At 42.9% G+C, this 144,179-nt stretch overlaps 3 protein-coding genes, 1 long non-coding RNA gene and 1 pseudogene across 4 annotated transcripts; 1 reads left to right on the top strand and 4 right to left on the bottom strand.

Moving 5' to 3' along the window:
* Nucleotides 1–68,077: 68,077 nt before the first annotated feature.
* Nucleotides 68,078–89,406, bottom strand: LOC109891804 (protein Wnt-11). The gene is made up of 6 exons (XM_031826623.1): nt 89,210–89,406; nt 87,560–87,755; nt 85,713–85,957; nt 84,020–84,297; nt 77,346–77,638; nt 68,078–69,180 (listed from the first exon to the last, which is right to left on the bottom strand). Exons 2-6 carry the CDS (start codon nt 87,640–87,642, stop codon nt 69,006–69,008), a joined length of 1,074 nt encoding a protein of 357 aa, XP_031682483.1. The 5' UTR covers nt 87,643–87,755; nt 89,210–89,406; the 3' UTR covers nt 68,078–69,005.
* An 8,776-nt stretch (nt 89,407–98,182) lies between these two features.
* Nucleotides 98,183–125,385, bottom strand: LOC109891803 (uncharacterized). The gene is made up of 11 exons (XM_031826622.1): nt 125,065–125,385; nt 117,166–117,286; nt 113,121–113,231; nt 112,900–112,948; nt 110,830–112,643; nt 110,564–110,597; nt 108,634–110,444; nt 108,434–108,482; nt 106,393–108,200; nt 101,340–101,376; nt 98,183–101,227 (listed from the first exon to the last, which is right to left on the bottom strand). The coding sequence occupies exons 1-11, from the start codon at nt 125,163–125,165 to the stop codon at nt 98,829–98,831; spliced, it is 8,334 nt and encodes a 2,777-aa protein (XP_031682482.1). The 5' UTR covers nt 125,166–125,385; the 3' UTR covers nt 98,183–98,828.
* A 362-nt stretch (nt 125,386–125,747) lies between these two features.
* LOC116374311 (52 kDa repressor of the inhibitor of the protein kinase-like) lies at nt 125,748–128,035 on the bottom strand (annotated as a pseudogene).
* A 4,617-nt stretch (nt 128,036–132,652) lies between these two features.
* LOC109892720 (uncharacterized) lies at nt 132,653–135,015 on the top strand. The gene is made up of 2 exons (XR_004210286.1): nt 132,653–133,429; nt 133,955–135,015. It is a non-coding gene; the product is annotated as an uncharacterized LOC109892720 (long non-coding RNA).
* LOC109892719 (cytoskeleton-associated protein 2-like) lies at nt 133,479–139,217 on the bottom strand. The gene is made up of 7 exons (XM_020485460.2): nt 138,801–139,217; nt 138,359–138,426; nt 137,481–138,262; nt 135,026–135,380; nt 134,859–134,919; nt 134,429–134,699; nt 133,479–134,258 (listed from the first exon to the last, which is right to left on the bottom strand). Exons 2-7 carry the CDS (start codon nt 138,401–138,403, stop codon nt 133,982–133,984), a joined length of 1,791 nt encoding a protein of 596 aa, XP_020341049.1. The 5' UTR covers nt 138,404–138,426; nt 138,801–139,217; the 3' UTR covers nt 133,479–133,981.
* Between the last annotated feature and the right edge of the window lie 4,962 nt (nt 139,218–144,179).

The raw sequence follows: 144,179 nt of genomic DNA, 5'->3' as shown, positions 1-144,179 counted from the left end.
AGAGAGAGAGAGAGAGAGAGAGAGAGAGAGAGAGAGAAAGAAAATGTTCAGGGCTGAAATATTGTAGGCTTTGTTTTTAAAATATGTAACTGTACAATATAGCTGCTGAACCAAATACACTACTACATTAGGGGCATGTGAACTTAAGAGTGCTGCTTTGCTTTTGAAACGTTTTTCCATCTGTTGCTGCTTCTGCTGTAACTTTAACTGTGTCCCCATCAACCAGTGCTCAACAGCCCTTCAGTGGAGGAGAGGCAGCATCTAAAACCTGTCACAGGATAGACAGATGTAACTACAACTCCTCGGTGTACTTGCCTGTTTATCAAAGGTATGAGGGCAGATGTGAATGGTGTTAGCCTGGGCTCCTGACTCTTAGTTAGACAGGCCAGGCCAGTCATGGGAATGGGAAAAGGCAGCTCTCCTCTCCTCCTTTTCTCTCCTCCTCCGACTGAATGCCTCTTTATGTCGGAGTAGAGACTCATTGTTGCGTTGCTAGGGCCCGTCTCCAAGGGATGTGTTTATCTTCCCTGATTTAATCACCTCCTCAGTCTTAAATGAAAACATTAAGAAGTTCTGGTGCTCTGCTCTCCCTTTCTCTCGTGACCTGTAGTTTGGGTGCAAGCTGCTCCTTCCATAATAGAACCGTCATTTTCTATCCACGTTCCCTTCTCATTGAAGCCTGCTGAAGGGTGAGTGCCGCCGTTAACTCTAACAGCGTTTGGCATCTCGAGACAGGATTTCATTTTTGCTTCCTGTGATGGCGGCGAGCTGAGGTTTCAACGCGGTGGTAGCTACAAAAGGCTGTATTATTCTTATTCTTAAAGAAGTATAGCTGTGCACTCCCCACTTCATCCTGTCCCGCTTTACTTGTCCTGAATGAGATGAAATGTTTGGCTTACTGATCCCAGTCTGAAACCATTTATCTAACATAAATGCATAAACAGTATCAGAGACAAGAGGCGGATCAGGTGTCTGCAATCCACAGCCCTCCCACATGGTACAGTATACTACAGTACATCACACTAAGAGCTCTGAGCTCTGAACATTCTGGAACTTTTCCACATTCAGCACATGGGTGTGTCCGTTCATGTGTGCATTTACGTGTGTTGGTATATGTATGTGTTGGCATATGCATGTGTCAGAGGCCCCGTACGTGTGTGTGTGTGTGAAGATAGACTAATGAGGCATGGAGGATAAGGTCACAGTCAGGGGTCCCAAGATGAGCCATGTCTATATGAGGAGTGTATGTCCTGCCTGACTTTGCTTCACACCCCAGCCCACTGTCATTGCCATGCAGCTCTACTGGTCCTTGGATGGTGACCATGGGCTTATTAAAGAATTCACCCCTGACTTACTTTCCTCCACGGCGTCCATGTCCCAGGTGGGTCACAGCTGTTGAGTGAGACACTCTGAGTTTGCTCTAAAAATAACAGTGTTGACACCGAGAGAAAAACAAAAACGAATGAATGAACCTGTGATGCTATTGATTTAGTACCTCCTGTCTCTGCTGTGCTGCTGTAGGTTCTTTAGTCCCAAGAGGTTAGATTTGTTCTCAGAATATATCACTTTTCTTTTCATTTCTGAGTGGACGTGGAGTCTACCATTTCTCAGGCTGCCGCTGGGCGAGTTGAGGCTACTTCTACCTTCTGTGAGCTGAGCGATGTGGCACCCAACCCTCTGGCAGCCCCCACCTCATAGCTCAAAGGAAGAGGAATTCCATCCATCCACAACCCTGGTGGCATCTTCTCACCACTCTGGGTGTTTTCAGTGTTTTTGTGAATGTCTGGGATGGGTGGTTATTGATGGCCGGCGGGGGAATTAACGGTTTAAGGTCTGTTCCTAAGAGAAAACAGTAGATCTATGGAGACGACATAAAGGGTGTGACCGTTGAGGAAGATAAACTCCTACGCATAAGACTGGATGGTCAATTATCATGGACTAGTCACATTGACAAAGTTGTTGTGAAGATGGGGATGGGTATATCTGTTTAAAAATACATTCTGCGTTTTTTTTACACACAAAAAAATCTGCTTTACTAGTTGTTCAGGCTCTGGTCTGATGCCATCTTAATTACTGTCCAGTAATATGGTCAAGTGCAGCAAAGAAAAAAACTATCAAAACTGCAGCTGGTTCAGTACAGAGCAGCAGGCCTTGCCCTTAACTGCACACACAGAACTAACATCAACATGCCAGTCTTTCCTGGTTGAGTGTTGACGAGAGATTAACTGCTTCTCTTTTAGTGTTTCTGAGAAATAGTACTGTGATGAAAATTCCAGATTGTCTGCATAATCAAATAACATTCAGCTCAGACACCCATACATACCCCACAAGACATGTCACCAGGGGTCTCTTCAGACACCCATACATACCCCACAAGACATAGCACCAGGGGTCTCTTCAGACACCCATACATACCCCACAAGACATAGCACCAGGGGTCTCTTCAGACACCCATACATACCCCACAAGACATAGCACCAGGGGTCTCTTCAGACACCCATAAATACCCCACAAGACATGCACCAGGGGTCTCTTCAGACACCCATACATACCCCACAAGACATGCACCAGGGGTCTCTTCAGACACCCATACATACCCCACAAGACATAGCACCAGGGGTCTCTTCAGACACCCATACATACCCCACAAGACATAGCACCAGGGGTCTCTTCAGACACCCAGACATACCCCACAAGACATAGCACCAGGGGTCTCTTCAGACACCCATACATACCCCACAAGACATAGCACCAGGGGTCTCTTCAGACACCCATACATACCCCACAAGACATAGCACCAGGGGTCTCTTCAGACACCCATACATACCCCACAAGACATGCCACCAGGGGTCTCTTCAGACACCCATACATACCCCACAAGACATAGCACCAGGGGTCTCTTCAGACACCCATACATACCCCACAAGACATAGCACCAGGGGTCTCTTCAGACACCCATACATACCCCACAAGACATAGCACCAGGGGTCTCTTCAGACACCCATACATACCCCACAAGACATAGCACCAGGGGTCTCTTCAGACACCCATACATACCCCACAAGACATAGCACCAGGGGTCTCTTCACATTCCCCAAGTCCAAAACGAATGTTCTCTCTTCTATCTCAAATTACTAATGAAAACATCAAAATTACCTTTAAAAAAACAGGTGAAACAACAACTCATGGAACAGCGGGGACTGTGAGGGGACACACACATATTGTTTATTTATATTGTTTGTATATTGTTTTATAAAAACGTTGTGTGACTGTCCTTGTGCATCAGTGTTTTGTTACTGTTTTTTGTGGGCCTCAGGAAGAGTAGCTGCTGCTTCTGCAAAAGCTAATGGGGATCCATATAAACAAATATGGTGGGCTTTAGAAGCTAATACAGTGTAATAAGATCTGAGTGGGCTGCTCAGTGAGAACGGGATGTCCCCTCCACAGCACAGGACCTGGGAAGGGCACACCTTTCTCACCCCAGCCAACCCTGTAGTAAATACAAATAAACCAGCCTCTCTGACCCAGAGGTTTTATGTGCTGAGAGTGGGTGTTTTGCATGCACGTACGCGCGCACGCACACACACACACACAAACAATTACACACACAATCACAGCCGAGAGCCAGGGTGTGCTCTGCATATAAACCCTACTCCATGTTCATGAGTATTTATTAGGTTAGGTAGAGAGTCAAACCTGGACACATGCACACACACAGGTCATGTTTACATGAGGAGATTAAAGCCTGGAGCCCAACTGCATGACTCAACAGTCCCGTGTGCTTATCGTAGCTGGTACAGTTCATTGTATGGCTGTGGCAAGGGAACGATTGTTAGTGATGAAGCAATTATTTGTCATTCATATTAGGGGAGGTTCTGTACATGCTGAGAAGTTGTTTTTCAGTCCTCACTTTATTTCTTAGCCAACTGGAGGAATTCAGTGTGCAGCAGCTAGAATATCAACCATGCAACTAGATTTCCACCAAAACACAAAATAATGCCAAAGTGAGTACCTTCACATTGGCTTGTAGTTTGCTTTTCAATTTTGTGTTCTCTGTGGAAAATCACCCCTAGCCATTATAAAGTTTTTTTTTAAATGTGAGATAAATCTCAGGAATCTAAATGTTTCAGACGAAATATTTCTCATTGTTTTCAACCGGTCTTCATTTGGGGATAAATTGATTGATCCGTTTGGCAAAATCTCTTTTATCATTCCATTCTACTACCATCAAGTCATGTTGGAAAGATCTGGAAGTGGTGTGCAGCTGAACATGGTGTATTGAATTCGAATGTATGATTTTGCTTAGTACGGGTGACGGAGAGTATTGTTAAAAATCATCACACACAGCTAACAGATCATCGTGTCTACTGAGATTGAACCTGACTATCACATTGCCTCAGCCAGAAACATACCCAAGCAGAAGCACACAAAGTTGTACAACTGAATAAATTAAAAACAGTTCAGGATTGCTCTCGTCTGAGGCAGAGCATTTTCTTTTGACATTCTAGTTGGAAGAGACCAAACTTTTCATATAACTCATTTCTTAATCATCAAAAGTGTACACAATGGTATTTCATGCAATATGCCATTCACAGAATCCTCACAAATAAGGAACCATTCCTCTTTTACTCTGCCAGACAGAGCAGTGTAGGTCAGATTAAATTAAAAGAATGCTGGTCTGGTCACAGGGCTGCTGGGCTCTCCGGCAGAGGAAGTGCTGTCTCTGTGATGTGTCTCCCAGGTGGCCTATAGGGAGAGGCTGCGAGGAGAGCTCTATGTCCCCCCTGGGTCCTGTTCCCCAACTCAGCTCAGAACAGCCCTGGGCCCCAACACAGAAAACATGTCAGACAGAGTAGACCGCCCGGATCCAACACGCCCCCCCCCCCCCCCCCCACACACACACACACACACCTCCTCTGCTGTCTCACCCGCTCCCTCCCCCTCCAGAGAGTTATATATAAACTGTGGCATTATTAGTCGCGTTACGCCAGCCACTCAAGCCACTCGAGCAGCACACCTTGGAGAGAAAAAAGGACCAATGCTTTTTGCAGTCTGTAAAAGGTTCACATTTAGCCTCACTCAGAACCTGACGTTTTCCAGCCTAATGCATCCCTGCTTTTAATATGGGACCATTCAACTGTTTTTCTTATTTTTTTTACCATCTCCTTTTCCTCTTCAGCAGAAAGAGGTATCATCTAACACTGACATGGCGTTCATTTGCAGGCAGGCCCATGCAGCAACAGGAAATAGAAGGGGTCACATGTACCTTCTGGAGGAGTTGAGATAGAGCAGCCTGCCAGTGGAGGGAGGGAGGGAGAGAGATGATGGAGAGAGAACAGAAGAGAGAGAGAGAACAGAAGAAAGAGAGAGAACAGAAGAGAGAGAAAGCGGGAGAGAGAGGGCTTTCTCCCCCAAGCACCTAGACAGGCCCGCCTGAAACGCCATCAACCATTGTTTTCCTCCAGATTAACGTTAGCCCGCGCTTATGACCACTGCTCATGTTCTTTTGAAGAGATGGGAAGAGATGAGCTCAGTCTTATAGACACTGTATGTCCCATTCACTGTTCTACGAAGACAGAATGGCCTCCTTTGTTTACATGTGATAAGGACATTGCATCTCTTTTTCAAACATATGGAATATTAATAAATTTTTTATTTGTTTTGTTACATTTCTGTTTTATTTTATTTATCCAGGAAAAAGCCCATTGAGACACAGCATCTCTTTTACAAGGGAGACCTGGCCAAGAAGGCAGTAGGCAATACATTACAGGAAAGGATTGTTGTCGTTTACTGCTTCAGTGAATCGCAGTGAACGACAACAATCCTTTATGATTCTGACCAGGGCCCAGACTTGTTCATAGTCAGGAAAATCTCATTGCTTTAATTCTGACACATGAAACATTGTATTTATATTTCATTATAAAGGAGTGTAAATGTTTCCTGTAGGCCTGATTTTGTTGTTGTGCTAATTGTATTGTATGTTTTACATGTTATAATGTATTGCCTACTGCCTTCTTGGCCAGGTCTCCCTTGTAAAAGAGATGCTGTGTGTGTGTGTGTCCAGGGGGAATACGCAGTTTTAGGTTTAAATCATGTGGGAGTCGAGCTGTCCTCTCCTTCAGTGAAGTCTGTGTACACTTGGCCTGGGATGAATTCAACCATTATTAATTACCTTACATGCAGTTCAGCCCCATAAATAACCAGTAAAAAATGGACAGATACAGTAGACCTGCTAGACCCCTACCAGGAATACACTGTGACTGTGTGAATAGAAGCTTGATAGGGGAAATGGATGTGTGCTTCAGACTCTGAATGTAAATTTCATTAAATAAAACAATTGTACAGTTGTAATGACCATTAACCTGGTTATACAGTAGCTTGCATAAATAAGCAACAAAAATGTCCAGACCTCAACTACCTCCACTAAGCTTGTTAATCTTATTATGATACTTGGAGACATAAAGAATTTGATGTGTCAGCTACCTCTGCAAATCTATGTGACCGCCATAAAGATATTTTTAATTTGTTTACCCAAACAGTAATAAGACATTCAGAAGATTGACATTGTGTTCATCAAGGGCTGACCAAGAAAGGGTTAGACCTATAATTTCATATTTCTGAGTCCAGTGCTGGGAATTAATTAGGACAAACATATTAAACCACATATTTAATGTAAATCTTGAAGGATCCCCTCGTGTAAGAGGGCTGTTGTACTGATTTACTTCCCTCCCCCAGCTTTGGTTTCTGTTCTTGTTTCTCCCACCAACCCACCCAGGCTCACAGAGAAGATGTGTGTGGCATTGAAGGGCCAAGAGCCCTTCAGGCACCCAGGAGCCGAAGACTGTCATTCTGAACAGGTTTACATTGTTTTATGTTGTATTCTGTAACTATCTGTAGCTGTTATATTTGGCCAAAACGATCGGCTCATTTTCATTCAACTTTCTCAACTTCATTATCATCCTCATAATCAACATCACTATTATTATTGTCACTATTTTCAATCAGTCTGTAGAACAGTGAGCTATGGAGTTCTGCATGCTCATATACACACCCTCATAATGGGATCTTCTCTAAAAAACTGTGAATACACACAGTGTGTCCGGAAGGTATTCAGAGCCCTTGACTTTTTACACATTTTGTTACGTTCCAGTCTTATTCTAAAATTGATAAAACTAAAAACAGAAATACCTTATTTACATAATTATTCAGACCCTTTGCTATTAAACTCGAAATCGAGGTGCATCCTGTTTTCATTGATCATCCTTGAGATGTTTTTACAACTTCATTGGACTCCCCCTGTGGTAAATTCAATTGATTGGACATGATTTGGAAAGGCACACACCTGTCTATATAAAGTCCCACAGTTGACAGTGCAAGTCAGAGCAAAAAACAAAGCCACGAGGTCGAAGAAGTTGTCCATAGAGCTCCGAGACAGAATTGTGTCGAGGCACAGATCTGGGGAAGGTTACCAAAACATTTCTGCAGCATTAAAGGTCCCCAAGATCACAATGGCCTCCATCACTCTTAAATGGAAGAAGTTTGGAACCACCAAAATTCTTCGTAGAGCTGGCCGCCTGGCCAAACTGTGCAATCGGGGGAGAAGGGCCTTGGTTAGGGAGGTGACCAAGAACCGATGGTCACTCTAACAGAGCTTCAGAGTTCCTCTGTGGAGATGGGAGAACCTTCCAGAAAGACAATAATCTCTGCAGAACTCCACTAATCAGCCCTTTATGGTAGAGTGGCAAGACGGAAGCCCCTCACCAGTAAAAGGCACACAGCAACACATGGTGCCGACAGAGAGGGCTGCCTCGGTTCTAGTCCTTAGGAAACTTTGCAGTATTTCGTTTTTTTATGTATTATTTCTTACATTGTTGGCCCAGAAAATATTGTGTTATTACATGCTGCCGGGAAAAACTATTGGATACCAGAGCGGCATCAACTTACCAGCACTACGACTTCCCCGAAGCGGGAAAAAGAAGAGCGGGGGTGTATGTTTCATGAATAACGACTCATGGTGTAATTGTAATAACATACAGGAACTCAAGTCCTTTTGTTCACCTGACCTAGAATACCTCACAACTAAATGCCGACCGTGTTATCTCCCAAGATAATTATTTTTCGGTTATTGTCACAGCCTTATATATCCCCCCTCAAGCCGATACAACAACGGCCCTCAAGGAACTTCACTGGACATTATGCAAGCTGGAAACCATATACAGTGCCTTGCGAAAGTATTCGGCCCCCTTGAACTTTGCAACCTTTTGCCACATTTCAGGCTTCAAATATAAAGTGGGACACAATCATGAAGTGGAACGACATTTATTGGATATTTCAAACTTTTTTAACAAATCAAAAACTGAAAAATTGGACGTGCAAAATGTTTCAGCCCCTTTACTTTCAGTGCAGCAAACTCTCTCCAGAAGTTCAGTGAGGATCTCTGAATGATCCAATGTTGACCTAAATGACTAATGATGATACAATCCACCTGTGTGTAATCAAGTCTCCGTATAAATGCACCTGCACTGTGATAGTCTCAGAGGTCCGTTAAAAGCGCAGAGAGCATCATGAAGAACAAGGAACACACCAGGCAGGTCCGAGATACTGTTGTGAAGAAGTTTAAAGCCGGATTTGGATACAAAAAGATTTCCCAAGCTTTAAACATCCCAAGGGCACTGTGCAAGCGATAATGTTGAAATGGAAGGAGTATCAGACCACTGCAAATCTACCAAGACCTGGCCGTCCCTCTAAACTTTCAGCTCATACAAGGAGAAGACTGACCAGAGATGCAGCCAAGAGGCCCATGATCACTCTGGATGAACTGCAGAGATCTACAGCTGAGGTGGGAGACTCTGTCCATAGGACAACAATCAGTCGTATATTGCACAAATCTGGCCTTTATGGAAGAGTGGCAAGAAGAAAGCCATTTCTTAAAGATATCCATAAAAAGTGTAGTTTAATTAAAGTTTGCCACAAGCCACCTGGGAGACACACCAAACATGTGGAAGAAGGTGCTCTGGTCAGATGAAACCAAAATTGAACTTTTTGGCAACAATGCAAAACGTTATGTTTGGCGTAAAAGCAACACAGCTCATCACCCTGAACACACCATCCCCACTGTCAAACATGGTGGTGGCAGCATCATGGTTTAGGCCTGCTTTTCTTCAGCAGGGACAGGGAAGATGGTTAAAATTGATGGGAAGATGGATGGAGCCAAATACAGGACCATTCTGGAAGAAAACCTGATGGAGTCTGCAAAAGACCTGAGACTGGGACGGAGATTTGTCTTCCAACAAGACAATGATCCAAAACATAAAGCAAAATCTACAATGGAATGATTCGAAAATAAACATATCCAGGTGTTAGAATGGCCAAGTCAAAGTCCAGACCTGAATCCAATCGAGAATCTGTGGAAAGAACTGAAAACTGCTGTTCACAAATGCTCTCCATCCAACCACACTGAGCTCGAGCTGTTTTGCAAGGAGGAATGGGAAAAAAATTCGGTCTCTCGATGTGCAAAACTGATAGAGACATACCCCAAGCGACTTACAGCTGTAATCGCAGCAAAAGGTGGCGCTACAAAGTATTAACTTAAGGGGGCTGAATAATTTTGCACGCCCAATTTTTCAGTTTTTGATTTGTTAAAAAAGTTTGAAATATCCAATAAATGTCGTTCCACTTCATGATTGTGTCCCACTTGTTGTTGATTCTTCAAAAAAAAATACAGTTTTATATCTTTATATTTGAAGCCTGAAATGTGGCAAAAGGTCGCAAAGTTCAAGGGGGCCGAATACTTTCGCAAGGCACTGTATCCTGAGGCTGCCTAAATTCTATCAGTATATTGACTGTAGCACTTGCACTGGAAAAACACTGGACCATTGTTACTCTAACTTCCAGGATGCATTCAAGGCCCTCCCCCGCACCCCTTTCGGCAAATCTGACCATGACTCCATAGGCAGAAACTCAAACAAGAAGCACCCGTGGAAAGGACTATTCAACGCTGGTCTGACCAATCGGAATCCACACTTCAAGATAGTTTTGATCACGCAGACTGGGATATGTTCCGGGTAGCTTCTAAGAATAATATGGACACCGAGACAGTCACTGAGTTTATCAAGAAATGTACAGGAGATTTGTACCCACTGTAACTATTATAACCTACCCTGACCAGAGACCGTGGATAGATGGCAGGATTCACACAAAACTAAAAGCACGAACCACCGCATTTAACCATGGCAAGGTGATGGGGAATATGGCAGAATACAAACCCTCCGCAAGCAATCAAACAGGCAAAATGTCAATATCGCGAGATAAAGTTAGTCGCAATTCATGTATTCTATACTGTCTATTGCATCTTAGCCCATGCCGCTCTGACATTGCTCATCCATATATTTATACACTGCTCAAAAAAATAAAGGGAACACTTAAACAACACAATGTAACTCCAAGTCAATCACACTTCGGTGAAATCAAACTGTCCACTTAGGAAGCAACACTGATTGACAATAAATTTCACATGCTGTGGTGCAAATGGAATAGACAACAGGTGGAAATTATAGGCAATTAGCAAGACACCCCCAATAAAGGGGTGGTTCTGCAGGTGGTGACCACAGACCACTTCTCAGTTCCTATGCTTCCTGGCTGATGTTTTGGTCACTTTTGAATGCTGGTGGTGCTTTCACTCTAGTGGTAGCATGAGACGGAGTCTACAACCCACACAAGTGGCTCAGGTAGTGCAGCTCATCCAGGATGGCACATCAACGCGAGCTGTGGCAAGAAGGTTTGCTGTGTCTGTCAGCGTAGTGTCCAGAGCATGGAGGCGCTACCAGGAGACAGGCCAGTACATCAGGAGACGTGGAGGAGGCCATAGGAAGGCAACAACCCAGCAGCAGGACCGCTACCTCCGCCTTTGTGCAAGGAGGAGCAGGAGGAGCACTGCCAGAGCCCTGCAAAATGACCTCCAGCAGGCCACAAATGTGCATGTGTCTGCTCAAACAGTCAGAAGCAGACTCCATGAGGGTGGTATGAGGGCCCGACGTCCACAGGTGGGGGTTGTGCTTACAGCCCAACACCATGCAGGACGTTTGGCATTTGCCAGAGAACACCAAGATTGGCAAATTCGCCACTGGCGCCCTGTGCTCTTCACAGATGAAAGCAGGTTCACACTGAGCACATGTGACAGAGTCTGGAGACGCCGTGGAGAACGTTCTGCTGCCTGCAACATCCTCCAGCATGACCTGTTTGGCGGTGGGTCAGTCATGGTGTGGAGTGGCATTTCTTGGGGTGTTCGCCAGAGGTAGCCTGACTGCCATTTGATACCGAGATGAGATCCTCAGACCCCTTGTGAGACCATATGCTGGTGCGGTTGGCCCTAGGTTCCTCCTAATGCAAGACAATGCTAGACCTCATGTGGATGGAGTGTGTCAGCAGTTCCTGCAAGAGGAAGGCATTGATGCTATGGACTGGCCCGCCCGTTCCCCAGACCTGAATCCAATTGAGCACATCTGGGGCATCATGTCTCGCTCCATCCACCAACGCCACGTTGCACCACAGACTGTCCAGGAGTTGGCAGATGCTTTAGTCCAGGTCTGGGAGGAGATCCCTCAGGAGACCATCCGCCACCTCATCAGGAGCATGCCCAGGCGTTGTAGGGAGGTCATACAGGCACGTGGAGGCCACACACACTACTGAGCCTCATTTTGACTTGTTTTAAGGACATTACATCAAACTTGGATCAGCCTGTAGTGTGATTTTCCACTTTAATTTTGAGTGTGACTCCAAATCCAGACCTTCGTGGGTTGATAAATTTGTTTTCCATTGATAATTTTTGTGTGATTTTGTTGTCAGCACATTCAACTATGTAATGAAAAAAGTATTTAATAAGAATATTTAATTCATTCAGATCTAGGATGTGTTATTTTAGTGCTTCCTTTATTGTTTTGAGCAGTGTATATTCTTTTTCCATTCCTTTACATAGATTTGTCTGTATTAGGTATTTGTTGTGGAATTGTTAGATATTACTTGATAGATATTGCTGCACTGTCGGAACTAGAAGCACAAGCATTTCGCTACACTCGCAATAACATCTGCTAACCATGTGTATGTGACCAATAAAATTTGATATGATTTGACAGCTCGCTAGGAGTTTGCCAAAAGGCACCTAAAGGACTCTCAGACCATGAGAAACAAAATTCTCTGGCCTGATGAAACCAAGATTGAACTCTGTGACCTGAAAGCCAAGCGTCAAGTCTGGAGGAAACCTGGCACCATCCCTACGATGAAGCATGGTGGTGGCAGCATCATGCTAGGGGATATTATTCAGCGGCAGGGACTATGAGACTAAACAGGATCGAGGGAAAGATGAACGTAGCAAAGTACAGAGAGATCCTTGATGAAAACGTGTTCCAGAGCGCTCAGGACCTCAGACTGGGATGAAGGTTCACCTTCCAATAGGACAACGACTCTAAGCACACTGCCAAAACAATGTAGGAGTGGCTTCAGGACAAGTCTCTGAATGTCCTTGAGTGGCCCAGCAGGATCCTGGACTTGAACCCGATCTAACATCTCTGGAGAGACCTGAAAATAGCTGTGCAGCGACGCTCCTCATCCAACCTAACAGAGCTTGGGAGGTTCTGCAGAGAAGATTGTGAGAAACTCCCCAAATACAGGTGTGCCAAGCTTGTAGAGTCATACCCAAGAAAACTTGAGGCTGTAATCGCTGCCAAAAGTCATTCAACAAAGTACCGAGTAAAGGGTCTGAATACTTATGTAAATGTAATATTTAAGTTTAAACATTTTATACATTGTAAACATTTCTAAAACCTGTTTTTGCTTTGTCATGATGGGGTATTGTGTGTAGATTGATGAGGGGAAAAAACAATTGAATACATTTTAGAATAAGGCTGTAGTGTAATAAAATGTGGAAAAAGTCAAGGGGTCTGAGTACTTTCTGAATACACTGTACAGTAGGTACATATAAACCAGGATATGTATTTGTTGATTCTATTCATGCCATAATTTCAAGCCCCGTACTTGGCCAGCTCAAGTAAAATATGAGGTCAGTTTATTTTAAAACAGCCTCCGTTTCAATCTCGTTTCAGCCGTCACAAGGCTCGAGCTCACCCCACCACATTCTGCATCAGCAACCAGATAAACAAATAACATTCCCCATCCTCTCTGTTTCGCCCTGAGCAAGTCCTCATTCAAATAGAAACCCAACCTATTTATTGAAGGCGATTAGAGTTTTAATAACCATGAGAGGAGAAAGATTGTGGATTGCCTAGTCAAAACATTTATACAGCTCTCAGAAAAATTGGGTTGGTTTTTGCTAGAGGTCAGTGGAGACAGCAGAGCTTTATTTTTGTCGACAGCCTGCCACCCCTGTTGCTCCAACTCCTCCCCATCCTAGCCCAGAGCAGAGGCTGTACAGAACAAGCATTTAGCTGAAGTCCATTTGGACTGACCCTGTGGTTGAGTGACTGACTCATACACACAACCAAATGGACAGGAGTGTTTGTGCTGGGTGATGCTGATGCGTATTGGTGGGAGGCAGAGAGGGTACCTGGACAATGTCATCCTTGTGCACCACCTTGCTGGCCTGAACGGGCCTGGTGCAAAATCCCACCTGAGTCCTTAAGCTTATCATCTTAATATTGTAAACCATTCAGTATAGGAGCAATCATCACTATTTTTTTTCCAGACAAGGACACTAACTACCAAGCTACAGTAACTCTGTGTGGAACAGATTACATAAAGTAGATGCTTGCCAGCTGTGGGTGACACATGATAGGATCTTCTGTGGTGTTAAATGTGTGTGAATGTTTACACTTACTTTGATATTTTGTGTCATATAATGATGTAATCATTTAAATAACCATTCATTGTCATTACACTGGTAATATGGTCATTACTTATGAGACTCTTAGATAAGTTGATGGAAGGCTAATTGGCAATGAACGAATACAGAATGGCTTCACTGTAATGTTCTTCACGGTTCAAATATATTGCACAATTTCAAATAAATGTTGCCCTCGGAAAATGTCTTTGTCAATAATGGTAATGCACTCTACACATGGAAAATACTACATGATGAAATGAGTTGGACCACATTGACCACATTTTGAATATGGAACAAAGCACAGAACATTTTTTAGTTTTTCAATTATAAAACAATGGATACAGAGTGTACAAAACATTATGAACACCTGGTCACGTGGACTGACCAGGTGAATCCAGGTGAAATCTATGATCCTTTATTGATGTCACTTGTTAAATCCACTTCAATCAGTGTAGATGAAGGGGAGGAGACGGGTTAAAGAAGGATTTTTAGACCTTGAGACAACTGAGACATGTATTGTGCATGTGTGTCATTCAGAGGGTGAATGGGCAAGACAAAAGATTTAAGTACCTTTGAACGGGGTATCGTAGTAGGTGCCAGGCGCACTGGTTTGTGTCAAGAACTGCAACGCTGCTGGGTTTTTCACACTCAACAGTTTCCTGTGTGTATCAAGAATGGTCCACCACCCAAAGGACATCTAGCCAACTTCACACAACTGTGGGAAGCATTGGAGTCAACATGGGCCAGCATTCCTGTGGAATGTTTTGACACCTTGTAGAGTCCATGCTCAAATGAATTGAGGCTGTGCAACTAAATCTATATATTTTTTTAATTGAACTTTTATTTAACTAGGCAAGTCAGTTAAGAACAAATTGTTATTTACAACAACGGCCTATCGAGGAACAGTGTGTTAACTGCCTTGTTCAGAGGCAGAACAACAGATTGTTACCTTGTGAGCTCGGGGATTCGATCCAGCAACCTTTCGGTTACTGGCCCAACACCCTAACCACCAGGCTACCTGCCGCCCCTTATTGGGAAGGTGTTCTAAATGTTTTGTACACTCAGTGTATTGTAATGTATTTTGTTATTCACCACAGTTCCTATGAATAGTATCTTTAACTGTTCATATGTTTTCCATTGTTTAGCTTTGATTGTTTGAATGTGCCATAGAGCCATGCTTCTACTGGCCATATTGTGTTCTGTATCAGTGGTGACGCTGGTCAGACAAAAGAAGAGAATGACGTGTTGTGTAGACAGGAAATACAGTAGCTGGTTCTTCTGGCCATTAGCTGAGCGCCTGCTGCTATGCTGCTATTGGTCACTGTGACAGGGAAGGTGGAGAGCCAGTTCTGTTGACTAAATAATAAGTATCTTGCTATTTGCCACATTGCTGTTCAGACCTGTTGCACCATGTGAAGGAGACCCAAAAAGGAAAGATTGTGCAGATTTTTATTAAGGATTTTTCACAGAACCTTTTGTATGACAATTGATCTGACTGTGTTTTGGATTTTCATGTTGATTAAAGGTTTGCCAGTATACAGTACCAGTCAAAGGTTTGGACGTCTACTCATTCAAGGGTTTTTATTTATTTGTATTATTTTCGACATTGTAGAATAATAGTGAAGACATCAAAACTATGAAATAATACATATGGAATCATGTAGTAACCAAGAAAGTTTTAAACAAATCAAAATAGTTTTATATTTGAGATTCTTCCAAGTAGCCCCCATTTGCCTTGATGACAGCTTTGCACACTCTTGGCATTCTCTCAACCAGCTTCATGAGGTAGTCACCTAGAATGCATTTCAATTAACAGGTGTGCCTTGTTACGGAGATGAGAAGCAGGTACATGGAGTGAAGGTTTAATAACCGACGGACATAAAACAGAACAGGAACAGCGTCTGGACAGGAACACATAACAACAATTAATGCGGACAAAGGGAAAACCACCGAGGAACAGACAGATATACAGGGGCAATCAACCACGTGAAGGAGTCCAGGTGAGTCCAATGAGCGCTGCTGCGCAGAATGATGGTGATAGGTGCGTATAAAGGCGGGTAGCCTGGTGCCCTCAAGTGCCAAGGAGGGGGAGCGGGAGCAGGCATGACAAATTTGTATTTGAGCCAATCAGTTGTGTTGTGACAAGGTAGGAGTGGTATACAGAAGATAGCCCTCCTTGGTAAAATACCAAGTCCATATTATGGCAAGAACAGCTCAAATAAGCAAAGAGAAAAGTCAGTCGATCATTACTTTACGACATGAAGGTCAGTCAATATGGAACATTTCGAGAACCTTCAAAGTTTCTTCAAAGTACAGTCGCAAAAACCATCAAGCGCTATGATGAAACTGGCTCTCATGAGTTCTGCCACAGGAAAGGAAGACCAAGAGTTATCTCTGCTGCAGTTCATTAGAGTTACCAGCCTCAGAAATTGCAGCTGAAATAAATGCTTCACAGAGTTCAAGTAACAGACACATCTCAACATCAACTGTTCAGAGGAGAATGTGTGAATCAGGCCTTAATGGTTGAATTGCTGCAATGAAACCACTACTAAAAGACACCAATGAGAAGAAGAGACTTGCTTGGGCCAAGAAACACAAGCAATCAACATTAGACCAGTGCTGGTGACACTGTCCGTGATTTATTTAGAATTCAAGGCACACTTAACCTGCATGGCTACCACAGCATTACGCTGTCATCCAATCTGGTTTGTGCTTAGTGAGACTATCATTTGTTTTTAACAGGACAATGACCCAACACACCTCCATGCTGTGTAAGGGCTTAGAGGGAGAGTGATGGAGTGCTGCATCAGATGACCTGGCCTCCACAATCACCCGACCTCAACCCAATTGAGATGGTTAGGGATGAGTTGGACCGCAGAGTGAAGGAAAAGCAGCCAGCACTACTCAGCATATGTGGGAACTCCTTCAAGACTGTAGGAAAAGCATTCCTGGTAATGCTGGTTGAGAGTATGCCAAGAGTGTGCAAATGGTGGCTATTTTTAAGAATCTATATTTTGATTTGTTTAACACTTTTTTTTGCTTACTACATGATTCTATATGTGTTATTTCATAGTTTGATGTCTCCAATATTATTCTACAATGTAAAAGATAGTCAAAATAAAGAAAACCCCTTGAATGAGTAGGTGTCTCCAAACTTTTGACTGGTACAGTATCTACAAAAGTATGTGGACAACCCTTAAAATTTGTGGATTCGGCTATTTCAGCCACACCCGTTGCTGACAAGTGTATAAAATCAATCACAAAGCCATGCAATCTTCTTAGACAAACATTGGCAGTAGAATGGCCATACTGAAGAGCTCAGTGACGTTCAACGTGGCAAAGTCATTGGATGCCACCTTTCCAACAAGTCAGTTCGTCAAAGTTCTGACCTGCTAGAGCTGCCCCGGTCAACTGTAAGTGCTGTTATTGTGAAGTGGAAACGTGTAGGAGCAACAACGGCCACACAAGGTCACAGAACGGGACCTCTGAGTGCTGAAGCGCGTAGCGTGTAAAAATCGCCTGTCCTTGGTTGCACACTCACTACCGAGCTCCAAACTGCCTTTGGAAGTAACGACTGTTCGTCGGGAGCTTCATGAAATGTGTTTCCATGGCCCAGCAGCCGCACACAAGCCTAAGATCACCATGTGCAATGCCAAGCTTTGGCTAGAATGAATCACTCTACACCATCCAGGTTTGGCGGATGCCAGGAGAACGCTACCTGCCTCAATGCATAGTGCCCACTGTAAAGTTTGGTGGAGGAGGAATAACGGTCTAGGGCTTTTTTTCGTGGTTCGGGCTAGGCCCCTTAGTTCCAGTGAAGGGAAATCTTAACACATTCTAGACCATTCTGTGCTTCTTTGTGGCAACAGTTTGGGGAAGGGCCTTTCCTGTTTCAGCTTAACAATGCCCCCGTGCACAAAGTGAGGTCCATACATAAATGGTTTGTCAAGATCGGTGAGGAAAAATGTAACTGGCCTGCACAGAGCCCTGACCTCAACCCCATCAAACACCTTTGGGATGAATTGGAGTGCCAACTGCGAGCCAGGCTTAATTGCCAAACATCAGTGCCCGACCTCACTAATGCTCTTGTGGCTGAATGGAAGCAAGACCCCGCAGCAATGTTCCAACATCTAGTGGAAAGTCTTCCCAGAAGATTGGCTGCTGTTATAGCAGCAAAGGGGGGACCAACTCCATAATAATGCCCATGATTTTGGAATGAGATGTTTGATAAGCAGGTGTCCACATACTTATGGTCATGTAGTGTGTGCATATATATACAGTGCCTTGCGAAAGTATTCGGCCCCCTTGAACTTTGCGACCTTTTGCCACATTTCAGGCTTCAAAGATAAAGATAAAAAACGGTATTTTCTGTGAAGAATCAACAAGTGGGACACAATCATGAAGTGGAACGACATTTATTGGATATTTCAAACTTTTTTTAACAAATCAAAAACTGAAAAATTGGGCGTGCAAAATTATTCAGCCCCCTTAAGTTAATACTTTGTAGCGCCACCTTTTGCTGCGATTACAGCTGTAAGTCGCTTGGGGTATGTTTCTATCAGTTTTGCACATCGAGAGACTGAAATTTTTTCTCATTCCTCCTTGCAAAACAGCTCGAGCTCAGTGAGGTTGGATGGAGAGCATTTGTGAACAGCAGTTTTCAGTTCTTTCCACAGATTCTCGATTGGATTCAGGTCTGGACTTTGACTTGGCCATTCTAACACCTGGATATGTTTATTTTTGAACCATTCCATTGTAGATTTTGCTTTATGTTTTGGATCATTGTCTTGTTGGAAGACAAATCTCCATCCCAGTCTCAGGTCTTTTGCAGACTCCATCAGGTTTTCTTCCAGAATGGTCCTGTATTTGGCTCCATCCATCTTCCCATCAATTTTAACCATCTTCCCTGTCCCTGCTGAAGAAAAGGAGGCCCAAACCATGATGCTGCCACCACCATGTTTGACAGTGGGATGGTGTGTTCAGGGCGATGAACTGTGTTGCTTTTACGCCAAACATAACGTTTTGCATTGTTGCCAAAAAGTTCAATTTTGGTTTCATCTGACCAGAGCACCTTCTTCCACATGTTTGGTGTGTCTCCCAGGTGGCTTGTGGCAAACTTTAAACAACACTTTTTATGGATATCTTTAAGAAATTGCTTTCTTCTTGCCACTCTTCCATAAAGGCCAGATTTGTGCAATATACGACTGATTGTTGTCCTATGGACAGAGTCTCCCACCTCAGCTGTAGATCTCTGCAGTTCATCCAGAGTGATCATGGGCCTCTTGGCTGCATCTCTGATCAGTCTTCTCCTTGTATGAGCTGAAAGTTTAGAGGGACGGCCAGGTCTTGGTAGATTTGCAGTGGTCTGATACTCCTTCCATTTCAATATTATTGCTTGCACAGTGCTCCTTGGGATGTTTAAAGCTTGGGAAATCTTTTTGTATCCAAATCCGGCTTTAAACTTCTTCACAACAGTATCTCGGACCTGCCTGGTGTGTTCCTTGTTCTTCATGATGCTCTCTGCGCTTTTAACGGACCTCTGAGACTATCACAGTGCGGGTGCATTTATACGGAGACTTGATTACACACAGGTGGATTGTATTTATCATCATTAGTCATTTAGGTCAACATTGGATCATTCAGAGATCCTCACTGAACTTCTGGAGAGAGTTTGCTGCACTGAAAGTAAAGGGGCTGAATAATTTTGCACGCCCAATTTTTCCTTTTTTGATTTATTAAAAAAGTTTGAAATATCCAATAAATGTCGTTCCACTTCATGATTGTGTCCCACTTGTTGTTGATTGTTCACAAAAAAAATACATTTTTATATCTTTATGTTTGAAGCCTGAAATGTGGCAAAAGGTCGCAAAGTTCAAGGGGGCCGAATACTTTCGCACGGCACTATATATATATATATATATATATTTATATGCTTTATCTTGACCAGGTCGTAGTTGTAAATGAGATATTGTTCTCAACTAGCTTACCTGGTTAAATAAAGGTGAAATAAATATATATATATTCCATCGTGTCACTTCATCCCCACTTGGCTAAATGGGCTGCAGTATGTCCGACAGGTAGTGTAAGAAGAGGCCAGTTTTGTGCTCTGGTTATTGTTTCCAGTGGTGTAATGTACTTAAGTAAAAATACTTTAAAGTACTACTTAAGTAATTTTTGGGGGTATCTGTACTTTACTGTTTATATTTTTGACTACTTTTACTCCACTACATTCCTAAAGAAAATAATGTACTTTCTACTCCATACATTTTCCCTGCCCCTAAAAGTACTCATTACATTTTGAATGCTTAAAGAGAAAATCCCTGGTCATACATGCTGTATCTGATCTGGTGGACTCACTAAACACAAATGCTTTGTTTGTCAATTATATCTGAGTGTTGTAGTGTGCCCCTGGCTATCCGTCAATTGCAAAAACAAGAAAATTGTGCCGTCTGGTTTGCTTAATAAAGGAATTTGAAATTATCTTTACTTTTACTTTTGCTTTTAATACTTAAGTATATTTGATCAATTACACTTACTTTTGATACTTAAGTATTTTTAAAACCAAATACTTTTTTACTTTTACTCAAGTAGGATTTTACTGGGTGACTTTCCCTTTTACTTGAGTAATTTTCTATTAAAGTATCTTTACTTTTACTCAAGCATGACAATTTGGTATTTTTTCCACCACTGATTGTGTGCTTTTGAAACGTTTGGCCACACAAGCCAGCTTGGTCTTGAACCCTTTTATCGATCAGAGCTATCTCCTTTGTTGTATGAGATTGCATGATCCACACTTCCACATCAAATACATGTTTTTTGGAATTATTCAAATTATTCTGCCTTTAAAGCTCAGTAGTGGAATGTTTGTGAAATCAAATGCCCCTGTCTGCTCCATCAAAGAACTGGAGTGCCATGGTTTCATGGCTCTGCATTCTTGCTTTGGTGATTTATTATTGTACGTCCTGTAAATTATTAACAGATCCTGTAACATGGGGGGGGGGGGGGATTTATGTTGAGTGAGAACAAAGCAGTTTCTCCTTGAGGTCAAGTGGTTGGAGGAATGCCTGCTTGTTTGGAGAATGTAATGACAATTCACAAACATGACATGTTTGGACTTTAAGAGCAGCACCATGTTCGTTACAGGTGTAGAATCTTAATTTGATCACTCACATTTCTCAAGGACTTCCATTCAAAGAAGTATCATTACCAGGCTTAGTGTGAGACTTAACATTTCAGTGTGTTTCAAAACAGGTTTTCTTCAAAGCATTTTGTTTAATACAGTTGAGGCCAGTTCTCACTTATGCAACTGTGAGGCTCAATTGCTTCAGTTGATCAGTTTCACATTGTGTTGTTGTGGAGCCCAGAAGATAAAGTTGAGTTTTTTTGATGAGGAGTTTCAGACAAGCTTTAAATGTGACCAGACAATTCACTTTGACTGTTGTGGTCTTGTTTCAGAAACCATTTTGAAGCTGTTCCACAGTTATCTCATTATTTCATTTTCTGAATATTGACATGAATGGGAATTCCTTTTCTAGTAATTACATTTCTAAGCTCTCCTCTCAGCCAGCAGGGAACTGAGAGAAGGCAAGGCAAGGCAGCAGGGTGAAGACAAGAGGCCGTCAGGACAGGATTGAATGGCGGCAGATGTCAGGGTCCACAGTAGTTGAGGCCAAATTAAGGCAAGGTAAATACGGCTGTAGATCATTGCTTGTGTGTTTTCATTTGATGAAAGCATGTCAGAAACGTACAGTATGTGGATAAATAGTTATAGAAATATTTTACATATATTTTTTGATGGTTTGATGGAATTTTTAAGTAGATTTCAGTTCCGAACTGTCTCCATTCCCTGCATGTTTGTATCTCTGGGGTCCTAGTACTCTACCAGGCGGAGCTCCTTCTGGGGTGTGCTTGATGCTAGAGATATGGGCTAGTAAGGTGAGGTGTTTCAAGGGTCAAGGAGGGGACGTCACATGACAGCATTGATGTAGTTAACCTCTGACCCCTGGGCTCTTGAGGCGGGCGGGAAGCCTATCAGCCCCCTGCAGTATATGTCCATACAGGGCTGTGGCATGAAACCAAAGACCCGTAATGGCCGACAGTCTTCATCAAGCTCCTCCATAAATGTCCGTCCACACACACATGGGGCCTCTTGTTCAAACAACGGAGCTTAACAGAGCCCAGCTTCTCTCAAGACATAACATACTGCCATGGATTTAAACCATTCTCCTTCTGACAGAAACAAACTTAACAGCTTTTTGAAGTAAAGGATTAAGCAAGACAAGGCAGCGTATGTGGCAGGCACATAAAAGTAGTGTACTTTGCATTTTGAGACATAGCTAGGTCCTGAAATGAGAAATGATACACTCATTATGATGATTACCATGGAAACTGTTAAATATCATCCTCATCATCCTGTCCGAGCAGTGTTATAACTAAACCAGGCTTAGGTCAACACACAACCCTGACTTGGATACTACGTACTTGAGTGTCTGTACTTAAAAAAATATGACATGGCCCATACTTTACAGGATACAGGATTTACACTGAATTACAGTGTTTAAAGTGGACAACTAGATGCTAGAAATACATGTAATTTTTATTTTTTTAAGTCTTTATTAATTTGATCCAGATTCTCAGACTTATTAGAAAGCCATTGTTATTCCTAAAATTCCAGTTTCTTTCACACCCGGTTTATGTATAGATTTACAGTTTAGCCCACAAAGAGATGTTATTTTATTTTGTCTATAGAATATTCAGTAGATTTTACATTTACATAAATGTGGGTAGACAGGGTATGTTATTAATAATGTACTTAACACACTCCTTTTACCCACCAATGGACTCCCCTCAAACAGACACGTTTGTACACTGACTCTAGCCAGTTGACTATAACTACACAACCACACAATCACACTGACTATAGCCAAAGGGGTGGAAGCTCTTTCCATAGCAGCTTTCAGAAAATAAACTCTTATCCTCAAAAAGTGCTTCTTGTGAATCACACATGTACACTCAACTCAAACAAACATCAAACCAATTTTACAGCGGAATGATGTCATTCAGGTTGCGGTTTCCAAAGTTCCACTCGAAAACCTTGTGAATATTCTAAACGGCTACCATGTCATGCAGGGAGTTATTCTTCTCCTCTTCACCCTGCCTGATTTATGACACATCATTTCTACCATCCCAATAGGACCTATATATTTGGTTTGATGACACTAAATAGCTGTCTTGAGCAAAACAACAGGCCCCAGGCAACAGAGCAGCAGAGCACAACTCCATGAACGCAGGCCGCTTTTAAATTCCCCCAGTGACCAAGGCTCTGTTCTGTTCCCCCAGCAACCAATGCTCTGTTCAATTCCCCCAGTGACCAAGGCTCTGTTCAGTTCCCCCAGCAACCAAGGCTCTGTTCAGTTCCCCCAGCAACCAAGGCTCTGTTCAGTTCCCCCAGCGACCAAGACTCTGTTCAGTTCCCCCAGCGACCAAGGCTCTGTTCAGTTCCCCCAGCGACCAAGGCTCTGTTCAGTTCCCCCAGCGACCAAAACTCTGTTCAGTTCCCCCAGTGACCATGGCTCTGTTCAGTTCCCCCAGCGACCAAGGCTCTGTTCAGTTCCCCCAGTGACCAAGGCTCTGTTCAGTTTCCCCAGTGACCAAGACTCTGTTCCAGAAAAACAGCTAACTTTGATGAACAGTCTGTTAAAGCTTGAGATTTTCTGAATCCTTAAGAAAGCTAAACTTGAATATGGGCTGTTGGTTGTCAGTTCAATAACAACACACCTCTCCGGGCCATCACAATCCCATTGGGGGATTCATGCCAAATCCCCCCCAAGCTAGATAGCATAGGCAATGGGACATTTTTGTATAACAATTGATCTGACAGTGTTTTGGCTTTTCATGTTGATTAAAGGTTTGCCAGTATACAGTACCAGTCAAATGTTTGGACGTCTACTCATTCAAGGGTTTTTATTTATTTATACTATTTTCTACATTGTAGAATAATACTGAAAACATCAAAACTATGAAATAACACAAATGGAATCATGTGGTAACCAAAAAAGTGTTAAACAAATAAAAATAGATTTATATTTGAGATCCTTCAAAGTAGCCACCCGTTGCCTTGATGACAGCTTTGCACACTCTTGGCATTCTCTCCACCAGCCTCATGAGGTAGTCACCTGGGATGCATTTCAATCAACATGTGTGCCTTGTTAAAAATTAATTTGTGAAATTTCTCTCCTTCTTAATGTGTTTGACCAATCAGATGTGTTGTGACAAGGTAGGGGTGGAATACAGAAGATATCCCAGAAAATGTCAAGAACTTTTAAAGTTTCTTCAAGTGCAGTTGCAAAAACCATCAAGCGATGTGATGAAACTGGCTCTCACGAGGACAACCACAGGAAAGGAAGACTCAGAGTTATCACTGCTGCAAAGGATAAGTTCATTAGAGTTATCAGCCTCAGAAATTGCAGCCAAAATAAATGCTTCACTGAATTCAAGTAACAGACACATCTCAACATCAACTGTTCAGAGGAGACTAAGTGAATCAGGTCTTCATGGTCGAATTGCTGCAAAGAAACCACTACTAAAGGACACCAATAAGAAGAACCGGCTTGCTTGGGCCAAGAAACATGAGCAATGGACACTAGACCAGTGGAAATCTGTCCTTTGGTCTGATGAGTCCAAATTTGAGATTTTTGGTTCTAACCACCATGTCTTTGTGACACTGTCAATGATTTATTTAGAATTCAAAGCTCACTTAACCAGCATGGCCACCACAGCATTCTGCAGCGATACACCATCCCAAATGGTTTGCGCTTAGTGTGACTATCATTTGTTTTTCAACAGGACAATGACACAACACACCCCCAGGCTGTGTAAGGGCTATTTGACCAAGACGGAGAGTGATGGAGTGCTGCATCAGATGACCTGGCCTCCACAATCACCCGACCTCAACCCAATTGAGATGGTTTAGGATGAGTTGGACTGCAGAGTGATGGAAAAGCAGCCAACAAGTGCTCTGCATATGTGGGAACTCCTTCAAGACAGTTGAAAAAGCATTCCAGGTGAAGCTGGTGGAGAGAATGCCAAGAGTGTGCAAAGCTATCATCAAGGTAAAGGGTGGCTACTTTGAAAAATGTAAAGTCTAAAATATATTTTGATGTTTAACACTTTTTTGCTTACTACATGATTCCATGTGTGTTATTTCATAGTATTGATGTCTTCACTATTATTCTACAATGTAGAAAATAGTCAAAATAAAGAAAAACCCTTGAACGAGTAGGTGTGCCCAAACTTTTGACTGCTCCTGTACATACAGTATATGTGTGCTACCACAGGAGGCTAGGTGAACAATTGCTATAGGACTATTCAGCCCCTCTGGTTTTCCATCTGACCAACAGGTCAAACTTGTCTCTGTGCCCAGACACCCAGGGTCTGCTGAGCTCTCCCAGGCCCCCTGGATGGACACACAGCCCCCACCCCCTGGCCTGGTGAGAGAGAGGTAATGCAAAGTGACTGATCAAAAACAGAGCTCTGGTGTGGTTTGGGTATCCTCCACACAGAACAGAGCAGCAGAGGGGAAGGGCTTTCTGCAGCCATTCTGACTTGCTGTCTCTGGCCTTGGGCATGGGTTTCACTTAAAAGACCCACAAAAATTAGAAGAACAAAATTAACAAAGGACTTTGAGATGTTTGTGTTCTCTTAACCAACTTCACAAGCACAAGGTTGCTGCTCCGTTTAGAGGAGATATATACTGAACAATAATATAACTCAACATGCAACGATTTCAAAGATTTTAATGAGTTACAGTTCATATAAGGAAATCAGTCAATTGAAGTAAATAAATTAGTCCCTAATCTATGGATTTCACATGGCTGGGAATACAGATATGCATCTGTTGGGCACAGATACAGTACCTTAAAAAAAAGGTAGGGGCATGTATCAGAAAACCAGTCAGTAACTGGTGTGACCACCATTTGCCTCATGCAGCGTGACACATCTCCTTAGCATAAAGTTAATCAGGCTGTTGATTGTAGCTTGTGGAATGTTGTCCCACTCCTCTTCAGGAATGTTGTCACACTCCTCTTCAATGGCTGGGCGAAGTTGCTGGATGTTGGCGGGAACAGGAACATTGTCGTTCACGTCAATCCAAAGCGTCCCAAACATGCTCAATGGGTGGCATTTCTGGTGTATGCAGACAATGAAAGAACTGGGACATTTTTTACTTCCAGGAATTGTGTACAGATCCTTGCAACATGGGGTCATGCATTATCATGTTGAAACATAAATCAAATCAAATCAAATTTATTTATATAGCCCTTCGTACATCAGCTGATATCTCAAAGTGCTGTACAGAAACCCAGCCTAAAACCCCAAACAGCAAGCAATGCAGTTGTAGAAGCACGGTGGCTAGGAAAAACTCCCTAGAAAGGCCAATACCTATGAAGAAACCTAGAGAGGAACCAGGCTATGTGGGGTGGCCAGTCCTCTTCTGGCTGTGCCGGGTGGAGATTATAACAGAACATGGCCAAGATGTTCAAATGTTCATAAATGACCAGCATGGTCCAATAATAATAAGGCAGAACAGTTGAAACTGGAGCAGCAGCACACAAACAGAAAGTGATGGCGGTGGATGAACGGCACGACAGTGGGCCTCAGGATCTCATCACGGTATCTATGTGCAATCAAATTGACATTGATCAAATGCAATTGTGTTTGTTGTCTGTAGCTTATGCCTGCCCATACCATAACCCCACCGCCACCGTGGGGCACTCTGTTCACAACATTGACATCAGCAAACCGCTCGCACACAAAACGCCATACACATGCATTGAGGTTGTGAGGCAGGTTGGACGTACTTCCAAAATCTCTAAAATGACATTGGAGGCGACTTCTGGTAAAGAAATTAACATTAAATTCTCTGGCAACAGTTCTGATGGACATGTCTGCAGTCAGCATGCCAATTGCACAGTTCCTAAAAACTTGAGACATCTGTGGCATTGTGCTGTGTGACAAAACTGCACATTTTAGAGTGGCCTTTTATTGCCACCAGCACAAGGTGGACCTGTGTAATGATCATGCTGTTTAGTCAGCTTCTTGATGTGCCACACCTGTCAGGTGGATGGATTATCTTGGCAAAAGAAAAATGCTCACTAACAGGGATATAAACCATTTGTGCACATAATTTGACAGAAATAAGCATTTTGTGTGTGAAACATTTCTGGGATCTTTTATTTCAGCTCATAAACATGGAGACCAACACTTTACATGTTGCGTTTATATTTTTGTTTAGTGTTGTTAAAACACCTGTTGCTACTGCTGAATACCACATGTGGGTAAAGTGACTACAATGTTTCACTGTATTGAGTATGTGGGATGGCCTTGATGTGACCTGTGATCAGAGTTAACCAGAGGCGACAGCTAAATGTCAGGACTGATTGTGGCTGTCTGTCTGACTCTGAGACTGGATCCCCTCCCTGCAACTAATAATAAGTCATGGAAGGACTGTGCATGATGTAACACTGCAGTCAAGGGCTGCCAGAGAGACCAAAATTAAAGGCTTTTTGAAATAATGCCCTTGACCAAAATATCAGGAAGTCTCTGATCTGCTGCCCGTTTCACTGTCTGGTACTCACTCACTCACTCACTCACTCACTCACTCACTCACTCACTCACTCACTCACTCACTCACTCACTCACTCACTCACTCACTCACTCACACACACACAAAGCCTGACGCACACACAAACCCTGATACATACACACGCACACACATGCTGTGTTCCTTTCAAACAAATCTGTAATTAGCTGACAAATTCAGGGACACCCTGGGCTTTTCTGTGCATCTCAGTGTGACCCTGTTGCCTCTGTCCTGCTGTGTGCCATGGACAGGCCTGGCTGGGTACCAGACCTGGCTTTGATCAGTAACCAGAGATGGGCCACAGCCACATCCCCAGCCCATAGAACTCAACCTGGAGGAATGTGTTGGCCTGCCACTGTGCCACCCTGCTGGGTAGGACTGACCCCTCAGAGCCTGTTGGGTTAGGGTAAGGTTAGCAGAGCAACCCTCACCTTGTAACCCCACCAGGACAAGAGGACGGTGTCCAGGCCAGGCCGGTTCAGCTCTTTCACTATAACATGAGAAACTCCCTACAGGGAGGTGACTCCAATTAAACCTCTTTGTTGTAGAGGACCACAAGGCTAAGGCTACATCTCAGACCCACATCAAATGCTATGACTCTGGGTCACAGGGAAACAAACCCCCCTGTTGCTGGCAGATATGCCATCGCTGTTAGGAAGGAAAGAGAAAATGGGACAGACAAAATTATTTTTAATTTGGTGTTTGTGGAGGAGAGTATATTATTGGGAAACATTGCTTTGATTAAAATAATTTTGCGAACTGACTCGAAATGAGGCCTTATCCTTTAAATTGCAGTGAAGTCCACAAACACTTGAAAGGAAACTCTTTAGAAGAAGAGATGATATGGAGTGTGAGATATCTGTTTTGTTCAGGATTGTCCCACCAGTATAATTCTTCTTGGCATTTAATAATCCCATTGTACTCTTTAAAATCTTTGATGTAGGCTACATTCATCTAGATATTTCTTGAATTGAGTCCAGTAGAACATTCAAATTGAGATGAATGGAGAGGCAAGATGTGTTCGCTGCAATATTTGCTGGCAGTAATGTCCTCTGATGTCATTTTATTTAGTGCCCAGCTTTCAAAGCAGCCTCTCCAGGACAGGGCCTTTGAGGAGAGGTGGTCATGTCAGGTCATGTGATTATGGACAAGTGTGAATTCTTCTCACAGAGTGGCCATCTTGAAGTGTTTCAGTTGCTATGGAGATGAAAGACGAGTTTTGTATGTGGCCCTACCAGCAGTCTGGGGTTTTCTATCAAAACGTTGTCTCTTTTGGGAAAACAAGTCACAACTCTTCCAATTAGCATTTCTGCAATACTTGGAAACAGATGTAATACTTGGAAAATGGAGAAGAATTAGATTTGCTGAGATGAATTATGCAATAACATTTCTCCCCTCAGTTAAACTGCTTTATTCTATTATGCCAACTATCTCAAACCGTTGTGAGATTTGATGTATGTATGCATGTGTGAAGATTCTGAACTGATAACCACAGCAATACACAGTTTTAGCATAAACACAATTTAACTGGAAATACAGTAATAAGAGGTGACATGACAGAAAGAGGCTAAAAAGACAAGGAAAGTAGTCAAGCAACTGCTCTTGCCAAATAGTACTTTTTAATGATTCTTGAAATGAACATATTGGCTCCTGCTGAGAGAGAATCAGAGGAGAGGAGGAGGTCACCATGAGGAACAATAAGGAGAGTAAATATTTAGTTTGTATTTGTGCTATGCTGAGTCTAGCTGTCACAGCAGATGGGTGAAGAGACGGGGGAAATTGCATGGCTTGGTGTGTGACTCCAGCATTACCCGACATAAACAACTGTATGAAATGAAATATGGTTTTAATTGACGGTATAAATGTTTACGAAATAGGCTATATCACGCCTCCATCGAATCTCTCTGTGTACATTCATTTGGATACTATTAGAAGAAAGGACAACAAGGTTTACACTGAAATGTTGATACTTTGATAATTCATTGTTTTGTTTCACACGCAAACAAACATCTCTTTGACCTTGCATCTCTTTTGAGGCGCAACATCCTCTTTTCATTGATCAGCTCCCCAAAAGCACAAACCAGCTGAACCAGAATGGATGTGTGTCGGCTCTAGGCACCTGACACCAGCCCAATGCATTACAGTCGAGGAAATCTGCCACTGCTGACCAGTGGGTGAAAACAGAACATTGTCAGTGTTCTTTCATATTGAGGATGATGAGATAGAGTGAGGAGAGGGACGGGGAAGGGAGGTTAGGGTGCGTCCCAGGCTCCCCTTGAGTCTCTCTCAGAGCTCTGCTCCACATTAGGGTGGCAGTAAATCAGGAATTGTACCGCACCCCGCCTCCTCACGCTGGGGAAACTTTCTCTCACTGAGAGGGGAGGGAGTCGCTGTGGCGTTAACATGTCACTATGGATTAGCCTTTACAGAGTTCATCTGTCTATCAGACCTCTCTACCCAGGTTATATGGTTTGTATTTACTAGTCAACTGTGTATCAGATCACTATGGGTTAGACAGTGAGTTATCTCTGCATCGCAGTCTTGTGAGACAATGTTTTTGCCCACTTGGCAAAAGCTAGTTGAATCAATGTTGTTTCTACACAATTTCAACCCCAAAAATCAATGTGATGGCATTGAATCAACGTGGGAAACTAATTGGTTTGCAAAAAAGTAATCAACTTAAGGGCATATGTTTATTTCACCCAACTGTGAACCTAAATCAAATAACAATTTCTTTATTCTATCCCTTTCAGACACATTTACATACACACATGTCAGTACCACATCTTTCTGCGCACATTTTTCCTGCTCTCCCAGTGTTGGGTTGATGTGGGCCGGGTGTAGGCCGCGGTTATTCCGAGCTGGAGAGTAATGTGAATACCTGGCATAGGGGGCTGGGGCAGCACCGGCTGGGGCAGAGTGATTGGGCCGGCACTGGAGCTGCAGTGAGAAGTATGCAGCCAGAGGGATTAGAGGCACTGTCAGACAGAGAAAGGGCAGAGGGGGCCCCAGGAAATGATCCATGTGCAGAAAGGCAGGAGGCAGGAGGCAGGAGGCAGTGCGGCGAGCCCAGCTGCAATACCAACCCAGCACTGGAAAAAAATAGGAAAGTGCAAGGTCAGTAGAGCATTGAGAGCAGGACCACAAAGAAATGAGAGAGAAAGAGATAGCAGAGGCCATCACATGGGGAGGAAAGGAAACAACTGTTCTAGGTAGAAAACAAAATAAACTACCATCTTTGAAAATAAATACATGGATTACTTGTTTTTTTCCTACAGTACCTTTTTAATGTCCCGGCTCAGTCCTCTTCCCTCTAGGGTATTTTCATTGAGAGAGACGAGGAAAGCCTGTGGATTTGATGTCTGTCAGACATATCCTCTTGGCTGTGTTTGGCAGGCAGGGGGTGGAGGGCAGTGGGGGCGGTTGGTGGGTGGAGGGGAGGGGAGGGGAGCTGCGCCTGGATGATCATTAGCCACATGTGCTTCTGGAGGAAAGACAGCTCCGACATGCATTAGATGAAGAGCAGAAGGCCCATCCTGTCCCGTGAAGTCAGAGTTTGAAAAATAAAGTGTTTTTGAATCATTGCGCTTTATTAGCGACACCAATCATTAGTCTGGTAATTGGTTCTGGCAAGAGAGATTTGCCTCACAATTAGACAAAGTTTTTAACCAAAACAAATGGAGTCTGCCACGGCCTGCAAACCATCACTAATACATACCTGATACTGGTTATGTAAAGGATCAGTGCCACTCCAATAATAGAGAACTTAAGAGACTCACTCCAGATGTATGCCTGTATCTTATTCTTCTTCATACAGTCCAATCTAAACATTCCATTCAAACACGTCATGCATGTCGAGTGAGGAGAGAGATGAGAAATAATACCAACAGCCACAAGCCAAACCAGCTATCAGCATCAAAACACAAGCCAAGAAACAAACAAATAAACAAGGGCGGACATCAAAAGGGGCATTCTGAGAGAGTGGACGATGATAGAAGCGATAATCAGATCCTTTCATGTAGGACCAGGACCCCCAGGACCCTCATGCCCTCTGCAGCTTCAAGGCTAAACTAGTCTCTCTCTCTCTCAACCTCTCTCTCTCTCTCTCTCTCTCTCTCTCACCCTCTCACACTCTCTCTATTTATCTCTCTCTCGCTCTGATGGCAGAGGATCAAATGCACAATGCTCTATCCTTTCTCTACACGCCCATCAATACCCTGTCTCAAAGTAGTCCATCCAAAGCTCTGAGAATCATTACAAAATATGACTCTCTCCTTTGTGCAGGTGGTGCCCCCTGCAAAGCTCAGCATTGTAGCCAGGCTGAAGTTAAGCAAATGTTCAACCGCAGTCCCTGGGCAGGTTATTAAAAACAATTACTATAACAATACATACAATCAATGAGCAGTGAGCACATGCAGAGCAACATAGGACAGGCAACACATAGCACGCAGACAGAGCAACATAGGACAGGCAACACATAGCACGCAGACAGAGCAACATAGGACAGGCAACACATAGCACGCAGACAGAGCAACATAGGACAGGCAACACATAGCACGCAGACAGAGCAACATAGGACAGGCAACACATAGCACGCAGACAGAGCAACATAGGACAGGCAACACATAGCACGCAGACAGAGCAACATAGGACAGGCAACACATAGCACGCAGACAGAGCAACATAGGACAGGCAACACATAGCACGCAGACAGAGCAACATAGGACAGGCAACACATAGCACGCAGACAGAGCAACATAGGACAGGCAACACATAGCACGCAGACAGAGCAACATAGGACAGGCAACACATAGCACGCAGACAGAGAAACATAGGACAGGCAACACATAGCACGCAGACAGAGCAACATAGGACAGGCAACACATAGCACGCAGACAGAGCAACATAGGACAGGCAACACATAGCACGCAGACAGAGCAACATAGGACAGGCAACACATAGCACGCAGACAGAGCAATAGTGCAAAAAGCAACAAAACAAAATACATAAAAGCAACAAAGTGTTTCCACACCACAAGCTACAGACAACAGACAACATGGAAAGTGGCAATACACAGCAGGGGAATATGTTCACAAGTCTGATTGGCCTTTAGCTGTGTCTTCATATTTTTTGTGAAAGTGTGAAAGGTGGTACAGTTGTGTCTGATGGCAGTGTGTTCGAGACATGGGAAGCTCTCACAGAGAAAGCAGATTGACTGAAGGTGCTTTTTCTTAAGGGAACTATACAGTCACCTCTCATGGCAGACCCTGTGTATCTGCTGCCATGGGTTTGGGGTTTCTGTTTAACAAAAGTACTAAGTGGAGGGGGAGCCAGGCCATTTAGGATCTTGAATACAAGACATGCGTCGGTCTATTGCACAAGATTTTTCCAATTCAGGAGCTCATGCTTTCTGAGAATGTAACAGTGATGATGGCTATTGGGCTTCCTATCAAGCACTTTGAGAGCCTGTTTGTAGACAGACAGAATAGGTTTTAATGTTGTACAGCAAGCTTGGGCCCAACTAGTCAAGCAGTATGTTAAGTGGGGGAGTATCATAGATTTGAAAAACAGTTTCGCTACCTCTGTAGTCAGACAATTTTGAATGAATCGGAAATTAGTTAGGTTGAATTTGGTTATATGAGTTACCTTTTTTACCTGCTTTTGAAAAGAGAGGTTGGAATCAAGTATGATGCCAAGGTACTTCAAATGGAATACCACCTGGAGCTTCTTGATTTCTTTGGCATTTCTAAACAAAATGAAGCGTAGTCATACATATCCGTAATCCCCAGACAGACAGAATAATCTCTGATTCTTGACGTGTAGAACAAAATTCACATTGACCCAGCGGAGACGTGAGTGTGGATATATTCCTAGAACAACACAGCAGCTACAACTCCATTAGCTTTCCTATATGGAAGACCGTACCATTGAAAAGAGATCTTTGTGGACTGTGCTGGACTGAGCGTGTAGGCTTTGAAATGTATTCATGAATGCAGCCCAGGATTTCTCCCCCCCCCCCCGTTCTATCAACAGGGTCCAAATAATCTCCAGACCTCTTTTTTCCCGGTGCTAATCAGGCTTTCTTAAGGCCGTTTAACTGGCATCTGTGCTCTGACCCCCACCCAATACAAACCAGGTGACAGAATAGAGAGAGAGGATAGAGAGAAGTGTGTGTGTTTGGGAGTATGCAAATGTGTGTGAGAGAAGAGACTCATATACACACACAACCAGAGCGAGAGAGAAAAAACTGGTGATGAGAGTGAGTGAGAGATAGATATCCCTGCTATCTGTGAAAAACCAGTATACGCCACCAAGCATAGCACATTCCATTCTGTGTAACACCCTCCAAGAACCTCCTCCTCCAAAATACCACAGAGGTCAATAACACAAACAACCGTTTGAAATGTCTGGCAGAGAGCTCATATCTGATCAAACCTTATTTTGCAAAGAAAACATTTAAGTATTTCTTAAGTATCTGTCCTCACTCAGTCTGCAAAATTTATATTTTTACCAGTCCCTTATGTTACCTCAGATAGAATCCTACCCTAGATATTATCTCTGTCAGTCTCTGTTGACCTCCGTTTAACAGGTCCTTTCTGGAAGCAGCAGTACATCTCCCTCATAGATCAGCCTGACCTGAGCAGCAGCCGGTCATTACCAGTGCTGTCTCCCTGTCCTCTCAGATAGGCTTTAACCCAGTCGGATTCCTAACCAAGATAAAGGCCGGACACGCAGCTGCACTTCATTGTAGAGTTGATGTAGACTGTTCTAAACATTCTAAACATGATCTAATTTCCTAATGAGGCCATTGTGTGGTCAAAGATGTGCAGCTAAACTTCAGACACACGTATCTCAAAGCTTTGGCCCCTACGTACAGTATCTAACAGGGCTGAGCACGACATCTACAAGTGTTGCTTTATGTAATTGCTCGATAGCTGTGGTCTCAATTTGGTTTTATTTAGACTACAGTGAACTGGCTGTAGAGCCAGGGCCAATGGGAGTCCTCCTGATGCTCAGCATCCTGTAGTCTAGTCAGTGAAATCTGCTTTTGTCTCTCAGCATTTTAAAACTTTATCTGCTTTCCCTCATTCCTTGATAGGGCCAAAAATGTATCCATCATAATTTGGTTGAACAAAGGTTGGCCCGAAAAAAGGTCGCACTTTATAGTGACTGACCGTTGACCATAGGGAGTGAGTGGAGTGGTATGTGAAAGCCAGGTTAGAACAGCCATTGTTTGGCAGGTTCATTTCTGGAATGCCCCTGGTCTTTTCCACCTGTCATGGGCAGTGATTACAGAGGCAGTGCAGCAGTAATTGTGGATCACAAGTGCCACGCTGGCATGAAAGCCTTCAGGAAATCCATCCAACAAAATGACCACTAGGCTGGAATGTTGGCACCAGCCACCGGTCCCCGAATCCTTCTGCCCAGAGGGGGGGGGGGGGGGGGGGGGGGGGCTGTAATGATAATCTCCAGTTGGCAGGCTGAAGAGAAGTGTGAGTGCCTACGTGCTGAGGCCGTCCAACACGGACTGAAGTGCTCTGAGTCTGCTCTGTCAAACTCATGTTTGAAGGGCCATGGAACCTTGGGTCCAGTCTCAAGGATCTTTCACAATAACTTTATGGTCAAGTTAGTTCAGTGTTTCTCAAACCTCATTTCTTTGATGTATCTGACCTGTCCCTCAGATACCTGACAGCAAACTATTACATTTCTAAATGTAGTTTTAATCAAAGCTGCCCTCGCTCCAAAGAAGATAATCATAGTTTGGCGCCAGTCACTGGTACAAAAATAGGTAGATAAACACTGAGCAAGGTGCTTTAATATCCTTTTAGAGGTTGGCATTCATAAGGGAAAAACTCTGAAACTGAGTTATATCCTCATCAGTGCCAACGCCAAAAATAATATTCTAGTAAGTCTACAATCATGTTATAAAGCTGTCGTTTCAAATCTTTGTACACAAGACAAAACGCTTTTATGGCCTGCTGGGAATGCAGTTCATCTCTCGTGTCTCTCTGGATGCAGCAAAGCCATGAATCTTATTGCGAACATGACACTGTTTCTGTGAGTATTGATGTAAATTCCAAAGGGAAAAGGAGTTAATGTTCGGAATTCATTGTGCGCCGGGATAAAAACTCCCTGGCGATGGGACACAACAGTTTGCAAAAATCTGGTTCCGATACAGATTTTTAAAAAGATGGAGAGATGCGAAAAGAAATAGAGGGAAAGAAAAAGTGAAATCCTTCCTTGGCCTTAAGTAATTGAAGTGTTTCATTCCAAAACACTATATATCCATTTTCAGAAATGTTGTCAAGTTCACTTTTTTTCTTTAAAGAACATATGAAAGAGATCATGTGTTTTTCCCCCATCTAATCATGGCATGGGGTTGTTAAATGACAGACATGTATTTGTTTGAAACTTATCACTACATGGTTTCATTTCCAAGAGACAAACAATCACATTTTGTTGCAAAACTAGATATATCTGCCCCACTCTTAGAGAAAAAAGTAGCACTGCAAGGTTTTACACAAACAAATGTGACAAATATAGTTTTTTTTTAATTCAAGAATTGTGGTCAAAAGTACTCCACTATATAGGGAATAGGGTGCCATTTGGGATGAGGTCTAACTCTAACCAAACACTATAGCATGAGTCTAGATTCATGATGTGTTGAATTTATATGTTAAATATACAGTATACGAACATTCCATTCCAGCTACACAATGGATATATACTGAGTATACCAAACATTAGGAACACCTTCCTAATATAGGGTTGCACTCCACACTTTTGCCCTCAGAACAGCCTCAATTCGTCGGGCATGGACACTAAAAGGTGTTGAAAGCGTTCCACAGAGAATATAGACTCCAATGTTTCCCACAGTTGTGTAAAGTTGGCTGGATGTCCTTTGGGCGGTGGACCATTCTTGATACACAAGTGAAAATGTTGAGTGTGAAAAATCCAGCAGCGTTGCAGTTCTTGACATAAACCGGTGCGCCTGGCACCTACTTTCATACCCCGTTTAAAGGCACTTAAATCTTTTGTCTTCACCCTCTGAATGGCACACATACACAATCCTTGTCTCAAGGCTTAAAAATCCTTCTTTAACCTGTCTCCTCCCCTTCATCTACACTGATTGAAGTGGATTTAACAAATGAGATCAATAAGGGATCATAGCTTTCACCCGGATTCAAAGACCAGGTGTTCTTAATGTTTTATATACTCAGGGTATAGCGTTTTGCAACAAAACCAATTCTAATACACATCAAAAATGTATGATTTAAAAACCTGAGGACAGTAATATTATATAAACACATAAAGGTCCCCATAAGCAATCATTTCTGATTAAAAAACACGAATGTGAAAAATTTGTGGATATACCGTTTTGGAAATAAACTCTTTAATGAATCCTATGTCAAAGTCTTCATCTGTCTAACTTAACTGCAGTAAAGGGGGTATGGCAGTATCTCAGAGCCTGCTTATATACACAACAATGCCTCAGCCTGCCCAATCAGGCCCATGCTTGGTTCCTTCATGCTGCTCTACCACCGAGGACCACTTTGAAAATGAGTTTTATGTGCTATCCTCTGGGTTCAAATACACGTCTTGTTGATGTATGTATTATTTTGACCCATATAAAATCCAATCCAATTCAACAGCCTCTGTAGAGTTGCCTTCCGCTGTACTACCATCGATCACTCTACTCTGACCTATTGAACACAGCAGATGTCTTTCGTATTGCCTGTGTTTATTTAATAGCTATTGGATACAGTCACACAGCCTTGGCTGCAGCTGACAGCCGACTGAAACCAGCCTTTTGAAGACTTGAGTTTTCTTTAATCATTGACTGGTTTTAAACAAAGCTAGTGTGTCATCCAATGCCACACACACAAACTGGGTCAGTGGCTGGAGTTGGTGTGAGAATCATATCCAATTGATTTAGATGACTACCACACAGACATATCAGTATATATTACTAGTAGTCCTGTATGTGTGACCGGTATTCACACACATACACACATATTTGTACATATGCACAGTATTAAGTTTGGTCCCACCGTTGGTGTTTTGTGCAACAGTCCCTGGCACTCTCTCTCTCTTTGTAAGCACAGAGAGCTGAGCTGAGGGTGCTCAATCACACAAAAAAAGAACCTGGCCAATGAGCCTGCCACTGTCAATCCACAGCTCCTCCAATCTCCCTCCTCCTCCCCTCCCTCCCTCCCCCTCAGCAAAGTCACACAGGCCCTGAATGGACAAATGTTTGTTTCCAGCAACAGAATAAATGAGAGCATCAATTTCTCTCCTCAACAAACTGACTGCACCAGGCTAGCTCCTACTCTGCCTGGGCTTGAAAGGGGAAGTAAATATTAGGACGTGCTATTTAGAACAGGCAGGAAACGTGCAGGCCATGATGGGGGCATGAGAGGGACAGATAGGCAGCATCCAGACTTGTTACACAGAGATGGGGGATTAAAAGGCATGACCATTTGCAGGAATATATTTGCTTGTTGTAATGAGATGTTGATCCAAAATGGGGGAAATATTTTCTTGTTGTAATGAGAGGTCGAGACAAAATGGCTTCCATGCTTCCCTGGGAGTGCCGAGTTTCTGGGAATTATTAGGAGCCCAGAGCGGAGAGGGTTGTGCAGGTCTAATCAGCCAATGACTGGGTATGGAAACAAAAAGCCTTGCTCTGAATGAAGCCCCTCAGAATGAAGCCCCTGATTTCATTTCACAGTCTCCCCTTAAGCCCCCTGGCTTGTTCCATCCACTCCCTAGTCTCTCCTTTTTCCCCACCCCTCTCAGCAAAGACAGACCCCCTCTAGAATAACATATAGGGCCAAATTAAGATGGAGCAGCACATTTGTCATCTAGGCCCTAGTGTTCTCCTCCCAAATAAAGACAAATAGTCCTCCATTACATATTGTGTTGTACTTCATCCATACCCATCCTCACCAGAGGACAAATGTCTTTCATTTGTATCTGTGCGATGTTGTTACATTGGGCGATTCAACGCAATGTTCAGACACAGAAGGAAAGAGAGAGGGGGGGGGTTGCTGTGCGATCATAGGCACCTTTCTGTTAGGGCAGCTTAAAAGATCTGCCTTGAGTAGACAAAGAGCCAGTGTTTGGTTGGACCCAAACAAGATTTTAATCTTGGGCCATTGTGAGGGCAGTGAACGGAGTAATGAGAGTGTGTGCTAGCTGCTTGGTGTGCATCCAGCGTAACCAGTTTATTTGGGTTTAATTTCCAAACACGTGAAGATATTTTGATGGACCTTAACAGTCTATTGATGCACCCATGCGTCAATCTAAGTAACATAATAAAAAAATCCCCATCAATATCTGTCAGTTTAAACTAGAGATATCTGTTTTTTTGTATGGGCTGTATCTCAATCCACCACATTTCACATCTGCGCTGGAAGGTGGAGGAGCTACAGCAGTGTTTGTCAGAACATGAGACATCCTGAAAATCTGTGTTCTCACGAAAACGTCTGTAGCGTCCAAACCGTTTGGGCTACAAACTAACATGACCCCATGGTGGTAAGGGGAGACTCTCACAAACATGATGGTCCGAAGGTAACCCATACAAATGAATGGAAGTATGGAGGTAGTTTTGTGCTCTATGACAGGACTTGTCTGAAGGTAACCCATACAAATGAATGGAAGTATGGAGGTAGTTTTGTGCTCTATGACAGGACTTGTCTGAAGGTAACCCATACAAATGAATGGAAGTATGGAGGTAGTTTGTGCTCTATGACAGGACTTGTCTGAAGGTAACCCATACAAATGAATGGAAGTATGGAGGTAGTTTGTGCTCTATGACAGGACTTGTCTGAAGGTAACCCATACAAATGAATGGAAGTATGGAGGTAGTTTGTGCTCTATGACAGGACTTGCCTGAAGGTAACCCATACAAATGAATGGAAGTATGGAGGTAGTTTGTGCTCTATGACAGGACTTGTCTGAAGGTAACCCATACAAATGAATGGAAGTATGGAGGTAGGTTGTGTCCACAAAAATAAGGGGTTATATATGTGTCCAAACAAACTTGAATATATATCTCCTAGATACAGTGCCTTCAGAAAGGACTCAGACCGGGGAAAATGGCCCAATCCAACAAAGTTTTCCCCCCTGGCCTGTCAGCGTATTCACGTGTGAAGATGATGGGTGATTGTTGATGGCTGATAGGCAGTACAATGAGTAGAAATCAATCTCATTTGCCAACAAAAATAACGTGCAAAACATGTTTTTGGAAACAAGAGAAAGTCGACAAACAGTAACTTCGAATCAGCAAAGCATATGAGAATGTCAGAACAGTTCCCACAGCAGCGGCAGTTCACCATGACTGAAGTGGTAGCAGGGAAGACTGTGGCAAGCACTGAAAGAATCAAGGTGAGTGGCGTTTTATTCCAACTTTTACTCCGCTAACCTTGGCTTTAGTAGGGTGGTCGACACTGCTCTCCCCTGTCTGTCTAAAGGAGAGCGTCGCTCAAAGCACTGAGTGCAATTAGTCAGCTTTACTGTTTTAAACTCTCTGTAAAACTTAATACGGATCACGAAAGCACAATCGTTCTGGATAAAAAAAAATGGTAATACTGTTTTAAAAGAACATATCAACCACCATGCACAATTTTGACGTTTTCTGTTTTTTATCTCCATTACGACCCTTTCAGAAAAATCATAATCTCAAGTATTTTGAAGACAACTTATGTGAACAAAATATCGATCCTCAAATGGAAAGCGATTGATCAGCTTTGAATCTATTTGGGTTTTTTAGAGAGAGAGTGTGTGGGAGGTGCATCTCATGTTGATATCAAGCCCCAAGCCTGATGGAGAGGTGTGCATGAGTGAATGTGTGAGTGGATTATGACAGAGTGGTTTGTTCAGAAAAATAAACAAAGTTCAGCACTTTAGATGTTTCTAATTGTTTTTGTATTATGTATTCTGATTAAAATCGTCCTAAAACTGAGCACGACTTTTTATTGCTTTATATGAAATTAACGTGATATTTATCGCAGAATTTCAGAAAAGCTAAGTTATTTAACTTGTCAGGTAGGCCTCTGGGCCTCTGGGCCTCTGCCTCTGGATGAGCGTTTTCCTATTTGCTTATGGCGTTATACAGCTCAATGAATGCGGTCTTAGTGCCAGCATCTGTCTGTGGTGGTATGTAGACAGCTATGAAAAATACAGATGAAAACTCTCTAAGTAGATAGTGTGGTCTACAGCATACCATGAGATACTCTACCTCAGGCGAGCAAAACCTTGAGAGACTTCCTTAGATATCGTGCACCAGCTGTTTACAAATATACATAGTCCACCACCCCTTGACTTACCAGAGGCTGCTGTTCTATCCTGCCGATAGAGTGTATAACCAGCCAGTGTAACAGTATAACTTTAGACCGTGCCCTCGCCCATACCCGGTCGCGAACCAGGGACCCTCTGCACACATCAACAACAGTCACCCTCGAAGCATCGTTACCCATCGCTCCACAAAAGCCACGGCCCTTGCAGAGCAAGGGGAACTACTACTTCAAGGTCTCAGAGCAAGTGACGTCACCGATTGAAACGCTATTTAGCGCACACCGCTAACTAAGCTAGCCGTTTCACATCCGTTACACCAGCTGTATGCTATCAATATCTATCGTTTTTAATGTCCCGTTGGTAGGATATACTTGCTTTTACTTCGTCCCATTTATATTCCAGCGATTGGACATTGGCTAACAGTACGGATGGCAAAGGCAGATTATACTGTATAAGGGCACAAGGCGAGACCCAAATGCAGACACAGGAGACAGATGGTTAGAGTCCAAGATTTTTATTAACAATCCAAAAAGGGTAGGCAAGAGAATGGTTGGGGACAGGCAAAAGGTCAAATCCAGTTCAGAGTTCCAGAGGTACAGAATGGCAGGCAGGCTCGAGGTCAGGGCAGGCAGAATGGTCAGGCAGGCGGGAATGGAGTCCAGAAAAACAGGCAAAGGTCAAAACCGGGAGGACTAGTAAAAGAGAATAGAAAAGCAGGCGCACGGGAAAAACACACTGGTTGATGTGAACATACAAGGCGAACTGGCACAGAGAGACAGGAAACACAGGGCTAAATACCCCAGGGAAATAAACCACACCTGGAGGGGGTGGAGACAATCACAAGGACAGGTGAAACAGATCAGGGTGTGACAGATTAGCCACTCATCGACTGATCCTCACAAGGCCCCCCGATCTCCTCCTGCGAAATCTACATATTTTTCTCCTGTGAATGACAGGGATGAGTGCCTGTTCGGGTGTTTGGAGTAAATCCCTCTCAAGTCCAATTCAAGGTGAGTTATCGCTTTGCGGTCATAAGAGACAAAATAAGTTACAAGCTACACAAAAAACAAACAAAATAGCATGGTTGGGAGCCAAAAGGAACCTAAAGACTCTCAGACCATGAGAAACAAGATTCTCTGGTCTGATGAAACCAATATTCAACTCTTTGGCCTGGATGACAAGCGTCACGTCTGGAGGAAATCTGGCACCATCCCTACGGTGAAGCATGGTAGTGGCAGCGTCATGCTGTTGGGATGTTTTTCAGCGTCAGGGACTGGGAGACTAGTCAGGATCGAGGCAAAGATTAAACAGAGAAAAGGACAGAGAGATCCTTGATAAAAACCTGCTCCAGAGTGCTCAGGACCTCAGAGTGGGGGCGAAGGTTCACCTTCCAACTGGACAACGACCCTAAGCACACAGCCAAGAAAACGGCAGGAGTGGCTTCGGGAAAAGTCTCACTGGCCCAGCCAGTGCCCGGACTTGAACCCGATCAAACATCTCCAGAGAAACCTGAAAATAGCTGTGCAGCAACACTCCCCATCCAACCTGACAGAGCTTGACAGAATCTGCAGAGAAGAATGGGAGAAACTCCCCAAATACACGTGTGCCAAGGTTGTAGAGTCATTCCCAAGAGGACTTGAGGCTGTAATCGCTGCCAAATGTGCTTCAACTATGTTTTGCTTTGTCATTATGGAGTATTGTGTATAGATTGATGAGGGGGAAAAGAATAAAGCTGTAACGTAACAAAATGTGGAAAAAGTCAAGGGGACTGAATACTTTCAGAAGGCACTGTATAGGAAATACACTTCAAAACCTTATTCGTTACGATACATTTTTTGACTGTCTTTTTGGCAAAATCATCCATGGTATGACCATCTTAAAACAATTTCATATATTAGCTTAGTAGAACCCCCTCCCCCCATCGGCTTAGACTTGTAGAGGTTAATGGAGAACGCCCAAGCCATGTTTACAGCTACTACAACTCTGACATGACAATACACTGCTATTAATAAGAGTTATGATATCAGGGAGGCCGGTGTTAACCTAAAGGCTATGGAACAGGTTTGCAAAGAGCGGGAGAGAGTTGCGTGTGTGTGTGCCAAGAGTTTGGGAGAGACAGAGCCAGAGAGAGAAACCTTTTAGAGAGGCAGGTAGGCAGCATTGCAGCAATTCCTCTCGGCCTAGCCAAAGTGTAGATTTAACAACACAGTCAGGGGTTGAGCCCATTCCAGCACTCTAATAGGGCCCAGTAAATCACAGTCACATCAGACACATGTATGATATAGTAGATCTGTGGCCTGTGAATGGGGTCAGTGGCAGTAGGAGTGATGGGCTGCTCCTGCAGAAATCCCCTCAGTCACAACTGTAGTCACTCTCAAATGAGCTGGAGAGGTAGCCTACACAGCTGTTGAATTGAGAGTTGCTCCTAGATACTGATTTAAGGTCAGTTTAGCATTTTCCTGCTTTCCAATAGTTAAGGTTAGTTAGCTGATCCTAGATCTGTGCCAAAGGGCAACTTCACTTTACTGCAAGCTTGGGAGTCAGAGAAAATGGGTGATTTTCAGCACCTTCACTAGACATACTGTTCTTCTATGGTTGATTATCAGATGATTGATATTAATATTAACTTACCAAATAATAAAATCTATGCTGAAAGACGTGTATTTGTTTTCCTGGAAAAAAATAAGAATCCCCTTCTGTTACTAGTGGGTGTGTCTCTAATCAGATGATTTACAAGATCCTCAGTAGAAATCACTACTGCAAAAACTCATAATCACACATAATGGCTTCACGGACTGCCATTCCTACTCAATCTTTACTAACTAGATGGCATTACCTCATCCACTGAAAAAAATATGGAAGCAATTAAAGTAGGAGGGAAATCTGGCTACCACTCAAACTTACCCATACGTTGGAATGGAAGATAGATTGAAATAAATATGCATGTATATATATTTAATTTCTCCCCCTAATCACGTAAAATCCTCCATTTTTCTTACTCTACAAAATGTTATGAAAACGGAGCACAAGTTGAAAGATTTGGAGGGCCGGTTGATTGATTTACTGTGCTGCGCTTGAGTTGCAGTAAGGAGGGGGGACGTCTACATTCTATACCTCAGCCATTCATTTGGGAACTGGAGAAAGTGGCCACATATAACCTGATCGGAGAGGACTCTGACTGACTGGGGCATATAGTAAACTCACAAGGGTAACCCACTCTTAGTCTGGGCGGTACGTCACCTGGCACTATGTACTGTACACTGCTAGAAGAAATGGTGCTATATAAAACCGAAAGGTGTTTAATAGCTCGGTTCATATACTGTATGGCCTTCAAAATGGTTCTTAGAACCGCAAAGCACCCTTATTGTTTAGCAGTGTACAGGATTTCTACCAAGGCAGTGGCAGTATGTTTCCTACTATTCAATTAGCTACTCCAGACAGTAAAATCCCTATCATGCAATATGAAGTTGTTATAAGTCTTATATGAACATGGCAACGTCTAAGGGAAAAAACTGTGGTCAGTTAAACATCTGTGATTAAGCCCAGTAATGATATGCGTCAGATTCCTGAGAGCTGAAGGCTTGTGCCAGTCTTAACATTAAAGGGCCAGTCCAGCTGTATATTACATTATAATACCATCAGGATATATACATCACACATGGTGCTGAAACGCCAGGGCATCCTGCCCACGCCTCCACTGCTCTGTGGTCAGTTTCAGAGGCACCACCACTCTATTTATCTGATCTCCAGTACTGATCCCAGGCCTGTTGGCCGAGTGCTGAGCAAACGTCCATCATCGTTGGCCTACTCTGGGCCAGCTTACTTTGGCCTCTGACAGCGGGAGAGTTTGCGACTACATGTCAGGAAGGGGATGAAATTGTCCATTATTCAGATTATATAAAGTGGATAAAAGTGAGCAGCTGGTTAAAACATATATGCGCCAGAAATCTGGGAAAATTAACTGAGCAGAACGAAGTGGAATGTAACTAAAGAGGAGAAGAAGCACAGATTGAAAATGTGGTGAACATAAGCTAGACTGACACCCAGTCTAGTGTGTGTGTGTGTGTGTGTGTGTGTGTGTGTGTGTGTGTGTGTCCTCAACCCTGCTCAGTAATGTCAATTAGTTAGCCATTTTCCCCCTGGGTTTGTTGACTTGTCTCCTCAGGGTGCAGACTTCTCTGTAGGCCCTCTGTTCAGATCCACTGTGATTACATGGCCCGCTATTTACTTTTCCCAGAGTACTTAGCTCTCTATACCTCCTTTCATCCTTTACTCCATTGCTCCCTCTCTTTCATCTTGCGCTTTCTCTCTTCTTCACTCTGTTTTGGTAATACAACATTGACTTTTAATTTTTTCAATATATTTAACTTCACGTAAAATGCATTTCAAATACATGTACAGACATTTGCATCTATGCTAAAATGGATGTAATGCCTTAAAATGTATTCAAGAGATGCATGAACATACATTTGCAGCTTTGCTCAAATACATGTATGGCCTGACAATTCCAGAAATGCATGACTATGACATCTAGTCTAGAGGGTGGCCAAGGTGGTTCCTAATTCAGCATAGGACATAGTTTGGCCCTTCAGAGGATTCTTATATCATGCTTTGCGTATTAATCAATGCAGATTTTTGGGCCACCAAGCCAAAACTTTGGCAGTGATATAATTTACATTGTTATTATGAGTAAAGTCACCATTTCATTACAATATGATTTGGTGAATATCTTATATTTGCCCAAGGTTTTAATGTGAGCATATCTTGTTTTTTTAAAATACAGTCAAATGTACATTTAAAAAATATATTTACCATATATATTGACAAATACAGGTGAGAATATATTTTCAAATATTTGTTTTGATATATTTCAAATCAAATGTTATTTGTCACATACTTTGTAAACAACAGGTGTGGACTAACAGTGAAATGATTTGTTTGGGGTCCTTCCCAAGAATGCAGAGAGAAAGAAATAGTGAAATAATAGAAAAGTAAAACACGTAATAATAAAAGTAATAATAAATACACAGTGAGTAACGATAACTTGGCTATATACAGGGGATACGAGGTAATTGAGGTAGATATGCAGTGGGAATAACATGACCGATAGTAAACAGTGGCAGCAGCGTATGTGAGGAGGTAAAAAAAAGGCTTCATGTAGATAGTCCAGGCCGATTGGCACCTGTGTTTTTCATTAGAAAAAACAAGATTTCTGTCTGGAGGTGAGTTTCCTAACTGATTCTGTATTTGGTTAATGATGTTTGTCCCCCATGAGACACATTGGGAGAAAAAATGTAATATAAATATATATACAAAATAGACGGAAAAACATTGCGCTACTAAAACATCCTCAGCAAAAACGTAAAAATTATTTACAGATTAATTGCATATTTCTTGAGTCATACTTGAGGATTTTGAAGATGTGAAATAGGTGAAAAAAACATCTTGGTTGACTAAGAGTCGTATGTTCTTTCGACCAATTGATTGGTCAAAATTCTAAAACGTTTATCTTTCTATATATAGACACATCCTATGTGTTTTAATCAAATCAACTATATGCACTGAGTTTGTCTGACGCTTTAAGCAAACTGTTTGATTAAATAATTAAGACACACAAATGACTAGAGGGTGTCCGACCACAATAGATATTTTGTGCCGGGCCTGGCACAGACTTGCTGCGCTGTGTTGAAAAGAAAAAGACAGCGAGTGACTAGCACCCAGTGTCTCTCCTCCATGCTGCAGAGACCACTACAGAACATCAACAGTGTGTATTGCGCTGTCCATGTTGCTGAAGCTGAACATTTAATCAAATGGCCACCAAGACTATTTACATTGACCCTCCCCACCTTTGTTTTTACACTGCTGCTACTTGTTGTTTATTATCTATGCATAGTCACTTTACCACAACCTACATGTTCAAACTACCTTGACAACCTGTACCCCCTGCACATTGACTCGGTACCACTACCCCCTGCACTGTATATAGCCTCATTATTGTTACATCATTTTATTGTGTTACTTTTTAGTTTTTAGTTTAGTTTTTTTAGTAAATATTTTCTTTTTTTCAACTGCATTGCAGGTTAAGGGCTTGTAAGTAAGCATTTCCCGGTAAGGTCTACAACTGTTATATTTGGAGCTGTCACACCCTGACCATAGTTTGCTTTGTATGTTTCTATGTTTTGTTTGGTCAGGGTGTGATCTGAGTGGGTATTCTATGTTGTGTGTCTAGTTTGTCTGTTCCTGTCTTTGTGTTTGTTACACCAGATAGGGCTGTTTTCGGTTTTTCACATTTCTTGTTTTGTTTATTGTTAATTTATCATCTTCATTAAAGATGTACAAAACAACCACGCTGCCTTTTGGTCCGCCTCTCCTTCAACAGAAGAATCCCGTTACAGGAGCATGTGACAAATACGATTTGATTTGAATTACAGCCATTTCTGACTGAAGACTTGAGTTACCGAAATCCCTCATTTGTTTTGGAAAAACATTCCCTATTCCCTCAACCCTTGATCTCTTTATGTGACACATGTATGCATCGGATGCACGTAACCAATAGGGCCTGACCTACAGCATTTCATAATCACATCAATAAATTGTTTAATAACAAACTCTGAACACCGTAACACGTGACGCCAAAATGGATGCAGAGGCTGTGACAAATAAACTCAAAATGGGGGAATGTTTACTGGTTGCTCATGAGTTAAAGGGGAAGTCAGATGTGTGGAATACATTTGACTAGTGGAAAATACTGTAGATCAAGAAAAGGAAGGTAAGGAGCAACCGCTACTTGCATATTATGTGTGCCATACAGGGGCTGTTAGATTACAATATAATTTTTCTGACCATTTGGAACAATGTAAAGCCTTTGTTACAGCAAAGACTAAAAACAGTCACATTCTGTCATGCCTACTCCCGCTATCCAGCATCGGTACTCAACTTCGCCACTCTACTAACCACCAGTCCTGGCAACCCACATTATGCACACCTGGCAACCATCATTGCATACACCTGCTCCCCATCAGGTCGCTGTCTCCTTCTTGGATACCAGATCAGTCCACAGGGAGTGATGAGGGAGGAGAGGAAGGTTGATGCAGTCATGTTATTGCCAATCCCAACCACCACAACGTTTTTTGGGGTTTGCCAACTTCTACTGCCGCTTCATTAGTAACTTCAGCTCCATCGCCTCTCCTCTCACCCCAAGAGTGGTCCTCGTAAGTTGGTGTGGAGTTTTGCAGCCGAGGAGGTCTTCCACATACTGAAGGGGTGTTTCACCTTGTTGCTGAAACATCCAGATCCTTCGCTGCCCTACGGGGTGGAGGTGGATGCTTCAGAAGTTGGTGTGGGGGCCGTGCTGTCCCAACGTCAAGGTAACCCACAGAAATTGTTTCCATGTGCATGGTACTCAAAAAAACTGTCTCCTGCAGAGAGGAAGTATGACATCCGTGACGGGGAGCTCTGAAGAAGAGCCATTTCTCATCCTCACCGACCATGGGAACCTGGAGTACATATGGACAGTGAGGTGGCTGAATCCACGCCAATCAAGGTGGGCCCTTTTCTTCACTAGATTCAACTTCACCTTGTCATATCGCCCAGGTTCAAAGAACGTCATAGCCGATGCCCTGTCTCGTCTCTACGATTCAGAAGAGGTTCCTGTCCTGAATGCACAAATCATTCGGCCATTGGAAGTCGTTGCCCCCGTGTTTTGGGACATATATGTGGATATTCGCCTGGCTCTGGAGAGAGAACCTGCACCTGCTATCTGTCCTCCGGAGTGCACCTACGTTCCCACAGGGATAAGGAATCAGCTGTTGTCCTGGGCGCACACATCTCTCGTCGCTGGAAACCCAAGTATTACCCATACTATTCAATCTATCTTCGGAAAGTACTGGTGGCCCACCTTGCCTCAGGACATCGCTCGCTATGTCAACTCCTGCTCCGTATGTGCCCAAACTAAATCTACCTGGCACACTCCAGCAGGGAAACTCCTTCCTGTGCCTCTGCGGCCTTGGTCTCATCTGTCCATTGATTTTATCACTGATCTCCCCTCTTCTGAGTGTTTCACTACTATTATGGTTGTTGTGGACAGATTCTCTAAATCCTGTCATTTTATCCCTCTCTCTGGTTTCCCTACTGCTCTCCAGGTCGTTGGGGCACTCTTGCAACAGGCCTTCTGGCACTATGGCCTTCCGGAGTATATCGTCTCTGACCGTGGCCTGCAATTCCTGTCACGATTATGGAAAGCCTTCATGGAGAAGCTGGGGGTCATGGTCAGTCTCACTTCCGGGTATCGGCCTCAGTCCAATGGGCAGGTGGATAGGATGAACCAGGAACTGGGGAGGTTCCTTAGGAGTCACTGACAGGATCGGCGGGGGGGTGTGGGCCCAGTTACTTCCCTGGGCGGAGTACTCCAAGAATTCCCTACGTCACTCCTCCACTGAGCTGACCCCCATCCCGTGTGTCCTGCGGTATCAGCTGGCCCTGGATCCGTGGACCCCGAGCCAGACCGAAGCTCCTACGGTGGACGAGTGGTTCATGTACGCAGAGGAGGTTTGGAACGATGCACACGTGAGGCTCCAGCATGCTGTCCGCCGCCAGAAAGATCAGACGGACCGCCACCTCAGTGAGGCTCCCGTGTTCCATCCAGGTGATCGCATCTGGCTCTCCACCAGGAACCTCTCCCTCTGCCTGCCCTGTAGGAAGATGAGCTTCTGGTTTGTGGGGGCCTTGAAGGTCCTCCTGGAGGGTGAATGAGGTAACCTATAAATTACAACTCCCCACTAACTACCAAATCTCACCCTCTTTTCATGTTTTCCTCCTCAGGCCGGTGGTTCCTGGTTCCCCGCGACACCCCTCCAACTCCCCTGGACATCGATGGGAGCCGACGTCGTGGGGGTCGGTCTCATGACCTGGTGGACTGGAAAGGGTAAGGTCCAGAGGAGCGCTGGGGATGGGTTACTGTTGCGCCTACTCCCCCTCTCCCGCTCCGGCACACGACGTCGCCAGTCTACTAACCACCGGTCCTGACGACCCACATTACTCACACCTGGTAACCATCATTGTGCACACCTTCTCCCCCCTCTCCCTTTATTTAGCCCTCAGTAGCCTTAGTTTTCAGGCAGTATTGGTTTTGTTTACGTTCAGTACGCTACTCCTGTTTTGATTATCTTCATGTTTCTAGTTATTAAACTCATCTTCTGCACCTGCTTCCTAACTTCCTAACTACGTTACACATTCATTTGTGAATGCAATTTCCGAAATGGAACGGTTTAGGCCTATTTATTGTTTACACTAATTATTCAATGGTCACTTTATTTTATTTTAAAACTAAAATGCTTGATTACTGTTAAAATCATGAATGACTCATATACTGTGCGATGACATGAACAAAGAAATTATTGATCCTTTATTATTAACTAGGCAAGTCAGTTAAGAGCAAATTCTTATTTACAATGACAGCTGACAGTGGGTTAACTGCATTGTTCAGGGGCAGAAGGACAGATTTTTACCTTGTCAGCTCAGGGATTTGATCCAGTCGCCTTTCCGTTCCTGGCCGAACGCTCTAACCACTAGGCTACATGCCACCCCACAAATTATACAGTAGGCTATATAAGGTAATATAGGCCTTAATAAGTTACGGTATTAAGACTAAACAGGATATGCTCTTAAGCCTACAGCTCGATGGTGGTTATAAAAGGCTGCTATACTAAGCCTACTAATGACATTACTTATTATTATAATGATCACCATTATAACAATAGTGTCACACCCTGACCTTAGAGAGACGTTTTATTCCTCTATTTGGTTAGGTCAGGGTGTGATTTGGGGTGGGCATTCTATGTTGTCTATTTCTTTGTTTTTGGCCGAGTATGGTTCCCAATCAGAGGCAGCTGTCTATCGTTGTCTCTGATTGGGGATCATACTTAGGCAGCCTTTTTTCCCACTTTCTGTTGTGGGATCTTGTTTTTGTTAGTTGCTGGTTTAGCGCTACATTACTTTACGTGTCGTTTATCTTTCTTGTTTTTTGGGTTGTTCATTTAATAAATTCAGAATGTACGCCTACCACGTTGCACCTTGGTCTCCATCTCTAAACGACCGTAACAGAAGATCCCACCACCAAAGGACCAAGCAGCGTGGTCAGGAGGAATGGACCTAGGAGGAGATCTTAGATAGGAAAGGACCCTGGACGCAGGCTGGAGAGTATCGCCTTCCGAAGGAGGAGATGGAGGCAGCTAAAGCGGAACGTGACGTTACGAGGAGTTGGCTCAACGAAGCAAGCACAAGAGGCAGCCCCCAAAAACAAATTTGGGGGGAAGCACACAGGGAGATTGGCGGAGTCAAGGTTGAGACCTGAGCCAACTCCCTGTGTTTACCGTGGGGAGCGAGTGACTGGTCAAGCACCATGTTATCCGGTTCTGCGCACCATGCCTTCGGTGCGAAAGCCACAGCCCAGTGCGCTCTCTGCAAGCTCCTCGCAGTTGCCGTGCTAGAGTGGGCATTCAGCCAGGGGGGATTGTGCTGGCTCAGCGTTCCTGGCCTTCGGTGTGTCTCTTCGGCCCAGGTTATCCTGCGCCAGCTCTACGCACGGTATCCCCAGTTTGCCAGCACAACCCAGTGCGGCCTGCTCCAGCTCCCCGCATTTGCCGGGCCACGGGGGGTTTCCAGCCAGGACGAGTTGTGCCAGCTCTGCGCTCCAGACCTCCGGTGCGCCTCCACGGTCCAGTGTGTCCTGCGCTGGCTCTACGCACTATGCCTCCAGTGCGCCGTCATAGCCCAGTGCATCCGGTGCCAGCTCTCCACACTCACCGAGCTAGAGTGGGTATCCAGCCAGGATGTGTTGTGGCAGCTCCACTCACTAGGCTGCCAGTTCGTCTCCTCAGTCCGGTGAGACCTGTTCCGGCTCCACGTATGAAGCCTCCAGTGATGATCCATGGCCTGAAGCCTCCAGTGATAATCCATGGCCCGGAGCCTCCAGTGATGATCCATGGCACGAAGCCTTCAGTGATGATCAATGGCCCGGAGCCTGTAGTGGTAATCCATGGCACGAAGCCTCCAGTGATGATCCATGGCCCAGAGCCTGTAGCGATGTTCCATGGCAAGGAGCCTGCAGTAACGGATCCCAGTCCGGAGCCTGCCCTTCCGTGGCCTCCAATTGCTCTTAAATACAAGTAAAACTAAATGCATGCTCTTCAACCGATCGCTACCTGCACCTGCCCGCCTGTCCTACATCACTACTCTGGACGGCTCTGACTTAGAAAACGTGGACTACACGTACAAATACTTAGGTGTCTGGTTAGACTGTAAACTCTCCTTCCAGACCCATATCAAACATCTCCAATCCAAAGTTAAATCTAGAATTGGCTTCCTATTTCACAACAAAGCATCCTTCACTCATGCTGCCAAACATACCCTTGTAAAACTGACCATCCTACCAATCCTCGACTTTGGCGATGTCATTTACAAAATAGCCTCCAATACCCTACTCAACAAATTGGATGCAGTCTATCACAGTGCAATCCGTTTTGTCACCAAAGCCGACAGAGATGGCCGCCTCGCGTTCCTAGGAAACTATGCAGTTTTTTGTTTTTTTACGTGTTATTTCTTACATTGGTACCCCAGGTCATCTTAGGTTTCATTACATACAGTCGAGAAAAACTACTGAACATAAGAGCAGCGTCAACTCACCATCAGTACGACCAAGAATATGACTTTCGCGAAGCGGACCCTGTGTTCTGCCTTTCACCCAGGACAACGGAATGGATCCCAGCCGGCGACCCCAAAAAACGACTTCGAAAAAGGGGAAAACGTAGCGGTCTTCTGGTCAGACTCCGGAGACGGGCACATCGTGTACCACTCCCTAGCATTCTCCTCGCCAATGTCCAGTCTCTTGACAACAAGGTTGATGAAATCCGAGCAAGGGTAGCATTCCAGAGGGACATCAGAGACTGTAACGTTCTTTGCTTCACGGAAACATGGCTCACTGGAGAGACGCTATCGGAGACGGTGCAGCCAGCTGGTTTCTCCACGCATCGCGCCGACAGAAACAAACATCTTTCTGGTAAGAAGAGGGGCGGGGGCGTATGCTTTATGGTTAACGGGACGTGGTGTGGCCAAAACAACATACAGGAACTCAAGTCCTTCTGTTCACCTGATTTAGAATTCCTCACAATCAAATGTAGACCGCATTATCTACCAAGGGAATTCTCTTCAATTATAATCACAGCCGTATATATTCCCCCCCAAGCAGACACATCGATGGCTCTGAACGAACTTTATTTGACTCTTTGCAAACTGGAATCCATATATCCGGAGGCTGCATTCATTGTAGCTGGGGATTTTAACAAGGCTAATCTGAAAACAAGACTCCCTAAATTTTATCAGCATATCGATTGCGCAACCAGGGCTGGAAAAACCTAGGATGTCTTGCTCCCAGGCAGACTAAATAACTTTTTTTCCGGCTTTGAGGACAATACAGTGCCACTGACACTGCCCGCAACTAAAACATGCGGACTCTCCTTCACTGCAGCCGACGTGAGGAAAACATTTAAACGTGTCAAACCTCGCAAGGCTGCAGGCCCAGACGACATCCCCAGCCGTGCCCTCAGAGCATGCGCAGACCAGCTGGCTGGTGTGTTTACGGACATATTCAATCAATCCCTATCCCAGTCTGTTGTTCCCACATGCTTCAAGAGGGCCACCATTGTTCCTGTTCCCAAGAAAGCTAAGGTAACTGAGCTAAACGACTACCGCCCCGTAGCACTCACTTCCGTCATCATGAAGTGCTTTGAGAGACTAGTCAAGGACCATATCACCTCCACCCTACCTGACACCCTAGACCCACTCCAATTTGCTTACGGCCCAAATAGGTCCACAGACGATGCAATCTCAACCACACTGCACACTGCCCTAAGCCATCTGGACAAGAGGAATACCTATGTGAGAATGCTGTTCATTGAATACAGCTCGGCATTCAACACCATAGTGCCCTACAAGCTCGTCATCAAGCTCGAGACCCTGGGTCTCGACCCCGCCCTGTGCAACTGGGTACTGGACTTCCTGACGGGCTGCCCCCAGGTGGTGAGGGTAGGCAACAACATCTCCACCCCGCTGATCCTCAACACTGGGGCCCCACAAGGGTGCATTCTGAGCCCTCTCCTGTACTCCCTGTTCACCCACGACTGCGTGGCCACGCACGCCTCCAACTCAATCATCAAGTTTGCGGACGACACAGCAGTGGTAGGCTTGATTACCAACAACGACGAGACAGCCTACAGGGAGGAGGTGAGGGCCCTCGGAGTGTGGTGTCAGGAAAATAACCTCACACTCAACGTCAACAAAACTAAGGAGATGATTGTGGACTTCAGGAAACAGCAGAGGGAACACCCCCCTATCCACATCGATGGAACAGTAGTGGAGAGGGTAGTAAGTTTTAAGTTCCTCGGCGTACACATCACAGACAAACTGAATTGGTCCACCCACACAGACAGCATCGTGAAGAAGGCGCAGCAGCGCCTCTTCAACCTCACGAGGCTGAAGAAATTTGGCTTGTCACCAAAAGCACTCACAAACTTCTACAGATGCACAATCGAGAGCATCCTCTCGGGCTGTATCACCGCCTGGTACGGCAACTGCTCCGCCCACAACCGTAAGGCTGTCCAGAGGGTAGTGAGGTCTGCACAACGCATCACCGGGGGCAAACTACCTGCCCTCCAGGACACCTACACCACCCGATGTCACAGGAAGGCCATAAAGATCATCAAGGACAGCAACCATCCGAGCCACTGCCTGTTCACCCCGCCATCATCCAGAAGGCGAGGTCAGTACAGGTGCATCAAAGCTGGGACCGAGAGACTGAAAAACAGCTTCTATCTCAAGGCCAGCAGACTGTTAAACAGCCACCACTAATATTGAGTGGCTGCTGCCAACACACTGACTCAACTCCAGCCACTTTAATAATGGGAATTGATGGGAATTGATGTCAAATATATCACTAGCCACTTTAAACAATGCTACCTAATATAATGTTTACATACCCTACATTATTCATCTCATATGTATACGTATATACTGTACTCTATATCATCTACTGCATCCTTATGTAATACATGTATCACTAGCCACTTTAACTATGCCACTTTGTTTACATACTATAATAGGCGGTGTCAGAGGAAAGCCCATAAAGTTGTCAGAGACCCAGTCACCCAAGTCATAGAGTGTTGTCTCTGCTACCGCACGGCAAGTGGTACCGGAGCGCCAAGCCATAAGACTGCTGAACAATTAATCAAATGACCACCGGACTATTACATTGACCCCCACCCCCCACCCCTCAATTTGTTTTCTACACTGCTGCTACTCAATGTTTATTTTCTATGCATATGTCACTTCACCCCTACCTACATCTACAAATTACCTCTAACCCGTACCCCCGCACACTGGTTCCCCCTGTATATAACCTCATTATTGTTATGTTATTGTGTTACCTTTTATAAATTTTTTTACTTGAGTTTATTTGGTAAATATTTCCTTAACTCTTCTTGAACTGCACTGTTGGTTAAGGGCTTGTAAGTAAGCATTTCACAGTAAGGTCTACACTTGTTGTATTTGGCGCATGTGGCAAATAAAGTTTGATTTGATATCCTTACTAAAGATTGAAAAAAGTAAATGGCCTGGACAGCTGCCCTGGGGAATCAGGAGGAAGATCAGGCTCCAGGGAGGCAAAACTATTTGTTATTTGTATTCACTCCGGGCCTCTCGTTGGGAGTGTAGACTGCTTTGAAGGAGGACGCTGTCTTCGACTTCCATGGCTCGTGAGATGTGATCATCGATTATTGCCATGCTCCTCTTGCTGTGCTCTTTTGACTCCGCTATCAGATGGGGGAGGAGAGGCAGGAGGTTGCTCCCCTGGCAAACAAGCTCCGGGCACATCGGCCAGTTGGATAACGACAAACGACAAGACTGAGATGCGTCCAACATACACTAATGCTGTCCAAACCCTGGCATAGAAAAGGTCAAAATTCCACTCTGCATTTTCCCTAGTTTCTTACGTAGGCTGGCTACCTGTGTGATCAAGGAAGCCACCTCAAGCCTAAAATCCTCGGCAAGCAAACAATTGCCCTATTGGAACTCTGAGTGATCCAGTCAGCGCTGGTTGAAAGAATGGCAGGAGTGTGCAAAGCTGTCATCAAGGCGAAGGGTGGCTACTTTGAAGAATCTAAAATCTAAAATATATTTTGATTTGTTTAACACTTTTTTGGTTACTACATGATTCCATATGTGTTATTTCATAGTTGTGATGTCTTCACTATTATTCTACAATGTAGAAACAGTAAAAATAAAGAAAAACCCTTGAATGAGTAGCTGTGTCCACAGTTTTGACTGGTACTTTATTGCACATAGATATACAGGAGGGCGAATGTCAGTGGTATGCATGTCAATCTATCATGGTTCAAAGTTTAGGAGAGATTGACTGCATCACTATTGGTTTTTGTGCGATGTGTTAATGGGATACAACTGTCTGTTCAAGCAGTTGGCACACAGTTTGGACACTCATCAGTACCACATAAGACATGTAGCCAGAGGTCACATCACAGTCCCCAGGTCCAGAACAGAGGCTGGGAAACGCACAGTATTACATTTAGCGATGACTACATGGAACTCTTTGCCACCCCACATAACTCAAGCTAGCAATAAAACCAGATTCAAGAAACAGATGAAAGAACACCTGACGGGGACAGTGAAGAAACACAGACATTTTTATATATTTTTCATTGTATTATGTATTGTATTATGTAGTGTTATATTATGTCTTTTATGTATTTTATTTGTTGTGTTTTGTTTCCTGTTTGTACCACAGGAAGAGCAATTAGGGGTCCTAATAAAATACTAAAATACAAAAAATACTAATGCCAAATCTTTTCAGCCTTCTGAGGGGGATGTGGACACAGAGGAACTTGAAACTCTCTATCTGCTCCACTACAGCCCTGTAGTTCATGATCAGCTCCTTTGTCTTGCTGACACTGAGGGAGAAGTTGTTGTTCTGGCACCACACTGCCAGATCTTTGACCTCCTCCCTATAGGCTGTGTACCACCGTTGTGTCGTCTGCAAATTTAATGATGGTGTTGGAGTCGTGCACGGCCACACAGTCGTGGGAGAACAGGGAGTACAGGAGGGAACTAAGCATGCATCCCCGAGGGTCCCCCTTGTTGAGGGTCAGTGTGACGGACGTGTTGTTGTCTTCTCTCACCAACTGGGGGTGTCCCGTCAGGAAGTCCATGATCCAGTGGAAGAGGGAGATTTTCAGTCCCAGGGTCATTATCTTAGTGATGAGCTTCGAGGCCACTATGGTGTTGAAAGCTGAGCTAAAATCAATGAACAGCATTCTAACATAGGTGTTCCTTTTGCCCAAGTGGGAAAGAGTAGTGTGTAGTGCAGTACAGATTGCATCCTCTGTGGATCTGTTTTGTCGGTAAGTGAATTGGAGTGGATTCAGGGTGTCTGGGATGATGGTGTTGATGTGAACTATGACCCGCCTTTCAAACCACTTCATGGCTACAGACTTGAGTGATACAGGTCGATAGTCATTAAGGTAGGCTACCTTGGCATTTTGGGCACAGGGACTATGGTGGTCTGCTTGAAACATGTAGGTATTACAGACTGGATCAGGGTGAGGTTGAAAATGTCAGTGAAGACACTTGCCAGCTGGTCAGCGCATGCTCTGAGTATGTATCCTGGTAATGGGGCGGCAGGGTAGCCTAGTGGTTAGAGTGTTGGACTAGTAACTAGAAGCTTGCAAGTTCAAACCCCCAAGCTGACATGGTACAAATCTGTCGTTCTGCCCCTGAACAGGCAGTTAACCCACTGTTCCTAGGCCGTCATTGAAAATAAGAATTTGTTCTTAACTGACTTGCCTAGTTAAATATATATATATATTTTTAAATCCATCTGGCCTTGCGGCATTGTGAATTTTAACCTATTTAAAGGGCTGTTATGGTGACCATATTAGCGCCACACCGGCAGTCAAGAGTCATGACTGCAGCCAAATTAGGTAACTAGGCTTCTCCATGCTAAAATGCTGCTGATGGTCATTAGTGGCTTACCAAACTTGTTAAATGCCTGGTACTCAGCACTCTATTGTCTCTCTAATCACTCTGACATCAATATAAATGTTTCCAAAAATTAAATCAAACACTTCATGAGAGCCCAAATCAAATAAAATCAAATTTATTTGTCACATACACATGGTTAGCAGATGTTAATGTGAGTGTAGCGAAATGCTTGTGCTTCTAGTTCTGACAATGCAGTAATAACCAACAAGTAATCTAACTAACAATTCCAAAACTACTACCTTATACACACAAGTGTAAGGGGATAAAGAATATGTACAAAAATATATACGAATGAGTGATGGTACAGAGCGGCATAGGCAAGATACAGTAGATGGTATTGAGTACAGTATATACATATGAGATGAGTATGTAAACAAAGTGGCATAGTTAAAGTGGTTAGTGATACATGTATTACATAAAGATGCAGTAGATGATATAGAGTACAGTATATACGTATACATATGAGATGAATAATGTAGGGTATGTAAACATTATATTAGGTAGCATTGTTTAAAGTGGCTAGTAATATATTTTACATCATTTCCCATCAATTCCCACTATTAAAGTGGCTGGAGTTGAGTCAGTGTGTTGGCAGCAGCCACTCAATGTTAGTGGTGGCTGTTTAACAGTCTGCTGGCCTTGAGATAGAAGCTGTTTTTCAGTCTCTCGGTCCCAGCTTTGATGCCCCTGTACTGACCTCGCCTTCTGGATGATAGCGGGGTGAACAGGCAGTGGCTCGGGTGGTTGTTGTCCTTGATGATCTTTATGGCCTTCCTGTGACATCGGGTGGTGTAGGTGTTAAATGCCGAGCTGTATTCGATGAACAGCATTCTCACATAGGTATTCCTCTTGTCCAGATGGGTTAGGGCAGTGTGCAGTGTGGTTGAGATTGCATCGTCTGTGGACCTATTTGGGCAGTAAGCAAATTGGAGTGGGTCTAGGGTGTCAGGTAGGGTGGAGGTGATATGGTCCTTGACTAGTCTCTCAAAGCACTTCATGATGACGGAAGTGAGTGCTACGGGGCGGTAGTCGTTTAGCTCAGTTACCTTAGCTTTCTTGGGAACAGGAACATGTTGTGCAACATTTCTATAGGCTATGCACTTTGTTAGAAAACAAAGTTTTGATGGCCTCTATTAAAAAGGCTAGGCCTACTATATCTATTTATCAAATTTCCTAATATTAAGCACATTGCTTTGCTTTACAGGAGTATAGCCTACCTGGCTGGCATAAAAATGAACCACGGGAAAAGCGTCCTCCATTCGCTATTTAAGTGCACAGACGACAGTTTTTTTCCCCATGCCCCTGTTCCGAGAGATCAAGTGAAGGGCATTGGCTAAGAAGAATGTATATATCTGACAGAGCCATGTGAGTGAGAGGTGCTTCTGAACATGGCAGCTGGGAGAAGGGAATTCTAATTATTGTATTCAAAGCCTAACACAACAAAATGGACAGTGCTTTCTAAGGCGATGATTAAAAAAATGGAATTAAAATGAAGATTGTGCAGTTATAATATACATAGCCTACCGGCATATTACCCGTGTCAGAAAAACATCAAACAAAACTGATTTAAGATGTCATTGCTACATACAGTTGAAGTCGGAAAGTTACATACACCTTAGCCAAATACATTTAAACTCAGTTTTTCACAATTCCTGACATTTAATCCTAGTAAAAATTCCCTGTTTTAGGTCAGTTAGGATCACCATTTTATTTTTAGAGTGTGAAATGTCAGAATAATAGTAGAGAGAATGATTTATTTCAGCTTTTATTTCTTTCATCACATTGGGTCAGTGGGTCAGTGACCCAGTGGGTCAGAAGTGTACATACACTCAATTAGTATTTGGTAGCATTTCCTTTAAATGGTTTAACTTGGGCCAAACATTTCGGGTAGCCTTCCAAAGGCTTCCCACAATAAGTTGGGTAAATTTTGGCCCATTCCTCCTGCCAGAGCTCGTGTAACTGAGTCAGGTTTGTAGGCCTCTTTGCTCCACATGCTTCTTCAGTTCTGCCCTCAAATTTTCTATAGGATTGAGGTCAGGGCTTTGTGATGGCCATTCCAATACCTTGACTTTGTTGTACATAAGCCATTTTGACACAACTTTGGAAGTATTCTTGGGGTCATTGTCTATTTGGAAGACCCATTTGCAACCAAGCTTCAACTTCCTGACTGATGTCTTGAGATGTTGCTTCAATATATCCACATAATTTTCCATCCTCACGATGCCATCTATTTTGTGAAGTGCACCAGTCCCTTCTGCAGCAAAGCACCCCCACAACATGATGCTGCCACCCCCGTGCTTCACGGTTGGGATGCTGTTCTTCGGCTGCAAGCCTCCCCCTTTTTCCTACAAACATAACGATGGCCATTATGGCCAAACAGTTCTATTTTTGTTTCATCAGGACATTTCTCCAAAAAGTACGATCTTTGTCCCCATGTGCAGTTGCAAACCGTAGTCTGGCTTTTCTCTGGTGGTTTTGGAGCAGTGGCTTCTTCCTTGCTGACTGACCTTTCAGGTTATGTCAATATAGGACTCATTTACTGTGGATATAGATAGTTTTGTACCTGTTTCCTTCAGCATCTTCACAAGGTCCTTTGCTATTGTTCTGAGATTGATTTGCTCTTTTTGCACCAAAGTACGTTCATCTCTAGGAGACAGAATGCGTCTCCTGCCTGAGAAGTATGACGGTAAACCAGGCAAGGCAGTTATTTAAGGAACCAAGGCTACCGGTAAGAATGCGGTGATTGACAGAGTCGAAAGCCTTGGCCAGGTCGATGAAGACGGCTGCACAGTACTGTCTTTTATCGATGGCGGTTATGATATCTTTTAGGACCTTGAGCGTGGCTGAGGTGCACCCATGACCAGCTCGGAAACCAGATTGCAATCGGAGAAGGTGCGGTAGGATTCGAAATGGTCGTGATCTGTTTGTTAACGTGGCTTTTCGAAGACTTTAGAAATGCAGGGCAGGATGGATATAGGTCTGTAACAGTTTGGGTCTAGAGTGTCTCTCCCTTTGAAGAGAGGGATGACCGTGGCAGCTTTCCAATCTTTAGGGATATCAGACGATACGAAAGAGAGGTTGAACAGGCTAGTAATAGGGGTTGCAACAATTGTGGCAGATAATTTTAGAAAGAGAGGGTCCAGATTGTCTAGCCCAGCTGATTTGAAGGGGTCCATATTTTGCAGCTCTTATAGAACATCAGCTGTCAGGATTTGGCTGAAGGAGAAGCGAGGGGGCTTGGGCATGTTGCTGCGGGGGGTGCAGAGCTGTTGACCGGGGTAGGGGTAGCCAGGTGGAAAGCATGGCCGGCTGTAGAAAAATGCTTATTGAAATACTCGATAATCGTAGATTTATCGGTGGTGACAGTGTTTCCTAGCCTCAATGCAGTGGGCAGCTGAGATAAGGTGCTCTTATTCTCCATGGACTTTAGTGTCCTTAAACTTTTTGGAATTAGTGCTACAGGATGCACATTTCTGTTTGAAAAAGCTAGCCTTTGCTTTCCGAAACTGACTGTGTATATTGACTTCCCTGAAAAGTGGGGGCTATTCGTGGCTAATGCAGTACGCCACAGGATGTCAAGGGCAGTCAAGTCAGGGGCTATATCTGTTTTTGAATGGGGCATGCTTATTTAAGATGGTGAGGAAAGCACTTTTAAAGAACAACCAGGCATCCTCGACTGACCGGATGAGGTCAATATCCTTCCAGGATAACCGGGCCAGGTCGATTAGAAAGGCCTGCTTGCTGAAGTATTATAGGGAGCGTTTGACAGTGATGAGGGGTGGTTGTTTGACCACGGACCCATTACGGATGCAGGCAATGAAGCAGTGATCGCTGAGATCCTGGTTGAAGACAGCAGAGGTGTATTTGGAGGGCAAGTTGGTCAGGATGTTATCTATCAGGGTGCCCATGTTTACAAATTTAGTGTTGTACCTGGTAGGTTCCTTGATAATTTGTGTGAGATTGAGGGCATCAATCTTACATTGTAGGACTGCCGGGGTGTTATTAAGCATATCCCAGTTCAGGTCACCTAACAGTACGAACTCTGAAGATAGATGGGGGGCAATCAATTCACATATGGTGTCCAGGGCACAGGTGGGGGTTGAGGGGGGTCTATAACAAGCGACAACAGTGAGAGACTTCTTTCTGTAAAGGTGGATTTTTAAAAGTAGAAGCTCGAACTCTTTTGGCACAGACCTGGATAGTAAAGACAGAACTTTGCAGGCTATCGCAGTAGATTGCATCTCCGCCCCCTTTGGCAGTTCTATCTTGACAGAAAATGTTGTAGTTGGGATGAAAATGTCAGAATCTTTGCTGGCCTTCCTAAGCCAGGATTCAGACAAGGCTAGGACATCAGAGTTGGCGGAGTGTGCTAAAGCAGTGAATAAAATAAACTTAGGGAGGAGGCTTCTGATGTTAACATGTTACAGTTACAGACGTCAACAAATGAGAGCACCTGGGGAATAGGTGTGGTACTGGGGGCTACAGGGCCTGAGTTAACCTCTACATCACCAGAAGAACAGAGGAGGAGTAGGATAAGTTAGGATGTGAGTACAGTGGAGGTAAACCTAGACATTGAGTGACGATGAGAGAGATTGTGTCTCTGGAGGCACCAGTTAAGCCAGGTGAGGTCTCCGCATGCGTGGGGGTTGGGACAAAATAGCTATCTAAGGCATGTTGAGCAGGGCTGGGGGCTCCACAGCTAAATAAAACAATAATAACTAACCGAAACAGCAGTAGACAAGGCATATTGACATCACGGGCGTTGGTCGGGAGAGCTAAGACAACGGGTAAATGGCGATGAATGGGCAGAGAGGGTCAGTTAGGTACACACAGGACCTAAGTTTGAGGCTGGGGTTGAAAGATAAACAAAATTAGTTACAGTGTTAATGAATAGACCAGCAGGCATTAGCTGTGTAGCCGAGTGATCATAGGGTCCAATAACCAGCAATAGGTGAGTCAGGGAGCCATTCGGTCATTTCTACTATGCTAGCCGAGCGGGAGACAGGGCGTTCAGAAAGCTAGCAGGCCGGGGCTGGCAGATGGGTTTTGGCGACATCGCACCGGAAATCGCCTGTTGAAACACATCGGACGATTACGTCGGCAGGCCAGTTGTGATGGATCGGTGGGGCTCCGTGTTGACAATAAAGGGTCCAGGCCAATTGGCAGAAGAGCTATTGTAGCCCAAGAATTAGCTGGTATACTCCGTCGGCTGGCCGGGAGATGAACCTAGCTCGAGGCTAGCTTACTGGTGCTTGCTTTGGGACAGAGGCGTTAGCCAAGAGTAGCCACTCGGTTGCAGCTAGCTAGCTGCGATGATCCGGTGTGATGGTCCAGAGCTTGCGGCATGAATCCAGTGATGTGGTGGGGAAAGCAGTCCGATATTCTCTGGGTTGATATTGCGCTGTGCAGATTGGCAGGTAATTGTCCGAGCTAAAGCTGGCTAGTGTCCGAGCTAAAGGCTAGCTTCTGATGGAGGTTCCAGTTATAAGGTATATAAAAAAAATGCTAATCCATACCACATTGGGTGAGGCGGGTTGCAGGAAAATATGTTTAGTTCGTAGATGGAAAGTGAGATTAAAATATATACGGAAAAAATGAAAAAAGACTTTATTAACACGGGACAAGACAAACACACATCCGACTGCTACACCATCTTGGATTTATAAAGTGAAGAATGGAGGAGAAGGTGTGATGGTGTGGGGGTGCTTTGCTGGTGACACTGTCGGTGATTTATTTAGAATTCAAGTTACACTTAACCAGCATGGCGACCACAGCATTCTGCAGCGATACTCCACCCCATCTGGTTTGCGCTTAGTGGGACTATCATTTGTTTTAACAGGACAATGACCCAACACACCTCCAGACTGTGTAAGGACTCTTTGACAAAGAAGGAGAGTAATGGGAGTGTTGCATAAGATGACCTGGCCTCCACAATCACCCGACCTCAGCCCAATTGAGATGGTTTGGGATGAGTTGGAACGCAGAATGAAGGAAAAGCAGCCAACAAGTGCTCAGTATGTGTGGGAACTCCTTCAAGGTTGTTTGAAAAGCATTCCAGGTAAAGCTGGTTGAGAGAGTGTGCAAAGCTGTCATAAAGGCAAAGGGTGGCTACTTTGAAGAATGTAAAATATAAAATATATTTTGATTTGTTTAACACTTTTTTGGTTACTACATAGTTCAATGTGTTATTTCATAGTTTTGAAGTCTTCACTATTATTCTACAATGTAGAAAATAGTAAAACATAAAGACAAACCCTTGAATTAGTATGTGTGTCCAAACCTTTGACTGGTACTGTACTTTTGGTGTAGTGTACATTCTATATAAATACATTCAGTAATATATGCTGTAATGTATTTAAAATGCATAAAATAAATACAAATAAAATAAATTATTTGGCAAGTTTTTGGTATTTAACATGTATCCTCCCCCCCAAAAAAATCCTGTATGCATTTGAAAGGACACTGATGTTCTATATTCATGAAGATTTACATTCCCTTTTCGAGTTTAAATGTAACACTGTCTTATAGAGGTATTGTAAAATTAGGCAATATATGCTTGTCAGTTTTAGCTTTGTGTAATGAAAATCTTTTTTAATTATAGAAATAGTTACAGCTGAAATCAGTATCTGAAGATATCAATTAACATGAATGTCTGCCTTTGATCTAAAACGCATTGCATGTTTTGTGTCTCTTATTATGGTAACTGTTTTTATTCTTATTTTAGTGCTGAATCATTCTCAATAATGAGTGCTCTCTATGCCAAGAGTCTTGATCTTCAATATTATGAGAGCATCTGTACCGTATCTATGACGATGTTCGACTGACTTAATTTTGAGGGAAAGCACCATAGAAATAGAATTACCTGTAATTCTATTTCTCTGGAAAGCACCCATTATTTCTACATATTTCTCCACTCAACCACCTTCCATCACCTCCCTTCACCAGTTCCCCTAATCACTCATCTCACCCATCTTACAAGTTAGTCTTTATTTGGGATGTTGCTGCCGTGCATGCCTTGCCTCTACTATCTCCCAAGCAACATGCCTCAGGACACATCCTAACGGCCCCGGAGCGCCGGCCCAGGCGCCTGCTCACAGCAAACAACAAAAACAGCATTTAACAGCACATACTGCTGGGCCCTTTTACAAAGAGCAGGAGGGTGGGGAGTGGCTCACAAAGGTCCATTTAAGGTACGGGTCAGTACATCTCAAAGCCTTTACCACTCCAGTCAAATTCTTTGTCTCCCTCATTCACAGCGAGTATCTAGACCAGAGGGCACACAAAGGCGATTGTCATTATATGGTCTCGGCTGACATTAACCCCGGAAGATTTTCACTGCTGTCCATTAAACTCTCCTTTTCCCCTCTCGATTACAGGCCAACTCCCCCAGAGCCACCCTAGCTAAACAGATACTTTTGGAAATACATAGAAAAGTAAACCTCAGTGACAATTAGTGTCGGGTTGTTTTGTTATTATTAGAGGACAATGCTTTTTAGCGGCCTTGAACTATGGTGTTCTAAAACTGCTGTATGTGATGGTGTTAGGCTGAGCAACAAAGCTGCCTGGACATTCTGTTCACATTAGCTAACAGCTCCTCCTCTGCTTCTCTCTGGGCTTTGTGTGGAGAGAAAGAAAAAAGACAGAATGCGCAAACAAGTTTATTTGCATTCCTTTAGCTACTAGTGGTCCTCTGTAAAATGGATAGAATTAGCCATGCTTTCATGGCTTATATGAATTATTTCTCAAAGTGAAAGTATTAGTTAAACCTTCTTTGTTTCTGTGCTTCTGTGCTATATTTCAACCTCGTTGTTCAATCAGATGTTTTAGAGAGGTCAGAAAGAGGTCAGTGGAATTGTAGCATGCAGACAGAACTCAGAACTTATTCTAAAGGCATGGTAGATCTCTGGTAGTAAATTTCAGTGAATTAATTTCAACAAAACTATTATCATAATAATTCAGTATTGTGTTCACGTTATTGTTTTTTATATTGAGCATACATTTAGGGGATTAATAGACTTATACAAGTATTTAATTACGTTGGGAAATGCTTGCTGTCACCATTAGCAAAGGTGGCACTGCCTTTAGCTTTGTGTTCAAGAGGTCAAGTGGAGGCCTTGTGAGAGGTTGAAGTTTACTATTGCACTCCAAGTCAAGAGTCACCATATAGCCATACACCGTCCCTTCACATCACACCCAAACACGCACTCTATGACAGCATGGCTTTGATGGTCTGACAAGCTCTTGGACAGCCAAAGTTGTCAGAACCAGGGTTTGTAACCCTTGGCGTGTCACTGGCCCTTAAGTTAGACCTGCTACATGGAGGGCAGCTTGTGTCTCCTCACTCATCAGGTTAGCCTCACTTATGTTTTGGCAGTGGCCCCACCGACAGACAATAGTCGGCACACATGCACAAGTGCGCACGCACGCACGCACACACACACACACACACACACACACACACACACACACACACACACACACACACACACACACACACACACACACACACACACACACACACACACACACACACACACACACACACACACACACACACACACACACACACACACACACACACACACACACACACACACACACACACACACACACACACACACTCTCCTTCCCCCTCCCATCCAGCTGCCAGCCTAGGGAATGCCACTGACTGAAGGGTACTTGAGGCTGTCGACAGGCTGGGCTGTGTGGAGCGAGACCTCCACTCACCTGCACAGAGTGCTCCTCCGACTCCCCATTCTTTCCCCCAGACCTCTAACCTTTCACCCCCACCCTCCTCCTCCTCCAACCCCCATTTACCTCCCACACCTTTCCTCATCACGACAGATTGTGTCCATCCTCACATGCTGTCACTGCATTTAAAATACTGACAGATAGGTTCACAGGACAGCCTTTGAGGGTCCTAAGTAGATAGTGTCCATTGTTCAACCCATCTACACATTTTCTATGTATGTACTACCTGTGATTTTCATTGGCTGATGTAACACAGCATGAAAAAGGGGTTATGTATCCATGACACTGGCTTGGCTGGATTACAGACAACACATTGTATCTGGAATTCACTCTGCGGTGTATTTCTCATCATTTAATCAGTTAAAAGATGCCCATCAATCAATTTGTTAGCAGTAGTCGATGATTGCAAACAAAAACCTAGCTCATAAAAGACCTCCAAAAAACTAATGTAACAATGATTGCGTTCTATTAAACATACCTCCCCTGCAGTTCTATAGTGTTCTAGTTTGCTCCCACAAGCGGGCTAGGTCAATAGCGGTACATATGCTCGGCTGGATTAGGTTGGAGCCTCAGCATGGGCCAAGAGTTAGTTATTTCTGTCTGTTCAGAATCATGAAAACTACAAAGCAACACAAGGCTTGGTCAGTGGGTTATACTTCTGCCTTATAGAGTGCCAACTGCCAAGATCTGTTCCTTTGACTAACAACCTAAAAAAAAATGTTACCCTTTGTATGAAAATAAATTAGATTTATTTTTGTTGTTCCCACGATGAAATCAGGGAGAGGATTGTGGATCTGTCACCATCCATCTGTCCTCTGTCTGTCCGTTCGTACATTAGTCTCAGACAACACTAAACAGATTTTTATGAAACTTGGGTGAATGATGTTTTCCATAGAGTTCCGCTGTTTACAAAATGACACTGATTGGTCAGATAGTGGCGCTATAACAAGAGATTGAAAATTCAAATTCTGAAAGGTGGGGAGCAACACGTTTACTGTTGCCTTGTTTTTTAATTGGAAGTTTCGCCCAATCCAAGATCTCTTCTCATCCAGATGATTGTATGAGGGTTAGGCTAAACCCATGATAGAATCATAATTAATAGCCCTTGTGACAGTGAAGAATGTCCAAACAAACACTTTCCCAGGGTTTTTGTAATTGAGAGGTTGATCCCAATTGGCCTTCTGATTGAAAACTAAAACACATTACAAGTGTGCGCATTTATCTCACAGTCACAGGTCATTGTGTGAAACTGTTATTTTCTTAACACTTTGAGATGTCATTAATTACAGTAATGATTCGGGGGGAAGAAATATAGCTAGTCTATTTCAAAAACACCAGCCTGTGAGGTTACATATTTCTCTTGCCAAGTTTCTTTTAAATTACAAAAAGAAAATTCACCATGATGATGATGATGAGTTGCGGTCTTGGGAAAATAAAAAATTGAGAGCTTGTTAAAGAGTCTATAATTAGTTTATAAATATTTCTTTCTTTAATTCAGCATACAAAAAGACAGTATGTACAGCCACATAAGAGTGGTTCATCATAACACGGCATTAAAGGATGTGTTCCGTTCACATGCTCTAAGTGTTAGGCTTTGGACTACCTGCATGTCAGACATTATAGGGATAATGTGCTGTTTCTAACACTGGGAGTTCTTTGTCCTTATCCTGAGGATGCACACAGAACTGTGTGTCTGCAGGCGAGTCCCCAGTCAAGCTCCAGTGCTCAAGAGTTCAACACCAGTTACTAAAAAAGTTCCACAACTAAAAGTACTTTAAGTTCCCTTTGTGTGTTGAGCACGATTTCCCTCTCTTTCTTTCAGTGTCTTTCTCTGTTGAAAAAAGGACTACCATTTGAGGAAAAACACCATGGATCCTTCAGAACCCTTTGAATTCCGTGGAATGGTTCTGAAGTAAACGGTGAGTGTCAACATCAGAGCGAGGTTGGAAGTATACCCCCAACAGCAAACGAGGAGACTACAGTCTCTCTCCTCAAAAAACAAATCCAATATCATTTATTTGAATAAAAGTATATACGAAAATAGACATTTGATATCCGAGTACGGCAAGTGTAATGCACATTTATGAAAGGAAAGAAAAAATCCTCGAGGACGGTGGTCTTCACGTAAACCAATAGGCATTGTCACAACACCCATGTGTCCGCGTTCGTAAAATGGAAAAGGTTTTAAGTCCAGCTTGTGAGTCAGAGTTTAATTAAAAAGAATGAACAAAAATAAACATTTTCTTGTCAAAATATACATGCTAAAGCTTAAGACAAAAGTAAGCCTTCTTGGTAACGTAGTGCTTTGGTTATCTGTAGCCCCAGCACATAGACGTGGGGCGGTTAGGTGGGTGGGTGGATGAAGTAGACAACATGGACTCATTTGCAGACGTATCTCTCCACAATCCTCTCACACTTTTTACATGTGACATAGCAGCACCAGTGGTACTTGCAGTGGCAGCGCTCCACCAGCTTCTCTGTGTAGGGGTTGTAGCCACGCCCACAGCACATCATGTCACAGCTGTCGCTGCCGATGGATGTCTTGTTGCATTGCCTGGAATGAACAGACAGAAAGGGGGAAAAAGTTACAACTATGTTTGAGAACTTTTTGCATTCCTAAATGACACTCATTCTGCCCCCAAACAAATGAGAGAAAAACAAACCATTCTACACACTGGTAATACATTGTGGTTTATGGAAAGCCCTCAAGGTCCCTAAAACATTTACATACACATAAACCCAGTCTCCCTAATAGATTCCCCCCTCAAACAACCCCATTGACCTTAGAAGAGTTCCTCTCTCAAAGATCAACCCCAAAACGTTTTGTCCAATGTTTTGGACAATTCCGAAACCATCTCAAGCCTAACAAATGTCTCTAAAAGGGGGAGCTTGATGAATGCTTATTGTGCATTCACCCAAACATTTTCCCCTTGTGTTTTGTCTTAGGGCACCGAATGCTTCGCTTGGGACCCTTTCTTAAGCCTGGGGGCATCTTAAGTGAGCAGAGAATAGCCGTATCATAAATCACAGTGAATACACACGGGAGCCCTCCCTCTATTTAACCCACTCTCGCTCCACATAATTGCATTGTTTTATAATACCAGAGTGTTAATGGCCAGCTTGGTGAGAGACAGAGACACTGAGAGGATGGCTGAAGCCTGCTGACACAGAGAAGGGACGAGGAGGGAATGGGTGGAGGGGCGGGAGGGAAGTTAGAGTCATTTGGAAAAGTAGGACAGACTCATTACAATAGTGGCCTTTGGGACAGGCCAATTAACAATAGCTCTACACAGATGTTTTGTCAGAGAAAATCTGACCTTTCAGTCTGGTGCCTGGTGTAAAGTTAATGGATCAAAAGCACATGACCATCTGTAAACTCCACATCGCTCTCACACAGCTGTGTGTCTCACAGTCAGAGCTACTAATCCAATTCTGAACTAAAACATCCTTCGATGGTGCCGTCCCTCGTGAGACCCACAGCTCTTGTTGCCTTTGAGATACTGATCATCCCTCAGCTCTGGGGATGTTATTGAGGTTTAACTTGTTATGCATTTCTTATTAATACAGAACACATTCTAACCCCACAAGGAATGTTGCTACAAGGTATATCACTGGACAGCTTTCTACAGAAGGAGGCTTCCAACATTTCTATCCTTTACTAAGAAGTAGACTACATATGTTTACTGCTATTACACTCCAGGTATTATCAACGGGGTCAAAAATATCTAAGGCGAGGAGTAGCGAGATTAGAACTCACTTGAAGGGTAAACACAGATAAGGCCACCCTGAAGTGTGTACCATTGAACACGGCTCCGTCAGGGTCAAACAAAGTGCACTATCCCTTGTGGAGGGGCTAGGGATCGTGGGAGTGAGGTGGATGGTGCTGAGGCCATGTGATGGGGAGGTGCGGTTAAAACATCCCCCAGACCCCTGGGACCCTCGTTGAAACACACACCACACGACACCAGGAGGCTGGTGATGCCTTGTGACTCAGCGTAAAGCACTGAATATATGCCATAGACCATGTGTTACGGGCCCCTTATCAGGTTGGGGACAGCAGATGCATGGAGCACTGTGACTGCACCTGACATGGAGCATGTCTTCAGGTTATCTGTTAAGTGGCCTAAAGAGACATTTGCATGAATTGTTTTCAATGTTCCGCATTTCCAGCTCCAAGAGCCCTGAACCCTACTCCTTACTGAAATTTGTCATACATCTTCTGCAGCCCAGCAGAGATTTAGCTACGCTACTAAAATGAATATCCATGGCAAAAGATACAAAAGGAAGAAAACCCACTAGGCTGCCAAAGATGGCAGTTGAAGTCGGAAGTTTACATACACTTAGGTTGGAGTCATTAAAACTTGTTTTTCAACCACTCCACAAATTTCTTGTTAACAAACTATAGTTTTGGCAAGTCGGTTAGGACATCTACTTTGTGCATGACACAAGTCATTTTTCCAACAACTGCTTACAGACAGATTATTTAACTAATAATTTACTGTATCATAATTCCAGTGGGTCAGAAGTTTACATACACTAAGTTGACTGTGCCTTTAAACAGATTGAAAATTCCAGAAAATTATGTCATGGCTTTAGAAGCTTCTGTTAGGCTAATTGACATAATTTGAGTCAATTTGAGGTGTACCTGTGGATGTATTTTCAGGCCTACCTTCAAAAGAAACTAGCCAAGACCTCAGAATTTGTTTTTAGACCTCCACAAGTCTGGTTCATCCTTGGGAGCAATTTCCAAACGCCTAAAGGTACCACGTTCATCTGTACAAACAATATTCCGCAAGTATAAACACCATGGGACCACGCAGCCGTCATACCTCAGAGGAAGGAGATGCGTTCTGTCTCCTAGAGCCGTACTTTGGTACGAAAAGTGCAAATCAATCCCAAAACAACAGCAAAGGACCTTGTGAAGATGCTGGAGGAAACAGGTACAAAGGTATCTATATCCACAGTAAAACGAGTCCTATATCGACATAACCTGAAAAGAAAGAAGAAGCCACTGCTCCAAAACCGCCAGAAAAAAGCCAGACTACGGTTTTGCAACTGCACATGGGGACAAAGATTGTACTTTTTGGAAAAATGTCCTCTGATCTGATGAAACAAAAATAGAACTGTTTGGCCATAACGACCATTATGTTTAGAGAAAAAAGGGGGAGGCTTGCAAGCCGAAGAACACCATCCCAACCGTGAAGCACAGGGGTGGCAGCATCATGTTTTGTGGGAGGGAGGGACTGGTGCACTTCACAAAATAGATGACCTCTTGAGAATGGAAAATTATGTGGATATATTGAAGCAACATCTCAAGTCATCAGTCAGGAAGATAAAGCTTTGCAAATGGGTCTTCCCCAAGCATACCTCCAAAGTTGTGGCAAAATGGCTTAAGGACAACAAAGTCAAGGTATTGGAGTGGCCATCACAAAGCCCTGGCCTCAATCCCATAGAAAATTTGTGGACAGAACTGTAAAAGTGTAAAAGTGTGTGCAAGGGGCCTCCCGGGTGGCGCAGTGGTTAAGGGTGCTGTACTGCAGCGCCAGCTGTGCCATCAGAGTCCCTGTCGTAACTGGCCGCGACCGGGAGGTCCGTGGGGCGACGCACAATTGGCCTAGCGTAGTCCGGGTTAGGGAGGGATTGGTCGGTAGGGATGTCCTTGTCTCATCGCGCACCAGCGACTCCTGTGGTGGGCTGGGCGCAGTGCGCGCTAACTAAGGTTGCCAGGTGCACGGTGTGTCCTCCGACACATTGGTGCGGTTGGCTTCCGGGTTGGATGCGCGCTGTGTTAAGAAGCAGTGCGGCTTGGTTGGGTTGTGTATCGGAGGACGCATGACTTTCAACCTTCGTCTCTCCCGAGCCCGTAAGGGAATTGTAGCGATGAGACAAGATAGTAGCTACTACAACAATTGGATACCACAAAATTGTGGAGAAAAGGGGGTAAAATTCAACAACAAAAAAACATTGAAAAAAAAAGTGTGTGCGAGCAAAGAGGCCTACAAACCTGACTCAGTTACACCAGCTCTGTCAGGAGGAATGGGCCAAAATTCACCCAACTTATTGTGGGAAACTTGAAACGTTTGACCCAAGTTACCATGAAAACTTGTTTTTCAACCACTCCACAAATTTCTTGTTAACAAACTATAGTTAGCAATGCTACCAAGGCAATGCTACCAAATACTAATTGAGTTGTATGTAAACTTTTGACCCACTGGGAATGTGATGAAAGAAATAAAAGCTGAAATAAATCATTCGCTCTACTATTATTCTGACATTTCACATTCTAAAAATAAAGTTGGGATCCTAACTGACCTAAGACTGGGAATTTTTACTAGGATTAAATGTCAGGAATTGTGAAAACTGAGTTTAAATGTATTTGGCTAAGGTGTATGTAAACTTCCGAATTCAACTGTATCTGGCCTTTACCCCAGACAAAGAAAATACCTCTTACTTTCCACTAAGTTCTCACAGTGGTCCGACCGACAACATGCAACGTGTATTTCCTAATGAATACCTTCAGATGAATAGAGAGAATCTTGTTTAATCTTAACCCGTTTCCTTCTGTGTCGTGCTCTCAAATCGATATCAGCTGAATGCACTCAGGCTCTAAGAATAACCACATTACTCACCCCTGTCTGATAGCAACACAAGGGCACGAGTCACAATGGGCATGGCAGTGACACGTGCTCAGACATACCACAGACAGGCCAATCTCAGGGACCACTTGCTTTATCAGGGATTCTCAAAACAAAATGGTGCCTGCCACCAGGGAGGGCGGCAGCTAATTAAATCAACATCCTGGACGAACTCCCCGCTTGAGAAAACAAACAGGAATGGTAATTTCCTAAATGTTAGCTGCACGGCGTGAAGCAGGAACCAGGCAGAGCCAGGCCAACATACCGAGTATGTAGAGCTTTCAAAAAAGAGTAGCTATGATTTTGTAAGGTCCTATATTACAACCTGGATTCAGGGGTAGACGTAACATAGTAAATGTATATTCGGGACACTCCAATTAGTATGATATGTTACAATTCTCATGGTATTTATTAATTTATCCATTTGGTATGATATGCTCCGAATTACAATTCGTATGATATGTTTCCCGAATTGCAATTCATACAATATGTTACGAATTGGAATTCTTACAATATGTTGTGAATTTCCAAAACATATGATATGTTACATATTCTAATTTGTTGTGGGTAACGTTAGCTAGGTGGCTAATGCTAACGTTAGATAGATGGCTAATGTTAGGCTAGCTAGGCTAGGGGTTGGGGGGGTTAAGGTTAGGGTTAGGGTTAAGGTTAGGGTTAGGAGTTAGGTTAAAGTGTTAGGAGTTAGGTTAAAGTGTTAAGGTAAGGGTTAGAGAAAGGGTTGGCTAGCATGCTAAGTAGTTGCAAAGTAGCTAAAAAGTAGTAAGTAGTTGCAAACTTGTTAATTGACTAAAATGCTAAATTTCGTCAGCCGGTAATTGTCAAGCAAATAACTGACGGTCTCACGGTAATTGACCGTTAATTAACATAAACACATTTAGCATCAACTGGCTTCTACACATGATGCAGACCTTTGGAACATCTACATTTTAAAAAGTCTAATAAACACATGTAATATAGCCTACACCTTCACAATAAATCCATTATTTATTTCAGACAGCTCTAAAGAAACATGATATGAAGAAAATGTACTCTATTTCAGAAGAACAGGATAGCATACTCTGAGTTGGGCCCTGATCTGGCTATGTCATATGGCTGTGGGCTACACTAGTTCATTTAGCAGAAAAGATTTGCTTAGAATTCCGTGGCATGATTTATATTATTTTATAGTATGAATAATACAATTAAACAAAGCTGAATAAAAAGAAAGGACATTTTCTCCAAACAATTTGAGGGACTGCGCACAGTCTATTCTGTGTTGAGCGGTTAACAAAGAAATAGGTACTCCTATATGCTTAATTTAGAGTTATCAATGTAACTTCAATTATATTCTACAAACTTTGGGCTATAAGTTTTGATTTTTAATACATTGCAAGGCTGCATGATGCGACTCTAATGATGATTTGAAAAAAGTAGCTTGAAAGGCATGAGCTCTGCTTAGTTTTTTTTGCGCAGACTGTACACACTTCGTCAGTCTCTCATTCACAATTTGAGAAGCACTTGATAATGCCTCGAATTTCCCGGCGGCATTCCCTTTGTGTGGCCATAATGCAACCTAAAAAAGCCATGCCTTTTGCGGCCCTTCTCCCTGAGTGCTGCCTGCTCAGAAGTACCTATCATCTCACTCACACGGTTCTCCATCATGTGATTGGGTCTTTCTCACAGGATAAAAGTGAAGACAGACACATCAGGGTCGCAACTGCGCGCATCCTTATCCAAACCACAAAGGCGATTGTGCATGTAATGCTTTTATTATAAAGCTGCTTTTTGATGGTGAAAATTATGTTCCCCAAACTTGAAACTCACGCGCTGCATATGTACAGTGGGGCAAAAAATATTTAGTCAGCCACCAATTGTGCAGGTTCTCCCACTTAAAAAGATGAGAGAGGCCTGTAATTTTCATCATAGGTACACTTCAACTATGACAGACAAAATTATTTTCTATGGGGTTGAGATCTGGAGACTGGCTAGGCCACTCCAGGACCTTGAAATGCTTCTTACGAAGCCACTCCTTCGTTGCCCTGGCGGTGTGTTTCGGATCATTGTCATGCTGAAAGACCCAGCAAAGTTTCATCTTCAATGCCCTTGCTGATGGAAGGAGGTTTTCACTCAAAATCTCACGATACATGGCCCCATTCATTCTTTCCTTTACACGGATCAGTCGTCCTGGTCCCTTTGCAGAAAAACAGCCCCAAAGCATGATGTTTCCACCCCCATGCTTCACAGTAGGTATGGTGTTCTTTGGATGCAACTCAGCATTCTTTGTCCTCCAAACACGACGAGTTGAGTTTTTACCAAAAAGTTATATTTTCGTTTCATCTGACCATATGACATTCTCCCAATCTTCTTCTGGATCATCCAAATGCTCTCTAGCAAACCTCAGACGGGCCTGGACATGTACTGGCTTAAGCAAGGGGACACGTCTGGCACTGCAGGATTTGAGTCCCTGGCGGCGTAGTGTGTTACTGATGGTAGGCTTTGTTACTTTGGTCCCAGCTCTCTGCAGGTCATTCACTAGGTCCCCCCGTGTGGTTCTGGGATTTTTGTTCACCGTTCATGTGATCATTTTGACCCCACGGGGTGAGATCTTGCGTGGAGCCCCAGATCGAGGGAGATTATCAGTGGTCTTGTATGTCTTCCATTTCCTAATAATTGCTCCCACAGTTGATTTCTTCAAACCAAGCTGCTTACCTATTGCAGATTCAGTCTTCCCAGCCTGGTGCAGGTCTACAATTTAGTTTCTGGTGTCCTTTGACAGCTCTTTGGTTTTGGCCATAGTGGAGTTTGGAGTGTGACTGTTTGAGGTTGTGGACAGGTGTCTTTTATACTGGTAACAAGTTCAAACAGGTGCCATTAATACAGGTAACGAGTGGAGGACAGAGGAGCCTCTTAAATAAGAAGTTACAGGTCTGTGAGAGCCAGAAATCTTGCTTGTTTGTAGGTGTCCAAATGCTTATTTTCCACCATAATTCGCAAATAAATTCATAAAAAATCCTACAGTGTGATTTTCTGGATTTTCTTTCTCATTTTGTCTGTCATAGTTGAAGTGTACCTCTGATGAAAAGTACAGGCCTCTCTCATCTTTTTAAGTGGGAGAACTTGCACAATTGGTGGCTGACTAAATACTTTTTTGCCCCACTGTATGTAAGACAGTTAAGCTCTACATCCCTTGTAAAGAGTATTAATGTGCTTCATTTTAAGAAGTTATTTGGCCACTTTAGTTGTGATACAAACCTTATCAAAGCATATAGGCCTGTGGTCTAGGCTACATGAGGTGTTTGACTATGATTCTAAAAAGTCACAAGTGGTAGTATATCATTCACAATTGATAGGCTAATATTGTCACCCATCAGTTTATTCTTGATTTAATCTTGTCTTTACATGTACTAAATAATATATGTGTGAAATTCGTTTTGATATAGAATGGGCCCTTATCAGGCACCTGTATCGAAACCGGAGCATCGGGAAAAAATACATGGAATCTATGCACTTAAATAGCGAATGGAGGATGCTTTCCTGTAGTTCATTTTCATTCCAGCCAGGTCGGCTATACTCCTGTTTTAAAGATAAGCAATGTGCTTAATATTTGCTTAATATTAGGAAAGTTGAGAAATAAATATAGCCATCACTCTGTTTTCTCTCATAATTGCATAGCCTATAGAAATGTTGTGCAACATGAGCTCATGGGCTCTCATGAAGTGTTTGATTCCATTTTCGATAACATTTGCATTCAATGGGACAATAGAGTTATTAATATAACATTAGAAAATTTCAATTGGCTCAGAATAGGGCTCATACACATGGATTAGTGGCCTGAGGGCACACACTTAATGTGTTGTGAAAAGTGTTATGAAATGTAATGTCATGTAATATTTCAAATTGTATATAGCTGCCTTAATGTAGCTTCCTCAAATACACACATACATACACATACACACACACGCGCACACACACACACACACACACACACACACACACACACACACACACACACACACACACACACACACACACACACACACACACACACACACACACACACACACAGTTCCTGTAACAGTCTCACCTGTCCTGGGTGCCGACGGAACCCAGCTTGTCGTTCTTGGCACAGAAGTCCGGAGAGCTCTGCAGGTAGACCAGTTCGTTCTCTCTGACGGGCCTGATGTCAATGTCCTTGGGGACCAGCTGTTTGCGCGTACCCATGGGTCTGTGCACCACCTTAGTGGCTGACAGGTACTTGGTCTTCAGGTCAATGGCGATGTCCTTCAGGTCCTGCAGGCCTCTCCAGCAGGTCCGTATGGAGCAGGAGCCAGACACACCGTGACACTTACACTTCATCACCAGCGCATCTCTCAGGGCCTGGAGGACGTGAACGTAAAACACTGTTACTATTGAGGCTAATGCTATAGCAGAAAATATGTCAAAGATTGCACAAAGGGATTGATGTACAGTAATAGGCCCTGAAAAGAGCTATATACAGTGCATTCGGAAAGTATTCAGACCCCTTAACATTTTACATATTTTGTTACATTACAGCCTTATTCTAAAATGTATTAAATAGTTTTTTCCTTCATTAATCTACACACAATACCCCATAAATAGAAAGCAAAAACAGGTTTTTAGAAATGTTTGAAAAAAAATAAAAAATAAAAACAGAAATACCTTATTTGCAGAAGTATTCAGACCCTTTGCTATGAGACTCGAAATTGAAGTAAGGTGCATCCTGTTTCCATTGATCATCCTTGAGAGGCTTCTACAACTTGATTGGAGTCCACGTGTAGTAAATTCAATTGACTGGACATGATTTGGAAAGGCACACACCTGTCTATATAAGGTCCCACAGTTGACAGGGCATTTCAGAGCAAAAACCAAGCCATGAGGCTGAAGGAATTGTCCGTAGAGCTCAGAGACAAGATTGTATCAAGGCACAGATCTGGGGAAGGGTACCAAAATATTTCTGAAGCATTGAAGGTCCCCAAGAACAAACTGGCCTCCATCATTCTTAAATACAAGGCTGCAAGTTTGGAACCACCAAGACTCTTCCTAGAGCTGGCTGCCCGGCAAAACTGAGCAATCGGGGGAGAAGGGAAAGGAGGTGACCAAGAACCAGATGGTCACTCTGACAGAGCTCCAGCGTTCCTCTGTGGAGATGGGAGAACCTTCCAGAAGGACAACCATTTCTGTAGCACTCCACTTTTTTATTTATTTTACCAGGCAAGTCAGTTAAGAACAAATTCTTATTTTCAATGACGGCCTAGGAACAGTGGGTTAACTGCCTGTTCAGGGGCAGATTGACAGATTTGTACCGTGTCAGCTCGGGGGTTTGAACTTGAAACCTTCCGGTTATTAGTCCAATGCTCTAACCACTAGGCTACCCTTCCGCCCCACTAATCAGGCCTTTATGGTCGAGTGGCCAGATGGAACTCACTCCTCCTAAAAGGCACATGAAAGCCCGCTAGGGGTTTGCCAAGGGACACCTAAAGGACTCTCAGACCATGAGAAGCAAGATTCTCTGGTCTGATGAAACCAAGATTGAACTCTTTGGCCTGAATACCAAGTGTCACGTATGGAGGGAACCTGGCACCATTCCTACGGTGAAGCATGGTGACGGAAGCATGATGTTGTTGGGATGTTTTTCAGTAGCAGGGACTGGGAAACTAGTCAGGATCGAGGGGAAGATGAACAGAGCAAAATACATAGAAATCCTTGATGAAAACATGCTCCAGAGCGCTCAGGACCTCAGACTGGGGTGAAGGTTCACCTTCCAATAGGACAACGACCCTAAGCACACAGCCAAGACAATGCAGGAGTCTCTGAATGACCTTGAGTGGCCCAGCCTGGACTTGAACCCGATCAAACATCTCTGGAGAGACCTGAAAATAGCTGTGCAGCGACGCTCCCCATCCAACCTGACAGAGCTTGAGAGGATCTGCAGAGAAGGTGCTTTAACAAAGTACTGAGTAAAGGGTCTGAATACTTCTGTAAATGTTATATTTCAGGGGGGTTTTCTCGCTTTTTCATTATGGGTTATTGTGTGTAGATTGATGAGGGAAGACATGATTTAATCTATTTTAGGATAAGGCTGTAATGTAACAAAATGTGGAAAAACTCAAGGGGTCTGAATACTTTCCGAATGGACTGTATGCTCAAATAGTCATCCATATATCCATCTTTCAAGCCAAACTACTACTGTTACTACTACTACTACTACTACTAGCCTTAACCCTTGTGTGGTGTTCGGGATCTGTGGGACCCATTTTCAATGTTATATGAAGAACATGTAAAATAACAACTTTTCATTGAGTGCACACTGTGCACCGCCCTACACATTTTTATTACATATGTGGTGTTCGGGTCCACTGGACCCGAGGGTAATAAAAGTGTGGAAAAGTGTATGTGTAGGTGAAAACAAGTAAAAATTCAACCAAAAGGTTAAGTGTGTGCCTTCACGCTGTCTTCCTCCTCCTAACCTGGCTCTCTCCCTGCCTGTCTGCCTGTATCCCGCTATTCTCGCACTCTTTACCATTTGTAGTGTCTGAAACTACACAATGTCTTGCGGGAACCTGCACAATGTTATTATAATACATTAGTCTGATACATTGTAGCTCCTTACCACAATCAATCAGTATGGCAAAATCTCTGCTCAGAGGGCCTTAGAAACATTTTTTGCAGAGAGAGAAGCTACAGTAGTGCGGAAGGAGCATCTTCCACTTTGGAAGATGAAGACATTTCAGAATTTGAGGATTAAGTCTCTGTCAATTCAAAGTCTGACAGTGAGTTGGAAGAAGAGGATGAAATTGACCCTCAGCCAGCCCCAGAACCAGCCCATCAGCAGCCAGCCCGTGGGAAACCAGCTCGTCAGCAGCCTGCAGGAGGAGAAATATAGATGTAAAAAAAATGGTGACATTGAATGGTCTTCTTGCCAAAAGAATGAGCAACCCCGCATGGCTGCCAATGTGATACGGATGCAACCAGGGCTGACGCGGATGGCGGTTACTCATGTGCAGGACATAAAGTCTTCTTTTGAACTGTTCATCCCAGACACCACCCAGAAAATCATTCTGGACACTAATTTGGAGGGCAGGTGTGTTTTTGGAGAGAGATGGAAGGAGATGGACAAAACTAATTTACATTTTTAGATCCAATGGGAAATCCGCAGAATCCCTGTGGAATGCAGAAACTAACAGATAACATTTCCGTGCAACAATGTCTCTGGAAAATGTACACATTATTTCCAGGATTATCCGCTTTCGATAACTGAGCCACCAGACCAGCTCAGCGGCAGAGAGACAAGCTAGCTGCAATCAGGTCAGTGCAGAGAGACAAGCTAGCTGCAATCAGGTCAGTGTGGGACACGTGGGTGGACCGCCTTCTCCTGTTTTACAACCCTGGGCCCAACGTTACTGTTGATGAGCAGCTTATGCCATTTAGGGGCTGCTGCCCCTTCAGGCAGTACATACAGTCTAAACCTGCAAAATATTGAGTCAAGATCTGGACTGCTTGTGATGCTTCTTATATGCGTGGAACTTGCAAGTGTATACAGGGAAGCCAGATGGAGGAGCCCCTGAGAAGAACCAAGGGATGCGGGTTGTCCTGGATGTGACACAGGGACTCGGTGGACACAACATCACATGCGATAACTTTTTTACTTCGCACAAGCTGGGACAGGAGTTCCTCAAGAGGAAGCTGACGATGGTAGGAACCGTATGAAAAAACAAGCCAGAATTCCCACCTCAGGCCGACACGTCCCTAGTGTCCTACGTGCCAAAGAAAGGCAAAAATGTGGTACTTGTGCTACATAGGGATGGGAGAATCTGTGGCCAGGAACAACAAAAAACAGAAATCATAATGGATTACAATGCCACAAAAGGAGGGGTGGACAATTTAAACAAGCTGGTTACAGCTGCAAAAGAAGAGCCCCTTGTGATATTCTTCAACATCTCGGCTTACAACGCGTTTGTCATCTGGATGGCGTTGAACCCAGATTGGAACAGAGGGAAGCTGAAGAGAAGACGTCTCTTTCTCGAGGAGCTGGGCAGCATTGGTAAGACCTCAAATCTAGAGGAGGCAACATATCCCAATGACCCCAGCTTCTGCAGCCATCGTGAGGATGATTCAGGAGGAGGATGCTGGTGCCCCATCCGTCCAAAACACAGAACTAACAACTCCAATACCGGAAGTGTGAGTGATGTTGTTGCATGTGTGTCTGACTCTCCTACCTTGACCTGCTGTAACTATATATGTGAGTGAGTGAGATGTTAGTCAAATTCCTGAACTGTGTTTTCATCCTTGTAGATTGCAGCCGGTAGTAACAAGAAGAAGCGCTGCAATGTGTGTGGAAGAAGGACAGGAAGACACAGTACAAATCCATCAAGAGCAAGAAATACATTTGCTACACACACACAGTAAAACTCTGTCCCTCATGTGGTGTGTAGACCGGCCTTAACTTGTGTTCAATGGGGCTCATTTATCATTTCCATAAAATACTGAAAAATGTGTCCTTTCAATTTGTTCAGTTCAAAGCAATAAACATCAATAGTGATGAAAACTTTGTTTAATTTATATTTGTTTAAGATAAACATGATTTATTCCACCCGTGTCTTGATAAAAATAGATTTCTGTTAACAAAAATGCCATTTTATTTTTTTTAAACAACAAATAGCGCTTTTTAAAAATATGTATGCTGTCTATATTGCTTGTAATTTATTTAAGTCAACATCTAAGTATTAAGTATTTTTATGTAAATTGTTATGGCTGTATTGTTTTAAAAACCCAATAATATTGTGGGTCCATTCATTGGGTGAATAACAAAAACATGAACACCACACAAGAGTTAAGACTTGTGACTCGACGTTGACTTGAGACGGATGACTTGAAATGATCTGGCTAGGTTTGTAAAATGTTTTCACTCATTTTGTGGCACTGAGTCTCTGTGGATTTACTCTCCAAGCAGCCAGAGACAGTAGCCGCAGCTACGCAGAACGTGCAACAGATTGGTTAATGAATGGGACCAGCAAACTGTTAATCAACACAGGTCGGAAGAGCTAGCACAGTGGTTCTCAAAGTGAGAGCGTTTTGGGAGGTCGCGAGTATAAAGCTGAATGGGAAAAATACATATTTTTCATACGTATTTTAATAGGCTACACATGCATATATATTATATTTTATATATTGTGTATATATACCTTTGCCTGTTTGATCTGGTTTCTAATATAGACCTACTCTACAGTATTATACCAAAAGATTGTCTCAAAAACATCTCATCTGTGCTTCAGAACCAAAAAGTTACAGGTCTTGATTGTTGACCAATGACCAGTCATCAGCATTGACGCACAAAGGCGAGCGCGCATATCCAGAGATAAGTGACCAGAAATAACTTTTCTCCAGTTTTGCCTGACAAAAGCACAGTATGTCTACGTTTATATTATTCATCCATATAATATACAGTTTAGAAATCAACCACAGAGGCATCTTTGCCAGAACAATAATAGGCTACCTGCCGATTTCATTGAACATGTTCATATTTCAGATAGTCCTAATTTGGGTGGCTACTGGCTATATCATGTTTAAGGCTTGCTATAACATCGCACTGCCTTCAATATTATGGGATGAAAATGTAACATATTCTGGCGACTTAATTACGGTATTTGTGAAAAAGAAAAGGGCTACCCAGTTCAGGTGTCAACGAGCATTCGGCAGGCAGGCGGCCCTCCAAAGTAAAGCACTAAGCGTGCAGTGCAGACAGACAATGCTTTCCAGACGATCCTGCAACCTCCACTTTTTACAGGTAGGCAGTATTTTGCTTGCCCTGGACTCCAGAGAAGTGACATAATATCCCTAGTTGTTATTGGCTGCTAACAGGAATGGTTGTAATGGCTGTAATGACAGGCTACATTTGCGCAGCGATTATGTGCACGTGTTAGCGTATGTGCCTCGGGCATGTGTGTGTGTGGGTCGCAAGCATTTAAACAACTCTTTTTGGGATCTTGCAGGTCAAAACGTTTGAGAACCGCTAAGCTAGCTAGGAAGAAAATATTGCCATAAATATATATCTAGCTCCAAATATTGTTTGGTGATCAAAAATATGAACTGTTTACTTTGCAAGCTCACCAGCAATGGGGCATCAGTCATAAATTACTAGCATAGGCCTAGCTACTGTTCTTTTGGTATGTCAAAACGGCTTGAAATGTATAATTGACTTACATTATGAATTAGTTTGAATTAGTTGCAAAGTATGTTATAACATATTCAAAATGTGTTATAGACAAAATAATGAAAAGGGCTGTCTGGAAGCCTCAATAAACAGTCATTGCATGTATAGGTTTTATTTTTATACTTGACTTGAGACTTGACTTGAAAAAACATGTGACTTGACTCGACTTGAATTGTTCTTGGAAAGCATGAATTAGATTTGACTCGAAGACTCGACTCGTTCGACTTGAGACTCAGATCTTGTGACTTGCTCGTGACTCAAATAATAGTGACTTTTAATTTACCTTTATTTAACTAGGCAAATCAGTTAAGAAGAAATTCTTATTTTCAATGACGGCAGTGGGTTAACTGCCTGTTCAGGGGCAGAACGACAGATTTGTACCTTGTCTGAGATATGAACTTGCAACCTTTCGGTTACTAGTCCAATGATCTAACCACCAGGCTACCCTGCCGTCCCACCTCTGAATACTACTACATAGAATGAACAGTAAGTCATCAGTGATCTGTGATAATAAGATTACTTTGTACCTGTCTCCCCACTTCACTGTTGTGCAGATGCATCAGCTTGTTGGCGTGGGAGCCTGCCTTCTTCATCTTCATTGGGGCATCAGAGAACTTGGAGCCCATGACCAGGCCATAGTGCAGGTTGTCTGCACATCCGCCCCAGCGGTAGCCCGGCTCAGGGATCTCCCCGGGGATGGGGCCGCATGAACACAGGCGCAGGTCCCCCGACGTGCACGCCTGCGCTATGGTGTGGCTGATGGCCGCCGCAGACAGGGCATACACAAATGCTGACTCCCTCGTGCCTGTTTGGAACAAGACCAGGCCTTTTGAGTGAGGGAAAATACATCAATGAGTATACTTTTTGTAGTAGAATCTAACCTTTATCTATTGTATCATTGAACAGTTTGCCAAGTGAAACCTCAGTAAGAGTAACATCAGATAGTCACTGGACAGATATGGTTATACAGCCGGAGTGGATCATATGGATCTAATGTAGGTGATGAAGTGTGTACACACAGAGGGCAGATATGTCAATGCTGGACGATGGAGGTGGGAGACAGGAAGAACCAGCCAGACCACAAAAACATCCCTGTATGAAGAAGACCACTAGTTTATTATTGGCCAGTGGCTTCTCAAGACTGGTCTAACAGTTGACAGATGGAGCTTGTCTTCTCCTGAGGCGTATCATCGTGGAGCTATCTCCTTAAATCTTTGTTGTTAGGAGCCAGCTCTTTGTTGTGTTTTATATATATATATATATATATCTTCACCCCAACTCAGTCAAACTGGAACTGACATTGGCTCTGCCTGGCTCAGCAAAGATCCCTTTGGCAATGTAAATAAACCCATCAAAGTAGAAGTACAGAACATGGAAAGACTCTCAGACAAATCACTGAAAGGAGTGTGCATATAATGAGACAATGATCGATCAAAATCTGTAGGCATGTACTGTATACATTACTAATGCTTTGTACTGGAAGGAGCAACTAAGAGCCTGCCTATTCATACGACGTATGTTCAGTTGAGTTCGCTGATAATATTTAACATTTTGCAGTACTATAGAAAACCAGATGCATGTAGGTAGTAATGTGTGACATAAAAGGGATTTAAAACTGAGAAGGATGAGTTGTCACAAAAAAAAGATGTCTAGATCCCTTCTAATAGTCACTGTCAAACTCAATACTATCTCTCACATGAAGAATGGAATCTATTGTGCCACAAAAGAGAGTCAAGGCACTGTTAAGCTATGAAGACAACCACATCAAGTACTTGGAACATAAAGAGAAGGACTTTGTAGCACGGATATTAGGGAGGTGGGTGGCTAGAGTGATAAAGGACTATTTTCTTTCTTTCAAGGGGACACAAAGAAGAATGGTTGCCTTTGCTTGGCCCAGTCTGCTCTGCCCTCAGAGCACAAAAGACCCCCAAGGACGATGATTAAGGCTTTAAACTCTCGCTTGTAAATGATCTCCTGCAACACTTGAATTAGCTTTTTGAATCCCACCAAGGACACAGAGTTTCTACTGTGCTGATAATTTGGTCTGAGATGATCACTCCTAGTTCTATTGAAAAAAACGTTTGGGTTGCACACCTAGCACAATGGATCTCACACCACCATTTCAATCAATTGATCTCACAGCACCATAAACAGTAGGGGAGACTGGGGTTTGTTGTCTCACGGGTTTTGTCTCCCCTAGATTGTGACCAGTAGGCCTACCTCTGTCAAGGTCCGGTCGATACCTCGAGGAGTCACTGGGGATTTCAATAGAAGAACAGTTCCAGCGCATGTCAGCGAAGGTCTTCTGGCAGGTCTTCTTGACCTCGCGGGCTGCGGCGATGATGGTCTGCATGAGCTCCAGGTTGCTCCGACACAGTTGGGCTTGTGACGACACCAGGCCGGGCAGCAGCTTGCAGTGTTGGGTCTGGTTGATGTGTAGGGACGTGGGCGTGTGAGATAGGGCCCTGGAACAGAAACAGACGTAATTATAAGTACTTCATTATGATGGCTTCAACTCAGAGGTTTCTATACTGCAAAAATGTCATCTGAAAAATTCCAAGATCAAAATATTTCACGTTTTTTATATGAAATATGACATGATTTTATGAATGCAAAAGCCGATGCCAGAGTTAAAAGTCATTTTCTCACTTCTAACATACATACATTTTTAGGCCCATAACTATAGTTATGATACATACTGAACCATTGCGCTTCAAACATGTTTTGAACCAATCAAACAGATTATCAGAACTGTTGGAACTTTTAACATTTTTGGCATTCGTACCACTTGACTTGGAAGATACAAAAATACCAGAGAGAGGATGCCAATGAAAATCTCTCAAGAAGTCACGAACAGGTAAAACATAACAGACCACAGCTTGGCATCAGACTATTCTCCTGATTTAGTTCAGCAGAGGAGGTTCCAGAACATGCCAAATTATGAATTCATCATAGGCAAAAACCCTGACCCAGATCTAACTGACAGCACTACATCTATCCATCTATCATCATTTACATTCTTCATTGTTAAAAGGATTGCATTCTACCGAGAATTTTGTTCGGCATAAATCATCTGATTACGAAATCTAAAAGGGGGGCACACATACTTGATTTGCACATAGACAGAACAGAAGATTAGTTCATAGAAAAACCACCAGAGAACCTGGTCAGTCAGTGTCTGACTCTGTTTTCTATGTCTTGTAGCAGCACTGCGAGGAAGAGAGAGTTCCGTGAGAACCAGCCAGTGCCTCCTGCACTATGGCCTGTTTCGGATTAGGAGTGAGGGGAGTGGCCACTCCATGCCCAACGATAAGTTGTGACAGACTCCCCTGTGCTCGTGGTAACCCAGAGCTCACAGGTGTTTATGGCCGCATCTGGTTCACATCCAGGCCCCGTAGAAATATCAAGGCTGGGAGAGATCCTTTCTACTATAGGATTTAGCACAATGTCATGCAATCTCCATCTCTCTCTCTGAGGCACATTTGCTGTTCGACTGTTATAGCCTATAGAAATCTTACAACAACTCACTCATAGGTTTCAGATGCTACAGATGGTAAAAGAAAACATCCCAAATCATGTACAGGCATAAAATGTCAATCAATCTATGAACCAAAGAAAAATATGTACCAAAGTCAATGAGGAATATGTATATCTAAGGGAAGAACTTCCAAATGATGTCACTCTTGGTTATACTGATGTTTAACACACAAGCTGCTTGTTGCTTTCGAGTACTCTGTTATAACAGAGTATTCCTTTTTCACTCCATAATTCCCATTCAAATCTTCTCATTAACATTCATCAGGGGACAAATTGAGAACCCGGACTGAAATAACGCACAGCCTTTCTTTTAGTTTACCGGCAGAAAATGTGGCAAATGTTCATCCTCAGATGGACAATAAAGTTATATTATAATTTTCTGCAGGTTTAGAATAAATACAGTAGGAAACAAGAAGGACTTGGAGAGCCCCAGCTTCTGTTTTGCTGCCTATGCACAACACAAGCCACAATAAACAGTAAAGCAAAAGGAAGAATGCACACACATAAAAGACAACATAAAAGTTCCTTACAGCCATTTGATGCCGGAGCAGATCTGGGACAGCAGCAGAATGGTAAGCAGACAGAGTGGGAGGGTGTTAGACGTTTTCTTCATAATGATAGTGTTCCAACTTAGAGATGACAGTAATGCAGGTGGCTGTTGACTTTTAGGCTCTTATAGGTGCAATCACAAGTCAACTGCCATGACACCGTCTCCCCCTCTTTCCCCTGTTTGGTGGAATACAAAAATACACCATTAAAGGAACACTCCACACTATTCAAAGCAAAATGTCAAAAGATAATCTATGCTATAATGGTTTTGTTCACTGCCACATTTCTTATGTATAGTGGAAAAGTCATAGAGAAATCTAAAACCCTATTTCAAGAAATGTATTAATTGTGGAACTCTTGTGCTCATCCTTCCCACTGGTGCAACAACACTCACTGCAGGGGCTATTGAGAGTTGACAGATCCCCTCCCCCCCCCCACACACACACACAAACTGAATTGTATTTTCTGCTTAACTTCAGATACATTTCAGATAGTAATGTGATCAGTGGATGGCAACACCAGCAGCGCACACTACCCTACAGCAGACACGGTTGTACTTGTACAGGGCATTACCTCCATCAGATAGGGTTTTTAATTGTCTTGTGATGATAAGGAAGCTCTTTGAAAATAACTTTAATTTTATGCCTTAAACAAAACACTAATCTCACTGATTATAGTGATATTTAAAGTGGAAATAATAGTTGCATAATACGTCTCATCAACACAAATAATAAGACAGTATAATAACACTATTATTTGACTCTATTTTCACCATGTTGCAAATCTTCCTAAGCATCTCTAACCATGTGGGTAATACAAACCTATAGCCTAATGTATTACATGTTGCGAATTGTGATCTAAATTGGCTACGCTGTACAGGAGCACAACATCAGACCCTTTGGACATGTCAGCTACAGCACATGTGGTATAACGGTTAGCAAGCAATCAACTATCAGCAGGCAATCCGTTTAGATAAGAATATCCGATTTTACATTTACATTTATTCAACATTTAAAGATATTTAACATTTCTTCAAAAAACCTTAAAGTTGTGGTAGTTCCATTTGCCCCGATCTCCCATTTTATATAAGGTGCATTGGGTTTATGCGAGGGAAACCCCTCTATGCATGCAGAGGTTACTTTGGTATTTTGTGTGGGGTGAAACTGTCAATGAAATGAATAGGTTTCCCCATGATCACCTTCAACGAATATCTATTAAATTCCCGTTGTATAATATAGCCGTATCAGCCACTAAACCTAAACATTGGAACTTTATTCCACATCGTTCTCTTTCAAATTCCCCTCCATATGCATGTTTGAAGCTGTCTCCTTGTTATTATAGCCTTCTACCTCTATTCAGTCGCAGTGGGAACAATAGGTAAATAAAGTTACTCTTAAAATGTAGTTTGAGTCACGTTCAAGTTAATAAGGCAGCCTACACTCGAGTCCTTATTCGAAAATATCTTGGATATTATCTATCCAAACTCAAATCAGATATATAGTAGCCTAATCTTTGAAATAGCCTAGTTCGTGTTCAACCAATTAAAAGCTTTCAAACTCTGAAAATAAGCATGTCATCGATAACTTTAGACTTTGATAGTCATGTCATGAAACTAGACCATTGCTCCTCACCTTTAATGATGATTCGTGTCAGTGTAATATCCTTTTGAATTCAATATCCTCCACAAATTCGTATAAATCCACAATTTCGCAATTCAAATGAATCCAAAGAAGTAAGCATCGTTTACTCCCCAGCAACAGTGGCTACCTCTTCTCTCTCGCAGGTTATTCAGCGTGCAGTGCCTCTCGCTGCGGAATGTGTTGGACTCATGGCAATGGGGCAGCCTCAACTCATAAGTACTCCTGCGCCGCTTTGATCTCGCTGGTGATGTCAGGCACAATTAGCATAACAAAGCGGGTTGAATTTGGACTTCCAAGGAGAGACGTAAGATACCCACACTGTCATTGTCCAATCTTGCTCTACATGTTAGATAATTTTAACCAGTGGCGCTATAGTTTTTGTTATATATTTTTCGCAGTTTTATTTTCTAGGTTGCCCCCAACACTAATGCTCACAATAATGATAATAGTTGAATATATAATAGAAACCACGAATAGTTTCAAGTTTTAATGTCACATACACAAGTACAGTGAAATGCCTTTCTTGCAAATTCAAAACCCGACAATGCAATAATAAATAACAATGTAATACTAGAAAAAAACACATGAGAAATAAGACGAAATATGAAAAACACAATAAGTAAGTAAGTAAGCATACTGCAGAGTCTGTTCCAATACCATATTTACAATGTGCAGGGATACTGCAGTAAATACTGTATGTATAGGTAAGGTGAAAAGGCAACATTATATAAGATTAACAGAGTAGCAGCAGCTTGTATGTGAATGACTGTCCGTGTGTGTAGAGTCTGTACAAACGTATGTGCATATTATGTGTGAGTGAACAGATGTTGTGTAAGTGTGTAGGGCCCTGTGAGTGTGCATAGACAGAGTACAAAACTAAAACAAAAGGTCAATAACGATACAAGGTTAACTCAGATAGTCCGTGTAGCTATTTTGTTAACTATTTATAAGTCTTATTGCTTGGGGATAGAAGCTGTCCAGACTTGATGCACCGGTACCGCTTGCCGTGCGGAAGCAGAGAGAATAGTCTATGGCCTGGGAGGTTAGTCTTTAACGATTTCCCGGGCCTTCCCACCACACCGCCTGATATAGATATCCTGGATGGCAAGGAGCTCAGCCTAATAGGCCCAATAATATATGATGATGATGATGATTATTTTAATTTTTAGTATTATGCTATTACCATAATGGGCCTGTTGTTTTATTATTAGCATCGTCTATGCATTAAAACAACTTGAATATGCTGAGTTTTGTTAAATATATTCAATAATATATTCAATAATAATAAACAAAAACAGGGGCGTACTGAAAATGTTTCATGCATATAATGATTCCACCATGGTCACCTTATTAATAATTTTACAAGCAAGGCAGGTAACTATTTCCTTATAGTTTCTGTGTTTTAATATCAGTGAATGTTCCCATGCATCGCCATATGCATTTTCTATTAACCAATAACCTGGCTCTCTTTGCTCACTTTGCCTCATGCAGAGAATTCTGTAACGCTCAGTGCTCTCCCCTCAGTAAAACAACCACACACCCAAGCGCTGTAACAACCATGCAACTAAGACACCTTCATTAAGAATGTTTCCACTGTTAACACGGTTCCAGTGTGTTGTTGTCTGACTGAGGCAGAGCTCCGCAGGTAATTTGTGTTTTTATTTTATTTATTTTATGGTGACAAACTTAATGAGAAAGGAGCGCACAACAATGTAGGCTACAATTACATTTCAGAACGCATGGACCTATAGGACCATTCACTATGAGTGTAATTTATGTACATTGGATTACGAGGGTAAAAACGCACATGACAGAATAAAAAGTAGGATGGCATTTTATTTTACTGGCTAAACCAGCCCAGAATGAAATTTATTCATTTATAAATTAAAATGTAGAAAACAACGTTTATTAAGATGGGAAATGTTTTATGACCAGTCCCACTGGAATGTTACATTACATTATGGAATACTTAGCCGAGTCATTTTGAAACCCTGATACAGTCTTTGCAAAAACAAAAGACAAACTGGAAAAGTTATTTCGTGATATTTAAACAACACCACAATTCATCAGATTTTATACCTTTAATAACAGTATAATGACAGCCTTTTTCTTCTGTTTGGAAATTGTATGAAAACAGAAATTACATGTCCATTGAATATAAGTGGTTTAAAAATGATCCAGGGAGGCTCCAGTTGCTAGCTGGTGGAGCCAGAATACACGGATGAGAAATAGAATCATGACATTATACAAAATATGAAGTCTTTTCAAAGTAAAGGAAATTCTATTGTCAACTGAAACTAGTAACACTATCATAGCCGCACTTTCTCACATCATCTGTTTTTACTCAACAGGGTCCTCTACCAAACAGTATTCTTTTTCTGGTCGGGTATCATGAAACTTGCTTGAAACGCAATAATGGGAAAGCAAATTAATACGCACGCGCGCGCAAATTAATACGCACGCGCGCGCACGCGCCCCCCCCCCCCAGTGTAGAGTGGGCTGGGCTCCAGACTGGCCTGCAGGCATGGTTTAAACCACTAACCTTGCTCCCTGCCCCACGCCCAACATGCTAGCAGATCCTCTACTAGCTGCACCAGAGGGGAGAAGGATTAAGATCTGTCACAGTTTCTTTCTGCCGGTTTGATCATGTGGGGTAGACACATTTACGAACCAGGACATGCCCACTTTCCCTCTGCACAGGGGGATTCTGTGGCCCAAATCTCTTTGGCAAACATGATACAATCCAAGGTTGTTATTTGACAGTAACGTGTCTAGGGAACGCTTGGAGTTTGAGTTAACCTTTTACTGCAGTGGGCTAAATCAGGGTCACACAGAGTAGTCTTAAACTAATCCTATTTGTAGTGTGACTGCACTATGCCATGTTTCTGGTTCCGGCGGAGTGGGTGAAATGTGTTTTATGGCAGTAAACTGTGAATGGACATGGGTTTTACTGTGTGTGGGGAAGGAGGGGGCTGCAGCAGAGCTTACTGTAGCTGGAGCACTACAGCACTGTCTCAGGGTTGACCGTTTTACACAGAGGCTCTCCATTCCTGTCTGAGCCAGGATCAACATACAGGCCTTTGATCTCCCATCTCACCTTTCAACCAACACACAGGGGTAAGGAATCCTTTTGGCTGTTCTGACTGGACAGCAAAGCCACACGACTTCATAAAAATGAAAAACCTCAGTTGTTTTACCCAATAACAGCCAAACCTTCATCAAACCTTTGTTTGGATTTAGCACCTGCAATTATTCTCTGTATATGTATAACAAACTCACAATGCCTTGTTCTACCCCCCCCGAAAGAGCCTGAAGAGGTCTGAATACAATGCTTAAACGTTTGGGAGGAATGGCTTTTCCAGCTCACAATGTTGTGACATTGTCTCCTCATTCACAAGTGTACCAGAGCTATAGCAAGAGGAGATAATACCACTCACCTTTCGCCTCCTGGGATACAGGCCTGAATGGGCCCTGAGTCACAGCTACCCAGCAACTACCCCCTGAAAAGACTAACCTGTCTGGCATCCATTCAACCCTTTCCTTTTATTTCTCTATCCCTCCTGTTCCATGTTTCTAAGCATCACCACCAGACTGGCAAGTTTCATCATGGTGTTGCATAAACTTGTTTTAGCACTCACATCAAATCAAATCGTATTTGTCACATGCCCTGATTACAACCTTATCGTGAAATGCTTACTTACAAGTCCTTAACCAACAATGCAGTTCAAGAAATAGAGTTAAGAAAATATTTACTAAATAAACTAAAGTAAAAAGTAAATAAATCAAAAAGTAACACAACAAAATGACAACAATAACGAGGCTATATACAGGGGGTACCGGTACCGAGTCACTGTGCGGGGGTACAGGTTACAAATATCTACAGGCACATCATTTTTTTCTTAGTTCAATCAAGTAACTAACGTGAATGCCATTGTATTATTGTGAGAAAGATCTGAAAGTTGATATATGCTTATGTTTGTAGCTCCCACAATGCAGTATACCTTAACAATACAAAACAATACACAGAAATCCAAACACTAAAAAGAAAGAAATGAACTAATATCAGAACGAGCAATGTCAGAGTCGGGAATATAAATATATATATGGATATAATGTTGTGTATAGACAGTATGGACAGGATATGAATAGGAACAGTGTGTACAGCAGTAGTTATATAGGATGAGCCTTGACTAGAATACAGTATGTACATATGAAGTGGATAAACATTATTAACGTGACCAGTGTTCAATGACTATGTACATAGGGCAGCAGTCTCTAAGGTGCAGGGTAATGTATCAGGTGTTAAGCGGCTAGTAACAGTGCCTAAGTTCAGGGCAGGGTACTGAGCGGAGGAGGGCTAGTGGTGTCTATCTCTAGATCGTAGCGGGGTGAACAGGCCGTGGCTCGGGTGGCTGAGGTCCATAATGATTTTCCTGGACTTCCTGTGACACCGGATGGATTAGATGTCCTGGAGGGAAGGCACATATACAATGCAACTGAATTAAGTGTTCTCTTGTTGATGAATATTTCAAAAGTTCCTCACTGTAAGCTTAACTTCTTCTGAAAGCAGATGGAAATCCTGGAAATCTCTGAGACACAGACAGACATAGCTCTTTCTGGCTTCCTGCAACATTATTCCATAAATGATTACCTCTTACTAGCTCAGACTTTGATGAAAATGGTCTATTTGAATTTTTTCATCAAATGTTTACCACCAAACACTACGGGATTCCATTATCAGTTTGTTCTGATATGAAACATGACATTTGTGTCTGTGACATCCTATACAACACCATAATCAATAAAAGCACCAAACTTTCCCTATAAAAAGGGAAAAAGCATCATCAAAGAGGCAGCTCACCAATGTGAAAATACTATCTTGATGTGTGGATTTTCAGGATCTCTTCTTTTGAAAACAGGCAATAGTGTACCTCACAGCAGGGTCCACAACAGAAACAACGATCACCATCCAATTTGTGCTCTACAGCCAGGAGAAGATAGGAGCACATCTTTTGTGTACCATTTGTTTATAACCATTCTTAAGCTCTGCTTTGAGGAGCCTAAACTCTTTCAAGTGACAGATGGGTGGCACTTAATTTGGTCTTCAAGGAGTGCTCAGGCCTGTATAGGACTGTTTATCCATTCATGGACCCTTTGGCAAATGTACTTGTCTGGATCCAGAGTCCAACACCATTGGTTACTCATTTCAAAGGTGAAATTATATATTTACAGATTAATTTAAAATTAATATCATAGTTCCATACTAAAATCCAGCCACACTATAATATTAAAGGGATACTTCAGGATTTAGGCAATGTCGCCCCCAGAGTAAGATGAACTATGGATACCATTTTTATGCCTGCGTGCACTTTGAAGGAAGTCGCTAACTAGGGTTCGAGCAATTGCTAACTAGCTTTGGCGCAATGACTGGAAGTCTATGGTGCCTACTAGAATGCTAGTAGATACAATAGACTTCCATTCATTGTGCTAACGCTAGTAAGCATAGGCTACCTCTAATTTCCTTCATACTGGATGCAGAGACATACAAATGGTATCCATGAGTTGATCTGACTCTGGGGAAGTAGATAAAGGGCTTCATTGCCAAAATCCCAAAGTATCCCTTTGAGTGATTTCTCAATTTGCTCTGCTGTAACTGTCAAGGTTTATAAAGCGCTTATAAAGCACATACAAAGGAGGCCTTCACCAAGTTTATGAATGTTGTTCCTTGAAGACATTGTGAGATTAAATTAAATAACACATGAGCATTAAACTACTGAACAAAACAAATCAATATTTTCTTTAGGGTATTATGACATGAAATTAGGATCAAAAGTACTTTTTCGCCACATGCAGATAGAGGACACGGGACATTTCCTGTAACATGAAAAGAGATGTCAGTGTCGGCTTCTACAGACCGTCCATCATACGAGAGCATATTATGTCTGACGAGGTGTTGCTGAAAGAGGAGGAAAGGGGAGAGCAGGTGATAAAGGTAGCGGAAGGATGGAGGTAAACTACCTGGGTGGGGTGATGCTTCCCTTCACAGTTCAGATTCACTCTGCCAACACCTCTCAGGAAGACTGACCCAGACAAAGATGAAGGAGCCAACAGGGACAAGTGCCGCCACCACAGGACCACAGGCCTCTGCACAGCATAATAGGATCAATTGTGCAGCAGAAAGACATGTTTCCTTTCTCTTCCTCAAAATCGGTGGAGGAGTATCAGAGTACTGGAGCACTCTTTAATAATGCGTGACGCTTAAATCTGAAAGTGGAGCAGCAGTAGAAAAAGGGGTTACCAAAGCAGTAACCTGATCACAAGTTAATCGTCTTTGCCCTCTGCTGGTAAAGGGGCACATTTTTACTGGGCCAAGCTCAGAGGACAAGCAATCAGTGACCGACTGCTGATGCCCTGGCTTTAGGAGAGGGAGTAGATTTAAGGAAATGTCAGCAGTAGAATTAATATCTTAAGAATATCTATCTATACGTTGTATACACACAGCTTTGGAAGCGCTAAGTTTATCAATGGCATTTCTATACATGTCACAAAGATATATTTCCAATAGTACAGTTTAGTTTTAAATGTCTGTCCAGTGCATGAAAACCTGTTTCTAGGTCTGATCGGTCTGAACTCAAATCAAATGGTCTATTTGTGTGTGTTTTGGAATTATGGGGGGCGATGCCATTTGTCCCCTGCAAAAGGAACCTTAAAAAAAAACCCGGTTAAGCCTGTCTGCCTTCCCCTCCAGAGTGACCTTCAATTCTAGCAATGGACATGATTAGAATGCCACAGGTCTAACATTAGAGCAGAACCTTTACTTCCAATAGGAAACAAGCACAGAAGTTCTAATTATGACAAGCAATTCCTTGTTTTGATGGGAGATAAAAAGGCATTTCTTGCTTGTTATAGCAAGGGGTCCCAAAAACAACCAACCAAAAAGAGTCAACATGAGATACAGTACAAAACACCTGCAACGAGGTCCACCTTTATTTCTGTATCAGTGGAAATGAGAGGGATACCAATAGCTTATGGGACTGAGCAGAGCAAAGTTTAGGAGTTCCTTAGCTGGATGTAGCCACCAGGGTTGTGGTCAATACCATTTCAATTCAGTCAATTAAGAATGTAAACCAAATATTTTCTCATAGAGAAGCATTGAGTAAAATTGGAATTTCAGTGTACTCCCTGAATTGAAAAGGAATGGACCTCAACCATGGTGGCCACAGCTAAGGAGAATGGGCTGTAATCCAGTCTGCAAACAAGGCTCTGGGCTTGTCAGTGACGACCCAGAGCACAGCAGAGACAAATCCGTTTGCTCAGCAGTTGACCGAGGACATGGAGATGTTCCTTTCACACGGAGCTGAGCCCCAACAATACATTCTTTCTTGTAGGGGAGGTTTCTGCTGTTACAGATCACAGGAAGAATACATGTCCCTTGAAGTAATAGTTGAGATGGGGATGCACTGCTCTTTAATGCATAGATGGAAAGAAACCGTTTTTTCTTGGTGTGTGAGTCCCAAGGTGATGAAAGAATCACTGGGTCAAACATATTTCAGTTTATAACCAGTTTGTTTTTGCCAAAATACTATCATAAAATAATGGTTAATTGTGGTAATTTCAATTAGATAAAACCGAAGAATTCTTGTTTGTTTCTAAGTCAGGATCTACCTGAGATTAGTAGTTATTTTACAAATCAAACACTTTCCTCAAAACACTTTTTGCAGATGACAAAAATAAAAATGTATTGCTTGTGGAAAATGTGGTCAGTACCTAGGTCAAAATCTAGAAATGACTGGGAAATTCTCTAAACGATGAGAGGAACAAGAATTTGGCGTGTCTGCACAGCGTCCATCTTTTCACAAAACTTTTAAAGTTTAGCATATCAGGAATGGTTGTCAGGATAGATTCAAGAAAGCAATCTTCTGGCTTTCAAGACTTCTCTATAGATAACAAACACAATGTAGAAAAATGTATAATACAGTGGTTTCGCTCATCCAAAATCTGAAAACGTCTTTCATGGTGTCTTTTCATAGAATATCTACATCATAGTTAAACATTAGGAAAAGCCCAAGATTCCTTTAAAAAATACTGCATATTACAAGTGTTTTACTGATGACCTAAAATAGTTGATTTGTGAGAGCAATTATTGCATTGTCATCTTAAGATCTTTGTTCTACTTGGGTTCATAAGGCTTCTGAAGTGCCCTCCTCACAGCAGCTAACCTCAGAAAGATCATAGGTTATTGCCCTAAACCGACCCAGAGCCCAAGGTCTCACTGAAGACAGACTGATTGCCTCCCTTCAAGATTTGAAGACATCAGCTTGAAAACAATACCCCAGTGATTGATGCCCAGTCCAGAGACTAGGCTAAGGATGTGTTACAAATCAGACAAGAGGGAGTGTAAAAAAATAAAATCACCCCCACCATTCAACATTTAAGATATTTACCCCGACAGTGGGAGCAATTCAAATTTGTAGAAAGTGAAGAATCAAAAGCAACCAATGGGAGGAAAAAGTTGGAAGTGCATAGGCCTACTGCACAATAAGCAATTATGAGATGAGATACTTCCTTTTGTTATTGTCTAGACCAGTTCATATGTTTGAGATTTGTCTTCATGTTTGAGATTTCCCATTAAGATTACAAATCGGTAAGATAAAGAACAAGCTTCATGGTTTATTTGGCTTTGGATCCCATATCAAAAGGTGTGGCAATGCTTACATTCTCCAATCCTCAACAGAGCAGTCAGCTGCAAGTCCACCCCCCACCCCCCCAATTTAAAAAAAAATAATTATTTAAATAAAATATGCTTTATAATCAAACATGTTCTTGATCAATAAAGGGGACTCTTAATATATTCCAAATTAATTGCCAAAATAATGTCGCCCTCTTGTGACTGCTTTGAACATTGATTTACTCACGATGATATGCCTGCTACAGCAATGTGAAGTCATACAATAAGAACATTGAGTCTTTTTAGAATTTTATTTTCATTTTTTGACAAATATATATGAAATGTTGAACTCTTAAGGAGACAGTATTTGGAGAATTCTTTACAGAAAATGAACTCTCCTAGACAAGAAACCATCATAAAATACATCTACATGATTGAACTAACCATTTCTATTTGTGCCAAGGAAGAGAATGATACAACTTATTGACAGTGAATTGATGCAAGTGATTCTTAAATTCAGTCCAATGTTATTTGGTGCTGACAAAAACAAGTTATTTCAAAAAGCCTGATGGGACTGTCATTTTCAGACATCTGTATTTTTATGATTCATGGGGTTGACTGTTAGTTTTGCATAAAGGCACACAAGCATTGGTAACCCTCAGGTGAGCATTGCTTTTTTTGTCAAGACATTGGTCCCATTAGGCAGTACAATTATCCAAACAACTTAAAACAAAAATGTTATAATAAAAAACAATGAATAAAATGACCAAAAGATTTAGATCATTCATGTATACAGGGAAATGTCTTCTAGTAAGTTAAAATGTTTATTGAGACCTAAATTAGGTTGGACATTTACTCAAGGGTACAGTGGGTCAGCAGTATAGGACACCAACTCAGAAACCAGCTTTATGCTAATAAGAGCTTGAGGGAACACCAACTTATTTACAGAGGATGAAGTTCAGAAAGAGACCTGGTCTCCTGTTGTATGAACCCCTGGAGGCTTCTCTTTCCCTGCCTGAAGGTACTCTCCCTCCGGGAAAATGGTAGGATGACCAGGAGTCTTAGGAGGGTTTCAATGTTACTAAAGCTCCTAATGTCTGATGCCTTCAGAGTGTCGAGCACAGTGGCTGGAAGATACCCGGACATGGGATCCAACCACTTCTCTCTCCAAGACTTCATCTCTGTTGGGAGTGAGACCAGGTCAGGCATGTCATCTTTGTACATGCGGAAAACGTGAGCATTTACACTGCTGTTTTCTAGCTTCGACATGGCGTAAGGCACAATCTCCAGGCACCTCAGGGTACTGAGGACCTTCTCTGTGAAGAACTCACTGACCTCAGCAATGGAGTGCTCTATCACCTTCTGACTCACCGCCATTTTGTAAAACTGACTCAGGGGTTCTAGCAGCGCAGAGTGCAACAACGTTATCTGCAGCTTGGAAGCTAAAGAGACAGCTTCCTTGAACCAAGCCTTGTGATGTGTGTCGATATCGCTCTTCAATTCATTGAGGGAAGTTAGGAGATCGGGCAAGCTATTCATAGCTAGCAACACATCTAGGGGTTTTCCTTGAAGAGATTGGCTCAGCTTTTTGGTCGAGCTCAGGACATTCTTCAGCACGACAGCCGTGAAGATGAACTCAAAACGTCTGACTTTATCGAAGTAAAGCAGTGCTTGGCCACTGCCTAAGCTACTCTCCTCACTTTTCAGCTCATTCAAGCACAGCATGACTACCTCCAGGAGCTCTACCATCAAATCATGCATATCATGACTCTTCTCCCAGTTCTTAATAAGCTTGTCCCTAAGCTCATTACCCTTCCCCTCATCATGTTGGAATATGGCAATGATCACCTCTTCCAGTTTGATCTGTCGTTCTGCATCCTCTGTGAGCCACTGTAACATGTTTTCTACAGACACTGCACAGTCTGCTGCTGCCACTGCAGGAGATGACCTGGCTAGCCACACATTCAGAGACACAGCAGAGCTGACCATTTGCATGGCCAGGGGGTATTTCTGGGCTATTACAGCAGATACAGCCCTCATCCGAGACCCTACCTCACCAACACTTAGCAAAGCTTGCCCTCTACAGTATGCCATATTGAGCCCCCATTTCTCTGATAGGGCTGTTTCAATAGCATCAGCCAAGACAGCAGTGTCCTGGCTGAACGGGATGAAAGCTACAGTCTCCTCGCATTGAGTGTCCTGTTTGTCCAAGTACCTGATGCACAGGGGGACATAGAGCTGTCCCTCAATCTCAACCGCCTGTTCCGTTATTATTGTAAAGAACTGTGAGTCCCAGAGTTCCTTAAGTATTTCCTCACGCACAGGTGGGTCATAGAAAGACATAGCCTGCCTCTGACCTACGACCCTGTCCTCTACCATTACAACACCATCCTGCGCCTGCCCCTGGGCGACTCCGTCCTGCGCCTGCCCCTGGGAGACTCCGTCCTGCGCCTGCCCCTGGGAGACTCCGTCCTGCGCCTGCCCCTGGGAGACTCCGTCCTGCGCCTGCCCCTGGGAGACTCCGTCCTGCGCCTGCCCCTGGGAGACTCCGTCCTGCGCCTGCCCCTGGGAGACTCCGTCCTGCGCCTGCCCCTGGGAGACTCCGTCCTGCGCCTGCCCCTGGGAGACTCCGTCCTGCGCCTGCCCCTGGGAGACTCTGTCCTGCGCCTGCGCGACGCCGCCCTGCGCCTGCCCCTTGGCCACGCCCTCCTGTGCCTGGGCCACGCCCTCCTGCGCCTGGGCCACACCCTCCTGCGCCTGGGCCACACCCTCCTGCGCCTGGGCCACACCCTCCTGCGCCTGGGCCACACCCTCCTGCGCCTGGGCCACACCCTCCTGCGCCTGGGCCACACCCTCCTGCGCCTGGGCCACACCCTCCTGCGCCTGGGCCACACCCTCCTGCGCCTGGGCCACACCCTCCTGCGCCTGGGCCACACCCTCCTGCGCCTGGGCCACACCCTCCTGCACCTGGGCCACACCCTCCTGCACCTGGGCCACGCCCTCCTGCGCCACGCCGACGCCCTCCTGCGCCGCGCCGTCCACCGCCACCAGTGCCGCGCCGCCCCCCACCCCGTCCTCCGCCACCAGCGCCGCGCCGTCCTCCGCCACCAGCGCCGCGCCGTCCTCCGCCACCATTGCCGCGCCGTCCTCCGCCACCATTGCCGCGCCGTCCTCCGCCATCAGCACACCGTCCTCCATCATCAGCACGCCGTCCTCCGCCATCAGCACGCCGTCCTCCTCTTGCAACTCTCCTGCAAGGGGTTGTTCTGCCATATCAGCTTGGTGTTCCTCAACTGTCTGTTCATGTCTCTCATCAGGGTTTACATCAAAAGCTCTGAAATCTAAACACACACACACAGTTAAATAAACACCCCTCTTGCCTTTATTTTCACACTATTACATGGTTCATGTAGAATGTCATGATGAATCTTCATGATTTAAGCATTCACTTACCACTTTCCAGCTTCAGACCTTTCATTTGTTTCTTCACCTAAATTACATAACAAAATTGAGTACATTTAAAACACATTTATTTGCTATGCATATCTCCTTTGCCAGGGGATAGGGGGGGTGATCTTGCTGTATTGTTTACTGTTATTATCTGTCTGTTTGTAAAACGGACAATTCATGAATAAAATAATTGTATGCATATCTATACCAGGGATTTTTTGGATCAAAATGGGGCTTAGGTGGTGGCGTGGCCACGGGCCTGGCAAATGGTGTGGTCGATGACCGCAAATTTTAGGAGGCCCTCCTGTTGGCCGCAGTGACAAAATGTAGCCGTTTTAAAGCAAATGACATGCAATTCCACAAAAAAAACGATTCAAACAAAACTAAATCTATGGGGGCCCCATGACAAATACTCTGGAGTTAAAATTTTAGAATCCCCCTGACTGTCATGCTTTTACTTTGGTGATTTGTTCTCAAAGACGAACTTACTTCAAAATGTACAGGTCCATTATCCTTTCTACATACTTTATATCTGTGGTTTAATTTTACACAAAAATAATTAATCACCCCCCACCCCAAAGGAAAACAAATGTTTTGTGTGTGTGTGTGTGAGATAGATATATATACAGTGGGGCAAAAAAGTATTTAGTCAGCCACCAATTGTGCAAGTTCTCCCACTTAAAAAGATGAGGCCTGTAAATTTCATCATAGGTACACTTCAACTATGACAGACAAAATGAGAAGAAAAAAAATCCAGAAAATCACATTGTAGGATTTTTTATGAATTTATTTGCAAATTATGGTGGAAAATAAGTATTTGGTCACCTACAAACAAGCAAGATTTCTGGCTCTCACAGACCTGTAACTTCTTCTTTAAGAGGCTCCTCTGTCCTCCACTCGTTACCTGTATTAATGGCACCTGTTTGAACTTGTTATCAGTATAAAAGACACTTGTCCACAACCTCAAACAGTCACACTCCAAACTCCACTATGGCCAAGACCAAAGAGCTGTCAAAGGACACCAGAAACAAAATTGTAGACCTGCACCAGGCTGGGAAGACTGAATCTGCAATAGGTAAGCAGCTTGGTTTGAAGAAATCAACTGTGGGAGCAATTATTAGGAAATGGAAGACATACAAGACCACTGATAATCTCCCTCGATCTGGGGCTCCACGCAAGATCTCACCCAGCGGGGTCAAAATGATCACAAGAACGGTGAGCAAAAATTCCAGAACCGCTGGGACCAAAGTAACAAAGCCTACCATCACTAACACACTACGCCGCCAGGGACTCAAATCCTGCAGTGCCAGACGTGTCCCCCTGCTTAAGCCAGTACATGTCCAGGCCCGTCTGAAGTTTGCTAGAGAGCATTTGGATGATCCAGAAGAAGATGGGGAGAATGTCATATGGTCAGATGAAACCAAAATATAACTTTTTGGTAAAAACTCAACTCGTCGTGTTTGGAGGACAAAGAACACCATACCTACTGTGAAGCATGGGGGTGGAAACATCATGCGTTGGGGCTGTCTTTCTTCAAAGGGACCAGGACGACTGATCCGTGTAAAGGAAAGAATGAATGGGGCCATGTATCGTGAGATTTTGAGTGAAAACCTCCTTCCATCAGCAAGGGCATTGAAGATGAAATGTGGCTGGGTCTTTCAGCATGACAATGATCCCAAACACACCGCCCGGCAACGAAGGAGTGGCTTCATAAGAAGCATTTCAAGGTCCTGGAGTGGCCTAGCCAGTCTCCAGATCTCAACCCCATAGAAAATCTTTGGAGGGAGTTGAAAGTCCATGTTGCCCAGCAACAGCCCCAAAACATCACTGCTCTAGATGGGGTCTGCATGGAGGAATGGGCCAAAATACCAGCAACAGTGTGTGAAAACCTTGTGAAGACTTACAGAAAACGTTTGACCTCTGTCATTGCCAACAAAGGGTATATAACAAAGTATTGAGATAAACTTGTTATTGACCAAATACTTATTTTCCACCATAATTTGCAAATAAATTCATAAAAAATCCTACAATGTGATTTTCTGAATTTTTTTCCTTCTCATTTTGTCTGTCATAGTTGAAGTGTAATTATGATGAAAATTACAGGCCTCTCATTATTTGAAGTGGGAGAACTTTCGCAATTGGTGGCTAACTAAATACTTTTTTGCCCCACTGTGTGTGTGTGTGATATATATATATATATATATATATATATACACATACACACACACACACACACACACACACACACACACACACACACACAGTGAGCACCATAATTCATTGGACAGTGATTATTTTTTTGTGTTATTTTGGTTCTGTACTCGAGCACTGAGTTTGAAACGATACAATGACAATGAAGTGCAGACTGTCGGCTTTAATTTAAGGGTATTTTCATACATATCGGCTGAACCGTTTAGAAATGACAGCACCTTTTGTACATGGTCCCCCCATTTTAAGGTACTACAAGTATTTGTTGAATTGGCTTCACAGATGTGTGTTGTTAGGCAGGTGTATTCATTTTTGTTGTTAGTGAATGAGCTGTTGACGAATAGTATTGATTATAGACTTTCCTATTGCCTTTGGAGGTTGTTGTTGGGGTGTGACAACATGAGGAAGACAGCAGTGTCGATGCAAATGAAGCTGGCCGTAATAGGGCTCAGAAATGAAAATCAATCAATCAGGAACATTGCAAAAACCCTGGGCATGCCCAAGTCAACAGTTTGGTTCATCATTAACAAGAAAAAACAACAACCGGTGAACTCAATTATGTCAAAAGACCCGGTAGACTGAGGAAGACCACTGTGCTCTCTCTTTAGCCTCCAAACTCATTGGACGGCACTTCATCGTGCAACAAGACAATGACCCTAAACATACTGCAACGAAGCAACGAAGGGGTTTTTGATGGCCAAAAAGTGGAAAATCCTTGACTGGCCGAGTCAATCACCGCATCTGAATCCAATTGAACATGCATTTTACATGCTGAAGAGGAGACTGAAGGCAAGAAGTCCCAGGAACTGAAGATGGCTGCAGTACAGGCCTGGCAGAGCATCACCAGGGAAGATACCCGGCGTCTGGTGATGTCGATGCATCGCATACTTCAAGCAGTCATTGCATGCAAAGGATATGCGACCAAATATTAACAATTGATACTTTATTCTACAATATGTTAAACTGTCCAATGCTTTTTGATGCCCGTAAATGGCGGGGACTATGTATACAAGCTTCTATGATTTCTAAATGGTTCAGCCGATATGTATGAAAATACCCTCAAATTAAAGCTGACAGTCTGCTCTTCACCCTAATTGTCATTGTATCCATTCAAACTCAAAGTGCTAGAGTACAGAACCAAAATAACAACAACAAAAAAGATCACTGTCCAATGAATTATGGTGCTCACTGTATATATCAAAAGTTTGGACACTCATACTCATTTCAGGGTTTTTATTTATTTAGACTATTTTCTACATTGTAGAATAATAGTGAAGTAATCAACACTATGAAATAGTACATCATGTAGTAACCACAAAAGTGAAACTATTCTTCAAAGTAGCCACCCTTTGCACACGCCTGGCATTCTCTCAACCAGCTTCACCTGAAATGCTTTTCAACAGTCTTGAAGGAGTTCCCACATACGCTGAACACTTGTTGGCTGCTTTTCCTTCACTCTGCGGTCCGAGTCATCCGAAACCATCTCAATTGGCTTGAGGTCAGGTCATCTGATACAGCACTCCATCACTCTCCTTCTTGGTCAAATAGCCCTTACACAGCCTGGAGGTGTGTTGGATCATTGTCCTGTTGAAAAACAAATGATATCCCATCTGGTTCACGCATAGCGGGACTGGCGTATCGCTGCAGAATGCTGTGATAGCAATGCTGGTTAAGTGTGCCTTGAATTCTAAATAAAATCACTGACAGTGTCACCAGCAAAGCAACCCCACACCATCACACCACCTCCTCCATGCTTCACGGTGGGAACCACACACGCAGAGATTATCCGTTCACCTAATCTCACAAAGACACAGCAGTTAGAAGTAAAAATCTCACATTTGGACTCATCAGACCAGACCAAAGGACAGATTTCCACCGGTCTAGTGTCCATTGCTCGTGTTTCTTGGTCTTCTTATTGGTGTCCTTTAGTAGTGGTTTCGTTGCAGCAATTCGACCAAGAAGGCCTGATTCACAGTCTCCTCTGAACAGCTGATGTGGAGATGTATCTGTTACTTGAACTCTGTGAAGCATTTATTTGGGCTGCAATTTCTGAGGCTGGTAACTTACGAACATATCCTCTGCAGCAGAGGTAACTCTGGGTCTTAATTTCCTGTGGCGGTCCTCATGAGAGCCAGTTTCATCATAGCGCTTGATGGTTTTTGCAACTGCACTTGAAGAAACTTTCAAAGTTCTTGGCATTTTCAGGATTGACTGACCTTCAGGTCTTAAAGTAATGATGGAATGTTGTTTCTTTTTGCTTATTTGAGCAGTTCTTGCCATAATATGGACTTGGTCTTTTACCAAATAGGGCATCTTCTGTATTCCACCCCTACCTTGTCACAACACAACGGATTGGCTCAAATGAATTAAGGAAAGAAATTCCACAAATTAACAAGGCACACCTGTTAATTGAAATGCATTCCAGGTGACTACCCCATGAAGCTGGTTGAGAGAATGCCAAGAGTGTGCAAAGCTGTCATCAAGGCAAAGGGTGGCTACTTTGAAGAATCTCAAATATAAAATATTCTGATTTGTTTAATACTTTTTTGGTTACTACATGATTCCATGTGTGTTATTTCACAGTTTTGATCTCTTCACTATTATTCTACAATGTAGAAAATAGTAAAAATAAAGACAAAACCTGGAAAGAGTAGGTGTGTCCAAGATTTTGACTGGTACTGCATATAGATTTATTTTTTTCCGTTTGGATATAGGCGGCCCAACAAAAAAAAACACTTAAGTGGCCCGTCCAAGACTTTTCTATGCAGACAAAAACCAGTGTATCAATAAAATCAGTCCTTAAAACATCAGCTTTGGAATGCTAGAATGAGTATTGCTTTTAATTTACCTGCTCAAGACATGGGATGCTTTCTGGGTCAACTTCGATGCACTTCTCAATGACCTCCCTTAGTCTTTGAACAGTTGGGTAATGCATGAGAAGCATCACGGTGTCGGTTTTGCTGCCCTTGCAGACAGTGTTCTTCAGCAGAGCCCTCATGGAGTTCAGGGTGGTCTTCATCAGGTCCCACTCCATACTGACACTCGGTAGAACAGCCACCAGTCTGAGCAGCATTGTCACTGTGGGATGGCTTTGAGATTCTGGGTGAAGCAGTATCTCAGAGATAGAAGCTGGTGGTGACATGTCCTGATATTTCTCTTTCCACACTGTGGCCCAGTTACTGATATCCTGCTCTACTGTGTCAGGATCAGGGAGGTCAGACAGGTAGAGACTGTATAGCTTGTCTGTGGACTCTGCGCGGATTGGCTCTGAAATGGGCTGTGGATTGCAGGTGGGAAGAAGAGACAGGAGCTTCAAGGCTTTCAAATGACTGTCAGAGAAGTTGTACTTCATTTCGTCAATGAGGCAGCGCAGTACAGGAACACTAAAGTTGTCCCTGTAGTACACCTCTGGAGACTCATAAGAGTTAGCTTCCTCTGGGAAACATACTTGCTGAGGGGCCACCTTGGATGCTAGTTGGAATGCCTCTTCAAACCAAGGTGTGTGTACAGTGCTTATGTTCTCCAACATCTTGTTCAGTGTCTCTATAATTGGTACGATCTTCTCCACCTCACAGATGATGTCAGCAGGGTTACCACAGCGGAAAACAGTGCTGCAGTTTCGAAGAGGAGAACATGCGTTCTTCAGGATCACAAGTGTGACGACAAAATCCCTCTCTCTCAAAGCAGTGGCGAGGACCTGTGCATGTAGTGACATATTGCCTGTGGCGCTGGAACTAACTGAATCCAGGCAACTCAAGACTCCCTCCAATGTGTCGACTAGGAGATCAAAAAAGTCCTCCCTCTTCTTCCACCTGGAGCAACAGGTTTCTGGAATCTCCTCCAAGGCCTCCCGAGGTGTATTCAGTAACCCATCCACGGCCTGTGCTAGCTCTGCCTCCAGTCCAGGTGACTGGTCAAAGAACAGTAGAAGATCTTCCACAATTCCCAGCATCTTTGTGACAGGTGGGCAGTGTACACTTCCTGCTAGCCAACAGGCAAGACCACAAGACTCACTGGGTGTGATGACAGACAGAGGATAGCTCTCGAGGAACTCCAAAGACATCTTCTTCAGGCTGTGACAACCTGAGCCCATGCGCATGAATGCTTGTCCACGACACTGACTCATCGGCAATCCCCAATCTTCGGTTATAGTTGCTGAAAGATTCTTGACTTGAACATCAACGTCACAGGTTTCAAAAAATCGCAAAAAACCAATGAGCTCTACCTTGGGGGCGCATTCCCCAACATATCTGACAAAGACAGGCAGATAGCTCTTATTAGCAATTACAACAGGTTTATCTGTGATAAGAGAAAAGAAGGGGGACTCCTGTATTTCTAAGAGTATGACTTCCCTGATGGATTTTGTGAGAAGCTCTACCATTTCCTCCTCTCCTACGTTAAGCGTGAACTTGCCATCTCTTCCAAACCAGTGGCACAGGCCGAGATCCTGGATGAGAAGGACTTGATCTTCTTTGGAGAGTTCGGAGAGCTGGCACTTCTTTTTCCCTAGACGTGCAGCCAGTCTGAAAACCATTTCCAAACTCTGTCGATTATCTCCAGTGTGCCCATTCTCATCCACCGCTTTCATTTCCTGGTTCTCTTTCTTGTCAGAAGACTGATTCTCAAGGTCCTCTGTTCCATCTTTGCCATGATCGACTGAAAATATACAAGGTAAATTATTGAATTCAATTTACTCAGTTCAAGTTCTATAATTTTCTATCAGAGAGAGTTAATTCATTTAGTCACTTGACAAAATCTAGGTCCATCCGACATACTAAATGACATACTATTACCGACATACTAAATGGTAAGTGTTATTACATATTTAGTACCTTACAATTACATAGTCACATGGGGATTCATTGTAACAAATATTTTCTATAACATACCTTCCATGTTGGCTTCAGAGTTCTTCATCAGACTTTTGGATTCTTTATCCTAAAAAACGTCAAATAAAAAGACATTAAAAGGAAATCATTTATTTTTAAATGACAACATTTCAGTATAGGCTGCTCTGAAAGACTACATAGGTTTAAAGTATTAGACAAAGTAATAATCATGGACATTTATTTCAACAGCGAAAACTTACCAAGCAGATGCCCTCTAAAGCCTGGGGAGTGACCTTCAAGCACTTAGTCACCATCCGGTCCAGATCTCTGCTGAAGTTGGTTCCCACCTGCAGCATGGCCAGACATGGGGACCTGTCCTTGGGGCTGGTGTTCCTCAGGTATTCCTGGAACATCTTGTGGCGCATCACTTCCCCACAGTTCTCCAGTACTGTGCTGGGTAGCACAGACATGATCCTCAGCAGTGTGTTGATGTTCCCAAAGTACTGCATAAGTGGCAGACGGAGAGTCTGAAAGATGGTGTCTGGGATGGTCACGGATGCAACTTTGGTCTTCCACTTCACCCTCCAGCAGCACAACTCGGTGAAGAAGTTGTCGGAGTCAGGCAGATCACTGGCGTAGAGAGGAGGCTTTGACCTCAGGATCTCAAACATGTAACTCACAGTCACAGAGCAGGGAACCAGGGAGAGGAAGTTTAGGGCCTCCTTGTGGTCCTCAGAGAAATGATCCTTAACAGCATTGGTGAGGTTGTCCACTAGGGGTACACTTAGTGCATCTTTGTAATACAGAGCTGGTTTCATCATGCTATCCCTGGACGCAGAGGAATTATCAGGCACTTTTATCTGCACACCTAGACTCTGGGCGAGCGCACAAGCTTCATCAAACCAATTCTGGTGAAATACTTTGATGTTTGTTTTGACCCTGTTAAGAGTAGCCACTATACCACTGATCTGGCAGAGTTGGGATGCTGCGCTGAAATGATCCTTCTGGAGTCCTGCACTCAGTTCCCTGGTGAAGGACGAGGTGTTCTTCAGGGCTACCATGGGCACAATAAAATCAAAGTCCCTTATCAAACGCAGCAGTGCTCCAGCTTTTAGAGAGAATGAGGATTTCCACCTCTGTGGGTTGCTCTTGATTTTCTCCAAACATTCGACAAGGGGCTCCAGCATCTGCACAAAAACTTCATAGGAATCGTGCTTCTCCTGCCAGACGGTACAGAACTTCCCCTGCAATTCTTGAACCTTTTCATAGCTTTCCCTAAGACCAAATGCAATGACATGATCCAGTTGTTTCTCAAGCATAGGCATGCTCCCAAAAAACATCAAAACCTCTTCAAAAACATCCAGGGCCCGTTTGACTGATGACACAGGGGTGGATTTTGACCACCATATGTTAAATGAGTAACAAGAGCAGTGTGTGCATATTGCAAGGGGGTACTTTTCTTGGATTTTGCAGGCAAATGCTTTCAGCTTGTAGGAGACATCACCAGATCCTAGGTAGGCCTGACCTCTGCAGTAACACAAATCGAGATGCCACTCTTTGGTGACAATTTCCAATATGCGCTCTGACATGGCATCACAGTCAAGATCCACATCCAGAAATCCCATGAGCTCCAATCGCATGACATCAAAACTGTCCACAAACCTGAGGAAGAGAGGAAGATGTTTTTTCTCCCCTAACTTCACAACGCGGTCGATGAACAGAGAGAAAAAGGAAGTGCCCACCTCCACAAGAATTCCCTCCCTGACAGCATCCTCGCATACTCTGAGAACTTCTTCCATCTCAGACTTCGACACATACTTCAATGAGTCTTCCACCTCGCCATCCTGTTCAGCAGAGGCCTCACCAGGCTGTCTGCTCTGGCTGTTATATGCAGCTGTCACAGCAACCTGCAGAGCAGATTTGAGTGCCTCCTTATTAGTTTCTGTGGCTGGGAGATTCGGTTGCCCCACTCTCTCGGTCTCCATCTCAGAGGGTATGTCCTGTGGTTCTTCTTGTGTTTCTTGTACATTCTCTTTTAGAGTGTGATTCCCATCATTCTCAGAGACAGGTTCTGAAATAAAGCAGTGAAGAGCATGAGCCAAGAAGGAATAATTAATAAATGTTTTGATATTTACACAATACTGCAATAAATATTATACAATTATTATATTAATAATTGTACTTCCTTACCAGCGTCAGGCTGCATCTCTATTACCTCATCATCCTATGAACAGAAAATAAAAGCATTAGCAAAATAACGCTTTTGTTCAGTAACTGAAACCTACAAATGCAAATATTAGTAAGAAAACAAGTTAAGAAATATCCAACATCCACTTACAGTACTTTAATTTAGTTTAGTTTTTCAAATTATTTGAAATCTTCAGTTTATTTGATTGCGGCGCAAAGACTTTAAAAACAACAAGAACACAATAACTGTTATATTTAAATAAACTTACCATATGCAAAAACTGCAATATGTCAATATGCTTCTCCACATAGGACTCAACCATGTCTTCCACATTGAAGTGCACGTCTTGATTGACATAGACAAATGCCATGTTGCACAGTCTCTTATCCTCCGGTGTGGCTTTCAGGTAAGACTGGTACCGCTCCAGCACCATGTTGTACTGCCCATACACGTCTGCCTCTGCGTTCACACAGGGGATGGTGCCCAAAACTCTCAGCAGGCTCTGCACATTTGGGTAAAATGCAATGTCTGGGATTTTCAATGTTGCAAACACTGTTGTGGGCAGGATCCTCCGCTTGCTAGCATGTCTCCACTTCACCTCCCAGCAACCAAGCTCATCGTAAAACGTGTCGGGCCGAGCGAGGTTGTTCAAGTTTGCGTCCGCCACTTTATCCCTGCGGATACTGAAATTGTGGTCAGCCATGTAAGACGGCACCAATGAGAGCCATCTCAGAATCCGTACCATCTCCGTGCTGAACACCCTCTTTACCTCCGCAACAAGGTACTGTAAGATCTGCCTGCTCAGAGTCTCTCTGTAGAAATCCTCCAGAGGGGTTTCAGTTGCAACTGCCTCGCCAGTCTCAGGTGAGCTCTCATCCGGCCTAGCAACCTCCACTCCCAGCTTCTTAGCCCTGCCCACTGCATCAGAAAACCACTTCCTGTGGAATATTGCGATCTCCTGCAGATGTTTGTTGACCAGCTTTAAGGCGTTGGAGATTGTGTACTGCAAGGTGCTGCTGATGCTGATGGCTCCCCTGAGACTCGGGTTGAGGATACTCACGCAACAGAGGGTATTCTTCAGAACAACCAGGGTGATAATGAAATTGAAGTTCTTCAGGATCGGCTTGAGCTTGGCCATCTGCTCACAAGTAGCGGTGTCTGCGTTCGCAGCCGAGCACACCTCGTTGATGCAGGCGAGGAATGGTTCAAGAATGTCCAACATGGTCTGGAAGGCATCAACACCATACTCCCAGGTGTTCTGGGAAGCCTCTATGATCCTGTCCACTTCACCTTTAAGGTGGCTGTATGAAGACTTGATTTTCACCTCCAGTCTTTCCCAAAGATCTGGGGATCCTCTAATTATTTTGGCGACCTCCTCCACTGTGTTCACAACCTTCTGGATATAAGGTATGGGCATGGAGCGGATTAGCCACATGTTAAAGGCATATGGGTCACTAGGTGCTAGCACTACCTGAGGAAACTCCTGCAGAATCCTGCTGGTGAGATCCTTCATTTTCTGACATAAACCACCTGTGGTCAGGTAGGTAAGTCCTCGACAATGCTCCATCCGCAGCCCCCACTTATTCCGAATTTCTGAGAGCAGCATGTAAAACAGGCCCTCAGCATCTGCATAACAGGGCAGGAAACCCATGAGGTGTTTCTGGGGGAACCCTGCCACAGTGACGGACCTGATGAAAACTGGGATCTGATCTTTTCCCTCGATGTTTGTCACATCTTGAAGCAGGATGGAGAAAAAGCGTGCCAACCTCAAACTGTTCCGGATCTCCTCCCGCATGAGGTCCTCGCTGAACTGGAGGACTTCTTTCTGGTCGATTTTTTCAACACAGATGGGGTTGAGAGACTGTTGTCCTCTGTGGTCTCCCATCGGTTCATCGGTGTTGGGGTTTGCATCGTTCCCTATGCTGAATCCAGTGAAGGCAAGGGTTTCCTTAAAGTAGACTTTAAGGATTTCCTTTGCTTTGGAGTTAGCGACATCCTCTCTCTTTTGTTCCTCTTGCTGTAAATCACATGTTGCGCTATTCTCTCCTGGCTTATCTTTCACCTCAGATGGAGCATCATCTTCTGTAGTAAAGAAGAAAACATGGACAAGAAATTGAAAAAAAGTGTTTCTACAAATACCCTATCAAAAGGTGTACTTTCCTAACTTAACATAAAGCCTATGACAATACAGACCACATTACTATGCACTACTAGTTGCTACCCAATTACACAGAATTTCTGGTAGGAAAATAGATATAATTTTGCAGCGAGTGGCCAAATATGGAAATATTTTATTCTTATGGTAAAACAAACAACAAATGAGAAGAAATAGATTTACCAAACCAATCCCCTTTAGCTTTCTTCAAGGATGCAAGCTCTGCCTCAGCCTAAATGGATTAAAGACATACTTAGATGTAAACTGGAATTAATGCAATAGTATCAGATTATACACTTACTGAGATCAGGTTAGGATGACTATATTGGGTACAACATTCAGGGTCATGACCTTATAAGGGACACTATAAACCACGTGTGTGTTTTAAACGTGACAATACTTACAGGTTCTCTTATTCTTTTATTCCGGTTGTGGCCTGATGGCTTGTTCAAATGGCTTGTAAAATCAAATCTGGTTGGAATAGCACCCTCTTTCAAGGATGTTCTTAAAGTGCTCTGGAAAAGAAACAAGCAAATAATTATAACAATTTCAATGCCACTCTTTTGCATGCCTGAGTAAGAACCTACAGGGAGAAGCATGACCTAATACAGACCTACTAGTGGTCTTCAGATAGACCTAGTGCATTATGATTAAGTTAGTCCCAACAAAGGTCTATATGACTTACACATCACGTCACACAGTATGTGGGAAACCTATTCTACAATAGTTTTTGATTCCCCTAAGCATGTGACAAGACATTATTTCTAGTGTGCAAGATATTTTATTCTGAGAGCAATGTACATAATACAAGGTGCAGTGAAATTTGTCGTTTTACAGGGTCAGCCATAGTATGACATACCCATTGACCGGGTTTGGGATGTAGGCTCTATTTGCTAATGCATAGATGAGTCACCACCTGAACAGGTCATCTGTAACTCAAGACTCCGCCCTATTCCTGAATAATATAACTGATTGAAAAAGTAAAATTAATGTTTTTTTTTTGCAATATACAGTGCGTTTGGAAAGTTTACGGACCCCTCAACTTTTTCCACATTTTGTTACGTTACAGCCGAATTCTAAAATGGATTCAATAGTTTTCCCCCCTCATCAATCCACACAAAATACCCTATAATAACCTATCAAAAACAGTTATTTTTTTAAATGTTGCACATTTCTTAAGAAAATAAAAAAAACTGAAATATCACATTTACATAAGAATTCAAACCCTTTACTCAGTGCTTTGTTGAAGCACCTTGGGCAGCGGTTACAGCCACGAGTCTTCTTGGGTATGACGCAACAAGCTTGGCAAACCTGTATTTGGGGAGTTTCTCCCATTACTGTGCAGATCCTCTCAAGCTCTGTCAGGTTAGATGGGGAGCGTCGCTGCACAGCTATTTTCAGGTCTCTCCAGAGATGTTCCTGACATGTGCCTTCTACTGCGGTAAAAGGCCTAATTGGTGGAGTGCTGCAGAGATATGAGAATCTTCCAGAAGGACAACCATCTCCACAGAGGAACTCTGGAGCTGTCAGAGTGACCATCAGGTTCTTGGTCACCTCCCTGACCAAGGCCCTTCTCCCCTGATTGCTCAGTTTGGCCAGGCAGCCAGCTCTAGGAAGAGTCTTGGTGGTTCCAATCTTGTTCCATTTCAGAATGATGGAGGCCAGTGTTCTTGGGGACCATCAATGCAGCAGAAGTTTTTGGTAGCCTTCCCCAGATCTGTGCCTCAACACAATTCTCTCTCGGAGCTCTACGGACAATTCCTTCAACCTCATGGCTTGGTTTTTGCTCTGACACGCACGGTCAACTGTGGGACCTCATACAGTGTGGCAAAAAAGTATTTAGTCAGCCACCAATTGTGCAAGTTCTCCCACTTAAAAAGATGAGAGGCTTGTACTTTTCATCATAGGTACACTTCAACTATGACAGATAAAATGAGATTTTTTCTCTCCAGAAAATCACATTGTAGGATTTTTTATGAATTTAATTGCAAATTATGGTGGAAAATAAGTATTTGGTCACCTACAAACAAGCAAGATTTCTGGCTCTCACAGACCTGTAACTTCTTCTTTAAGAGGCTCCTCAGTCCTCCACTCGTTACCTGTATTAATGGCACCTGTTTGAACTTGTTATCAGTATAAAAGACACTTGTCCACAACCTCAAACAGTCACACTCCAAACTCCACTATGGCCAAGACCAAAGAGCTGTCAAAGGACACCAGAAACAAAATTGTAGACCTGCACCAGGCTGGGAAGACTGAATCTGCAATAGGTAAGCAGCTTGGTTTGAAGAAATCAACTGTGGGAGCAATTATTAGGAAATGGAAGACATACAAGACCACTGATAATCTCCCTCAATTTTTTTTATTTTACTAGGCAAGTCAGTTAAGAACAAATTCTTATTTTCAATGACGGCCTAGGAACAGTGGGTTAACTGCCTGTTCAGGGGCAGAACGACAGATTTGTACCTTGTCAGCTCGGGGGTTTGAACTTGCAACCTTCCGGTTACTAGTCCAACACTCTAACCACTAAGCTACCCTGCCGATCTGGGGCTCCACGCAAGATCTCACCCCGTGGGGTCAAAATGATCACAAGAACGGTGAGCAAAAATCCCAGAACCACACAGGGGACCTAGTGAATGACTTGCAGAGAGCTGGAACCAAAGTAACAAAGCCTACCATCAGTAACACACTACGCCGCCAGGGACTCAAATCCTGCAGTGCCAGACGTGTCCTCCTGCTTAAGCCAGTACATGTCCAGGCCCGTCTGAGGTTTGCTAGAGAGCATTTGGATGATCCAGAAGATGGGGAGAATGTCATATGTTCAGATGAAACCAAAATATAACTTTTTGGTAAAAACTCAACTCGTCGTGTTTGGAGGACAAAGAATGCTGAGTTGCATCCAAAGAACACCATACCTACTGTGAAGCACGGGGGTGGAAACATCATGCTTTGGGGCTGTTTTTCTGCAAAGGGACCAGGACGACTGATCCGTGTAAAGGAAAGAATGAATGGGGCCATGTATCGTGAGATTTTGAGTGAAAACCTCCTTCCATCAGCAAGGGCATTGAAGATGAAACGTGGCTGGGTCTTTCAGCATGACAATGATCCCAAAACACACCGCCCGGGCAACGAAGGAGTGGCTTCGTAAGAAGCATTTCAAGGTCCTGGAGTGGCCTAGCCAGTCTCCAGATCTCAAACGCATAGAAAATCTTTGGAGGGAGTTGAAAGTCTGTGTTGCCCAGCAACAGCCCCAAAACATCACTGCTCTAGAGGAGATCTGCATGGAGGAATGGGCCAAAATACCAGCAACAGTGTGTGAAAACCTTGTGAAGACTTACAGAAAACATTTGACCTCTGTCATTGCCAACAAAGGGTATATAACAAACTATTGAGATAAACTTTTGTAATTGACCAAATACTTATTTTCCACCATCATTTGCAAATAAATTCATAAAAAATCCTACAATGTGATTTTCTGGATTTTTCTCTCTCATTTTGTCTGTCATAGTTGAAGTGTACCTATGATGAAAATTACAGGCCTCTCTCTTCTTTTTAAGTGGGAGAACATGCACAATTGGTGGCTGACTAAATACTTTTTTGCCCCACTGTATAGACAGGTGTGTGCCTTTCCAAATCATGCCAATCAATTGTATTTACCACAAGTGGACTCCAATCAAGTTGTAGAAACCTCTCAAGGATGATCAATGGAAACAGGATGCACCTGAGCTCAATTTTGAGTCTCACAGCAAAGGGTCTGAATACTTATGTAAATAAGGTATCTGTTTTAATTTTTAATACATTCGCAAACATTTCTAAAAACCTGTTTTCACTGTCATTATGGGGTACTGTGTGTAGATTGATGAAGGAAACATTTTCATTAATCAATTTTAGAATAAGGCTGTATCTTAACAAAATGTGGAAAAAGGGGTCTGAATACTTTCAGGATGCACTGTAACTAGTGATGGGGGGGAAATCTATATTTACATATCACAATTTTATTTTGGACGATATTATATCAATACTTTGACTCCAGGCATCAATTTGTAAAAAACAAACAAACATAGGTAGCGTTAGTCAGTTGTACCTCCTATAGCTTGTTCTCCATCTTTAAAAAAAAGTGAGCCAATAACATGTTTTCAACACTTATTTCCATGACTGATCAAAACAAATTTTCTCATGCTCTCTCGTCTCTCTGCAGCAGACAGATATTGAGCAGAAGTTTTCCCCAAAAAATCTTAATCTGCTCAGAATTAAGATAGAATATATTCTGTTTGCATCAATATGTTTGCAAGATCAAATTGCAGGATCGAATTGCAATATATATAGAATTGGGAGCGTTGCAATATTACTCGTATAGGCACCTAAGTATCGTGATAATATATTATTGCTAGGTCCCTGGCAATTCTCAGCCCTTGATAACTGGTCTCTTCAGTAAATAATAATACTTACGTCACGACAAATCAAGGAAGGGTCAAAATGATTTGCACAAATTTGGAAGGAATTGTGTAACTCCTCAGGGGTTTTTGGCTCCAAGTCAGATCGATGACAATTATTTAACCATTGTTTACATCTGAAAGGAAAAATTCACAGGATTAGATTTCAAAACTGCAATAAGGATAGGCCTGCCCCCATGTTATAGACCGATGAAAAGGTCTATCTGCATATCACTAGCAAACCGTCCTGTGACTGTTTAGCGACATGGAAGGTAGGTCTACTACCGTAAACCATGGTAATGGATTTCCACTGAGATTGATTTTTTTCACACAAAATGCCAAACAAAAACATTTATTTCAAAGTTAAACTAATCATACAACTCTATGAACAAGGCCTACTTTTAATAGAATTAACACAGACATGTTTACAAAAACGCATTTACTGGAAGAACTGTGCAGATGCAAAGTTAGGTAACAGACTTTCGGGACATTCTCAGTTTTTTGCATGACCAAGTTTTCCCTCAAAAATCTTAAATCTGCTCAGAATTATGATACAAATATGTCTGCAGATGGAATGAAGTGTCAGCTATTATATGAAACCTTTGGTTTGGGAAAAAATATTTTGGTTATTGAAGTGAAGTGGACCTACACCCAGTAACAGAATTGTGGTAATGAATTTCATCATGCATCTGTACTGTAGTGTAATTTGTTTAACACTGTTTTGGTTACTACATGATTCCATGTGTTATTTCATAGTTTTGATGTCTTCACTATTCTTCTACAATGTAGAAAATAGTCAAAATAAAGAAAACCCCTTGAATGAGTAGGCGTCAAAGGGGAACCACTACTTCAAGGTCTCAGAGAAAGTGACTTCACCGATTGAAACGCTATTTAGTGCGCACCACCGCTAACTAGCTAGCGGTTTCACATCCGTTACATATATAAATAAATCTTTCTGAATGACAAAATATTACATCATTGTACCTCAAAATCGTTTTGATGGAGTGACACAGAAACATTTTTTTGTTGATCAACACTACTTGCATCCAGGGAAAGGGTTCAAAAAAATTGTGACAAAGTGGTTTTCCCAAGTTACCCTACGTTTTAAGGAAAGGAGAAATATTTGCTAGTGTCTGACATACGCTGGTGGCTTTGATTAAAGGGTCCTTTTACCGGTTTGTGTGTGTGAGTTTGTGGATTCTCTACAGGCCTATATGTTCATTCAGAACGTTTCCTAAAGTAGCCTGCCTGGACTGTCAATCCTTTGTCTTGATCACGTTGAAGGAGAGGTTGTTGTCCTGGCACCACACTGACAGGTATCTGACCTCATCCCTATAGGCTCTCATTGTTGTAGGTGATTAGGCCTTCCAGCACCGTGTCGTCAGCAAACTTAATGATGGTGTTGGAATCATGCTTGGCCACACAGTCGAGGATGTACAGGAGGAGACTAAGCACACACCCCTGAGTGGCTCCCGTGTTGAGGATCAGCGTGGAGATGTGAAGTTGCCTACCCTTACCACCAGGGGGGTGGCCCGTCAGGAAGTCCAGGATCCAGTTGGAGAGGGAGGTGTTTAGTCCCAGGGTCTTTAGCTCAGTGATGAGCTTTGAGGGCACTATGGTGTTGAACGCTGAGCTGTAGTCAATGAACAGCACTTTCACATAGGTGTTCCTTTTGTCCAGGTGGGAAAGGGCAGTGTGGAGTGCAATTGAGATTGCGTCATCTGTGGCTCTTGAAGAGGGTTAAACCAAGGCCTCATACCTTTTAAAGGGTTAACAAATTGTGTTATGATTAACTGTAAGGTCTTCTCTTCTCTGAGATCTCTGTGTGTGTATTAACACCTGTTTGAGTGTTGTGCCCTTGAGACAATATCAGAAGGCGGAAACCTCCTACGTTCATACATACTCCTCCTGTCTGGACCCCACCTGGCTATCTGAGGTTCTGAGAATACGACTGCTTTTCTGAGAACAAGGCTGCCGCAGGCCTGATGAAAACAGCCACCGGTCAGAAGATGCTTGGACTCGTTCACCTTGTTATGAACCTATACTTGTGATGAAAGATCAAGTTTCGGTCAAACCCACTTCTGAGCTTTTAATTGCTGAGAAGATGGTTGCTGCTGTCAGGTGGAGGTTAGATTTATTATAATGTTGTTGACAGGCAAACTCACACAAGGAGGACTGGAAGAGGCTATGAGTTACAGGATGTCTTAGTCATTTTGCAGAACCTGGGGAGAGCTATCATATACTGTACTCTGTACCAACTTCTGCCTACAATTGTATTACTAAAGGATCATTTTAATACTTAAACAGAGTGTTTGCTTTCCATTACTAATGTATGTTCGATAATTATATAGAATTGATCATTGGTTGAAGAAATTGACCAACAATCTGTAGGATGCGGGTCTAGGGTTTATCATGAAGGTGCTGATGTGAGCCATGACCAGCCTTTCAAAGCATTTCATGGCTACAGAGTGCCACAGGTTGGTAGTCATTTAGGCAGGTTGCCTTGGCGTTCTTGGGCATAGGGACTATGGTGGTCAGCTTGAAACATGCAGGTATTACAGACTTGGTCAGGGACAGGTTAAAAATGGCAGTGAAGACACTTGCCAAATGATCCTATTTACACTTTGTAGTCAATTTTGACACTATAATAAATGTTTTGACTCATATCAATGCCACATATGTCGTTTTCAAAACGAGAAGTTTTTAGGGGCAGTTGACCTCTAATTCCAATGCTTCTCTAGCGCAGAGACCCTTAGAGTGCATAGTTCTTCCTGATGTTGTACGACCTCTAGGTGTCGACACAGTGAGCCCAGCCGGTAATACACCTGTCCCCCCCCATGGACCGGCTCGTACATAAAACATCCTCCATTCAAGGCTGAAAAGGCGTTGGTTTTCTCCTTAACTCGATTTAATGGCTTGTCAGTGGGAAAAGAAAACGGGCAAAATATGTATACTGTCTTAATAAAACATTTTCCACCACCATGCAACAGTGGCTAATACTACTTCCTGATGTTGTGGTGCGCATTCAGACAGGGGTAAACGGACGCTGTGTGTAACACCCAGGAGTTGTCAGAAAATCAGAAAACGGGCGGGGAAAATTGTGTTTTATTAAGACCGTATACAATTTCCCACTGACCCATTAACCTGAGTTAAGGAGGAAACCGACGCATCCTGAATGAAGGATGTTTTACGTACGAGCCGGTCCATGGGGGACGTGAGTGTATTATCGGATGACCACATTAAAGTCGGATGTAAGAAGACAAACACAGTAAAAGGAATAATAGCGCCATCTTGCGGCTGGTAGGCTTCTACAATGTTATGGTTAAAATAACTGTGCTTACAGTTATTAACTGTATACATGACAAACTTGTGGGGCTAGGCCTGCCCTGACTTCTTATATTCATGAAGCTCACACACTTGATGCATTGATTCAACATACACTCAGTGGCCATTTTATTAAGTACACCCATCTAGTACCGGGTTGGACCCCGGTTTGCCTACAGAACAGCCTGAATTATTTGGGTCGTGGAACCCAATGTTTCAAGAGACCTAACGTGTGCCAGGAAAATATCCTCACCAGCACACCACTGCCACCAGCCTGTATCGTTAACACCAGACAGGATGGGGTCATGAAATCATGCTGCTTATACCAAATCTTGACTTTGCCATAAGCATTATGCAACAGTGAACGGGATTCGTCAGACCAGGCAATGCTTTTCCACTCCTCAATCGTCCAATTTTGATGATCGCATGCTCTCTGGAGCCACTTCTTGCTTTTAGCGGATATGAGTGGAACTCGGCGTGGTCGTCTGCTGCAATAGCTCACCCATGACAAGGATCGACCAGCTGTGCGTTCCGAGATGCCGTTCTGCACACCACTGTGGCACTGCGCCGTTATTTGCCTATTTGTTGCCCGCATGTTTTTTTGTTTGTCATACGATTCTCGATCAACTTTAGACACTGTCGTGCGTGAAAAGCACAGGAGGCCAGACGTTTCTAAGATACTGGAACCAGCGTGCCTGGCACTGACGATCATACCACGCTCAAAGTCGCTTAGGTCATTAGTTTTGCCCATTCTGAAGTTCAATCGAACCATAACTTAATGCTTGATGCCTGTCTGTCTACTTTATATAGCAAGCTATGGTCACGTGACTCACTGTCTGTAGGAGAGAACCATTTTCCTGAAGAGGGTGGTGTACCTAATAAACCGGCCTGTGAGTGTATTTGGACCATCGTCAACATAGGGAGGGGGTGTAACCTGCTATATCAAAGCTAGATAGCCTGCTAGCTAGTCTGATTAAACAAGCTGTAATACAACATTTGTATTTACAGCCGGAAACCCATGCCTTCAAAATCATGTAAATGTTCCTTACAGGTCAGAATGTTGAATAAAATGACATTTAAACTTTACTGGTTGTGTGTACGATTTGTCCTTCACCTGCCCAAAAATGTAGACAAAATATCCACAGGAAAGTATTGTTTACAGAACTTCTTAGAAAGCCGGTAGGTATATGGTTCGGCACCAAAGTAAAGTTAGTTTTAAATACACTCAAAACTCCTTGTATATAGTCTTGTTATTGTGTTGCTATTTCCTTTTTTATCGAGCAAATATTTGTCTTACTTTTTAACTCTGTATTGTTGGGGATGGGCTCGTATGTAAGCATTTCACTTAAGTCTACACCTGTCGTATGACACATGATGTGACCAATAAAATGTTATTGGATTCAGTTCTCTTGTCAATAGCTATTGAACCAAGCATGCCATGACAATGAAAATGGTATATTCTGAATCAGGGAAGGATGGAGAACAAGCCTGCGAATGTACATTTTCTTATTTGGATTTCAATTGTCAAAAATATTTTATCGAAAACATTGTTCCCCATCCTTCCGATACAGAATATACTACTTGCCATGGCATGCCTTGTTCAATAGCTATTGACAAGAGAAAACCAAACATCCAATATAAAACAAACTTTACCTCGGTGCAGAATGAGTCATATAGAGAGCAATAGTAATGGCTAATTCCACCATGGTTCGTTGGACAAAACCTATGGGGAAATTGAGTTTTTGGTTAACTGCCAAAAAAGATGGTCTGTAGTAAACAAGCTTCAGAGATCTTATACATTTTGTTTGCAGATAAATCTTCATCAGCTGTCACTGTGAATTTTGCAGCATTTATGTAGTTAAAAAAAAACACAAAAAGGATTCATAAATCATAAGATATTTATGAATCCTTTGTGCTTTTTTTATTACATAAATGCTGCAAAATTCACACTGACAGACTGATAATGTCATAGAAGAAAACGTATAAGATCTCGCAAGCCTGTGTTAAACATAAGGTCTGAGGTTATCATAAAACTCTCTACTTTCCCCATAGGAATGGCTGAACTAATGTTTTTTTGGGACTACAAGCTGGCGACCTCTAGACGGTTTGGTTGTTCAGCAACAAAACCGACGCATGCGCAACTATGGGGCAAAACAGACGGGGTTGGCTTACATTTTTAACTATATTTTGTATCCAATGGTTATTGAAAACATACATGTGCACCTGTCTCAAATACATTGTTATAGTTGTTGGTTTGCTAGCTATTAGTATTGACATGAAACAGTCAAAATACCTCAAAACAAGACATGGTATCAAAAACAAGATGAAACGAGTCACTTACGATTTCCCACATGGCAGTTTGTCATTGTTGTAGCCATCTGGCCATCCAGAATCACAACAACTCATGGACTTCTGCTCCACTGAAGCATGCGCATTGTTTTCGTGAGGTTGTCAGCTTACCCATCTATACCTACCCACCCTCTAAAAAGTTTGGTAAACAATAACTAGCTACTTTGCTGTGGATATTTGATCTCAAATTTCAAGCAGGGGAAGGACAAACCGTGCAGACAATCCGTAGAGTAAGTTTAAATGTAATGTATTCAACATTCTGGCTTGTAGGAACATGTAAATGATTGTGCAAGCATTGTTTTAGGCTGTATATAGACCCATTTGGGATTTAATGGAGGGTAAACACAGTTTATGCACCTTTTTATTTCGTTAATTAACGCTCACACACGTTTTATTGCGTTCCCAGCGTTGATCAACGGTCACAATGTTAATTTTCTTGATCGGAGTTCAAAATCGCGACTGCCTCTCTGCGAAGAGTGGACTCATGATTCAGGTATGCTGGTTATGTTCGCCTACCCCCCCCTGGATTTGTCGTGTTAGAAACACCTTCATTCACCACTCTGTCCAAAGTCAACCCCCCCGCCCAGGCACAGACGTGAAACGAACTACCTCAGCCCAGACCAGTGATGTAAAGTACTTGGGTAATACTTTAAAGTATTTTTACTTAAGTAGGTTTGGGGAGTATCTGTACGTTACTATTTATATTTTTGATGACTTTTACTTTACTACACCCCTAAAGAAAATAATGTACTTTTTACTCCATACATTTTCCCTGACACCCAAAAGTACTTACATTTTGAATTCTTATCAAGACAGGAAAATTGTCAAATTCACTCATTATCAAGAGAACATCCCTGGTCTCCCTACTGCCTCTGATCTGGCAGGCTCACTAAACACACATGCTTCATTTGTAAATGAGTGTTGAAGTGTGCCCCTAGCCATCTGTAAACTATAAAGACAATGGTGTTGTCTGGTTTGCTTAATAAGGAATTTGAAATGATTTATACTTTTGATACTTAAGTATATTTGAGCAATTACATTCCCCCCCCCCAAAAAAAAAACTACTGAGAATGAGTGTACAACTGGCAAATAGTCGCTGATATTTCAGTCAGATGGCTATCTGGCTAGAAGGATGGCGTTAGAAGCTAACATTAAACAGATCTTGACCTCAGCAGGAGCAATTTAATTAAATTAAGCTAGCTATAATCTTAACAAAAGATGGGCTACATAGATTCACATAAAATAACTTTGCTTTATAGCGAGTAGTGAGAGACAGTGGTGAGGCAGACTGGGGTGAGGCAGGCTGCAATGCAGAAGGCAGCAGAGTAGACACACAGAGAGAGGAAGCAAGCAGAGGTTACAGTGGTTCCCAAACTTGGGGTCCTCTGAAATTTAAAACGGGATCCCTGAGAGAATCTGTAATTGTATCAAACACAATAACATGTTCTATTCAAATGCATATAGAATACAACTATTTGTATTCTATTTGGCATTTCACAATACAGAATTGCAGTGCAGCTCACATGAGATACTAAGAACATGATTAAAAAGATAACATTTCAATATAAAGATCTCCACATCCTATTTCTCTGGACTTTCCTAGTGTCCAGTCAAATAAATATTTTTCTGAGGGCGACCTGATGTGCATTGTGTAACTACATAAAATTACATTAGGCCTTCCCTATTGACCTGCATGAAAATGGAATCAAACAATGCAGTTCTAAAATTGTAATGTTTTGGTTTATATCGGTGGTGGTTCGTCTGATCTTGATCGCCCACTGGAGTTTATAGTTTACCCACCTTTGTTTTACCACTACATCACTGATACCAATTAATTGTGTATTACAACTTGATTAAATCTGACTACCCAATTTAGCTAGCTAGCTACAGTACAACATATGAAGAGGATGTTGTCAGATTAAAGATAACTTTCATAACTTTGAGGGATGACCAGGGACCACCCTCTCACCAAAACATACTTCTAATTCATCCTTAACGTTACGCAATTAATACAGTTTCCTTAACCACAATGTAGCCTTTTAGCAAGCTAGCTAGCAAACAACCCATCTTTGCCATTACCATCAACGTTAGCACAAGCTAGGCTAACTAGCAAGCTCTAGAGGTTTCAATGGATCAGCCAGCTAGCTAGTTAGCTAATTAAGAATACCAATTTTACTTTAAAAAGTATAGTTTGTAGTGGATTGTACACTATTTACATCTAACGCAATTACATTGCACTTACCGCTCCGAGTCCAATGGAAATCTGAAAAATGGCACGTCTGATTTATCTGTATAGATATTACAATTTGGTGCGGCACAGCGGTTGGGCATTTTGGGATCCATGCACTCACTGGTTCAGAATAAATCGTGCATCGTGCAATTAATCCGAAATCCACCCGTATTGAATCTTTATCTTAATATTTGTACAAAGTCTTTAAATTAACTTTGTACTTAGCTAGGTAATTTAATTATTTCATTCCGTAAAAAGTTGATTTGTTGAGCGGTGTAGTTGCCCGAGTGTTCCTAAACCAGGAAGAACACCTTGTAAAGCGGAAATCGACACCGCTTGGCGCATTGATCTCTGATCTCAGTACAATGTGCACAATTGTATATCTTTGTATTTTTCCTTCTATGTGTATGCAGTGGCGTATCAGTACGGTTGTAATAACAAATGTATTTTAATAGCTGTATTTATTAAAGTTCCGCATATGACAACCGAGTAAATTATATCGGAATACCACGAGGCCTCATAAAACGCCTACTTGTCACGTGACAAGATGACTGAACGAGTTCATGGTTGTCAAAAAAGCCTATTAAAAGCTTTGAAAACTGTGGTTATAACAGAAAGAGCTACATCTTATAGACATATTGAGAAAAAAAATGCATTTTACTGTGAATTGTGTGATCAAAGTCAATGAGGAAAGAAACATTTTCAACAATTTATTTTAGAAATGCAGCTATCACACAATAAAATGGTGTAAATATATGTATGACAATAATAGCAATTCTTATTAGACTGAATCAAAAACGTTGATCTTTATTTGTAATCATTCTTACAAGAAAGAACAGTCTTAGATCAACGCAGGTAGCCTAACAGTTAAGGGCGTTCGGCCAGTAACCGAAAGGTCACTGGTTTCGAATCGCCCAAAAAATCTGAAGATGTGCCCTTGAGCAAGGCACTTAACCCTAATTGCTCCTGTAAGTCGCATTGGATAAGATCATCAGCTAAATGACAAAAATGTAACTGAATTTCAAGCACATTGGTCTTAGAAGAAAGTACTTCCAGAAGACTTATGTAATAAGAATACATTTTCAGTTCTGTAATTTACATAATCAGTTGCATAAACATTTAAAAAATGACCTATACATAAATTCAAACCACAAAAAAACTTTAGTTGAAACTAAGTGTTTCGGTACATACTAAATCTAATGATTCCCTCAAACTTGCAATGGTCATTGATCAACTTTATACAGCCAAAATAAGTGGTTTCAAGTCAACATATCAAACATCCAATAAGCAAGAGGTCAGCTCGTCACAAATGCTGAAGACAGACTAAAATTTATACAAGAACAAGTCAACAGGCTGGCATTCTTGCTCATTAGGGTCATGAAATTAATTGGATTTAACTTTCATTGTGAGGGTACATCTTAACGTAACTATCAACCATAAAGTCCAGGTCATGTCTGGCATTATAATGTATGTTTAGAAATGCCACACTCTTGGAACCTGTGTTTGTCAGGTGTGTTCTGCAGGTACATCTGAAAACGTTTACGAGAAGCATTGCCGTCGACATCCTCAAGGCCCAGGACTGGCAGGTTGCTGAGCACCCTAAAGAATGCAAGCACATTGGGGAAGAACTTCACTTCAGCGTCTCATGGACGGTGAAGGGCAGGGTCACTTTGCCCCTATGCTTCCACTTCACCTTCCAGCAGTGAAGCTCAGCAGGGGGAGTGTCTGCGTTGTACAGGAACAACCTTCCCATCTCCACGTTGTTATCTTCAGACATGTTGAATTTCAGCTGCCCCATGACAGCAGGGACGAGCGTCAAATATCTCAGGGCGTTAAGGTGGTTCTCAGAGAAGAGGTTGTTCAGTTCTTTGATGACCTGGCTCACCACTGGGGCAGTCAGGTGCTCTTTGAAGTAGCTCTCGGGCTGGATTTCTGTTCCGGCTTCTGGGCGGTGCTTTCCCAAGTAGGTTAACAGCCTCTTCGAACCAGAAATCATGGTACACCTCAATGTTATCCAAGACCTCGTTCAGCAAGTGCAACACAGCGGTCAAGCTGCTTGCAGCAAAGTAGACATCTATCGTTGGCCCTTGCAAGTTCTTGCCGAAGGCTCTTGTGAATGACAGGGTGTTTTTCAGCACAACCAACGCTGCAACAAACTCAAAATCAGCAAGAGCCTCTGATATCTCCAAGGCATCGTGTGTCTTGGTCATTCCACCTCAGATCTTCATCGTCATGAACACTATCTACGCAGAGTAGAGATTCCACGACGTCGACTGCCACCTCAAATGTATCATGCCTCATTGTCCAGTTGGTATGGCAGGCCTCTTTCAGATCACTGGCCTTCTCTTCATTGCCCTGATAGAAAATAGAGATGGCATTCTCCAACTCCAATTGCAGTGAAGGTGACTTGTTGAAAAAATAATCAATATTCTTGAAAGTAGACATGACAATCTGAATGCCTGTCAAAGCCACTCCACTTGCCAGTGAGACATTCAAGGCACAGGTGGAAATTGGTGTGTGCACTGCTGTGGGATACTTCTGTGAGTTTGGTTGCAATGGCGTTCATTTTGCAAGAATGCACACAGGAGCTTAAGTGGGCCTGCCCTCTGCAGTAGTCCATATTCAAGCCCCATTTTTTTGTCACCTCAGTCAGCAGCCTCTCCATCAGGGTCTCCTCACCTCCCTCAAAAGGAAGGAATCCCACAAACTTATCCCGCAAGCAGTTGGCCTGGTTAAAAAAAACATAAGAATATGGGGATATGGCACTCACCTCATTCAGTACTCCAACAATGCCTGGAAGTTGCTTGGAGTGAGACCGTCGCACTCCTGCACCTCCTCGGTATGTCTATTCAGAGGTATGTTCTGTTTCCCCAACACCAGAAGAACTTCAAATAGTGATTTGAGATATTCTCTGTGCTTCTTCTCCTCAGGGGTCAGCTGGGGGGGTGGTTTGTCTCAGTGTCATCTTGGCCTTCACCACCATATTTGCTAGTCTTTGATTGGTCCACAGAGTCCTCTATAGGAAAATAAAGTAATATTGATTAAAAATAAGATTAGTGTAACGTTTTGCTTATGTGGGTCCTGTGATACTTTTTATTTCACCTTTATTTAACCAGGTAGGCTAGTTGAGAACAAGTTCTCATTTACAACTGCGACCTGGCCAAGATAAAGCATAGCAGTGTGAACAGACAACACAGAGTTACACATGGAGTAAAAAAATAAAAAAAAATAAAAGAGTCTATATACATTGTGTGCAAAAGGCATGAGGAGGTAGGCGAATAATTACAATTTTGCAGATTAACACTGGAGTGATAAATGATCAGATGGTCATGTACTGGTAGAGATACTGGTGTGCAAAAGAGCAGAAAAGTAAATAAATATAAACAGTATGGTGATGAAGTAGGTAAATTGGGTGGGCTATTTATCGATAGACTATGTACAGCTGCAGCAATCGGTTAGCTGCTCAGATAGCAGATGTTTGAAGTTGGTGAGGGAGATAAGTCTCCAACTTCAGCGATTTTTGCAATTCGTTGCGAAAGGCGGCCAAATGAGGTGTTGGCTTTAGGGATGATCAGTGAGATACACCTGCTGGAGCGCATGCTACGGGTGGGTGTTGCCATCGTGACCAGTGAACTGAGATAAGGCAGAGCTTTACCTAGCATGGACTTGTAGATGACCTGGAGCCAGTGGGTCTGGCGACTCATATCAAACATCTCCAATTAGAATATGTAGCGAGGGCCAGCCGACTAGAGCATACAGGTCGCAGTGGTGGGTGGTATAAGGTGCTTTAGTAACAAAACGGATGGCACTGTGATAAACTGCATCCAGTTTGCTGAGTAGAGTATTGGAGGCTATTTTGTAAATGACATCGCCGAAGTCGAGGATCGGTAGGATAGTCAGTTTTACTAGGGTAAGCTTGGCGGCGTGAGTGAAGGAGGCTTTGTTGCGGAATAGAAATCCGATTCTAGATTTGATTTTAGATTGTAGGTGTTTGATATGAGTCTGGAAGGAGAGTTTACAGTCTAGCCAGACACCTAAGTACTTATAGATGTCCACATATTCTAGGTCGGAACCATCCAGGGTGGTGATGCTAGTCGGGCGTGCGGGTGCAGGCAGCGAACGGTTGAAAAGCATGCATTTGGTTTTACTAGCGTTTAAGAGCAGTTGGAGGCAACGGAAGGAGTGTTGTATGGCATTGAAGCTCGTTTGGAGGTTAGATAGCACAGTGTCCAAGGAAGGGCCAGAAGTATACAGAATGGTGTCGTCTGCGTAGAGGTGGATCAGGGAATCGCCCGCAGCAAGAGCAACATCATTGATATATACAGAGAAAAGAGTCGGGCCGAGAATTGAACCCTGTGGCACCCACATAGAGACTGCCAGAGGACCGGACAACATGCCCTCCGATTTGCCACACTGAACTCTGTCTGCAAAGTAGTTGGTGAACCAGGCAAGGCAGTCATTAGAAAAACCGAGGCTACTGAGTCTGCCGATATGAATATGGTGATTGACACAGAGTCGAAAGCCTTGGCCAGGTCGATGAAGACGGCTGCACAGTACTGTCTTTTATCGATGGCGGTTATGACATCGTTTAGTACCTTGAGCGTGGCTGAGGTGCACCCGTGACTGGCTCGGAAACCAGATTGCACAGCGGAGAAGGTACGGTGAGATTCGAGATGGTCAGTGACCTGTTTGTTGACTTGACTTTCGAATACCTTAGATAGGCAGGGCAGGATGGATATAGGTCTGTAACAGTTTGGGTCCAGGGTGTCTCCCACTTTGAAGAGGGGGATGACTGCGTCAGCTTTCCAATCCTTGGGGATCTTAGACGATATGAAAGAAAGGTTGAACAGGCTGGTAATAGGGGTTGCGACAATGGCGGCGGATAGTTTCAGAAATAGAGGGTCCAGATTGTCAAGCCCAGCTGTTTTGTACGGGTCCAGGTTTTGCAGCTCTTTCAGAACATCTGCTATCTGGATTTGGGTAAAGGAGAAGCTGGAGAGGCTTGGACGAGTAGCTGCGGGGGGGGGGGGGGGGAAGCTGTTGGCCGAGGTTGGAGTAGCCAGGAGGAAGGCATGGCCAGCCGTTGAGAAATGCTTTTTGAAGTTTTCGATAATCATGGATTTAAATCGGTGGTGACCGTGTTACCTAGCCTCAGTGATAGGGCATTGTCTCATGATGAAAAGGGAAATGCATCCATACTAGTCATTCAATTTAAACCTAGAATATAATTGCATTGCAATGCATTCAGAAAGTATTCAGACCCCTTGACTTTATCCACATTTTAGGTTACAGCTTTATTCTAAAATTGAAATAATCCCCCCCTCAATTTACACCCAATTCCCCATAATGACAAAGAGAAAAGAGGTTATATTTTTTGTTGTTGATGTATTACAAATAAAAAAATAGCATATTTAAATAAGTATTCAGACCCTTTGCTATGAGACTCGAAATTAAGCTCAGGTGCATCGTTTCCATTGATCCTCCTTGGTGTTAGTGCAACTTTATTGGAGTCCACCTGTGGTAAATTCAATTGATTGGACATTATTTGGAAAGGCACAAACCTGTCTATATAAAAAGGTCCCACAGTTGACAGTGCATGTCAGAGCAAAAACCAAGCCATGAGGTTGAAGGAATTGTCCGTAGAGCGCAGAGACAAGATTGTGTTGAGGTACAGATCTGGGGAAGGGTACCAAAAAAAATCTGCAGATTTGAAGGTCCCCAAGAACACAGTGGCCTCCATCATTCCTAAATGTAAGAAGTTTGGAACCACCAAGACTCTTCCTAGAGCTGGTCACCAGGCCAAACTGAGCAATCAGTGGAGAAGGGCATTGGTCAAAGAGGTGACCAAGAACCTGATGGTCACTCTGACAGAGCTCCAGATTTCCTCTGGAGAAGGGAGAACCTTCCAGAAGGACAACCATCTCTACAGCACTCCACCAATCAGGCCAATACAGTGGCCAGATGGAAGCCACTCCTCAGTGAAGGGCACATGACAGCCCGCTTAGAATTTGCCAAAAGGCACCTAAAGGATCATGAAAAACAAGATTCTCTGGTCTGATGAAACCAAGATTGAACTCTTTAGCCTGAATGCCAAGCATCACATCTGGAGGAAACCTGGCACCATCCCTACGGTGAAACACGGTGGTGGTGGCAGCATAATCATCATGCTATGGGGATGTTTTTCAGTGGCAGGGAGACAAGTCAGTATTGAGGGAAAGATGTACAGAGCAAAGTACAGAGAGCTCCTTGATGAAAACCTGCTCCAGAGTGCTCAGGACCTCAGACAGGGGCGAAGGTTCACCTTCCAACAGGACAACACAGGAGTGGCTTTGGGACAAGTCTCTGATTGTCCTTGAGTGGCCCATCCAGAGCCCGGACTTGAACCGATCGAACATTTCTGGAGAGATCTGTAAATAGCTGTACAGCGACGCTCCCCATCCAACCTGACAGAGCTTGAGAGAATCTGCAGAGAAAGAATGGGAGAAACTCCTCAAATACAGGTGTGCCAAGCTTGTAGCGTCATACCCAAGAAGACTCGAGGCTGTAATCGCTGTTGAAGTTGCTTCACCAAAGTACTGAGTAAAGAATCCAAATACTTAATGAAATGTGATATTTCAGTTTTATTTTAAATAAATGTGCAAACATTTCTAAAAACCTGTTTTTGCTCTCATTATGGGGTATTGTGTAGATTGAGGAAACATTTTTTTTTTGAATAAGGCTAATGCAACAAAATGTGGAAAAGTCAAGGGGTTTGAATACACTGTACATTGAAACAGCCTCAACATAAGATGCACAACTTACTTTTCCTATTCCTATTCACTATTCACTCTGTAGAATATAATAGCAAGAGAGAAACAATAACAAGCTGTTTTGATTTCAATACATTGAGTATGACTAGAGATTTGTTAAATGGAAAAGAAACCCCTACCAGCTCTTTAATCCTCTTGTGTTGCCTACTGGCTTATTGAGCTGGCTTGATAAATCAAAGATGGTTGGTGTGGCATTATCCTTCAGCCTTGTCCTGTAGGAACTCTGGAAATATGAACGATTTATTAAACTACCTATTTGATGGGTGTGTGTAGCACTAAATAAGTACACATCTCTGTTCAACTACATCAATTTCAAATGTTAAACGTTTCAGCTAGGCCAAAACAAATGCCAAGCAAATTGCATCAGTATCACTTACTGCTTTACAAATCACGGATGGTTCAAATTGCTTAGCACAAAGTCTGTAGTGTCTGTTCAGCTGGTCAGGTGTTTTATCTTCAAGATCCTTGCCATGACAGTTTTCCACCCACTGCTTGCATCTGTGCACAACAGACAAAACAAACCTTTCACATTCATACATTTAGCTTCATTGAAACAACATTAAAAACGAGTTCTTCAAACACTGACGTCAGTGACCAATGAGAAAAACGACCCTCTCTGACTTCCTGTAAGAGCTCCTCATGGATACTTTTTTTTATTTTTTATAAAAAAACAGTTCTCATTTATATATTTAGCGATCATTGAATGAGATTGAAGAACTAGTTATTAAAATAGTGAAGACATGATTGCTATAGTTAATGGTATAATCACACAATAACATTGTGTGCTGTGTTGACAATAACATGCAAACTAAAACATTGTATCACTAGCAAGCAGCTTGCTGTATGTTTTAATAACGTACTGATTTGCAACCCCCAAAAGTCTGGTTATACAATTATTCTGCAAGCATGCTGCAAAACTAGCTACAAGCTAGCCAAATAGCTTGCACAGTGCACATATTTTGCTGACAGCTAACGTTAGTTAGCTTAATGTACAAAGTCAAGCATGGAAGACCGTCTAAACGTACCTTTCAGTGTCCATTGGAAACCTGAAGAATAGCGATGCTGACCGATTACTTTTTATGGTGCAATTTGGAGCTGCGCAAAAGTTTGCCATGGTTTGCTTATGCTAGTATAATGCTTTTCAAAAGTAATTTACTTCAATATTAATTTATCCAGAAATTAGTAAAGAATGGACTCGCACGCAACAGTGCTTTATGTGGCCTGGAGGAATCAACGCGACGCGCGATTAAATCACGACCTTCCCACAATGCTTTGCTAACATAACTCAGTACGCATGTTTGTCACTGTCCTGTTCATATCACCTCAGGGTTCCAATACTGATATTAGCTTTCCTTGCGCCCTTCGGATCAACACATGCCTGCACAATTATCCACACAAGACATTTCAAAGGAGTTTTGACATGGTTCATGTTTGGCCCTCCGAAACTCGTTAGCCAGGTATAGGACAGTATTTTCTAACTTACCATATCCCTATTTGACTAAAATTACAGTCCAACAGAAGGGAAGTTGGATCCAGTGAGTAATCAATGAATACATTTCTTTGTTAAGGTATGTTATTGCATGATTTCCCATTTCAAAGGCAATAATTCCACCAGAGAACCATGTTGGTGTAATTTTATTGAATAGTGTCACTTTTCCTGGATGTACAACACAGATTTCTTTATTTCCTACCAGATGATAAAAGGTGTGCTGTATGTAATTTATCTATGGTAAAACCTAGTGATAGATAAATGATCAACTGCATTAAAATAAACAATACATTCATAAAACAAACACAGTAAGACAGTAGAGAGAATGCATACAGCAAATAAAAGTGAAGGTGTAGCAGATCAAGCTATGGCAAATGTCCCTTCCTTATGAGAAGTAACAACAGAAAACAGAAAACAAAAGGCATGCCAAATTGAGGCACCCAGTCTTATTGTATTAGTAAATCTTGCCACACAAAGCCCATATTATCACAATTTGGATTAACAACCATTATGGATGGTAAGAAAGCAAATCATATATTTTCATTATTTTAAAACCCCTTTGTAAAGTGCCCATCAGTTCCATATTCTTTCTATTCATTTTCAGGCCTCCTCATCCCACTCATCCAAAGACTCAGATCCTCTCCAGGTCTTTGGGATGGTCAGGCAGGTCCTCCAGGAGAGCAGGGTTCCTCCTGTAGATGTAAGCGCTGGCATCGTCGTCCAGATTCACCAGCTCTGCCAGAGAGGACACACAGGTGTCGTGGTCTGTCAGCATCCCAGGCAGGTGGGATGACTTGCGCTGGATACGACAGGAACGACGGACTGGTGTCAGGAACTTCAGATCCTTGATGGTGTTTTTTCGCTTGGAACCACTTGCACATGCTTCAGTGTTGATTGTTCTCTTAACACTAGAAGGGGAAAGATAGATAGAATTGTGTGGTTAGTTGACAGCCATGTTCAGTTTAATATACATTTCAATATAGAGATGTGAAGTAGTGATGTTCTCCATGACCTCCAGTATTTCCAATAATTGTATGGAAGTGATTTTAAAATAGGCATTTAAGATAAGAAATATCACCTTTGAAGGTATGGAGTTGTCTTCAGATTGTATTTCACTATGGAGGCTCCCTCTGGTGTAGTCTCCATCAAGCATTCGTCATCATAATCACTATCAACTTCCTCAATATAACCCTTCCTTACTTTCTGCTCTGAAGCTCCCTCTCCTACTTCCCTTTTCACTTCCTCAGACCTGTCAAAATTATTCTCAGCAAACTCATTCCTCTCTTCAAATCCACAATTTGTTTCAACCTCCACAATTTTCCCTTCAGATTCCTTTTTCTCATGTGGCTCTAAAAGGAAAAAAAGAACACACCAATGAATAACACATTAATAAAGTTTACATGATAAAATGTTACTCTTACATGATTTGAATCAGGCAGATGATGCCAAGTGAGCAAGTAAATTTGACTGTTTGCTGTGAATGTAAATGCACTGACCACAAAACTTACCATCCACACTTGCTGAGGGCGTCTCCAATGCCTCCAAAGCATCACAAAGGTTGACCACAACCTGTGATAAGACACAAGACAGTGGTGGTTAGGTTATATTTAAGAATTTTGATGAATAAAATTACAGTACCAAAAAAATAAATGACTAAACAAAGAATGTTTCTTACATCATTCATTTGAACCTCTGGGTCAATAGGGAGAAAATATGTATCAGAGTTGTCAAGCAAGTCCAGCGTCGTGTTCATTATCAGTGGAGTTGAGGCACAGGCTGCCTCCTGCTCAGGGACCACCTGGTCATTTTTAGGTTGAACAGTCGGTTCAGGCTCAGGACCAGGTTGTTGTGACGTCTGATCAGAGAAATGAGGCTCAACATTGGTCTTTTGTGTTGAGAAGGCTGTGGATACTGCGTGGACTTCAGGCACGGGCTGCACAACTGGTTTATACTTTGGGAGTGCCACTGCCGATATGGGAGGCCTTTTCAGAGTCTTTCCCTTGGATGCCAGCCACTCCGCAAGCTTTGCTCTGGCAATCAATGATTTAAAAACATCAGTTAAAACCAGTGGTGGAAAAAGTATCCAATTGTCATACTTGAGTAAAAATAAAAAGATAACTTAATAGAAAATGACAAGTAAAAGCAAAAGTCACTCAGTAAAATACTACTTGAGTAAAAGTCTAAAAGTATTTGGTTTTAAAAATACTTAAGTATCAAAAGTAAATGTAATTGCAAAAATATACGTAAGTATCAAAAGTTAAAGTAAAAATAATTTCAAATTGTGTATGTGATATATATATATATATATACACACACACACTGCTCAAAAAAATAAAGGGAACACTTAAACAACACAATGTAACTCCAAGTCAATCACACTTCTGTGAAATCAAACTGTCCACTTAGGAAGCAACACTGATTGACAATAAATTTCACATGCTGTTGTGCAAATGAAATTGACAACAGGTGGAAATTATAGGCATTTAGCAAGACACCCCCAATAAAGGAGTGGTTCTGCAGGTGGTGACCACAGACCACTTCTCAGTTCCTATGCTTCCTGGCTGATGTTTTGGTCACTTTTGAATGCTGGCAGTGCTTTCACTCTAGTGGTAACATGAGACGGAGTCTACAACCCACACAAGTGGCTCAGGTAGTGCAGCTCATCCAGGATGGCACATCAATGCGAGCTGTGGCAAGAAAGTTTGCTGTGTCTGTCAGCGTAGTGTCCAGAGCATGGAGGCGCTACCAGGAGAGAGGCCAGTACATCAGGAAACAGACTCCATGAGGGTGGTATGAGCCCAACACTGTGCAGGACGTTTGGCATTTGCCAGAGAACACCAAGATTGGCAAATTCGCCACTGGCGCCCTGTGCTCTTCACAGATGAAAGCAGGTTCACACTGAGCACATGTGACAGAGTCTGGAGACGCCGTGGAGAACGTTCTGCTGCCTGCAACATCCTCCAGCATGACCGGTTTGGCGGTAGGTCAGTCATGGTGTGGGGTGGCATTTCTTTGGGGGGCTGCACAGCCCTCCATGTGCTCGCCAGAGGTAGCCTGACTGCCATTAGGTACCGAGATGAGCTCCTCAGACCCCTTGTGAGACCATATGCTGGTGTGGTTAGCCCTGGTTTCCTCCTAATGCAAGACCTCATGTGGCTGGAGTGTGTCAGCAGTTCCTGCAAGAGGAAGGCATTGATGCTATGGACTGGCCCACCCGTTCCCCAGACCTGAATCCAATTGAGCACATCTGGGACATCATGTCTCATTCCACCCACCAACGACACATTGCACCACAGACTGTCCAGGAGTTGGCAGATGCTTTAGTCCAGGTCTGGGAGGAGATCCCTCAGGAGACCATCCGCCACCTCATCAGGAGCATGCCCAGGCATTGTAGGGAGGTCATACAGGCACGTGGAGGCCACACACACTACTGAGCCTCATTTTGACTTGTTTTAAGGACAGTACATCAAAGTTGGATCAGCCTGTAGTGTGGTTTTCCACTTTAATTTTGAGTGTGACTCCAAATCCAGACCTCCGTGGGTTGATAAATTTGATTTCCATTGATAATGTGTGTGATTTTGTTGGCAGCACATTAAACTATGTAAAGAAAAAAGTATTTAATAAGAATATTTCATTCAGATCTAGGATGTGTTATTTTAGTGTTCCCTTTATTTTCTTGAGCAGTATATATATATATGAACTAAAACGGCACAATTTAAGTTAAAAAAATAAATTTACACATAACCGGGGACACACTACAACACGCAGACATAATTTACAAACAAAGCATGTGTTTATTGATCAGAGGCAGTAGGGATGACCAGTGATGCTGTCTTGATAAGTGTGTGAATTGGACCGTTTTCCTGACCCGTTAAGATTTCAAAATGTAATGGGCACTTTTGCGGGTCAGGGAAAATGCATGGAGTAAAAAGTACATTAATTTCTTTAGGAATGCAAAAAAATATATATAGTAAAGTACAGATACCCCAAAAAACTACTTAAGTAGTACTTTAAAGTATTTTTACTTAAGTACTTTACACCACTGGTTACAACTATTTTGAGCAGTTGACAAAAGTACCAAAAATATCAGTTATTGGACAATTCAAGAATGTTAAACAAAAATTACAAACCTTTTCTCTTCAGCAGTCTCTGTGTTAGCCCTGTACTGGCTTAGGGTGCTGGCAACCGGAGGCTTGCGAACTTTGTCAGTTGTCATCTTAGGCTTGGTTCTCTGTGGAAGCTCTTTCCCCTTTGATGTCATGGCAGACCTACTGGAACTTTGGAGAGCTGTGGTAAGTAGAGCCATTCTGGCAGGAGGGACTGCAGAGCAAAAGCCTGTTGGACGGCATGTGGCTGGGCACTTGGAGACTGGAGGAGGCCCATTGGACACAGACTTGGATTTTGAGGGTTGACATATTTGAGGGGGCTTGAACATGGAACGCTGAGGCAAGTCAGCAACAGCTTTGGGCCTGATCTTTGTCAAATTCCCAGGCTTTTGGCTTTCAGCTTTGGGTGCCGAGGTCTTGGTAGCCGTTTTGCTTTCTACCCCTCCCTCCAGGCCACTAGGCTTCCTGAAGGAGCTTATTTTGGATTGGACAACCTTGCCTTTGTAGGTGCCAGGGACAGGTTTAGCTGGGACGGTAGCTGGCTCTGAGGCCTCTGCAACCAGTTTTCTCTGTCTGACAGCCTGTTTGGCGAGTAAGGTTTGGCTGAAAGTGTTGCATCTCTTTGTATCGCCAGCAGTTGCCATCTTGACCTTCTTCAGAGCATCTTCTCCCTTTCCCAAGTCCTCCTTTTTATTGCTCTTGGAATGCAGAGGGGCAGATGGAGCTGCCACTGTTTTAGTAGGAGCAGCTCTGGTAATAAAGGACTTAGTGGGTCCACTTGCTGGTCTGGCATTCTCTTTGTTACCCTAATAATAGCAGACAGGACAAAGAAACAATAAATAATACATTGTACAAAAAAGTAGTAGGCCTAACAGAAAAGAGAAAAAAAAGAGCTACATTACCTTTTTGAGGTTGGTGTTCTTTCGTGTAACTGTATCCATTGTCATTGGTGTCACAAATGGCAGACACCCTAAATATTTACAAATATACTTGTTCAGTAACAGAGCTTGAATAAATGGTTAAAAAGCCAGGGGGAAAAAATGTGTTTTACAAAGGAATTCAGCTTGTATAACGTTAGCTGGCTACTAAAATGTCTTCTCTGTTTAGTCATCTATATGGCTAGTTACCCACCTAACTAGCAGCTTAGGCTCTAGTAATTATAATAATAATCTTTGATATTAGTATTGTTAGATAGCTAGCCGAAAGCCGTTTTTTCGACCACGTTGGCTTGCAAAACGTAGATTAAACTGGCTAAATGTATAGTACGTTAGCTAGCTGGAAAACTTCAAAATACGGGTGTCAATTTCAATAGCAAAGTAGATAACAATTTCAAATCGCGCTTACCTTCTGATTCAATGTATTGTAGACAAAAATAAAAACCGCCAGACAAAATCTACAACGTCCCTTGCAAAACAAACACCCATTCAACGTTGGCGCTGTATTACGGAAAATGAGATTGGTCGAGATGTTGTCGGGAAAACTCAATTTAGCCAATCGAATGTCTCGAGATTAGGTCATAGGACAATTTGGAGGAGGGTTTGGGCGGGTTCATCTGCGATGAAGGCATACGTCTGTACTTTTGAATGTTTGAACCATAATAGAATTCCTAAAATACTGTCTGACTGCTACACCCAGACCAGAGAGGAAGACAACATTTGATATAACTTTTATTTAAAAAATGTATAGACTGATTAACGCCCTAACGGTAATCCAACTTCAGAATCACCTACATGCTGCTTTATTGACCGAGATCAATTGTGTATTGCTGCGTTCATAACCAAGTGTGAAGATGGTAATTACAAGTATGCTATGTTGTTTTAATTGATTTTAACAACATGTACTTTTTAACTAATTTAAATGTAACTTTCAAATGCTGTGTTTTATGCTTTGTTGCCGTTTTTATGTGTATGAAATGATGTAAAAAATGTATGAGCTGTTTTTAAAGGAAATGTGTTAATACAATTTTCCAAAAGAAAAAATGAGACTTGAAATTGAGCTCAGGTGCATCCTGTTTCCATTGATCATCCGTGAGATGTTTATACAACTTGGAGTCCACCTGTGGTAAATGCAATTGATTGGACATGATTTGGAAAGGCACACACCTGTCTATGTAAGGTCCCACAGTTGACAGTGCATGTCAGAGCAAAAACCAAGCCATGAGGTTGAAGGAATTGTCCGTAGAGCGCAGAGACAGGATTGTGTTGAGGCACAGATCTGTGGAAGGGTAGCAAAACATTTCTGCAGCATTGAAGGTCCCCAAGAACAGAGTGGCCTCCATCATTCTTAAATGGAAGAAGTTTGGAACCACCAAGACTCTTCCCAGAGAGCCTGGCCAAACTGAGCAATCAGGGGAGAAGGGCCTTGGTCAAGGAGGTGAATAAGGACCCAGTGGTCACTCTGACAGAGCTCTAGAGTTCCTCTGTGGAGAAGGGAGAATTTTCCAGAAAGAAAACCATTTCTGCAGCACTGCACCAATCAATCCTTTAAAGACTCCCAGACCATGAGAAACAAGATTCTCTGGTCTGATGAAACCAAGATTGAACTCTTTGGCCTGAATGACCCTAAGTACACAGTGAAGACCACGCAGTAGTGGCTTCGGGGAAAAGTCTCAATGTTCTTGAGTGGCCCAGCCATAGCCGGACTTAAATCCGATCGAACATCTCTCGAGAGATGAAAATAGGTGTACAGCGACGCTCCCCATCCAACCTGACAGCGCTTGAGAGGATCTGCAGAGAAGAATGGGAGAAACTCCCCAAATACAGGTGTACCAAGCTTGTAGCGTCATACCCAAGAATACTTGAGGCTGTAATCGCTGTCAAAGGTGCTTCAAAGTAAAGAGTCTGAATAATTATGTAAATGTTTTGTATTTATAAATTTGCAAACATTTCTAAACCTGTTTTTGTCATTATGGAGTGTAGATTGATGTGGGGGAATCTATTTAATACATTTTAAAACAAGGCTCTAACAAAATGTGGAAGAAGTCAAGGGGTCTGGATAGTTTATGAATGCACTGTATATGCATCTACTCAGGAGAAACAAGTTTCCCATAAGGATCTTTAAGCTCTGCCAATTCACAAAGGTGAACACATTTTGAAAGGGTGTGTAGAGTATCTATTGGCACTGTAATGCTGTATAGGTAACAAATAATATTGGCAATGTTGATTAACTTGGAACAAGCATATCTCCTGTCCTGTTTTAGTAGTGCCAAAAATAAGGGGTCTAATATATATATATTTTTTATAAAGCCCTTCTTACGTCAGCTGATGTCACAAAGTGCTGTACAGAAACCCAGCCTAAACAGCAAGCAATGCAGGTGTAGAAGCACGGTGGCTAGGAAAAACTCCCTAGAAAGGCCAAAACCTAGAGAGGAACCAGGCTATGAAGGGTGGCCAGTCCTCTTCTGGCTGTGCGGGGTGAAGATTATAACAGAACATGGCCAAGATGTTCAAATATACACTACTGATCAAAAGTTAAACACCTCATTCAAGGATTCATTTATTGTTACTATTTTCTACCTTGTAGAATAGTGAAGAACAACTATGAAATAACACACGGAATCATGTAACCAAGTGTTAAACAAATCAAAATATATTTGAAATTATTCAAATAGCCACCCTTTGCCTTGACAGTTTTGCACACTCTTGGCATTCATTCAAACAACTTCATGAGGTAGTCACCTGGAATGTATTTCAATTAACAGGTGAGTCTTGTTAATTTGTGGAATTTCTTTCCTCAATGCGTTTGAGCCAATCTGTTGTGTTGTGACAAGGTTTGGGTGGAATACAGAAGATAGCCCTATTTGGTAAAAGACCAAGTCCATATTATGGCAAGAACAGCTCGAATAAGCAAAGAGAAACGACAGTCCATCATTACTTTCAGACATGAAGGTCAGTCAATCCAGAAAATGTCAACTACTTTGAAAGTTTCCTCAAGTGCAGTCGCAAAAACCAAGCGCTGTGATGAAACTGCCACAGGAATGGAAGACCCAGAGTTACCTTTGCTGCAAAGGAGAAGTTCATTTGAGTTACCAGCCTCAGAAATTGCAGCCCAAATAAATGCTTCACAGAGTTCGAGTAACATACACATTTCAACGTCAACTGTGAATTGCTGCAAAGAAACCACTACTAAAGGACGTTAATAAGGAGAGACTTGCTTGGGCCAAGAAACACGAGAGATGGACATTAGACCGGTGGAAATTTGTCTTGTGGTCTGTAGTCCAAAGTGCTGATTTTCTGTCCCAACCAATGTGTCTTTCTGAGACGCAGTGTGGGTGAACGGATGATCTCCGCATGTGTATTTCCCACCGTGAAGCATGGAGGAAGAGGTGTTAAGTTTGGGGGTGCTTTGCTAGTGACATTGTCTGTGATTCATTTAGAATTCAAGGCACACGTAACCAGCATGGATACCACAGCATTCTGCAGCGATATGCCATCCCATCTGGTTTGGGCTTAGTGGAAATATCAATTGTTTTTTGACAGGACAATGACCTAACACACCTCCAGGCTGTGTAAGGGCTATTTTACCAAGACGGAGAGTGATGGAGTGCTGCATCAGATGAACTGGCCTCCTGGAGTCCAATCAATGAGACAAGATTGGGGATGTTGGTTTGAGCTGCCTTGCCCTATAAAAAAATCCTCACAAGATTTGAGTTTGCAATTCACAAGAAGCATTGCCTGATGTGAACCACAAGAAGCATGCCTAGAACAAAAGAGATCTCAGATTTGGTCATTTTCTGCAAACAAATGCTCTAAATGACGATATCTTTATTTGGGAGAAATGTTGTCAGTAGATTATAGAATAAAACAAAAGTTCCTTTTTCCCAAATACATACCTATTAATAGTAAAACCAGAGAAACTGATAATTTTGCAGTGGTCTCTTAATTTTTTACAGAGCTATGTGTGTGTGTGTGTGTGTGTGTGTGTGTTTCTTTATCTTATATCTCTCAGATATAGGACAGACACTTCAGAACAAATTTCCCTTAGATTTCTTTTTGTGGACTGTTGTTGTTGTTCCATGTAGGAAATCTGTTTTTCAATGCGTTTGTAAGCAGTAAGGCCAAATTAAAATTTTCATCAAATCAATTTGAAATATTTTTTGATACTTCATTGGGTCTTGAAATTTAAAATAACATTGCAAAATTATCCTTGGTATGACCTTAAAACAAGTCCATGTACTATAGCTTAGTAGAACCCAAACTTTAACTACTAAGATGGATAATAATTTTGACTGCATGAATTCATGTATTTTTCTATGTCGTTCACAAGATTGAATTAATGAACAGAGACCGTGTGGGCCTGGGGAGGAGGGCCTGCCACAGGGTATGTGTTCTAGCGGTTTCAAAATAGAATCTGTGTGACTCTATCTAACATTACTTACCTGACCATCACTCAAGCTAGCTTTCGCCAGGTTAGTTATAATAACGTTAGTTATTTAGCTAACTAGCTAGCTGCATGCCTTCAATGCTTGGTAGCTGTATTGACAGACAAGACAGGGAGCTTATATTAAAAACCACCAAACATCGAGCTAAAGCTAGCTAGCTGTCAGGTGTGTGTGTACAAGGAGCGCTCAAGACTATCCAGCCCTAGCTAACACGGCTTGGCTTACCAAGTTTTGAACATCACCCTCTCTCTGCCATCAGATGAGTATAGATTAATTATCAATTGTCTATATGGTGTATGTAGCAAGCTATAGCTTGTCCTTCCCTCCACCTACCAATGGCAGAGATTAAAGGAATTAAGATAGATCGCTGAATTGTTCAATCATTCAATTATTCTCAATGGTAATTAGTATAGAGAAATAGGTGGGCATACTGCGTATGGGTGAGATTGAGACACATCACATATAGGCTGGCACAACACTGCTGCCCTTCCTTGCCTTGCATGGTATGGCTCTGTATATACAAGAGTATAAATATAAGTATAATTTCCCTGTTTTTCTAGAGAGAGACAGGTGCAGTGTGTAATGTGCGATTAGCTAAATTGACTTTGCATTTGACTCTGTCTATAATCTTCATTCTCCATAGAGACGCTGGATTTACAATCCCTCATATCCCACACATGTTCAGTAGAGAATAACATCCATAGACATGGAGCTGCTGCATCATCTAGACCAATTCCTACAGGTAACACGCACACAGGAATGGATGAGCTCACAGAAAGGCTTAAATTCTGCACCGAGAATCTTATGAGCTTTATATCTGTGTGTGTGTGTGTGTGTGTGTGAGAGTGAGGTAAGGGGGCAATGTGTGTTTCCCAATATGTACCTGAAGGGTCTAACCTCTGTGTGTGTGTGTGAGAGTGAGATGTGGCAGACTGTGTCGGGGTTAAAGGCGTTGCATGGTCAATCCAACGTCTGCATTGGCTGTGCAGCATTTACTGTGGTACGGCCTCTGCTGAAGTCAAGGCATTCATACTTCTCGTGCTTTGCAGAGCAGCACAGAGCTGCTGTAAAGGAAGTTGTCAAGGAAGTGAGTTCTTTATATAGGACCTCTGGCCCTCACCTACAGTCAACCAATCATGTCAATGCGGAGCCCTCCGCATTGTTAACAATTTGGGAGGAAACAGCAATGTGGTATGGAGCTCAATTTGGCCTCTGCATGCCTCCGGATGCTCCGCAATTGCCATCCCTGTGGATTAAGCATAAATTGGCTTTAAATATAGCATGCACCCACACACCTTAAATATATAGTTTGTTTATAAGAGCAACACACAAAGTGTATAGAT

This window comes from Oncorhynchus kisutch, linkage group LG6 (assembly GCF_002021735.2).
Source record: "Oncorhynchus kisutch isolate 150728-3 linkage group LG6, Okis_V2, whole genome shotgun sequence".
Classification (NCBI taxonomy): Eukaryota; Metazoa; Chordata; class Actinopteri; order Salmoniformes; family Salmonidae; genus Oncorhynchus; species Oncorhynchus kisutch.
This window is presented reverse-complemented; position numbering and strand designations above follow the sequence as displayed.

Bases quoted from the DNA above. Each gene is read 5' to 3' on its own strand.
- LOC109891804 (XM_031826623.1), bottom strand. From the start codon at position 87,642: ATGAAGAAAACGTCTAACACCCTCCCACTCTGTCTGCTTACCATTCTG. The intron at 84,298-85,712 runs GTAGGCCTACTG...TGTTCCAAACAG, and splicing joins TCGACCGGACCTTGACAGAG to GCACGAGGGAGTCAGCATTT. The intron at 77,639-84,019 runs GTACAAAGTAAT...CACGTCCTCCAG, and splicing joins ACAGTGAAGTGGGGAGACAG to GCCCTGAGAGATGCGCTGGT.
- LOC109891803 (XM_031826622.1), bottom strand. From the start codon at position 125,165: ATGGATCCCAAAATGCCCAACCGCTGTGCCGCACCAAATTGTAATATC. The intron at 117,287-125,064 runs GTAAGTGCAATG...TTTTCCTTTCAG, and splicing joins TTTCCATTGGACTCGGAGCG to ATGTAAACAATGGTTAAATA. The intron at 101,377-106,392 runs GTAAATTAAAAG...TATGTAATTTAG, and splicing joins GCATCCCATGTCTTGAGCAG to GTGAAGAAACAAATGAAAGG.
- LOC109892719 (XM_020485460.2), bottom strand. From the start codon at position 138,403: ATGACAATGGATACAGTTACACGAAAGAACACCAACCTCAAAAAG. The intron at 134,920-135,025 runs GTAAGAAACATT...GTCTTATCACAG, and splicing joins CAGAGGTTCAAATGAATGAT to GTTGTGGTCAACCTTTGTGA. The intron at 134,700-134,858 runs GTAAGTTTTGTG...TTTTCCTTTTAG, and splicing joins GCCCTCAGCAAGTGTGGATG to AGCCACATGAGAAAAAGGAA.